Source organism: Rhinopithecus roxellana, chromosome 15 (genome assembly GCF_007565055.1).
Source record: "Rhinopithecus roxellana isolate Shanxi Qingling chromosome 15, ASM756505v1, whole genome shotgun sequence".
In the NCBI taxonomy this organism is placed as follows: domain Eukaryota; kingdom Metazoa; phylum Chordata; class Mammalia; order Primates; family Cercopithecidae; genus Rhinopithecus; species Rhinopithecus roxellana.
This window is the reverse complement of record NC_044563.1, coordinates 128,693,127-128,815,022: the sequence shown is the minus strand read 5'-3', so window position 1 is coordinate 128,815,022 and position 121,896 is coordinate 128,693,127. Positions and strand designations below refer to the sequence as shown.

The 121,896-nt window shown below is 39.3% G+C and overlaps 1 protein-coding gene across 2 annotated transcripts; it reads right to left on the bottom strand.

Moving 5' to 3' along the window:
• Window positions 1-10,922: 10,922 nt before the first annotated feature.
• Window positions 10,923-79,780, bottom strand: RDX (radixin). Of its 2 annotated transcripts, XM_010361318.2 has the most exons (14): window positions 79,532-79,780; window positions 62,623-62,698; window positions 55,052-55,135; window positions 47,646-47,741; window positions 46,814-47,088; window positions 40,816-40,899; window positions 40,471-40,617; window positions 38,003-38,099; window positions 36,640-36,803; window positions 30,233-30,363; window positions 19,266-19,426; window positions 17,618-17,710; window positions 14,722-14,964; window positions 10,925-13,516 (listed from the first exon to the last, which is right to left on the bottom strand). In XM_010361318.2, the coding sequence occupies exons 2-14, from the start codon at window positions 62,632-62,634 to the stop codon at window positions 13,352-13,354; spliced, it is 1,752 nt and encodes a 583-aa protein (XP_010359620.1). In that variant the 5' UTR covers window positions 62,635-62,698; window positions 79,532-79,780; the 3' UTR covers window positions 10,925-13,351. The 2 variants fall into 2 exon arrangements, with proteins under 2 accessions (XP_010359625.1, XP_010359620.1); XM_010361323.2 differs by lacking the exons at window positions 46,814-47,088; window positions 47,646-47,741; window positions 62,623-62,698; window positions 79,532-79,780 and having other exon boundaries at window positions 10,923-13,516; window positions 55,052-55,110.
• Between the last annotated feature and the right edge of the window lie 42,116 nt (window positions 79,781-121,896).

Below are 121,896 nucleotides of genomic sequence, written 5' to 3'. Positions count from 1 at the left end.
GGAGTGGGGTTCATGCGAAAGTGTCAGATTTAGACATACGGAGTTGACAGAGGACACCGTTAGAGACACCATTTTCCTGTTCTTGTTATTCTTAGAGTGTAAGCGTTACGTGTAGATTTAGGGAAAACACTTTCCAGAAGACACACGGTTAAACTAAGTGACAACTATTCTAACTCAAAGAAATTGCTCTTTTCAATGATGTTCTTGTTGCTGAAACCAGTATACATTTTAAGTATCGTAATATTATTTTTCCCGTGTGGCACTGGTGGTCACATGCAGTCACCTTTCTGTCCTACACGTCTCTGTGGTCCTCTCTTGCTTTGGCAGTACTTCAGTGTTGGCGCTCTCCAAGGTCCTATACTAAACCCACCAATTCTTTCCTTACACTTTCCCCTTGGGAAATTTCATCTGACATTCCATCAGCATTCCAAATTCAAATTGTCCAAAAAGAAATGTCACAGGCACACCCAAACCTGCTCTCCCTCATGATTTTCTTGTATTTTACGGCACTACCTTCTGAATCTCAAACTTTGTTTTCAATACAAATGGGCAGTCCCAGCACACTCCACGTCCTTTTGTGACTCAATGTATATGCATATGCAGTTCCTTCTTTCCAGAAAGCTTTCCTATCTTTGCCTCCTCGATTAAGAATAACTCCTCCTGAAAGACTTCGCTTAGGGACCATCTCCTACAGCAAGCCTTCCCTGGAGCTCTGCAGTAAGATCAGGTGCCTTCCTTCTGAGCTCTCAGAGCTCATCTATCCATTCATTTATTAAATACCAAGCATCTATGGCATTCCAGGCAGCGCTCTAGGCCCTGGGCATATACCAGTGTACACAACGGTAAAATTCCTGCCCTTGGCCGGGCGCGGTGGCTCAAGCCTGTAATCCCAGCACTTTGGGAGGCCGAGACGGGCGGATCACGAGGTCAGGAGATCCAGACCATCCTGGCTAACACGGTGAAACCCCGTCTCTACTAAAAAATACACAAAAAAACTAGCCGGGCGAGGTGGCGGGCGCCTGTAGTCCCAGCTACTGGGGAGGCTGAGGCAGGAGAATGGCGTGAACCCAGGAGGCAGAGCTTGTAGTGAGCTGAGATCCGGCCACTGCACTCCAGTCTGGGCCACAGAGCGAGAGCCCATCTCAAAAAAAATAAAATATTAAAAAAAAAAAAAAATTCCTGCCCTCATGGAGCTTACATTCTAGTGTAGTGAGACAGATACAATACAAATAGGTAAATATATAGTATGCTAGATGGCAAGTGCTATAGAGAAAAATAAAGGCAAGAAATGGGTACCAGATACTTGGGGAAGGTACAATTTTAAATAGAGTTGTAAGAGGCAGCCTCATTGAGGTGACATTTAAGCAAATTCCTGGAGGTAGCAAGGGAGTGAATCATAACAATGTCTGGGAAAAAGTCTTCCAAGCTAAGTAAGAGGAGTTGGACCAGCTGGCTGCTTTAAAGAATAACAAGGAAGTCAGTGTGACTTCAATTTAACAAGAGGAAATCAGCAGAGGAGGCCCAAGAGCTTTGGCAGGGACCAGAATAGACTAGGTTGCAAATGACCGCTGAAAAGGACACAGCTTTTTTTTTTTTTTTTTTTTTGTGAGACGGAGTCTTGCTCTGTCGCCCAGGCTGGAGTGCAGTGGCCGGATCTCAGCTCACTGCAAGCTCCGCCTCCCGGGTTTATGCCATTCTCCTGCCTCAGCCTCCCGAGTAGCTGGGACTACAGGCGCCCGCCACCTCGCCCGGCTAGTTTTTTGTATTTTTTAGTAGAGACGGGGTTTCACCCTGTTAGCCAGGATGGTCTCGGCCTCCCAAAGTGCTGGGATTACAGGCTTGAGCCACCGCGCCCGGCCAGGACACAGCTTTTACTCGGAGATGGGAAACCTCGGAGGGATTTTGAGCACAAGTGACATGGTCTGACTTACCTGTTGTAAGTTCTTAAAAGACTGTAATATGGCAAAGAGGAAATCAAGAAAACAGAATGGAAGGCTTTTGCAATAATCCAAGCAATCCTGTGGGTGGAACACTGATGGCTGTGGAGGATCAAGTGGTCATATTCTGGATACATTATGTATCTTGAATGCTGGGCCAACAAGTTTGTGATTGGAATGGATGGACTGACTGAGAGAGTCATAGGTGTGGTCAAGGTTTTGGCCTAATTAGCTGGAAGAAGGGACTTGCCATTTATCAACTGAGAAGGGGAAGACTCAGGCAGAAGCAAGTTTAATGAGGGAAGATCTTGAGTTTAACATAGTAAGTTTGAGATGCTTATTAGATATCAAACTGGAAATGTTATGTAGAGAATTAGATATACACATCTGAAGTTCAGGGGAGAATCTGGCTAGAGATTTAAGTTTTTCAGCCTACAGGTGGTATTTAAAGCAATGACACTGGATAAAGTCACTAAGAGATCCAACTGTAGACAGAAGGACTGAGACTTGGCAGACTATAATATTAAGGGGTTGAGGAGGGAACCTCACTTATTCATAACACACAAACACATACGAAAGATTTATTTTGTGTACCGGGAAAAACCATAAACTATTTACTGCTTAGGAGCATGTCTTTCTTATCTCCATATGCTTTGCATAGGCCTGGCACACACTCAACAAACATGGGGAGTGATACCTTCTAAGAGAATCATAACTAGAATCCTTAAAAGGTAAACAAAACATATTAAAAATGGAGCCCAAAGGACTTGGCTACAAATATGAATATTCATAATACTGACAGATGAAAACCAAAATGACACAAGTTACTATTTATTAACATTTCCAATATGCCAAGGCTATAAAACAAAGTATTCCATGTTTATTATTACAATCAACACTCACAAGATTAATAGTGTTACTTCTGTTTAATGGATGAGACAACTCAAGCTCAAATGGCTGAGTGGATTCCCAAGGTCTCAGAAGTGGCCAGGCCAAGATTTAAACTCGATGTGGAAATCCAAAACCCATGCAATTACCTCAACATCATGCTGCCTCACAGCTATCCCAAAGATTCTCTTATTTTTTTTGAGACAGTTTTGCTCTTGTCACCCAGATTGCAGTGCAGTGGTACAATCTCGGCTCGCTGCAACCTCCGCCTCCTGGTTTCAAGTGATTCTCCTGCCTCAGCTTCCCGAGTAGCTGAGATTAAAGGTACCCGCCACCACGTTTGGCTAATTTTTGTATTTTTAGTAGAGTAGGGTTTCACCATGTTGGCCAGGCTGGTCTCAAACTCCTGACCTCAGGTGATCCGCCCGCCTCGGCGTCTCTACTAAAAATACAAAAATTAGCCAGATGTGGTGGCACATGCCTGTAGTCCCAGCTATTCAGGAGGCTGAGGCAGAAGAATCGCTTGAACCCAGGAGGCAGAAGCTGCAGTGAGCCGAGACTGCACCACTGTACTCCAGCCTGGGCAACAGAGCAAGACCCTGTCTCCAAAACACATACACACATACATACACACATACACACACGAACTAAGACCAAAGTTTATAGGTACAAGAACAATATCTGATCTAAAATCTAAACTCTAAAAGAACATTTTCTCAGCTTCATCAAGAAGTTATCACATGAATAAACACTAAATCAAAGTGACCTAAAGCTGAACGAAGTGGCCTCTCATTTCTCTATCTCCTGCACATTTTATCTCAGTTTTTCTTCTGGCACTTACTACCATACTTTCTATACCTCAATTTGAGTCCAGGACTCAACTCCCCGATTAACTACAATTCTCTTGGCAGAGTCACAAAGTCTCATCGATTCATCTATCTCCCATAATTCCAACAGTGCACAAACAGCAATTGCTCTGAAAATCACTGAATGAATGACTCTGCATGCAAATGTATATATATCTTATTTTATGGAAAAGGGAATAAACATCATGCCTTCTTTTCTCCTAATTCAGCATTCCTTTCATAGTACTATTACACTGAAAATCTTTTACATGTCTAATGTTTAAGAGCTAAAGCATAATGGATGAAAAATAAGAGGTGGCAGAGAACATTTTCCTATCTGTATACATCACACCAGTTATCTAGAAGACATACTTATTTGCAGTCTTCCCAATACTTGAGAACATTCCAAAAATTTACATACCGTAACCTGTAGAGATGCAAACCTACTTTTCCAATGGATACATTTCATACAAAGTCTTTTATATAGCTTATGCCCCCCAAATTCATTTTAAACATCCTTAAAACATCAGTTATACTGGAATACAACGTGGCATTCCAATATAACTGATTATAGTTTAAAATAATACATTAAACTATATCCAGAAGATTAGGTTCTGGGTTCTAATTCCAGGTCTTATATTGTCTGGTACAAAGTTTTTACAAAATGGAAGTATTATCTCAGGTTATTTTAAGAATGCATCTAAATTACTAAATGGGTCGGGCACAGTGGCTCATGCCTGTAATCCCAGCACTCTGGGAGGCCGAGGCAGGTGGATCACAAGGTCAGGAGATCAAGACCATCCTGGCTAACACGGTGAAAGGTGAAATCCCGTCTCTACTAAAAATACAAAAAATGAGCCAGGCATGGTGGTGGGCGCCTATAGTCCCAGCTACTCAGGAGGCTGAGACAGGAGAATGGCGTGAACCCGGGAGGCAGAGCTTGCAGTGAGCCAAGATCACGCCACCACACTCCATCCAGCCTGGGCGACAGAGCAAGACTCCATCTCAAAAAAAAATAAAATAAAATAAATTACTAAATGACAGGGATTTATATTGTAACTATCAACAAAAACTACTTTTAAAGGATGTTAGTATTTCTTGAAAAATGATAGGCAGTTTAACCAACCTAAACGTTTTAAGAAACCCAAGTGAGCTACTATCAAGTACATTTGCAAATATTAATGGAACTAAGAAGTAAACTATTATTTACTTTTACATACAATAGAAGATTATATGTCCTTCAACAGCAAATGCTTTAAAAATACACAAATTTTAGGCCGGGCGCGGTGGCTCACACCTGTAATCCCAGCACTTTGGGAGGCCGAGACGGGCGGATCACGAGGTCAGAAGATTGAGACCATCCTGGCTAACAGGGTGAAACCCCGTCTCTACTAAAAAATACAAAAAACTAGCCGGGCGAGGTGGCGGGCGCCTGTAGTCCCAGCTACTGGGGAGGCTGAGGCAGGAGAATGGCGTAAACCCGGGAGGCGGAGCTTGCAGTGAGCTGAGATCCGGCCACTGCACTCCAGCCTGGGCGACAGAGCGAGACTCCGTCTCAATAAAAAAAAAAAAAAAAAAAATCTAGGCCAGGAGCAGGGGCTCACGCCTGTAATCCCAGCACTTTGGGAGGCCGACGTGAGCGGATCACCTGAGGTCAGGAGTTTGAGACCAGCCTGACCAACATGGAGAATGGAGAAACCCCATCTCTAATACAAAAATTAGCTGGGCATGGTGGCACGTGCCTGTAATCCCAGCTACTTGGGAGACTCAGGCACGAGAATAGCTTGATTGAGGCGGAGGTTATGGTGAGCTGAGATCGCGCCACTGCACTCCAGCCTGGGCAAGAGTGGAACTCCATCTCAAAAAAAAAAAAAGAAAGAAATCTATAGAAATTTCCAAAGTGAGTTGTTAAGGGTTATCACAGCCAGGAAATAATTGTGCCTGTATGTTCTGAGATAACCTTCTCTGAGTTGTGTTTTGGTGAACATAATTCTTTCATAATGAGCTGAAAGAATCATTTTACTAACCCCAAACTGTTTAAAAAAGAAAAAAAAAAACCCTTCAAATTTCTTCTAAAAGCCAGTACATTATGAAGGTCATCTGAGAGCAAAAAGAAGTTTGATAAACTATTGTTATAAGCATTACTCTGAGGTAATGGTTTTCAACTATAAACCAGTATTAAAACTTCAAACGTACACAGATATTAAGCCTCGGTCAGGCATACATTTTTGTGAAGATAATGCATCTAGAATGGAAGTGACCATAATCTGAATCCAGAGAAATGCTCTGAAAAAGGACAATCTGATTCAGAACTATAAAATCAGTTATAAAAGCTAGAGTACAAGAGTATAAGACTTGGAGTTAGAACCCAGAACCAAATCCATTTGTTCTTGCATGTCTTTAATTTCTACTTCTTTTGTGCCACTAAAGAACCCATTCCCAAAAAGTCATGGATAAAAGAAAAGATACTGAGGTTTTAAGTGTCTCAAAAGAGGTCAGCTGGAAAGTAAGTTCAGAAGAAAATACACTACCACAAACATGAATATAGCAAACATGACAGCAAATTACACTTAAACATTTCCTTTATCAGAATTTCCTTTAAATTCATTCCCATGGCCATGGCCTTTCTTAGGCTAACTACAGTAGACAGCTGTATTATGCTATCTGTAAGCTCTTCTATTATGCTATCTCCTCTGCACTTTCTAGTACACTTTACATCACAACATGAGTTTTCTTTTTCAAGCAAGGTTTAGTTATTGTGCCTCTCTGTAGCTGTGCCTTTCCAAAGCTACCAGTTGTCCTCAAATCAAATTAAACCATCTAAACATAGGATTCAAGGCTCCATAAATTCCTGGGCCCAACCCACTCTAGCTTTATCATCCTACAGTCAATGCCCACTGTCTATCTATTTACTTTCATTTCTACAGTCTAGAGACTAACCCCTATACATATTCTCTTCTGCTTTGCCTTTCTGTAACACCTTCTTCATTAAAAACTATTTTTCCTCTTCAAAAAACACAAACGCCAAAAGCACAGGCAACAACAACAAAATTGGACTTCTTCAAAATTAAAAACTTTTGTGCATCAAAGAAAACTACACTATATCAAGGGCGAAAAGGCAATTCACAATGGGAAAAAAGATTTGGAACTCCTACCTGAAAAGGAATTAATATTCCAAATCCTGGGATAATGGATTAATATTCTGAATCCCAAATACAAAGAATTCTTACAACAGAAAATTAAGCAATTTTTTAAATGGGCAAAACTGGAATAGACATTTCTCCAAAAATGATATACAAATGGTCGATAAACACATTTTAATTTCTTTTATGATTTGAGAAATGTATCAAAGGAAAATGCAAGTCAAAACCACAATGAAGTACTCCTTCGCCATTAGGATGGCTATTATCAAAATCAAGCAGGCAAGCAAACAAGCAAACAAACAAACAAAAAACCCAGAAAATAACAATTGTTAGTGAGGATGTGGCAAAATTAGAACCTTGCGCACTGCTACGTGAATGTAAAATGGTGCTGCTGCTGTGGAAAATATGACAATTCCTCAAAAAATTAAACACAAGGCCAGGTGTGGTGGCTCACGCCTGTAATTCCAGTACTTTGGGAGACCAAGGAGGGCAGATCACCTGAGGTTGGGAGTTCAAGATCAGCCTGACCAACATGGAGAAATCTCATCTCTACTAAAAAAAAAAATTAGCCAGGCATGGTAGTGCATGCCTGTAATCCCAGCTACTCGGGAGGCTGAGGCAGGAAAATCTCTTGAACCCAGGAGGCAGAGGCTGCAGTGAGCCAAAATTGTGTCACTGCACTCCAGCCTGGGCAACAAGAGCAAAACTCCATCTCAAAAAAAAAAAAAAAAAAAATTAAACACAGAATTAACAGATGACCAAACAATTCCACTTCTGGGTATGATGTATCCCAAAGAACTGAAAGCAGGGACTCTAAGATATTTGTACACCAATCTTCAAAGCAGCAATACTCACAGCAGTCAAATGATAGTGGTAATTCCAAGTGTCCATCAATAACAGACACATGGATAAATAAAATATGGTATATGCATACAATGGAATATTGTTTAGCCTTAAAAAGGAATAAAATTCTGATACATACAACATAAACGAACCTTGAAAACATTATGCTAAGTGAAATAAACCAGACACAAAAGAACAAATATTGTATGAGTTCACTTTTATGAGGTACTTAGAAACATCAAATTTATGGAGACACAAAGTAGAGAAGTGGTCACCAAGGACTGGGAGGAGGGAGGAATGGGGGATTATCATTTAATGGGTACACAATTCAGTCTGGGAAGATGAAAACGTCCTGGAGATGGATGGTGGTGACGGTTACACAACAACCTGAATGTACTTAATGGCACTGAACTGTACACTTGAAAATGGTTAAAATGATCAATTTTATGTATATTTTACCACGATAAAAAAAGATTCAACTGTAAACTTTTAACTTTATTAATCTTCTCAATATTTAATACAGATATTACCAATTGATCATATTTGACTGGTTTGTCAGTTGGGTCTAAAATGAGTCTTCCTAGGTTAGAAAAACTTTTAAAATTAGAGACTCTTTTAGAATAACTTTATTAACTGGTGTTTAAAATTTGGCCTACGAAATGAAAATTAAGTAATTTATCAGAAAATAAGCATACCTGAGAAACGTATACTGAGTATTCATTCATATTCCCTGTCAGTTACTAATTTTCCTGCTTATTAATCTTCCTTTTATTAAGTTTCCTTCATCTCAAAACTGTTTTTATGAAAACAGCTAAAATTTAAAAGTAAATAATTATGTAAATGCAATGAGAGCATATAGAATTCAAATGCCAGACTTGAATTCCATAGACTTTTCAATATATATAAAAGGAAAGGGAGGGAGGATATATATTCCCTTATGATTCTAAAAACACATGATTCCTAGGTCTAAAATAATACAAAACATCATATTTAAGTTGAAAAAAAATAAAAGGGATATCATAGCACACATTGTAACACAGTGCAAGAATTTCACATAATAAATCCATGTTTTATCAAAAGAAACTTTTCCAAAAGTAGTCACATAAATAATCTCAGAAATTCTGATTGCATATTACCAGTAGGAAGATGGACATTTGGCTATGCTGATTTAGTAATAAAAAACTAAAACCAGTATCACTATTTTTAGGAGCAAACTAAATGGCATGCATAAATATAAAAATGAATCAAAATATTTAAAATAATGATTAAATAAGTGAAGAACAATTAGAATAGGGTGGTAAAAATAATAATTTGCACTGATAGAAGCAACTAGCTAGCTATAAACATGGAGGAATCTGGGCATACAAATAACAGGAATCAACAATATGGCATTGCCATTTTAAAAGAAACGATATTGTAATAGATAAATGGAAATGATCTAAGAGCTAAAATAAATTAATATTTGAAGTCCCCTACATAGGCCAAAACAAAGGGTCACAATCATCCTAATCCTGCTTCTAAGTCCTTGAATATAGCCAGCACTTAATAAAAATGTATTGGCTAAATGATGACCATTAAATAAGAACCTGGAGCCATTGAGTAGCTAGGGATCTCCACAGCCAAAACATAAACCTGAATGCAAAGGATGTGTTATGGGGTATCACCTTAGTCAAGATCTTTAATGCAAAAATTGTGTAGGAAATACTTTAACTCCTAAAGTAGTATATATAACCCCAAATCAGAAAACTCTTGTACCACGGAGGTTAAGGGAAGTCAGTATTGAGGAGATAAATGGCAATTTTAACAGATAAATGTAAATCTGAGTGTCTATTACCCACAAATGGAAAGGAGCTGAACCACACAGCCATGATCTTTCCACAGGGAAAATGGAAGTTCTTAAATCTTGATAGATGGACATAGTAAGAGGTAGGTCTACTAAGGAAAAATTGGGAGTTAAAATTATTTAATTGGAAAAGCTAAGGATAAGAATGTGGTAAGCTTTAACATATGGAACATGATAGGGAGTCAGTTTTTCCTAGTCACTAGTGTAGACTGTGGGGAGTCAGGCTGCCTGAACATTTCATAAAGTTATCAAAAACATTTGCAGAATCCAAAGAGCTTTTGTATGAGCTAGAATACTGTCATTCCATGTGACAGACCACATTAGAATATTTGATAGGTTAAAAAAATGGAAGTGGTACAAAATAAGAAAATGCTAAAGTTCTGTTCATTTAGAACAGACTTAAGAGAGGAACCTAACAGTAGAGCTCCACACTGAACTGTTTTCTCTTATTCTTAATAATGGTATCTAAGCTTTGGTTTACTCATTAGTTCAGTATATTAATGCTAAAGTTAGTAATCCCGTAGACTTTAGTTTCAAGCTTTAACTTTTAAGACTAATTGTTTTTATTGTGCATATGTAAAATGGGATGTCTGTGAATTAAAAAAATTTTTTCATTTCTAAAAACATTAACAATCAACAAGGTGATCAATACTGGAACAGAATACAGTGGGATTTAAAAATAATAATAATAATGAAACACTTCTAATGATAAGAGTGACTTTCAATAAAATCTAACATAATTTTATAAGGGGCCATTCTAGCTCTTAAAAACTCTACACATAAAGCAAAATATTATTTAAAATTCCATTTTCTGACAGGATCAGAGTAAAAAAATCACTATGTGTCCTTGAGAACAGAAATAAAAGTGACAGTTAAATATTACTATCAACAAAAAAATCTGGGCTTTTACTATTTTTATAGATTTATAACTTATTTAAGTAAAAAATTAGTAAGAAGACTTGAAAAAGGCAATCAACTTCTAGATTTATAGTAACTGCTCTATAATATAGCTTCAAAATAAGAACTTGTACTTAAATAAATATACTTAGCATACGGTTCTTTAAAGAATGTTGAAATCTTAATAGTGAGATGAATCAATGACAAAAAACTGTATCTTCCTCAGGCAAAAGAAACTAACCACTATACAATAAATAAAGGCAATGATTGGAAACCCTAAATTACATTTTGTTGTCAAGAAAGTCAGTTTAATTTAATAGTTTAACTTTTCCACAGAATTAATCACTATTACTTCCATACCAAAGACGTATCATTTTGGGGAAAGAGTAGATCTATAAGGATTTAAAATTATTTCCTATCTACTTCTTACTTTTAAGATGTGGTGATTCATGGCTCTGATAAAGATTGTAATTTTCAAGAAATATACAAGAAATCCATGTTAAATAACAACAGTGGACCTTGAAGGCATGAGCTTTTGTCACTTTATTGTTAACCAATGAATATTATCCAAAATTAGAGATGTAATAATTGTAACTTAATTGTACAACACAAAATTATGCTAATGGTAAAAGCCTACTGGGATTTACCAAATACTCATTAGTGTATTTTTACATTGACTATATGAACATGTGCTCGCGACTGCTAATGATAAGTTATAATTGGTTTAATCTCTATGAAATCCATATTGCAAATGGTTCTTGTTTAGAAAAATTCACACAGCCTTAAAAATGGATTAAATCCATTTTAATCCTAATCTACAAATAGATCATAAACAGCAAAATATAACTGATAATTTTTCAATACTGTAGCAAACTGATGTAGCTATGGTAGTGCACATAATTCAAAATGAGGAAAATTAACAAAAATCCAATGAAAGTTCAGGTTTTTATCTATTATGGCAATTGCTTTAAAGTGAACATTTGTGTTTCAAAACATGAATAGTAGGGTCCACCATCCATTCCTTTGATGTACACTGCAAGTAGGAACATTGTCTTCCATAGGATTCTGAAGCACGTGCACAACCATGGTACAACAGTCACTTCAAGGTTAACCAGCTATGTTTTGTCCTACAAAGCTCAAAAAATATATTAAACGCAACCTTTCTTTTTCATAATGTCTGCCCAGATTAATCCTTTTAAAGTCAGCAAAATCAAAAAAACACAAGAGATATTTTCAGACACAACTTGAATCTACTGTGCATGAAAATGTTTAATAAAATGGCAATTTTAATAAATGTAAATTTGACTGTGTAATACCAAATGGAAAGCAGCTGAACCACACAGAGAAAACAAGGCTTTACGTATCTCCAAATTTAGCTGTTTTACAATAAACAAAGTATTAGAACATGTGAATATTAGAACCTCCTTCTGACTGGAAAGATTTCTTCAGTAAGATATAACTGAAATTAATATAAACTAAAATTATAATTTCTAAAATAGAATTAACAAACAAAATTTAAGTATTTTTAGTCAGAGATTGAAAAAAAAATAAGCACAGTGATCTAGAAGCCAAATATAATGATTATGTAACTATCATATCAAGGTACAGACATTCTTCATGTTACAAGGTTAGCATCTCTCTCTCATACACACAAGAGTACACACACACACACACATACACACACACACAGTCTCTCTCTCTCATTCCCCCTCTTACTCAGCCATACCACAGCCCTCCAGGATGATAGTATACCAGTGAGGAGCTTACAATTTTAATATAAATCAGAATCCCACAGTTTGACTCAACAAAAAGGCAGTTAAAAATTTAGCACTCTAAGATATTATGAGGGAAAATGGAATTTCAAAAGTATTTCTTGATGATCAAGGCTATCATCATGAATTATAAAACATATATAGCTTACACACTCCATTGTGTTTGAACAACCAGTCATCGCAGGTGTAGTAGTGAGGTAGTCTTGTTGTCCCCTCCTCGGGACTGATGTTTTTATATGCTGCCCTTCCAGAAAGGTCCAGGTTTTAAAAAATAATTAAAATCAGTGACCGACAAATGTATATTTTCTTTTTTTACTAATCATCTGTTTTTCTAAATCAGTCTATAAAAGAACAAAACTTTAAAAATCTTGCAGAGGCTGTTTAATCAGTAAACTCTCCTAGGGAGCTACTACTGCTGTCTAAACCTCTGTGAAATGGTAGGCAAAAAAAGCCATCAAAGGATTAGAGGAGATAAAACACCAATCAATGTAAGCTGTTAAAGATGACTGTGATTAAATAACCAAGTATCAAATATCGAATAAGGCAATTAAATTTGGATTTAAAAAAAACTAACCACCAGCTGTACATACATTATTAAATGTTCTAATCTCTTTCATGATTCATAGTCTTATTCTACATAATGATCAAAGACTGTCCACTGTGCTACCTACCATCATTTTAAACACTGCCTGATCTGTATGATGGTGGGATTATGGCTATGGACATGGCAGATGAGAGAAGGGCACACTGAGAAAATGTGAGAGAGAATGTGGAAATACACACAGGTTAAATGGAAGGGACAAGGGAAACCCAAAAAATGTTCATCACCATTATCCTTTAAAATGTACACAGAACTGAAACCACACATACACATTTGTCAGACATGATAATTAGTGTTAATCTTCAACAGAAAAAAAAAAAAAAGAAAAAGAAAAAAAAAATGTGAAAGGAGGCAATGGAACACCATTCTCCATTCCCTGTACCAAAAGAAAAAGAAAACCAAGCATGATATCATACTGCCTTCATGCTGAAGAGCTCCCCTTAAATCTGTCTTTTAGCTAGCACAGTCAAACCGGTGTAAGTGCTTTGGCAAGGTGGGATGCATTCCATCATATCTGCAAAGGCCTGCTTTTCTCTGTTGGTGGTTCAGCTTATGAAGAACATATATGCAAAATAACAGCTCTCACATTGCTTCAAACTCATCGATACGCTGCTTTGTATTGCCTTGTCGAATCTGTCGCAGAGTCTTGTACTTATCACGGCCTGCTTTAACATTCTCAGCATGAAGAACATCATTTTGTGTTTTCTTGGTTTCATCTCTGGCTTGGGCTAATTCTGAACTTAATGCCTATATTTAAAAAATAAAAAGTACAACAATTATGTTCTAAGATTTAAAAAAATTTATGAAAATGGCTTTAAGATGCATAAATACATATACCAAATCATTTCCGCTGTGAAACCTTTTTCTTTAGTGTATAAGTTTGCTTTAGCAATAGTGGTGGCAGTGGTAAGGGAAGAGTACACATGGCCTTTCCTTTCCACATTTATCAACCATGGTATTTTGTACATTATTCTAAATGTCCTTAACTTTCTCATCTAATATTTGAAATGGCTAAAAAGTTCAATGCAGCCATTATAGACTACTATTACTATGAGATTTAAAATCTATACCTCAAGGGAAGCCTTCTCCAAAAGTCTTAATATATTTATTGTAACTATCACCTTATTTTAATATTTAAAGATTTCAACAATTAAAATATTAGATAACTTACTGGGAAAAAAGAAAGCTCTCATAATATTAAAATCCTCTACTTTGACCTAGTTATGTCCATGTAATATACTGACCTTTTGCCAATATAAAATCTGAATAATTAAGATTATGCAATGTCTTAAACATAGTATATTAACTATCATTCTTTCCAATGTACATTTTATTTTATTTTATTTTTCTGAGAAAGAGTCACTTCTATCATCCAGGCTGGAGTACACTGTCATGATCTCGGCTCACTGCAACCTCCACCTCCGAGGTTCAAGCAATTCTCATGCCTCAGCCTCCCAAGTAGCTGGGATTACAGGCTCATACCGCCATACCCAGCTAATTTTTGTATTTTTGGTAGAGGCAGAGTTTCACCATGTTGGCCAGGCTGGTCTTGAACTCCTGGCCTCAAGCGATCCACCTGCCTCGGCCTCCCAGAGTGCTGGGATTACAGGTGTGAGCCACTGCGCCTGGCCCTCAACATACATATTACTGATTAAAAACTAAATTCATTTGTTTTTCAACACAACATTACAATACTTTATACCTTTTAAAATGGGTCAAGCTGTAATTAAATAACTCACTAATTAAGGTCTGTTTATTCAAAGCTAACAGGTATTTGCTAATGGGTTCACACAATGGAAGAAATGAAATAACGACTATAGGCCAAATACCCACAAACCAATCACAAGGCCAGTCAGTATTAAAACTTCTATGTTCTTTTTAACTAAGTTTGTCTAAGATGGGGAAATGCAAACTATATTTCAAATGTGCATACAACTGCAAATTTTAAATACCTGAAGTTGCTTCTTAACACGCTCATTTTTCTGTGTTTCTGTTACACGTTCTTCCTCGCTTCTATGGTTCATTACCCCTTCATTTGATAATTCAGCACTAGCCTCAGCATTATTCTCATCATGTTCATCATGTTCGTTTTCTGTTGGAGGAATGACTGGTGGTGGTGGAGGTGGAGGGGGCGCAGACATCACAGTTTTCAACTCTTCTTTGGTCTTTTCCAAGTCTTCCTGGGCTGCAAAAGCCTGAACATTAAAAATACGTTTATGAGCAACTTACTTCAAAAATTAGTAATTAAAACAATCAAGTTATACTGCTTTTTTAACAGAAACTATATTTCAAGGTAATGAAATAAGCCCTATTTATGAAAGCTCTATTTTCACAAAAGAATGCCAACAGGTAAAGGAGAAAATCAAAAGCATTATTATGCAAATCCTATTAGAATTACTAATTCTGCAAGCTTCAAGTCAGTGACAGGTGAAAAGAAAAACAAGCATACATGCAAAAAAAGAAGTACTAATTCTGGCAAGAATTATCAACTGTTTGCTAAAATTGTTGTGCAAATAGCTGATGAGAAATGGATATTCGTATAATGCCGAAGAATCCCATACCCAATAGATTTTATTTGAGCCACAAGGGGAAAATGTAACTGAAAAATGGAGGAATGAGACTGTCGTTACTCAAATCCAATGATCACTAACAAATACTAATGGTGAGTTAACTAAATACTGTCTTCTGATACGATACAATCTGAAATATCTAACATCACCAATTATTTGGGTGATCATATTATCTTGGTTTACCTGGAAAAGTCCTGTTACACTGTTGTCCTGGTGTAATTATGAACAATATCCCCTTTTTCTCAAAAGTGCTCCAGTTTAGATGTTAAATTATATGGAATTCTCACCTCTGATGCACTGTAGTCAAAAACATTTAATTTGAATTCCCCAGGTTCTAGATCTAACTTCCGGTTCACAGGAAATACTGGAGTTAAAGGATAAGGTCAATGACACAAGGAAGGAACTAAACAAATACAGGAGCTGGGACATTCTGTAGGTCCCTTCAATAAATCAAAATAATACAAAGAGAAACTGCCCTCCATTAAAAGAGACTTACAGCAAATAGAGATAATGCAAAGTCCTCTGAACACTTGTCTGGCAAATCAGCTATGAGACTTTTTGGGAAATTCTGAATATAGCCTAATATTCTATGAGATGAAAATACACTAAAATGAAATAGTACAGACAGTAAGATTTCATGTTGAATATATAAACAGGAAGTATCCTGGAAGGATATGTACTAAGGTTTTGCAGTACTGCCCCTAATTTACGGGAATATAATTGTCTTTCGTGTGCATTTCCTGATTTTCTATAATTCAGACTTGACATCGGTAATATGCTAATTTTTTTAAAGTTTACGTGTCTCTAAATTTCACAAATCATCCCTAAAAGGGATCTAAAAAATTCTAGTAACAAAGTACAGTAACTGGGAAATTAACAGTGGAATTCCTTTTGTAGTTTTATTTATATACAACTAATTTTCAATACATCTAAAACTTCCCAGTGAAATTTAAACTGCTACTTACTTAAAATTTACTTAAGAGTAAAAGAAACCTTATGATTTACTTAAGAGTAAAAGAAAACTGTTTTCTGTATAAGTACATTTTATTGTAGAAAAATCATCTTCTAAAACTAAATATCATCTTTGGGTATATCTTTTCATTTAAGAGTTACTGTCATTTGAATTAAACTCTCATTATCTTATAGTCCCCCATCCCTCCAACCAAAGCCTGATTTTACAACTGTGTGCTACTTTAGACAATAGTAGTTTCATCTACTTAGGACTCATATTAGAAATCTCAGTATCAGCTGCGCACAGTGGCTTACACCTATAATCCCACCACTTTGGAGGCTGAGAGGGGAGGGCTGCTTGAGGCCAGCAGTTGGAGACCAACCTGGGCTACACCACAAGACCTCCATTCTCAACAAAAATAAAAATGATGGCGCATGCCTGTAGTCTCAGCTACTGCAGAGGCTGAAGTGGGAGGAGCCCTTGAGCCCAGGAGTTCAAGGCTGCAATGAACTATGATTGTGCCACTCCACTCCAGCCTGGGACACAGAGTAAGAGCATGTCTCTAAAAAAATAAAAATAATTCAACTTCATATCCAATCACTGGTTGCCACGTCTTTTTGTGTCTACCACAAAATGTCTCTTATCTCTTCCCATTCCTCTTTATTCTCATTTCCACATCCTCAGTTTGGGTCTTTATCTCTTAAGTATCCACTATCCCAATCCTTTCTTCACACTGATCACTACATGGTTTTTAGAAAATCATATCTGATCATGTTACAATCCTGTTTTGAAATCTTCTAAGCCCCAAGTCAATCGATACTCCCACTGCCTTGCTGTAGCAGAGCATTTATTTAAAGCCCTTCACAATTCCCTATTATCTAACATGAGGGCCACATCTTCCAACATTTCTGAACAACACGAAGCTTCGGCTGCTTATTGGTTATCCTCAAATCTATTACATACATTCATACTTCCTATACTCATTCAGTTCCCTCTGTCTGGAATGGCCACCTCTTCAGTCTCTAACTATTCCCAATCTTATGTCCCAATCTTTCATACCCCCAAAATTTAATTCATTATTCAAGACCGAGCTTAAATGTATATGGGTCTCCCAACAACTCTCTGGTCCCCACAGAAATTAATCACCTCTTCTGTGTTCCCAAAGTACTTGGTTTATATCCGTAGATAAATATTTACAATACACATACACAAGTATTTTTCCCACTCCAAATTATGACAGTAACTTAATATTCATCTCTATAAAGTCAGCATAATCCTGGGTACAAAAGCTATCCAATAAAAGCTAGTAAATGAACAAATGATTACTTTGTGTTGCCATTCAGTAGCTTCCTCTTCCTTTTTCTTCTTGGCTTCTTCTAGAAGTGCAATCTTGGCAGTGAATTCAGCAAGTTCTGCTGCCTAAAGTAAATAATATAATTCCAAGATTAACATATTTTGAATAATCTTGTAAGTCAACAAAGCTTTAATGTTTTTGTTTTTCTTAGACAGTCTTCCATTTAAAAAAATACAGTATTTCTTAAGATCTCAAATAGCTTATTTACAATAAGTCCTTGAAGTAATGAGCTAAGGAGGAGACAAAATTGAAAGATTACTATTATTCTACAGACAAGCAGTTAATCCTGCTTTCAGTAGCAGGAACTTAAAATGTGTAACTTAAAAGCTTTATAAAAAAAACTTTCATCGGCCGGGCGCGGTGGCTCAAGTCTGTAATCCCAGCACTTTGGGAGGCCGAGACGGGTGGATCACGAGGTCAGGAGATCAAGACCATCCTGGCTAACACGGTGAAACCCCCTCTCTACTAAAAAATACAAAAATCTAGCCGGGCGAGGTGGCGGGCGCCTGTAGTCCCAGCTACTCTGGAGCCTGAGGCAGAATGGCGTAAACCCGGGAGGCGGAGCTTGCAGTGAGCTGAGATCCGGCCACTGCACTCCAGCCTGGGCGACAGAGCAAGACTCCGTCTCAAAAAAAAAAAAAAAAGAAAAAGAAAAAAAAACTTTCATCAATAAACTATTTGTTAAAGTCTACAAAAGAGAAAATATATTTATATAATACTATATACTTTAAATGGCACTTTATCAAATCATCTCATTTAATTCCCCAATAATCCTAACAGGTAGTATCATTCCTTTTTTTTTTTTTTTTCCAGACGGAGTGTCGCTCTGTCGTCCAGGCTGGAGCCCAGTGGCACAATCTCAGCTCACCGCAAACTCCGCCTGCTGGGTTCAGGCAATACTCCTGCCTCAGCCTCCCAAAGTAGCTGGGATTATAGGTGTGCACCACTGTGCCTGGCTAATTTTGTATTTTTAGTAGAGACAGGGTTTTGCTATGTTGGTCAGGGTGGTCTTGAACTCCTGACCTCAGGTGATCCTCCTGCCTCAGCCTCTCAAAATGCTGGGATTACAGTCATGAGCCACTGTACCCGACCATCATTCCTCTTTTCAAAGGGAGGGAACTGAGGCTCAGAAAGACCCAAAGACATATACATAGCAAGTAGCATGTGTGAACTAATATTTAAATCCAGGATCTTTTAAGTAACATGCTTATACCTCGTTATTTGCAAGTCCACTACATAAACAAAAAACCCCAACCAATTATGGCCTATAGTTATCTCATAGGAACTATAACATATTATATTAATTTATCTAAAGCAAAAGATGCCAACTGACTTATTGTGGAACCTGTCCAATGTCAAAGTGAATCAGAACCTTTTGCTGACAATAGACTCCATTTACAAATAATCTACAGAAAAATATCTTATTCTTTTGTATTTTTAGGTTTTTGTTTAGGCAGAAATAAAATTTTTAGGTTTTTGTCCACACTTCGTTATTAAGTTACATGTTATTTTCGGCTTGCTTTCCAGAAAGCACAAAATGGTTGCTTTTTGTTTTTTCTTTTTAGAGGGTTCACTCTATGCTTTTATTTAAACTTTTTCTCTAAGAAGACAGTTCCTTACTAGCTGCTCCTGATTCTTCATCTGGTCGGCAGCTTGTTTTGCTATGGCAGACTTCGCCTCTTCAGCAGCTCGACGCTCTTTTTCAAGCCGTTCTGCTTCTTCTTTTGCTCGTTTTCGTTCTTGATCCAGTTCTAGAGCTTTTCGAGTCTGTTCTTCTAGTTCTGTGAAATATATGTATTCCCCCCAACAGTGATTAATTAATTCCAAACATTCTCATTATCAAAAGAAGCTAAAAATAGTAGCAAGAAATCAAATCTGTTCAGTTTCTAAAAATTAGCATACATGTAAATACGTATGTACCTCTTTGTTTTCTTGAGACAGGGTCTCGCTCTGTTGCCCAGGCTGGAGTGCAGTGGCACAATCATAGCTCACTGCAGCCTCTAACTCATGGGCTCAAGCAATCCTCCCACCTCAGTCTCCCTAGTAGCTAGGACTACAGGCGCTATACCTCATTTCTAATTTGGCAAAAGCCTAATAATTTTTAAAGAGAAATGAAAATCTTTTGCAATTCAAGTTATGTAAAAAGGCTACAAGCACATAACTTTATTTTATTTTTAAAAAATAATCTCTCCATCTAAAGTTTTGACCTCAGTAAACAAATTGCCATGTTTCAGAAATCTATAATACATTTTTAACACTTCCATTAAGTTTTTACTTACCTAAACTAATAAGTAAATCCAAGAAATTAAGATTGAAAACAGTATTTACTGACTCAAAAATAGGAATTTTGATGTGAATTATATGAATTATTGAAAAATGTGAGTTACTGGTATATATCACTTCCTACAGCATGAAGATAAGTAATATTGGGAGATAAGTAACATGAATTTTAATCCTTAAGTGTATAGATCACTAAATCAAATCTCTTATTCCAATGAGTTGAACAGGAAAGGAAAATAAATTTTTAAGAGAGTTCAAAAGTTCTAACTTTAAATATTATTTTGACAATTATTTAGGCCCTGTGACAGAAGACAACAGAATGTCACCTAAGACAGTACAAGGTCCTACAAAGAATGATTCTCCCTTACTGTATACTAAGAAAATCTGTATGTCATGAAATTTGATAGCTAACTGTAACTTATGAGCTTTTACTTACTGTCCTTAATTTTGTTGGTCTTGATCAGAACTAGTTAAGTAATTGCAGTTAAGACTTGGAAGGTTTTAAGCCGGGTGTGGTAGCTCATGCCTGTAAACCCCAGCACTTTGGGAGACCGAGGTGGGTGGATCACTTGAGGTCAGGAGTTTGAGACCAGACTGGCCAACCTGGTGAAACCCCATCTCTACTAAAAATACAAAAATTAGCCAGGCGTGGTGGTGGGCGCCTGTAATTCCAGCTACTCGGGGAGGCTGAGGCAGAAGAATCGCTTGAACCCAGGAGGCGGAGACTGCAGTGAGCCAAGGTTGCACCACTGCACTCCAGCCTGGGCAACGGAGCGAGACTCTGTCTCAAAAACAACAACAACAAAAAACAAAACAAAACACTTGGAAGGTTTTGAGAGGGTTGGAGAAGAATGACTCTTTGGTTAGGTTTTAAATTCTTAATAAAATAATACAAAAACCACAGCAATTAGGCAAAAAAAAAAAAAAAAAAAAAAAAAAAGAAGAAGAAGAAGAAGAGGAGGAAGAGGAAGAAGAAAGAAATAAAGGGTATCCAAAGTGGAGGGAAAGAAGTCAAATTAACATTATTTGCAGATAACATGATCTTATACCTAGAAAAACCTAAAGATCCCACCAAAAAAAAAAAACTGCTGGAACTGATAAATGAATTCAGTAAAGTTGCAGGTTGCAAAATCAACATTAAAAAATCAGGGCTGGACATGGTGGCTCATGCCTGTAATCCCAGCACTTTCGAAGGGCAAGGTGGGAAGATTGCGTGGGCTAGGAGTTTGAGACCAGCCTGGTCAACAGAGTAAGGCACCATCTCTTCTTAAAAACTAAAATTTAAAAAAAATCAGTAGCCATTTATATACACCAACAGTAAACAATCTGAAAAACAAACCAAGAAAGCAATTCCATTTACAATAGCTTAAAAAAAAAAAAAAAAGTAAAACACCTAGGAATCAATCTACCCAAAGAAGTGAAAAAAGGACATTGGTCTAGGTAAAGGTTTTTTGTGTAAGATCTCAAAGGCACAAGTAAAGAGAGATAATGGGTATTGTATCAAGCTAAAAAGCTCTGTACAGCAAAAGAAACAACCAACAAAATGAAGAGATAAACTAAAGAACAGAAGAAAGTGTCTACAAACTATCTAAAAAAGGACTAATAACCAGAATATATAAAGAGCTCAAACTCGATAGCAGAAAACCAAACAGTCTCATTTACAAATGGGCAAAACATCTGAACTGACACTTCTCAAAAGACGAACAAATGGCCAAAAGCTATATGAAAAAAATGTTAAACACTATAATCACAGAAATAGAAATCAAAACCACAATGAGATATAATCTCACCCCAGTCAAAATGGCTTGTATCAAAAAGACAGGCAAGGCTGGGCAAGGTGGCTCACACCTGTAAGTCCCAGGACTTTGGAATTTACAAAAATTAGCTGGGCATAGTGATGAATGTAATCCCAGCTACTTGGGTGGCAGAGGCTAAGAATCACTTGAACCCGGGAGGTGAAGGCTGCCTGGGCGATAGAGGAAGACTCTGTTTAAAAAAAAAAAAAAAAGGCAGTAACAGATGCTGGCAGGGATGTAGAGAAAAGGGACACTCATACACTGTTGGTAGGAATGCAATTTAGTAAGGCCGCTTTGTAGAACACTATAGACAGTCCTCAAAAAACTAAAAATACAGAATTACCATAGTATCCAGCAATATCACTACTGGGTGTATATATCCAAAACAAAGGAAATCAATACATTGGAGATAGTTGTACTCCTATGTTTATTGCAGCACTATTCACAATGGCCAAAACATTAAGTCAACCTAAGTGCCCATCAATAAATGAATGGATAAAGAAAATGTGGTATATACACACTATGGAATACTATTCAGCCACAAAAAAAATGAAATCCTGTCATCTGCAGCAATATGGAACTGGAAGCCATTACGTTAAGTGAAATAAACCAAGCACAGAAAGACAACTATTGCATGTTCTCACTCATATGTCAGAGCTAAAAAGGTGGATCTCATAAAGATAAATAAACTGGTGGTTACCAAAGGCCAGGAAGTGGGTGGAGGGAACTGAAGGGAGGAAAAAAAGAATATAAATGTATTTATTACTGCTGAACTGTATACTTAAAAATGGTAAAGATGGCTGGGCGTGGTGGCTCATGCCTGTACTCCCAGCAATTTGGGAGGCCAAGGTGGGCAGATCACCTCACGTCAGGAGTTCGAGACCAGCCTGGCCAACATGGCAAAACCCTGCATCTACTAAAAATACAAATAATTAGCCGGGCGTGGTGGCGGGCGCCTGTAACCCCAGCTACTCGGGAGCTACTCGGAAAACACTGAAACTCAGGAGGCGGAGGTTGCAGTGAGCCAAGATAACAACACTGCACTCCAGCCTGGGTGACAGAGTGAGACTCTGTCTCAAAAAAAAAGAAAAAAGGAAAAAAAAAGGGTAAAGATGTGTATGTTCTGTATTATACATGTACATTTTACCTCAAAAAAAAGTAAATAATATAAAAATTCTATGTGGCCATTTGGCTATAAAATGTACACAGCACCGTATGTTACCATAGCTAAATTCTAGGATTACTCATTTTAGAATCTGCCTTCTAAAATTTAGACAATCAAGCTGGCCTATCAAACTTTTCTCTTTTTTTTGAGATGGAGTCTCACTCTGTTGCCCAGGCTGGAGTACAGTGGCACAATCTCAGCTCACTGCAACCTCCACCTCCCAAGTTCAAGCAATTCTCCTGCCTCAGTCTCCTGAGTAGCTGGGATTACAGACGTGCATCACCACACCCAGCTAATTTTTGTATTTTTAGTAGAGACGGGGTTTCACTATGTTTGCCGGGCTGGTCTCAAACTCCTGACCTCAAGTGATCCACGTGCCTTGGCCTCCCCAACTGCTGGGATTACAGGTGTGAGCCACTGCACCCAGCCTCAAACTTTTCTTATGATTAATTCTTTTCATCTGATTGACTGATATATAAAACAACACCCACAAAGCTCATGGTTTTATCTTGTCTAAACAAGCAAACAAATAACTAAATAATTGAAAGCAGGATCTCAAAGCAGTATCTGAACATCCATGTTCATAACAGCATTATTCACAATAACTAAAACACAGAAGCAACCTGAGTGCCCATCAACAGATACACAGGTAAGCAAAATGCAGTATACAAGTAGAATATCACTCAGCCTTAAAGGAAGGAAATTCCGACATATGCCACAACGTGGATGAACCTTGAGGACATTATGTTAAGTGAAATAAGCCAGTCACAAAAAGACAAATACTGTATGATACCACTTATACAGGCAGAATACTCAAAATCATAAAGACAAAAAGTAGAATGGTGGTTGCCAGGGGTTGTGGGAAGCGGGGAAATGGGGATTGTTTAATGGGTGCAGAGTTTTAGTTTTACAAGATGAAAAGAATTATGGAGCTGGATAGTGGTGATGGCTGCACAACATTCCCAATATATTTTGTATCAACGAACTACATTACTTAAAAAGGCAAAAAACTGGCCAGGCACGGTGGCTTACACCTGTAATCCCAGCACTTTGGGAAGCTGAGGCGAGCGGATCACATGAGGTCAGGAGTTTGAGAACAGCCTGGCCAACAAGGTGAAACCCCATCTCTGTACTAAAAATACAAAAATTAGCCAGACGTGGTGGCAGGCGCCTGTAATCCCAGCTACTTGGGAGGCTGAGGTAGGAGAATCGCTTGAACCCGGGAGGCAGAGGTTGCAGTGACCCAAGATTGCACCATCACACTCCAGCCTGGGGGACAAGAGCAAGACTTTGTCTCAAAAAATAAAAAATAAAAATAAAAAAAATTGTTTTAAAAGCCAAAAACCTCAATGCTTTATTTTCTCTCATAATAAAACATAATAAAAATTGTTTCTGTTCTATGAGGCAAAAGAGAAATAAGTCTGGGTTACAAAGTTAAATTTTGAAACATTCCCCAATATTCATTTTTATCAGCTTTTTGTAATAAAGGTCCATTTGAAAAATGACAGATAAGGCATAGTATTTTGTGGTATATTAAGAATTGTATAAAAGTGTAAGTTTTTGGCCAGGTGCGATGGCTCAAGCCTGTAATCCCAGCACTTTGGGAGGCTGAGACAGGCAGATCACGAGGTCAGGAGATCGAGACCATCCTGGCTAACACGGTGAAACCCCGTCTCTACTAGAAAATACAAAAAACTAGCCGGGCGAGGTGGCGGGCGCCTGTAGTCCCAGCTACTCGGGAGGCTGAGGCAGGAGAATGGCGTGAACCCAGGAGGCGGAGCTTGCAGTGAGCTGAGATCCGGCCACTGCACTCCAGCCTGGGCGACAGAGCGAGACTCCATCTCAAAAAAAAAAAAAAAAAGTGTAAGTTTTAAAAAACATTTAAAATGAACTCTGAAAACATCAGGTCTACTCCAGTCTCTTCTAAAAAAGGAAGGTTTTTAAGTCATATATTCCATAAATGGTTTCTGCTGTTTCCTCTCCAATTAACTGAGTTAATACAGGAGTCAGCAAACTATGGCTCATGGAGTAAACCCAATCTAATGCTTTTTTTTTTGGTAAATTAAGTTTTACTGGAACATAGCCACCCTCATTTGTTTAGGTATTATAGTACACGGCTGCTTTCACACTGCAATAGTAGAGCTGAATAGTTGGGACAGAGACCTTGTGGTCTGAAAAGCATGACATACTTATCATCACTGGTAATCAAGAAAATAACTACAGACAAAGTATCCTAATTCAAAAATCTGAACTCCAAATTACTCCAAAATCCTAAATTTTTTGAGCATTTGCATGACACTCAAAGGGAATGCTTACTGACAGCATTTCAGATTTTGGAATCTTGAATGAGGGATGCTTAACCAGTAAGTATAATGCAAATATTCCCAAATTTAAAAAAAAAAAAAAAAAAAAGAAACCTGAAATCTAAAACACCTCTGGTCCCAAGTATTTCAGATAAGGGTTACTCAACCTGTATATTCACTATATACGCACCAGAATGGCTAACAAAACCAAACCCTAACAATAAACTAGTGGAACAAGTGGTAAGGGCACAGAGGAAACGTACTTTCAATCATTAGTAACAGGAATAAAAACTGATCCATGGCTGGGTGCAGTGGCTCAGGCCTGTAATCCAGCAATTTCGGAGGCCAAGGCAGGCAGATCGCTTAAGGCCAGGAGTTGGAGACCAGCCTGGCCAACAAGGTATAACCCTGTCTCTACCAAAAATATAAAAATTAGCCGAGCGTGGTGGTGCACACCTGTAATCCCAGCTACTCGGGAGGCTGAGGCATGGGAATTGCTTGAACCTCGGAGACTGAGGCTGCAGTGAACTGGGATCATGCCACTGCACTCCAGCCTGCGTGACAGAGCAAGACACTGTCTCAGAAAAAAACAAAACAAAAGGGACACATGCAATATGCATGTCCAAAAAGCACATGGAAAGACACTCAATGTCACCAGGTATTAGAGATATGCAATAAAAACTAAGATACCACTTCACACCCATTAAGATTACTATAACCCAGAAGACAAACATTAACAAGTATTGGTGAAATGTGGAGAAATCAAACTTGCTGGTGGGCATGTAATATGGTACAGTCACTTTAGAAACCAATGTGGCAGTTCCTCAAAAAGTTAAACACAGTTATCTCATGACCCAGCAATTCCACTCCTTCGGTATACACCCGAAAGAAACGAAGACATATGAAAAACAAAAACCTACACAACAAATGTTCATAACAGCATTAGTCACCTTAGTCAAATAGTGGAAACAATCAAAAACACCAGATTTCAAACAAATAAATAAAATATACCATATCCATAAAATGAGTTCGAGACCAGCCTGACCAACATGGTGAAACCCCGTCTCTACTAAATATACAAAAATTAGCTGGGTGTGGTGGCAGGTGCCTGTAATTCCAGCTACTCAGGAGGCTGAGGCAGAAGAATTGCTTGAACCTGGGAGGTGGAGGTTGCAGTGAGCCGAGATCACGCCATTTTGCACTCTAACCTGGGGCAACAGAGCGAGACTCCGTCTCAAAAAAAAAAAAAGAAAAATAGAGTGGAGTGCTGATAAATGCCACAATATGAACGAACCTTTAAAATGTTATATTAAACAAAAGAAGCCAGTCACAAAAGATCACATTTTGCATGATTCCATTCATATGATTGTCTAGAACAGACAAGTCTTTAGAGAAAGATTAGTGGTTGTCTAGAGCAAAGGGAAGGGGTATTGAGAAGAAATGGGAGAGACTGCTAAAGGGTATGGGATTTCTTTTTGGAATAATGAAAATGTTCTAAAATTGACTATAGTGATAGCTGTACAACTTTGTGAATACATTAAAAACCCTTAAAACCCTTAAACTGCATACTTCAAATGGGTAATTACATGGTATGTAAATTATAAGCTGTATCTCAACAAAGCTATTAGAAAACGATAAACAAAACTAAGCTCTATATGATGGTATAAGTCAGAATGACAGAAATCACATTTGAGGTTAAAAGAAAAAGAGAAAAGGAGACTCTGAGGGCAGATAATTTCTCTATCATGTTCAGGGCACTTACAGGAATAAATTCACTTTGTAAAAATTGAGCCTCATACTTGAGAAATATGTATATTACTCTCTACTTCAATGATTTTTTTTTGGAGACAGTCTTGTTCTGTCATCCAGGCAGAAGTGCAGTAGTGCAGTCTTGGCTCACTGCCAACTCTGCCTCCTGGGTTCAAGTGATTCTCCTGCCTCAGCCTCCCTAGTAGCTGGGATTACAGACACCCACTAATTTTGTATTTTCAGTAGAGATGGGGTTTCACCATGTTGGCCAGGCTGATCTTGAACTCCTGACTTCAAGTGATCTGCCCGCCTCAGTCTCCTACAGTGCTGGGATTACAGGCATAAGACACCACGCCTGGCCAAATTTTTGGTTTTTAAAAAATACAACTATAAGGTTGGGTGCAATGGCTCATGCCTATAATCCCAGCACTTTGGGACACCAATGCAGGAGAATCACTTGAGCCCAGGAGTTTGAGGCTATAGTAAGCCTTGATCACACCACTGCACTCCACCCTGTGCAACAGAAAAAGACCCTGATTAATTATGAGACCCTGATTAATCATTAATTAATGATTCACTTAAAATAATGACTTCAAATTTAAAAATTTAAATAAAATTACAGTAAGTATAAAAAAGTTTCTTCTTAAATAAAAAATTACAAATTGGTCTATTAAATCACGACTTAGATATGGCCAAAGTTACTGAATTTGTATGAGAATTAGCATAAATTACAAGACAATCGTGCAGACCTTTAGGACAGCCTGGGCAAGCTTTATTAGAAGAAATTTTTTAAAAATTGGATGTCCTTTGCCTTAAGATGACTGATTTGAAATTATCTTGGTAGGAATGCTCTATATTCTTTCTTCTATTCTTTCTTCTTTATATTCTCTAGTGCTTCTTAACTTGTAAATCATTAACATTTTTATTATATACCCTAAATGAGATTGAAAGATTTAGTAAATAGCTATTTTCTCCAGAAAACATATCAATGATAAAGTGCCATGATTTAATATTTTCTTTAAAATCAGATCAGTAATGTTTTTAAACTTTAACATACTTCAGTACAATCCACATTTTTTACAGCATTCTTCCTCTAGGAGCATTGCCTATACTATTCACATGGCACTTAGCACACATTATCTCACTTTATTAATATGTTTATGTATGTATTTCTGTCAATTACAGGCTTTACTCCCATCTATGCTAAATCTTCGTATTCCTAGAATGCAGCACAAAGTAGGAACACTTCATAAATGTCTTTTCTGATCGATTTTTTTAAAAAAGGTACCTAGGGTGGCAGAAACAGCACCAAGTGCAATTCAGGAAACGAGTTCTGCCCCTGAGTTGTGGTTTGAAAACAAATGCTTTACTACCCTTGGGCATTGAGCTGAATTAGTTTCTAGGGCTTTCATGGCTCTGAGAAATGAGTCTTCCAATGAGTGAGAATAAAACCTAGGTTATTACTAACTATTTATTCTCCTAGAAGTATTTTTCTAATCCTCTTGGAATTGAAATGATCAGTCAGCTTGTGCATTTATAGCAATTTTTGTGGCTTTCCCCTCTAGCTACTCTCCCTTACAATTATTCTACTCATTGCTCAAGAGTATGTCTCCACCACAGCAGGCTGGTGTTAGAAATCAAAATATATCTTAAATAAGACTAAAGACTGAGTATCCCTAATCCAAAAAATCTGAAATCTGAAATGCTCCAAAAAATCTAAAACTTTTTTTTTTTTTGAGACGGAGTCTCGCTCTGTCGCCCGGGCTGGAGTGCAGTGGCCGGTTCTCAGCTCACTGCAAGCTCCGCCTCCCGGGTTTACGCCATTCTCCTGCCTCAGCCTCCCAGTAGCTGGGACTACAGGCACCCGCCACCTCGCCCGGCTAGTTTTTTGTAATTTTTTTAGTAGAGACGGGGTTTCACAGTGTTAGCCAGGATGGTCTCGATCTCCTGACCTCGTGATCCGCCCGTCTCGGCCTCCCAAAGTGCTGGGATTACAGGCTTGAGCCACCGCGCCCAGCCCAATCTAAAACTTTTTAAGCACCAACATGACATTCAAAGAAAATGCCCAGGGTCATGCACGGTGGCCCACGCCTGTAATCCCAATACTTTAGGAGGCCTAGGCGGGTGGATCACTTGAAGTCAGGAGGTCAAGACCAGTCTGGTCAACATGGCGAAACCCTCTCTCTACTAAAAATACAAAAATTAGCTGGGCCTGGTGGAGTACGCCTGTAATACCAGCTACTTGGGAGGCTCAGGCAGGAGAACAGCTTGAACCCGGAAGGCAGGGTTGCAGCGAGCCGAGATCACGCCACTGTACTTCAGCACGGATGACAGAGCAAGACTGTGTCTCTCAAAAAAAAAAGCTGAGATTTTGGATTTTCAGATTTGAAATGCTCAATAGGACAATGCAAACATCCCAAAATCGGAATACTTCTGTTCCCAAGCATTAAACAAGGGATATTCAATCCGTGTTGGCTATTTCCAACAGAACTGAATAGCTTGTTTTACCAATTGCAGGAAAGCAGGTTATTAAATAGAGCTTTTATAAATAGTGTAGACTTCATGTTACCTCTGAGAGCTTGCTGCTTAGAGAAGAGAAAAACATTTTATTCATGCAATACTTTTTTTTCTTGCTTTCTCCACTATTTGCTGAGTGAAAGTAGTATATCCTTAAGTTACTTAATATAAACCACATATTATAAATCCAGTGTATCCTTTCTATATACAGTAGCACTTTGGTTATATATTGCCTAAGAAGTAAGTTCTTCCAAACATATTACCAAAAACAAACAAACAAAAAAACACATCTCTGTGTTGTGTATTTTCTAGTAGAATAAAATAAAACCTTTTTAGGAAATGAGTTCCAAAAAAGTTCATATAGTCAGAATAGCTTAAATTACTTTAAATTACTTAAATGCCTTATTTATACAGCCATAAAGCATTGCATATTTTTGTTTAAATGCCATAATGTATTGGATATGTGTTTTCTGTTTATAGAGCCCATATATACAGTCATTTACAATTATTTAAGAATACATATGAAAAATATTTGCATGTTTAAAATAAAAAACTAAGAAAAATATTTGCGTGTTTAAGAGAAACATCAGCACTATATAAAATGAATCTGTCTTCGTGAAACATGTTTATGAAGTGATTCTACTAAGTATTAATTTGGCAATTAAATACACAATTGTCCTATATAACAAATAAGGTATAAGAGTAGTAAAAAAAATACCACTATCTGACAACAGAGCAATAATAATTTTTAATCCATTCTCAAAAAGAAGCTTTTACCTTTCTGGGCTTTAATTGTCTGCTCTTCAATTTGCTTCAGACGTTCCATTAGCTCTTCCTTTTCACGTTCTATTCTTTCCTTTTCCTTTTCTGCTATTTCTCTTTTCTTCTTTTCATTCTCTAATTGTGCCCTTAAAAGGAATTGCAATTGCTGTTACAAACTAATAGAAATATTATTCATGTGATGGAATACTACTCTGCCATAAAAAGGAACAAAATAATGTCTTCTGCAGCAACTTGGATGAAAGTGAAGGCCATGATTCTAAGTGAAGTAACTCAGAACACACAAATGCCGTATGTTCTCACTTATAAAGTGGAAGCAAAGCTATGAGGATGCAAAGACAGAGTAATATAATCAACTCTGGGGACTTGAGAGGGAATGGTTGGGAGTGGGGTGAGGGACAAAAGACTACATATTGGGTATAGTGTACACTGCTCAAGTTAACAGGTGCGCTAAAATCTCAGAATTCACCATGATAGAACCCATTCATGTAACCAAAAACCACCTACACTCCAAAAACTATTGAAATAAAATAGTAGTAACTGGAAATATTATTCACGTGAACCCTAAGAACTAAATGAATCGACTAAGAAGAAACGACAGCATAAATATTTTAACAGAGTTTTCATTGTATTATACTTGTGTTCAAAATAGTATATATAGTTAAAAGTACAGGACTACAACATACATACACTCATGTATGTATATAATGTGCTGGGTTCCAATGTATTACTTATTGTGGGTTCACGATAAAGACCACTGAGACCATTTTTTAAAAATATTAAAAACTTAAAGACATTTAGGAACATCTTCAAAGGATGAGTTTACAAAACTGCTAGTAAAGTATAACTGTCAAATATATCCCTATGTATAGAACATGCTTATATGGCACACTTTAGTGGGGGAAAAATTAGATTTACCATTTGCATATGGGATGAACTCTGACAACAAATTAAATGTCAGCACCAAAAGAGTTAACCACACAGTTGCCATGCCCCCCAAAAATGCCATCTTTAGATTAACAGGAGCCCTCCACTGGGGAAATAATAAAGGACTGAAGGGAGCAAACAAAGGCATGTATCTTACAACAGGGAGGGCAACAATTTTCAATCATTAAAAACGAATTAATCCAAGTTAGTTTCTTGGGTAGTACCCATTTATGCCTAGATACAAGATGACAAATCAATTTCACTTCCTTTCACAATTCCATTAGAATGATAGTAGGTGGCTAATGATCTTAAAAAATATCATCAGAGCTCAGTGGGAAAAATGCCTTGATCATTTAGCTGCATCTGCCACGGGCCTGATGAGAGTGTTTCTTTTAAATAATACTGCCAAATTCATTCATCAAACATTTACCAAGAGACTACCATGGGTCAGAATCTATGTTGAGGGCCAAAAATATAAATAGAAATGAAAGTCACATGGGGAAACTCTTATCAGACAATATTGTTTACTTAAGTTGAATCAATATTCAAATCACTACTTTAATAACTTAAAAAATCAATTATGATTCCATCTCTGAAACTTACCTGAGTATGCTTTAATTAATGTTCCACAAAAAGACAGCATTGCCAGCTGCTGTCAATTCTGAATTTCAAGCACAAAACCCTGTAGTTTCTCAAGTTGTAGTCTCTGATAAACTTATCAGCAAAGTTTTGCTATCAAAGATTTCTCCCTTATTTATAAACCTAAATTTTAAAATTCCTGCAGCTCCTAGATACCCATTTGCCCCTAAAACAGAAAGAGAGCTCCCCTTTGGGGCAAACAAGTAGAGGTGTCACAAGTCAGCAAGAGGTCAGACACTGATGGTGACCTCCTAGTGCACCAAGTCAAAACATGAAGGGTCACCACACTTCACTGCTAGTTTAATGAATCCTCCCACCATTTAGGAATCTAGAGGGGCTGGGCATGGTGGTTCATGCCTAAGATCCCACCACACTGGGAGGCAAAGGTAGGAAGACTGCTTGAGGTTAGGAGTTCAAGACCAGGGCAACATAGCGAGACCTCATCTCTTCTAAAAATAAGAATAAATAATTAGCCAGGCATGGTGGTGTGTACCCATAGTCCTGGTTACTCAGGAGGCAAAGATGGGAGGATCACTTGTGCCCAGGAGGTCAACGTTGCAGTGAGCTATGATCACGCCACTGTGCTCCAGCCTGGCAGGCAACTGAGCAAGACCCTACCAAATAAAAAACAAAAAAACTAGGGCCTGGTGGTCATTCATGCAAGGGAAGCTCCATCTCTGTTCTGGAGTTCCCTATGCCTATGAGGTACTTTCTCAACAGCAAGGAGGAAGAGCCAATAACTATTCCTAACCCCAGTACTTCGGCTCACTCTGCAGGACATTCACCTCTTTCTCTTCATCCTATTTCAATTGATAAAGCATATACAGGCAAAGAGATTTAAGGAGTTACAAGCTTCCACACTTCTCGAAGACATGAGTTTAAGGGAAAGTTTGTGTTTCCCAATCTCTCCGGGCAAAAGAAAGGCCCGGTGGCCCCCACAGCGGCTGCTGACCTTTCTGTATTCTTCAGATAGCTAAAACATCAGGCTTTGTATGAAAGCTAAAGAAGCAAAAGCACAGTACTTTTCAAGTAATTGCTAGTATGGCCAAAAGCTATTCTTTTCCATGCCAGGTTGTTTGCCACCCTAGGATGTTGATTAGACTACCCAACCACTCCCCAGCCTCTATGCAATCACATACAGTTCTGCCACAGTTCCCAAGCCAACTATCTTCCCCCTACTCCTTTCCCAAAGTCCCAAGACAATTCTCGAGGACTTACACTGCAAACCAGATCCCAACCAGAAGGCTACCATCATATTCCACCAACTAAGAGCCTTTCAGATCCAGCTTTGGCATATATGGCCCTTTCTGGAGATGGATGTGCTGGTTTTATTTACCTTTTCCCTATTGATGTTTCATTTGTTCTTCAGGGATGGAGGTGAAGGAGATATGGAAGCACAAAAAGAGAATCAAGATAATCTGGCCACATGCAAGTTGGGATTGGGAGGGGGTGGTGAATGGTCTTCCTATTGAAAAATGCAGTAAGTATATAGCAGATACTTAACCTGATAATAATATTTAAAACATGTTGTAGTTTACTGTACTCTGTGAGGCTCGTATCTCACATTTTACAAGAATCCTACCCTGACTATAGCCATCTCCAGCCAACACTTCATTCAAATAATTCAAATGCCTTCAACCCTTTACATTACTCAGTGATACCTAGTTTTTGTAGGCCTGTCTTGTCTCCTTTACAAAACAAGGAAATCTTGCTGCTCCCCCAAATACTGTTCATTTGAGAGGACCTCACTGGCCCATAGGCACATCACAAATATTTTTATCTCTACATATTCATCTATACTGGCTGCTTCTTCTGAACATATCTCTCCCTCTCTCTAACCTTCAAGCCTTAGTCCCACTTTCCTTACAAAGTCTTTTGTGATTATTCTACCAATAGATGCGGATATTTTTATTTGGAGTTTGGGTTTGAAAACACTCATTTCAACGCAGTTGTTCTATTTCAAGGACATAAATAACATTAATAAACTATTATTCCTTGTATTAACATGCAAAAAATTACTTTAGAATACCTTCCTTTTTAAAGATCAAGCGGGTTCAATTACATTTTTCTTCCGTGAATATTAAAAACATATCCAACTTAGTTTATAATAATATTAGGAATTACTATAATGTCTACTTTTTATTATATCGGGTACTTTGCTAAATGCCTGTATACCACTGTCATGCTTTCTTACGAAAACCCTTGAAGGTAAAAATATTATTTTCATATCAACAGCAAGGAAACACAGGCTCAAAATTACCTGTTTGATGAGTGTTAGGAGAGTAGTCAACTCAGATTTATCTAGTTCCAAAGCCTGTGTTCTTTGTATGACACTAGCCAGCCTTGATGCAGAATCTCCCACAGCTAACCTACAATTGGTGCCTGGGTATGTAACTCTAAACTGTAAACTTGGGGCTTTCAGTTTTTACATGTAGAAACAATTTTAGCCATACAAAAACGTGCAAAAATTATGAGTCATAATTCAATTTGGATGCAAATAATTTAAGAGCAAAGACTACATGTAATAACCACCCATCGTGTATAAGGTCATTTTCATTGCCAAAAAAAACCCCAAAGTTATGAAAATTATAGGGAATAAATATAGCCAAATATACCAAAGTATTGTAGGGAAAGAGGTCTCTTTGCTACTCTTTCCCAACTATTGTTCTTCCCCAAGAGAGTCTAGCAGCACAGGCAGCATACCTCTGAGCATTCTCCCAGGTATGTCTGCTGGCTACTTTGCCAGTGGGCTTAATCCAAATTGTTTCCACACATACAGTTGCCATTTCTCTCTCTCTGACCCATAAAGCAGGGAATAAATGACTCAGCATGTCATTTCTGAAAGACTGCAAATTCCTAGGTGACCAGAATAATGTATCTCCTAGGCATTCAAACTGAATAAAAGTTACTGAATTGCAACTGAGTATAAAGCAGCCAATAAATGCTTACTAATGAAGAACTCTAACATTTATCCGGGCTATGGATTATCGTGCCAAAAAAGAACCTTAAGTCTTCCACTTCCATCTAAGCCTTAGAGTAACTAAAATATAGCACCATTACCAAATGATACTAAGTAAACACACTACCTGTACTAGAAGCCATACAGTACTCCTCTATAAGCCATGAAATAGAGGACATATAAATATAGTAAGTTGAGAATGTAAATAACATACCAACATTATGAATGAGCAGAACAGTTAGGCATAATACAGAGTGATGAGTATGAGATACAGGAACTGTACAAAAAGTAATTCCTCATTTATCTCATGCTAGAAGACCTTAAAGAGACAGTGAAAGCTTTAAGATGATTTTTAAAAATTAAGTAGAAACTGGCTGGACGCAGTGGCTCCCGCCTGTAATCCCGGCACTTTGGGAGGTCGAGGCAGGCAGATCACAAGGTCAGGAGTTCGAGACCAGTCTGACCAACATGGAGAAACCTCGTCTCTACTTAAAAAAAAAAAAAAAATTAAGTAGAAACTAAAAGAAGTCTTCCCTTTGACAGAGCAAATGCAAGGCTATGATGGATAAGAATGTACTGTATAGAAAGTAAAGCCCAATAAAGAGTATTTTTAAAAAGCATTTAAGATTAGAACCACAATGTAATGCTAAAGCACATGACCACAATAAAAAAGGCCAGAGCCCGTCAAAGTTAACAACCCAACTCATTACCTTTTTTTTTTTTTTTTTTTTAAGAGAAAGGATCTTACTATGTTGCATGTTGCCTGTTGCCCCAATTGTCTTCAAACTCCTGTGCTCAAGCAATCCTCCTGCCTCAGCCTCCCAAGCAACTGGGACTACAGGCACATGCCACCATGCTCAGCTCACCAACTTAGTATCTTTAATAGTGGGATCAGTAATTACTGACAAGCTTCATACCCATATAAAAAATGTTTTGTTATGTGGTTAACTTCTCTAAGGCAGATAATTTGAGTTAATATTACAAAATAGGTAAAAATCAATAAAATCTCTTAATTCCACAGAACAGTTGTTGAATAAGAAAAAAAAAATCATTCAATATAAAACCTAAAAATATGGTAGCAAAACGGTATCTAGCAGATGGCTTCCTTAATTACTAGATACAAAGTACCTTATATCCAATATTTAAAATATGTATGTTTAGGGCTCTTCAATTTTTTTTAAGGACCTACTCTATTTCTAAAACTATCACGTTGTTCCATAAAGATTTATGCAATACAGGTTAACTTTAGCTTGGCCTCTAAATTTTTTCAATAAAGCACAAAGTTGAAATTAATCTAAAACCAGATTTGGGAATAAATGTTACTGGACCCAGTAATCTGATTCCAGGGTTGATATGAATTTTATTCACTATCATTCAATTTTAAAAATTATCAATCTAATATATTTAACTGTTTCCTTTTTAAGTCTAAGAGAAACAGAGTTAAAAAGATGAGGGTCTCTGGCAGGGAGTACTGACGTTACCCTACTTGGACATTTCAGTTGTGTTCTACAATGTCACTGACATTGTTTCAAAGTTAAATATTCAGCACACTCTTACCCTGAAAAAATTAAGAAATACAAGTCACAAGTAAAACAATTTTGAAAATTTCAAACTACTATACCTAAAACAATGTCTATCAGTGAAAAGCAAGAAATGAGTCACAAAAAGCTATTTTCTCCAAGATATCTGTCAAAGATTTCTAACTTGAAAAGTATACATACTTGTGTTAAAGGATAGAGTGATAGTACTGTCTTTGAATTTTAATATAATGAAAATACTAAAAAATACAAATTTAAGGTACATTTAAAAAGCTGAGCAGTCTTAAATTTTAGATAGTTTACTCCTATCAATTAAAAGTGAAAGGTCAAAAACTCCATACCTTTCCAACTGCTTCTGATGTTTCTCCTCCCTAGCCTGAGCCTTCATCTGTTGAACTTCAATAGTATCAGGCTTCCTTCTTCGCATGTATAGTTCATGGTTTCCCATACATAAGGCCAAAATCCGCTTATTGATTCTCAGACGAGGTGCATAAAAAACAAAATCCTAAACATAAAGTATTCTGAATTTAAAATCTTCCTGAAGGATACTGTCTCTCAGAACAATCTGTACTAAATTTTAACATGAGGTATGAACTTTAATGTCATATTACATATAGTTTAAAAATCAAGAAATCATACAATTTCATAACTCCCAGTGTGTATGACATACTTTCACGTAACTGGTTCCTCACCTTTTCATATCCTACCAGTTTTGTAAAGAGGCTAATATTCTTATCCTTGCAATACATTAAATGTCATTTATTCCTTTTCGTTCTCCAAAGTAACTATGAGTACCTGTTTCTCATACGCCATTTGCCATTAATGTCAAAATTGGTTCTTCGTTCATGGCTGTAGAGTTTTTTTTAACCTAGAATTGGTTTTTTTTTTGGTTTGTTTTTTTGAGACAGAATCTCACTGTCACCCAGGCTGGAGCGCAGTGGTGCAATCTCAGTGCACTCCAACCTCTGCCTCCGGGGTTCAAGCAATTCTCATGCCTCAGCCTCCCGAGTAGCTGGGACTACAGGCATGCGCCACTACATCTGGCTAATATTTGTATTTTCAGTAGAGATGAGGTTTTACCACGTTGGCCAGGCTGGTCTCGAACTCCTCACTTGAGAGTGGCAGGTGATCTGCCACTCTCAAGCCTCCCAAAGTGCTGGGATTATGGGCCTGAACCATTGCACCCAGCCTGTTCTCCTTACTTTTATCTTTCCAATAACTAACAGGGTTAGGATACTAGAGTATACTTGACATTAGAGGAACTTTAAAAATCTATTTAAATGAAAAGATTTCTTAAGTTAAAAGTTTCAAGATACAAAAATACAAAGCTCATAAAGCAAAAATGTATAAACGAAGTTAATTTAGAACAGGGCTACCTCTACTAAATTCTAGTCACCAATGAAGAAATGCTTTAAAACTGCTTCTTAGGAATGGTGATGTTTTCATTAGCCTAATAAATATTGCCCATTTATAACTGAATCTCAAATAAAATAAAATTCTAATATTTACATCTTACTTTAAAAAATTAAAGCTCTGAATTTTTATTAACATATATTATTTCGTCACTGGGAAAGCCGACCTATGGAAAGAGAGTGTTCCTCAGAAGCATTTTAATAAATGAACACTGTTATTCTTCAAGTGATATCATGGGCAAGTAGCAGATGCTAAACAGTTAGTACACAAAACATTAAAGAAATTACTTACAGGTGCCTTTTTGTCGATTGGCTTTATAACAAATTTTTTGTCATTAAATGAAATATTTCTGATTTCACTCCAGGGAAAACCAATTTTAGGTGTTAACCTTAAAAAATGAGAGCATCTCCTTAATTAAAGGCAGGAAACAAATGAATAAAATTCCTGTTTAGGACCTAAACTGTCTGAGTTCCAGATTTTCAAAATGTATTAACTAATTCATAACTACTGTTGACCTTATATTTTAAGGGGAAAATTGATAAATCACATAAAACAAATAACTGTCCAAAGATTTCATAAAGGTGTCATGAACCTTAAAAGCAGTATATTTTCCTAAAATTATCTTAAAAAACTACCTGGTGACCTGAATGTAGAACTGAGACTCTCGGGGTTTGAACTAGCTGTTCGGTTTTTATTCTGTTTGGATTCAAGCTACAACTACAGTTTAAATATGTGTAAGAAGGGGGCAGAAAAAAAAAAAAGGCCTTTATACCTTCTCATGTGAATTATGGGCAAGTTACTGAAAGAAAAAAAAAAAAAAAAAAAACAGTACTTCCTTCCTGTGTTTAATTTGAAAATGTCTGGATATTCATGAATATACTAAAAATACTTAATTTTCAGTATATTTGAAAGAATCTTATGGTATATAAATTATATCTCAACTTAAAAATTTTAAACACTCACATACATAAATATTTGCATAAATGGTAGAGATGGCATTTAAACTCTTGAGACTATACATAGCAGCTGCCTCCTTTTTACCACTCTACACACAAAGACATAGGGAATCATATTGGAATAAGTGATTTTATTTCTGCCTTTTCATGTATTTTACTGTTTCAGACTACCCACCAAACCCATCACTATTGTCCTACTGTCCTAATAACTAAGACTGAGAAATGATTTCGACACCCATACTAGCCAGAAGACATCTTTTAGCCAGGCTTCTGACAACATGGCATGAATTATTACCTATTTATATTCCTTTTAGTTCTCAAGCAGAATAGGTATTGCAGCACAGCAAAGTCTTTACTACGTAAAACATTCTTTACTCAATATGCATGTGTTATACTGCCCTCTCCTGGCCCCTGATATAAGTCAAAGTAAGCTGCTTAAAACGAAGACTGCAGGAATGCAACATAGTATTTTAGGTAACACTATGCTACATTTATATGCTACTTTGAAAAATTCTAAAGCAACTGCCTCATATAATTCTCACAACAATCTTGTGAGGTAAGCCTGGAAGCTAATACAATAACATTTTTAACATTTAAAAAAAATTGCTCCAATATGTGCCTGAACAACAACAACCAAAAAAATGAAGAAGCCAGGCACAGTGGCTCCTGCCTGTAATCTCAGCACTGGAGAAGGCAGAGGCGGGAGGATTGCTAGAGGCCAGGGGTTCAAGACCAGCCTGGGCAACATAGCAAGATCCCATTCTCTAAAACAAAAAAGAAAGATTCAGTTCACAAAAATTAGTCTTGAAGTCATTTTTCCTTTTCAAAAATTTCTCTTCTGAATGACATAACATTCTAACTTGCTTTGTAATAAAAATATGAGAAGATATTAGGGTAAAAAATAGTAAAATGCTCTTGTTTGGAATAACATATGCTTTGAAAGTAGTATTTTATTAGATATCTGTAATAATAAAAACTAAAATTCTGGAGCCAACCTAGAATAAAGAATAATGCCTCAGGAAAAGGTATTAATTACTGGCATACACTTGGATGCTTATGTGGTATGGTAAATAAATTAAAGTCTAAGACAACTGTAGTTTTAATCCTGAAAAGAGTCTGATGTATTTTATATTGCATGTGCATGTGTATAATATACTGTCTCTATATAGTATTTACCCATGTATTTATATAGCACATATATAATATGTATATGTAAATGTTATATATAATATTGATGGATTACATGCATATAATAAAAAATATTTGGTAAATTTCAAGATATAATTACAGTGTTCAATATGCATAATACAGGGATATTCTATTGTATTAATGTCCAAACATATTCAAAACAATTCCTATATATAAATGTTCAAAAAAATCCTTTAAGATATAACAGACATATTTATTGAATTCATTCTCTCATTGCTCCTGATTTCTTATGTTCAATTTCAACCTATTTGTCAAGCATAATAGCATTTTACAGAATTATTTCTCATCTGTCGAGAGAGCAAATTTTAATTAAGTTACTAGACATAACTCACAAGAGCTAAAGCAGCACAATACAATTAAAAGCAAATCATCTCATTTGATAAATACACTGAAAAGTAAAACTCAGAAACTGCAAGGTGATAAGAAAATGGAGATAAAATATCTACAAGCCTATGTAGCATTAACTAACCTTTTAGTTTACAAATAGTAGTAAGGGTAATCAAGAGAAGAAACTACTCTGAAAAACAAGACATAAGATTAAAGTCATTTAGACCACTAACAATGACTAGTTCGCTGTGCAACTAATTTACTTACTTGTCATCATGCTCATAAATATTCAGACCCAAAGCATCAACACCTAGCCACAATTCAGTTCCCTTTTTATTTTTTATTTCAAAATAGTTGACTCCATACATTTCTAGATCTTGTGCAATCTTCAGGTATTCCATCATAGAATCCTCCCTGGTGAAATAAAACTAAATGTAATATATTTAAGTAGGAGCATATCAAACTAAAGTTGCAAAAATACCTGGAATTAAAAATTAGTACTTTACAAAAGTCAAATACTCTTTTGCAAATAATGTAATAATAATGAATGTAATGACATGAAATTAATTTGAGGGGGAAAAAAAAAACCATAGAAAATAGCTACCCAAATACCTTAACATTCCTCTATGTTCTTCATGCCAGTTCTGTATTCTTTCTTCCCACTGTTCTTTTGTTAGTTTGTGTTGTTCCAATACACTAAAAGGACCAAAAAAAAAACCCCATTATAATGACTTTATGATTCAAAAGCATACACTTAGTAGAGAATCCTTTCAGTAACTTGACTGTGGTAGTTGTCAGACAAATTAATAAACATGACGAAATTGCATAGAACTAAATTACATACACACACAAATGAGTGCAAGTAAAACTGATACAATCTGAATAAAGTGGCTAGATTGTATCAATGTCAATATCTTGTTTGTAATATTGTACTGTAGTTACACAAGATGTTACTATCAGGGAAGGCTGGGAGAAGGTTACTAGGGATCTCTCTTAAAACTGCATCAGAATAATCAGTAATTATCTCAAAGTTAAAAGTTTCCAGGATCCTTAAATTCTCTGGAATAATACTTGCTCCAAAAAGTGATTATAAAGATAGCTTCTAGGAATCCAAATATTTCAAAGGAATAAAACATTAAATAAAAAAAATGGCTCATTGATAACAGAAAAAGTAAAGACCAGACTGAAAACCAGAATTCTTGGGCCCTAATTCTTCCTTTATGTATTTACTTTTTTGCTACTAATTTTGTTGTTTTAGGTAGGTAATACTTTCAATTAAAAAGTAGAGTAGGCCGGGCGCGGTGGCTCAAGCCTGTAATCCCAGCACTTTGGGAGGCCGAGACGGGCGGATCACGAGGTCAGGAGATCGAGACCATCCTGGCTAATACGGTGAAACCCTGTCTCTACTTAAAAATACAAAAAACTAGCCGGGCGACGAGGCGGGCGCCTGTAGTCCCAGCTACTCGGGAGGCTGAGGCAGGAGAATGGTGTAAACCCGGGAGGCGGAGCTTGCAGTGAGCTGAGATCCGGCCACTGCACTCCAGCCTGGGTGGCAGAGCAAGACTCCGTCTCAAAAAAAAAAAAAAAAAAAAAAAAAAAAAAAAAAAAGTAGAGTAAAAAGTCATACTCCAGTCCAATACTCCCCAAATAACTTGTTTTTGTATCCTTCCAGTGTTCTTAATTCAAACGTGAGCAAACACAAACATTCTTTTTTTTTCTTTTTTTTCGAGATGGAGTCTCACTCTGTTGCCCAGGGACAATCTCAGCTCACTGCAACCTGTTTCCTGGGTTCAAGTGATTCTCCTGTCTCAGGTTCCCAAGTAGCTGGGATTACAGACGTGCGCCACGATGCTCTCAGCCTCCCGTGTAGCTGGGATTACAGGTGTGCGCCATGATGCCTGGCTAATTTTTCTCTTTTTTTGGTATTTTTAGTAGAGACAGGGTTTCGCCAAGTTAGCCAGGTTGGTCTTGAATTCCTGACCTCAAGTGATCCACCTGCCTTGGCCTCCCAAAATGCTGGGATTACAGGTGTGAGCCACCATGCCCAGTCAAATACAAATATTATATTCCACTACTACTATTTTAACACCAAATCAGCAAAGTCAACATGCTTGTAAGTTACCTACTATGCACACTACAGATTATGATTTCTATTCTCTTTGGCTCATATGATAATTATTCACCTTTATTTACCACATCCTATTTTACTAACAGCAGTAAAATGCAAGTACATGCAAAATGAGAAAAAGACCTGGAACAGACTTTGTTGGACCTCAGCTTTTGTGTTTGGGTTCTGCATTCACGGAGTCAACCAACCACAGATTGAAAATATTTGAAAAAATAAAATAACACAGCAATGAAAAAGTACAAAATTTTAAAAATACAGGATAACAATACATAGCATTTGTAGTATATTAGGTATTATTAACCTAGAGATGATTGAAAGTATACAAGAGAATGTGCATAGGTTAAAATGGTGTTAAAATATTACTTTTTTACTACAAATCTTGCATGAAATCTGGGGATTTCTTGGCAGTATAAAGGAATGATAAAATCTCCCCCTGGACAAGTTACATACTACTTAGAGTACATTCCTTACTGGGGTCTGGGACATACTATTATGTTCTTATTATACTCTGCTCCTTTCTCTAGGCATCTTTTCCAAGCTCTTGCTTTTGGGGAGAAGAGTTTTATCTCCTTCTTAGAGCTTAGGTTTCTAGTTTCTCATCTTTCTTGCTGTCTGGCCTCTGGGCTTGCAGAGAGGCATGCAATCAGCCTTGGAGACATAACCCAGTGCAGTCGATTGCTTACCACAATTATACGCCCAATGCCAGTACTAAGGAGGGCCTCAAAAATTTGTAGAGTGAATAAATGAATTAAAATAATCAATTTTTCCCAATCCCTAGTTTTTCTTTTTCAGAGACAACTTTCCTTTATGAGCTGTCCATAACACACTAACCTCAGTTTCCATACTTGACATTCACTGCCCCCAATCTACCACTATCTGGCTCAAACACTCAAAACTCTATGGAAACTGTTCTTTTTCTTTTTCCAAGACAGAGTTTCGTTCTTGCTGCTTAGGCTGGAGTACAATGGCATGATCTCAGCTCACTGCAACCTCCATCTCCTGGGTTCAAGTGCTTCTCCTGCCTCAACCTCCCGAGTAGCTGGGATTACAAGCATGTGCCACCACGCCCAGTTAATTTTGTATTTTTAGTAGAGACGGGGTTTCTCCATGTTGGTCAGGCTGGTCTCGAACTCCCAGCCTCAGGTAATCCACCTGCCTTGGCCTCCCAAAGTGCTGAGATTACAAGCGTGAGCCACCACACCGGCTGGAAACTGCTCTTTCTAAGGTCACTACCAACCTCCTTATTCCAACAGATACTTCAGTTCTCCTCATACTTGACCTCTTGGTACTATTTGGCAGTGCTGACTGTTCTCTCCATAAAAGTATTCTTTTTCCTTGGCTTCCATGACATAATACTCTTCTGGTATTACTCTTGTTTTCTGAGACGGAGTCTTGCTCTGTCACCCAGGCTGGAGTGCAGTGGCGCCATCTTGGCTCATTGCAATCTCCACCTCCCAGGTTCCAGTGATTCTCATGTCTCAGATTTCCGAGCAGCTGGGATTTACAAGCATGCGCCACTGCACCCAGCCATCTTCTAGTATTGCTCTTGAATCTCTGGCCATTTTGTCTCAGTACAGTTGTCCCTCCACATCCATAAAGGATTGGTTTCAGGACTCCCTGTGGATACCAAAAACTGTGGATGCTCAAGTCCCTGATACAAAATGGTGTAATATTTGCATATAACCTATGCACATTCTCTTGTATACTTTCAATCATCTCTAGGTTAATAATACCTAATATACTACAAATGCTATGTATTGTTATCCTGTATTTTTAAAATTTTGTACTTTTTCATTGCTGTGTTATTTTATTTTTTCAAATATTTTCAATCTGTGGTTGGTTGACTCCGTGAATGCAGAACCCAAACACAAAAGCTGAGGTCCAACAAAGTCTGTTCCAGGTCTTTTTCTCATTTTGCATGTACTTGCAGGTTGATCTCTTTCATTCTCATGGGCTAATTACCATCTATTCACAGATTATTCCCAAAACTGTATCTACAGTCCAAGACTGTTCTAAAAGGTCTGGACCCGCGTATGCAAATACTAGATATCTCTCTCGGTTATACTGTACATGTTTAAAACTCAAAAGGTTCAAAACTGAATTTATCTTCCCCCTCAAATGTATTTTTTTCTCTCATTTTGATAAAGGTATTACCAACTATCCAGCTGCCCAGGTCAGAAACCCGGTATGTAAAAATTTATGTATATCTAGCTTTTTTTTTTTTTTGAGACGAAGTCTCGCTCTGTCGCCCAGGCTGGAGTGCAGTGGCGCAATCTCGGCTCACTGCAAGCTCCGCCTGCCGGGTTCACGCCATTCTCCTGCCTCAGCCTCCTGAGTAGCTGGGACTACATGCGCCCGCCACCATGCCCGGCTAATTTTTTGTATTTTTAGCAGAGACAGGGTTTCACCGTGTTAGCCAGGATGGTCTCGATCTCCTAACCTGGTGATCCGCCCACCTCGGCCTCCCAAAGTACTGGGATGACAGGAGTAAGCCACTGCGCCCGGCCCTATCTAGCTCTTTTCAAAGGGAAGCAATACTATCTGGTGGAGCTAATTATCTATATACCACGAGAGCTAAACTTTTCTCTAGTAAGAGCAGATTGTTCATTTGGGTTTTTCAATACAAGAAATCAGAATGCGTCAGAATCACTAAATTATTTTATTTGATTTGTCATCACCAAATAACCTAATTACTCATTTCCTCCCCAGGTTGTACTTTTAAGATACTAAGAAAAAGTGTGCTATATATACCATACTGGAATAAACCAATCACTGTGAAAATATTCTCTCTGTTCTAAACAGAAAAAAAAAAAATGGTATTCTAACTTTATGACTAAGTCTCATTTAAGATTAGATTGCTTGAATTAGTCCTTCATGGAATATCAACTCTGAAAGAACAACTGACCTACAAAATTAAGGAACGAATCTTGAAATGGGAATTTGCACTAGCAACCACAAGCAACCCTATCTAAAGCATTTAGCCACCTTTCTTCTTTTTAAACAGAGTGGGTTAGAGCACACATGTATTTAAAATAAACTGTGCTTGAGTGTGACTGTAGTGTTTAAAAGATTTTTTTAATCACATGAGTTATGAAATGTAAGCCAATTACTTCATCTGCTGTCCAACCAAACAACAATCTGGCTTAACAATGAAAGATTGACACTGTACTTGTTTAGATAAACCATTCTTATTCTTTAACATTGAAAATTGTTTTAAAGTAATTCTGATTATAAAACAAACAAAAGGTAATCCTTATATGAAATGAAATTCCACCATAATAGTCTGATTATTCAATTCAGTACTTTAAATCTAAGACGAAGGATGTTACGTTAGAATAACATTCAAAACCAGAAGAATATAAACAGATTATCAAATATCTCATATTCTGACTCTCTTGGTGAACAACTTAACATAATTCTATCCTCTTCCAAGGTGACTACTATTGCTAGAAAATTAAAGGGCAGAACACTATAACATTTAATAACTAAATTTTGGCAGGTCATGGTAGCTCACGCCTATAAGCCCAGCACTTTGAGAGGCCAAGGCGGGTGGATCACTTGAGGTCAGGAGTTTGAGACCAGCCTGGCCAACATGGTGAAACCCCGTCTCTACTAAAAATACAAAAATGAGCTGGGCGTGGCGGCAGACGCCTGTAACCCCAGCTACTAGGGAGGCTGAGGCAGGAGAATCACTTGAACCTGAGAGGCGGACTCCAATCTCAGTGAGCTCAGATTGCACCAGTGCACTCCAGCCTGGGTGACAGAGTGAGGCTCCATCTCAGGGGACAAAAAAAAAAAAAAAGTCAGGGAATGCTATGAAGAAAACACAGCCTGCCACTTACTCTCACTTATTAAGCACCTGCCTGTGTTAGAATTTGTACCAAGCAGCAACAGTCACATCCTTTCCTCAAGTTCAAATTATCACTGCCTCCATGTATTGCTTACCCTACGGGAATGAGGAAAGAAGAGATAGATCAACCTGAGGTAATTACAGAGCATATAAATCTACAGAGGTGCTAGGTAATGATTTGTAGAAGTATACCTTGTGATCCAGATGGCAACTTAAAATCTGAAAAAAAAAAAAAAAGGCCAATGCGGTGGCTCACGCCTGTTATCCCAGCACTTTGGGAGGCTGAGGCAGGCAGATCACTTGAGCTCAAGAGTTTGAAACCAGCCTGGGCAACATGATGAAACCCCATCTCAATGAAAAATACATTAAAAAAAAAAATTAGCAGGGCACAATGGCATGTGCCTATAGACCCAGCTACTCAGGAGGCTGAGGTGGGAGGATGGCTTGAACCCAGGAGGCAGAGGTTGCAGTGGGCTGAGATCATGCCACTGTACTCCAGCATAGGTGACAGGGCCAGACCCTGTCTCCAAAATAAAAAATAAAAATAAATTAAAAACCTGAAAAACATTTTATTTATAGACTTCTGGAATATAATTTTCAGACAATATAATGTAAACACATGTTTCACTTACCGCTGGGGTAGGAGTCTATCATTAGCCAGGTAGCCTGGCTTATGAATCTCTTTATTATAATCTCCATACTTGGCTTGGACAGCATAGGAAGCCAAAAGAACTGCAGTTTCTGGTGGGCAATATATCTCATCATTTAAAATGGCTTCTTTAACTTGCAAGAAGAAGAGTCTCTGGGTTATTTCTTGAATTAATTCCTCAGAAACATCTTCAGGAAAGAATTTAGCTCTAAACTTGAACTGTAAAGGATTCTCTTTTTTAACATCTTGCTGTGTCACCTGGAAAAATAATTTCAAGTATAATCAACAAAAATCTTAAGTTTACAATACTTACACCTAGTCATATCAAATTCTTTTTGGACGAAAATGAAAAGTGAAATAGATTCTAAATCTATGAACATTTTAGTGTGTAATATTCTAAATCTATAAACAAATGTATGTGATAAAAGATTCTATGCTCTTAAATGTGACCTATAACTCAGATTCTAATAACCAAATTGAAAACTTTTCCTCATATTCTTGAGAAGCTTATCCTACAAGTATTTACATCACAGTTGAAGTACTTAGTATGCCATTTGTAATACCTGCTTTAACATTTGTTATAGGCTAAGTTTTCAAATAGGAAAAGTAAGCATTTCTTTTTTCTCTTTCTTTTTTTTTTGAGATGGTAAGCTGATGCTGCCTGACTGAATTAAAAAAGGATGGTAGCTCACAATGATTAACAGATAACTACAAAAGGAAGCTTAGAATCAGTCAGACTTAGCTTTTCCAGCACAAATTCATGCTAACTTCAACTTAACGTAATTATTAGTTTAATGTTATTGTACATATTTTACCTTTTTATTTAGTTTAAGCCATGTAGAATAACCTTTGCTGTCTACATACTGCAGCCCAAAAAACCAGACCTCACGCAAACCAACTGTTTTCACCACCTAAAACACAACAACAAAAAACAATTTCAGTGCAACATACACATTGTGTCTAAATACTACACTTCCAAAGGAGAACAAAACTACATAAGTATACGTACATTCCTTTGCCATAGAAAAGGCTTTTCCTAAATTTAAGATATTAAAGGAACATTTTTGAAAACTCAAATTCAAGTTTTCTATACATTTTTTTTTTTGAGAAGTTTCTTTTTTTTTTTTGCTCTTGTCACCCAGGCTGGTGTGCAATGGCACGATCTCGGCTCACTGCAACTTCCGTCTCCTTTCAAGTGATTCTCCCGCCTCAGCCTCCGAAGTAGCTGTGATTACAGGCATGCACCACCATGCCCAGGTAATTTTTTGTATTTTTAGTAGAGATGGGGTTTCACCATGTTGGCCAGAATGGTCTCGAACTCCTGACCTCAGGGTGATCTGCCTGCCTCGGTCTCCCAAAGTCTTGGGATTACAGGCATAAGCCACTGCACCTAGCCTCTATCCTCGATTTTGTAGTGTCACTTCAATCCTCTTACTTGATCCACTTTTTCATACCTCCTTTTCCTTATCTATCACGACCTCAAAAATAACAAGAGTCTCGAATATATATAGTTTTCATAATCCTACATTCCAATTTCCATTTACCCCCACAAGTACCCTATTGGTATATTTAAGGCAAATAGTAATCTTGGTGATAAGAAAAGTTTCTGATATATTCTGTGCTCTACCTTCACTGAGCAAGAAACCATTCTTAGAACATACCATCAATTCCACCATTCTACATTTTTACTCATTTTTTCCTCTGCCTAGAATGGGTCTTCTGTATTTTTATGAACTATTGAATAAATTACTTTTTTTTTAAGAAAAATTTATTTATTTTTTATTATACTTTAAGTTCTAGGGTACATGTGCACAATGTGCAGGTTTGTTACATATTTATTCTTTAAGGACCAGGTCAACTAACATGCCTTCTGTGAATAAAGCTCTCCTACCATCTAGATAAAATTAATCACTTCTTCCCTGATATTCCCACAGGACTTTATCCAGCTATTAGAACATTTACTCTATCATAATTGTGTTATTAGCAGTGTGTCTATTTACCCTCCTTGACTGCCTAATACTTATGGACAGAGATTATTGATTTGTGTGTCTTAAAATCCATAGCATCTCACAGAATGATTAGCCTGTGGTATGCACTTGAAAGTAAGAGTAAATAGGCTGGGCGTGGTGGCTCACGTCTGTAATCCCAGCACTTTGGGAGGCTGAGACGGGCGGATTACGAGGTCAGGAGACACCATCTTGGCTAATACAGTGAAACTCCATCTCTACTAAAAAAAAAAAAAACCCTTAGCCGGGCATGGCGGTGCACACCTGTAGTCCCAGCTACTCGGGAGGCTGAGGCAGAAGAATGGTGTGAACCCAGAAGGCGGAGCTTGCAGTGAGCCAAGTGCTACTGCACTCCAGCCTGGGTGACAGAGCGAGACTCCGTCTCAAAAAGGAAAAAAAAAAGGCAAGTAAGAGTAAATAAAGTAGTGAAGTTAGGATACACATCCAGCTTGCCCACACCTAACAAAAGCATATGTTTTTTTAAAAAAAATCTGTATTTAAAATAAAATGAGGAAAATGATCCAGGGGAGGTAAAAGTTCATTAACATTTTAAAAGCTTTACAGAAAGATTCAATATCAGTTCTTAAATAATAAAGTTTTGTTTTTTTGTGGGATTTTTTGCTTATTTTTTTTTTTTTACAGACAGGGTCTCACTCTGTACTCCCAATGGAGTACAGTGGTGTGATTCACGGCTCACTGGAGCCTTGACCTCCTGGGCTGACACAATCCTCCTGCCTCAGCTTCCTGAATGGCGGGGACTATAGGTGCATTCCACCACACCTAATTTTTTTTGTTTTGTTTTTTTGTTTTTCTGTAGAGGCAAGGATCTTGGATGTTGCCAAGGCTGATCTTAAACTCCTGGCCTCAAGTGATCCTCCCACTTCAGTCTCTCAAAATGCTGGGATTATAGATGCAAGCCACTGCGCTTGGCCCTTGGTTTGTTTTTTGTTTGTTTGTTTTTCTGTTTGTTTTGAGACAGGGCCTCGTTCTGTCACCCAGGCTGGAGTGCAGTCGTGCAATCGCAGTTCACTGCAACCTCCAACCCCACCCCGGGCTCAAGCGATCCTCCCACCTCAGCCTCCCGAGTAGCTGGGACCACAGGCATGCACTACCAAACTTAGCTAATTTTTTATATTTTTAGTGAGATAGGGTCTCACCATGTTGCCCAGGCTGGTCTTGACCTCCTGAGCTCAAGTGATCTGCCTGCCTCAGCCTCCCAAAGTGTTGGGATTATAGGTATGAGCCATCACGTCCAGCCTGTTTTTTAAAAATAATCTTAAAACATATGGTGGGGCACGGTGGCTTGCGCCTATAATACCAGCACTTTGGGAGGCCAAGGATGCTAGATCACTTGAGGCCAAGAGTTCAAGACCAGCCTGGCCAAGATGGTGAAATCCCATCTCTACTAAACATACAAAAATTAGCCGGGTGTGCTAGTGCACACCCATAATCCCAGTTACTCAGGAGGCTGAGACAGGAGAATTACTTGAGCCCAGGAGGCGGAGGCTGCAGTGAGCCAAGTTCACGCCACTGCACTCTAGCCTGGGTGCCACAGCGAGACTCCATCTCAAAAACAAAAAACAAAAAACAAAAAAAAAAAGTCACACACACATACACACAAAATAATCTTACAACATTCCAGGCTTTTGGTTTCAAGACAGCAAACTGAACCCTTCCATTTACTTTCCCACTCTTGAAAATTTTCACTGAAATGACAGAAAAAAAAAAAAAAAAACCACTGGCTGGGCACAGTGGCTCACATCTGTGATCCCAACACTTTACGAGGCCAAGGCAGGAGGAGCTCAGGAGTTTCAGAAGAGCCTGGGCAACATAGGGAGATCCTGTCTCTTAAAAAAAAAAAAAAAAAATTAGCTGAGAAGTCATGCAAATCTGTAGTTCTAGCTAATCAGGAGGCTGAGGTGGTAGGATCACTTGAGTCCAGGAGGTCAACACTGCAGTGAGCTGTGATTATGTCAACTGCACTCCAGCCTCAGTGACAGAGCAAGACCCTGTCTTTAAAAAAAAAAAAAGAAAAAATTAAAAAAAAAAGCATTTAGAAAATGTTATCATCAAAAAAGCAAAAAGTGAGAAATTTCTAGAAGATGTGGAACATAAAGTCTCATATTGATAATGCACGAGCTGATCAATGTCAAACAATGAAAAATTCAATGTAGACAAAAGGAGATTCCAAATAATCTAACTTTGGTAAAAGATAGGTTGCCCCAGCAGTGCCATAGAAAACATTCAAGCTTGGAGTGGCAGGAGTAGGAATGTACAGGTCAAAAGCAGCAGAGAGAAGTATAACAAAGCAGCTGGGCTCAGCTTCTGCCTCCACACTCTGTAAGATTCACAATGGTGGCTAAGTAAAAGAGAGATGCACCACAGTGGGCACAAGGGATAACAGCTTAACTAACTTTAGACTATTACACAAATACAAGGAACAAGAGAGCTCAGCTATGAAATTCCCTGAAACGCCCTATCTCCCCTATGGTTCTTCCCTACTTCTTCAGAAGGTGCTCCTAGAATGTTTTTTTTTTTAATTAATATATTTTAGTGAGGCTGTCCTTTGAGCTCCCATAAACTTTTGATCACATACTTTTAGAACTGAAACTGCTTGGGCACATAACTATAACATATGTATATTTACTTACAAGTTAGTCTATCATGCTAATACACTATAAAGCATACTTTTTTTAAAATTTAAAAAATGCATATATAATATATATTTTTTGTTTGTTTGTTTTTTGCCCAAACTGAAGTGCAGACTGAAACCTTCACCTCCCAGGTTTCAGCAATTCTCCCACCTCAGCCTCCTGAGTAGCTGGGACTACAAGTGTGCACCACCACGCCCAGCTAATGTTTGTATTTTTAGTAGAGACAGAGTTTTGCAATGTTGGACAGGCTGGTCTTGAACTCCTGACCTCAAGTAATCCTCCCACCTTGGCCTCCCAAAGTGCTGGGATCACACGTGTGAGCCACCACGTCCAGCCTAAAGACATGGGTATGAACACTCTGTACACTTTAATCTCACAAGAAGCAGCTAAAGGAGGAGGCTAGTCAAGAAAAGAGTCAGCAAGAAGCAAACCAAAGGACTTTAAGCACTCAGAGTCCTCAAATACAGAGCAGCTGGCCTCGATCTAACATCATAATCAGACATGGGGCTTTACTACACATGGACTCATGTAGCTATGTGCTCTCATTTTAGAGGACCCAGTTTACTCCCGGCTTGACCTGAACCTGTCAGCTCATTCCACACTACATACAAAAGTAAAGTCTGCATTTTTAGATCCTTGCATTTGAGTTCAAGGAAAGCTCATCATTGCATTTGAGTTCAAGGAAAGCAGTCAGGAAATAGAATAGGGACTAAAGAACTGCTGAGTAGAGTCCATAACAGATAACAATACTCAATAATCTAGACCAGGATGGGCAGTGGCTCACACTTGTAATCCCAGCACTTTGGGAGGCCGAGGCAGGCAGATCACTTGAGGTCAGGAGTTCAAGACCAGCCTGGGAAACATGAAGAAACCCCATCTCTACCAAAAATACAAAAAAAAAAAAAAAAAAAATTAGCCAGGCATGGTGGAGCGCACCTGTAGTCCCAGCTACTCAAGAGGCTGGGGTGGGAGGATGGCTTGAGTCTGGGAGACAGAGGTTGCAGTGAGCTGAGATCACACCACTGCATTCCAGCCTGGGGTGACAGGAGTGAGAGCCTATCTAAAAAAAAAAATTTTTTTAAATAAAGAAATAAATAATAGTCTAGACTATTTACATTATGAATTTTGTGTGTGTGTGCATGTGTGTGTGTGTGGTGAGGGTTGCTTAACGATGGGGATACATTCTGAGAAATGCATTGTCAGACAATTGCATCATCGTATGAACATCATAGAGTATACTTGAACAAACCTAAATGGTATAGCCTACTACGCACCTAGACTATATGGTACAGCCTGTTGCTCCTAGGCTACAAACCTGTACAGCATGTTACTATATTGAATACTGTAGGCAACTCTAACACAACTGTTAAGTATTTGTGTATTTAAACATATCTAAACATAGAAAAGGTACAGTAAAAATATGGTATTACACTCTTAAGGGACCACTGTTGCCTAAGTGGCCCATCATTGATCGAAATGTCATTATGCGGCACATGACACTGTATTTATCTATATAAACAGAAAGATATATACATAAAACTATCAAATACTGTTCTAGGCACTTTACACAGATTTTCATTTAACTCTCACAACCTCTGAAGAAGTAATGTTACCATCATCATCCTAATTGTACAAATGAGAAAAATAAGGCAAAGAGATTAATTTGTCCAAAGTCAAACAGCTACAACTGGAACTAATGCAGGCAGTGTGGCTCCAGTGCCCACACTTCTAAACCACCACACATTACTGCCCTATAATAAATGAGATTTCTTTTTCCTGTATCCAAGTAAAAGTAATTCTACTTAATAAAAAACAAGTTTTATTTCTTAGTATCCAATACCAAAAAGGATAACTTCCTGATTCGTTTTTGGCTGCCACAAACATTACACTTACTATAAATAACATTTCAATTTGCTATGAAGTACAATAAATGCTAACTCTACTCACATTTTTTTTCAAATAAGATAGACTACATATTCATAAACAGGAGGCACAGAAGAATCAACAGAAGTGAATATTATACCAGAACAAAAGTGGTTTGGAAATAAGAAAAAAGTGGAGATTGGTTCACAAGGTATAGTGAACTTAGCTCTTTACGATTTTGCTTTAAAAATTTGCACATCCACACAAAAAGCCTTTCATCATCCAAAAAGACCTTATCAGACCTTTTAAATTTATGAATTACTGAATCAGGAGATTAAGTACAGTATTTGTCAGAAGAAACAACTTTCCAGAATTTAAAATTTTTATTTCATCAGATTTGAATCTGTATTTGACAGAATGACAACTAACAAAACCAAGGTATCTAGTGTTACTTATTTTGCTGAAATGCTGGAAACTCTTTCATTCTTTAAGATCAAGTTATTCTGACTACAGGCTACTGCTCTCTTGCTCCTAAGAAAAAGTGTATGTAAAGTTTATGTAAAAGTTATCCTCCTCTAAGATACATACCACCTTCCTCTCTCTTTGCAATAGTTTCTTCATGTTCTTTCTTAATCCCTGGGGCCAATCTCTTACCTCATTTTCTCAGTAAAACTTGCTTACATTGCAATACAACATTACCTGGGAAGCTTAAATTTTAAAATACTGATGATTTAGAGTAGGCCCAGACAATTAAATCAGCATCTCTGGAAGGGGTTTCCAAGCACTGTCTCCTCTCCCTTTTTTTTAAGCTCCACAGGTGACTCTAAGCGCACTCAAGACTGAGAAGAAAGATAAGATGAGTAGTCCCAGTTCCTTAATATACCGGATACCTGACCTCCATATCCCAACCTTTGTCTCATACATTATGAACCTATGACACCAAACTGTCGTTAGTAATCTCCATATAGCCTACACAGGTTGAGCATCCCTAATCCAAAAATCCAAAATCCAAAGTGCTGCAAAATCTGAAACTTCTTCAGTACCAACATGACTCTGCAAGTGGAAAGTTCCACACCTGACCTAACATGAAGGGTCGCAGTCAAAACTAAGTATACATTTTATTTCATGTGTAAAATTATTTAAAGTATTTTATAAAATTACCTTCAGCCTATGTATAGAAGCTGTACACAAAACATAAATGAATTTTGTGTTTAGACTTGGGTCCCGTCCCCAAGATATCTCATTATACATATGCAAACATTCCAAAATCTAAAAAAATCCAAAATCTTAAACACTTCTGGTCCCAAGCATTTTGGATAAGGGATGCTCTCAACCTGTAATTTCCTATGCCTTTCGCTCCCGCTGTTCCTTCTGCCCAGGATTCCTACTCATTTCACTCAACAACTTTGTGGATTATCCTTGAATCCCTTTTAGTCACCATCACAATGATTCTCACAGAAGTTAAATAGATGCCTGCTGAAAATTATTTTCAAGAAGTCCTCGCCCACAAATGTAGGAACGTGAAAGAATAAAGAATATCCCTACTGCTGCAGTAGGGATATTTGAATAGCCAGTATGAAAAATTCGAAGTGGTACATTGTTGGATTATCAGCAAAAGTACAGAAAAACAGAGAAAGTATGCAACAACATTCACACTATGGTGTCAAAAGTTGCATATTTCAAGCAGTTAAATGATACCTGGTCAAAAAGTTGTTTGCCAGTTGTATTGGGCTGAATGGCAAATTCCAGCTCAGCATCCATTGTAGTTACTCTTACGTTGATCTGCAATAAAAATAAAAGGAATAATAAGTAGAAAAGAGAAGTCATCAGGCATGAGAAAACTTCTATGATTTTCTTTATTAAAGTGATAAAGTTTTATTTTAATCATAAGAAAATCTATTTGAAAAACAAAGAGTTTATAAAGTCCTCATTTAGGAATATCTATTGAATACTTAACATATACTGGACACTAAGCTATGGCCTTTCCATACTCTCATTTAGCGCTTGCTATAATACTAGGAGATATTACTTTTATTTCTATAGAAATGCAAAGAGTTTCCATTATTCACCTAAGGACACATGGTTATTAAAAGGCAGAGCAAGAGCCGGCCATGGTGGCTCACACCTTTAGTCCCAGCACTCTGGAAGGCCAAGGTGGGAGGATCTCTTGAGGCCAGGAGTTTGAGACCAGCCTGGGCAACACAGCAAGACTACGTCTCTATGAAAAATTTAAAAATTAGTTGGATGTGGTGGCATGTGCCTGTTATTTCCGGGAGGCTGAGTCGGGAGGATCACTTGAGCCTAGGAGTTTGAGGGCTGCTGTGAGCTATGACTGTACTACTGAACTTCAGCCTGCACAACAGAGCAAGACCCTGCCTCCAAAAACAAAAAGGCAAAGCAGGTATTTAAATTGAGGTCTAACTCCAAATTCTTTGAATGTGATTCACTATCCCGTATTTCTATCAACATAAAAATCAGATTTCATTTTATTCATACTGTAAATACATTCTTCACTTTAGGAAAGCATTTATCTACAGTGCTTTATTTGCTAGACTCTATTTTTTGTTGTTTTTAGAGACAGGATCTCACTACGTTGTGCTCAGGCTGGACTGCAGTGGCCATTCATGGGTACAATCACGGCACACTGCAACCTTGATCTCCCGGACACAAGCCTGTACTTCCACCTCAATCTACCAAGTAGCTAGGAGCACAGGCGTGTGCCACCACGCCTCGCTTCAAACTCTATTTCAAATAATAATTTTATTGTGTAAATACCTTTCTAATATCTCAAAAACTTAACATGCCTTACCAAAATAATTTTTACCACAGAATAGCATCTTCACCTAGAATTCTTCACATGATCCAAATACATCTTTTTCGCTTTTTAAATTATTTTATCTTTTATTAATTTATTTCTCCTTTAATTCTCCCATACTTCCTTTGCTGTTTCTGTATCTATTTTCTAACCATCTTTACTTTTCCCTTAACCAGTATAAACCTGTAGCGATTTCTACTGACATTGTTTCTGTAACAACTGTATTTAAAATTTTATATTAATATGTATTACTGTATTTGTTTTTATGTATCTTTTTCCATCAGCCTGTAGGTTTACTGAGGACACAGCTTGTGCCATTTTATCTTTCTAACTTTAACTCACACTATAAAAACTCTAAATCAGACTTATTTCCCCATATGTCTAACAATCACAACCTCAGCACATTATAGCTTTCACCTGGAATAACTTCTGTAATCAAATCTTACAGATTCATCCTTCTTTAAAATAATCCTTTTTTTCTTTTCTAAAACTGTATCTTATTAAGAAGTGATATATACAAAACATGTATCATATGTAAACAATGAAGAAGAATAAAATGAAACCCATAAATCTACCATCCAACTGAATAACAAGAAATGGTAAATAATGTTGCATGTATCACTGTATTTCTTCTTTGTAAATACCAACAGGTAACCACTAACCTAAATTTCGTGTTATTCTCTTGCTTTTTTAAAAAAATGGTTCTAACATAAATATATGTTATCTATATGTAAAATAGCTTCATTTTTCTTGATTTTTAGCTGTATTATAACTGTACAATATTTGTTGATCAAGTTTTCTTTCTTGATGTGGGCAATGCTTACACGAGTATATTCACTTTATGAAAATTCATCAACTACACACTTTTTTTCCCTGTTGCCTAGGTTGGAGCGCAGTGGCACAATCCTAGTGCACTGCAGCCTCAACCTCCCGGACTCAAGCGATCCTACCGCCTCAGCCTCCTGGGTGGCTGGGACCCCCCTACCATTTGGTATGTGTATTTTATTTCAATAAATTATTTAAAATTGCACTATACTAGTTTAATTTTTCACAATATGTTTCTAAGATTCACTGATGCTTTTGTAATTAGAATTTTCACTGCTATGCAACAGTCTGAATGTGGCCAAACAAAAATTTACTCACCCATTTTACTGTCAATGAACACTCTCTCCAATTTTTTGGCTATTAAGAACAATACTGCTATGAACATTCTCGTACATGTCTCCGAGTGTCAGAATTTCCCCAGAATATAGTCAGAATTCTTGAGTAATAAAGTGTGTACACCTTCTACTTTTACCACATAATGCTGAATTGTACAATGTAACTGTGTCAACGTATACTCCCGTAAGCATTGAATAAGAATTCTTGCTGTTCTATATATTTCCAGGAACAGCAGGCAATATCAGATTTATTATCTGACAATTCAGTTAGCAGAAAACGGTATCTCAATATGGTCTTAAAGTGGGATCCTCAATTGCTGATGAAGTCCATATTTCTGTATATGGCACGTGCATAGAGAATTTTAAGATGGCTCCTGGTGTCATGCTCATGATTATGGTGCATTACATGATTAAAGGGATTTTGCAGAAGTACTTAAGATTACTAATCAGCTGACTTTAGAACAGGAAGATTATCTAGGAGGACCTAAGCTAATCAATTTATCTGACTGGTTGCAGAGTAAGTTGCCTTATAAGACTCTGAAGCAGGGAACTCAGTCACATCACCCCAGACTTCTAACCTATAGAACTATGGGATAACACATGGGTGCTGTTTTATAACACTAAATTTGTGGTAATTTGTCACAGACCAATGGAAAACTAATACAATGTGTTTAACTGACCACTCATTCTCATCTCTGAATGTTCACACATATGGCTTATTTTCCTATTGGGTTGTTTTTTCTAACTTTTACTTAGGAAGTCTTTATATATTCTTGATACTGATCCTTTGTCAGTTACTTCTTACAAAAAAACCTCCCATATTGTGGTTTGTCATTTTACTGTCTTCATAGTGTCCTTTATGATAAACTGACATACTTAATTTCAATGTTGAATTTATAAATATTTTACACACAGATATCAATTTTTTACCATCTTTTTTTTTTTTTTCCAAGACAGCATCTCACTCTGTTGCCCAGGCTAGTGTGCAGTGATGCAATCTCAGCTCACTGCAACCTCCACCTTCCAGGTTCAAGCAATTCTCCTGCCTCAGCCTCCCAAGTAGCTGGGATTACGGGTATGCACCACCATGCCCGACTATTTTTTGTATTTTTAGTACAAACGGGATTTCACCATGTTGGCCAGGCTGGTCTTGAACTCCTGACCTCAAGTGATCCACCTGCCTCAGCCTCCCAAAGTGTTGAGATTACAGGCATCAGCCACTGTGCCTGGCCAATTTTTTTTGTCATCCTTAAGAAATCCTTCCATACAGGCCGGGCGTGGTGGCTCACGCCTGTAATTCCAGCACTTTAGGAGGTTGAGGCAGGCGGATTATGAGGTCAGAAGATCGAGGCCATCCCGGCTAACACAGTGAAACCCCGTCTCTACTAAAGAATACAAAAAATTAGCCGGGCGTAGTGGTGAGCGCCTATAGTCCCAGCTACTTGGGAGCCTGAGGCAGGAGAACTGCGTGAACCCAGGAGGCAGAGGTTGCAGTGAGCTGAGATTGCACCACTGCACTCCAGCCTGGGCGACAGAGCAAGACTCCGTCTCAAAAAATAAAATAAAATAAAATAAAAAAAGAAATCCTTCCATACTCTAGAGTCATAAGGATATTCATATATTTCCTATTTTGATTTTCATAATTTTCAATGATTTTTGCTTATGATGTTAGAGGTCCAATTTCATTTTTTAATCTCCATATGAATGAAAATATTGGTTTTTTAAAAAAAATCCAACATCATTTATTAATTAGTCCATTTATTCTCCAAAGTCTGTGCTGTCACAAATCAAGTATCTGCATAAATGTGGATCTAATTTTGTTCCACTGGTCAATTAAACTACTCTTAATATCATATTGTCTGAATTAGTATTTTTTTAAATAAGTCTTGATATCTGGTAGGACAAGTCTCCATTATTCTTCAGAACTATTTTGACTAGTCTTGGATCATTATCTTTGCTCTTGGCTCCACATAAAACTGTGAACTTGGGCTGGGCACAGTGGCTCACGCCTGTAATCCTAGCACTTTGGGAGGCTGAGGTGGGCGGATCATGAGGTCAGGAGATAGAGACCATACTGGCTAACATGGTGAAACCCTGTCTCTACTAAAAATACAAAAAAATTAGCCAGGCGTGGTGGTGTGCGCCTATAGTCCCAGCTACTCGGGAGGCTTAGGCAGGAGAATGGCGTGAACCTGGGAGGCGGAGGTTGCAGTGAACCGAGATCATGCCACTGCACTCCAGCCTGTGTGACAGGGCGAGATGCCATCTCAAAAAAAAAAAAACAAAAAAAACTGTGAACTTTACAAAATACACCATTTATGATTTAGCATTGGAACAACATGAAATTCTTCAGTATCTTTGGGTAAGAATTAACATTTTTATTAATATAGACTCTATACACGACTATGGTTTTCTCACAGTACATTGACTTAGATCTTCTTTAATGACTTTCAAAATCTTTTGAAAGAAGCGCCTGTAATTTGCTCCATATAAATCACTTTACTCATTTGTTAGATATTTTCTTCTAGATCATTATGGCTTTGTGAGTCTTGTAAATATGGGTCCACAGTTCCTATTCCATAATTTTGACATCTTAAAAGCACTGACACCTGAAGACGAGTTAATTCTGAGCAAAAATCTGACATGAAGTGATACAAGACTATCAATTGTAGTGAATTAATTTATTGCATTTCAAGTGACTATTCACCCATTAAACTATAAAAATATCAGTGTTTTAGAGGTGATGCCATAGACCTTGATGGGAGTTTCATGATATAATGACATATGCACATAATATATTATATATTCATCGTTCTAAAATCCAAAAACTTCCACATTCTGAAACGTATCTAGCTTCAAGAGTTGTTTCCTCTGCAAGGCAAGTTCTATACTTCTAGAATCTTTAATGAATCAACAACACACAATTGACATCCAACTGCGTATAATAATTTTGACTCTTTAAGGAACAATAAACACTCTCCACTCAATTATACTGGCAAAGAGTTTTCCAAAGTAGCTATCAACATTCACATTCCTAACAGAAATACAATAAAGTCACAGCTGCTCCACATCCTTATCTACACTGGATTATTATCAGTCTTTTTTGTTGTTGCTGTTATTTTTTTGTTTTGTTTTGTTTTGTTCTGAGACAAGTCTCACTCTGTCACCCAGGCTGGAGTGCAGTGGTGCGATCTTGGCTCACCGCAACCTTCGCCTCCTGCATTCAAGCGATTCTCCTGCCTCAGCCTCCCAAGTAGCTGGGACTACAGGAACGCGCCACAATGCCTGGCTAATTTTTGTACTTTCAGTAGAGATGGGGTTTCACCACGTTGGCCAGGCTGGTCCCAAACCCAACTTCAAGTGATCCTCCCATCTCGGCCTCCCAAAGTGCTGGAATTACAGGCATGAGCCACCATGCCTGGCCTACCAGTCTTTAATATAGCTTCTTTTGTGAAATATCTGCTCAAATATTTTGTACACACACACAAAAAAATTCTGGGTTGTGTTATTATTGAACCGTAAAAGAACTTTATATGGCAATTATTTTCTCCCATTGTCTTGCCTTTCCATGTTCTTATTTCTATCTTTCAGGAGCAAAAGTTTTTAACTTTGATTAAGTCCAACTTTTTCTAAATGGTTCAAATTTTCTGTGTATTATATAAAAAATTTCCACCTACTCCAAGGTCACAAAGATTTTTTTCCTATGTTTTCTTCTAGATGTTTTACAGTTTGGGCTTTTGCATGTAGGTCTATAATCCATTTAGTTTATGTTTGTAAATTGTGAGACAACAGTCAATGTTCATGTTTTTCTGTATGGATAACCCTTTGTGCCAATACCATTTGTTGAAAATAATTACAGTTCTCCATTAAATTGTGTGACAGCATTGTCAAAAATCTAATGAATACATATGTGTATGTATGTGTGTTGGTGTATTTTCATTTCACTGATTCTATTAATCTATTTATTCTTTCATCAGTACCTCAATGTCTTATTTAGTGGCTTAAGAACAAACCTTGAAATTCAGGAGTGTAAGTTTTCTTTTTTTTTTTTTCATTGCTTTAGTTATTCTGTACACATTTTGGCATATCCATATATTAATATATTTTAGAATCAGCTAGTCAATTTTAATCAAAGAAGACTGCCTGGATTCAACTGATTGGAACTGAATTTCATTTATGAAATCTTTTATGGAGAACTGACATCTTAATACAACTTTATAAAGATCTCTATACATATTTTATAGTTCTCTACATATTTAAATCTTTAATTTCTTATAGCTAGTTTTCAGTGTAGAGATCTTGTACAGCATTTGTACCTTTATTACTAAGTATGTCACGTTTTTTAATAACCAAACTAAATAACCAAACTACTTTTACATTAAAAAGGACATTTTTTAAAATACAATCTTGTATTTGGCAATCTTGCTAAATTCAGTTATTGGTTCTAGTAATTGTTTTGTAGATTTATAAGGATTTTCTACAGAAACAATCATGTCATCTGCAAATAGGAAATTTTCTTTTTCATCTTTATGCCTTTTTTTAATTCTTCTCTCCCTCTAACAAAGCACACTTTGCGACCTGCTGAGTCTTTCAGTCATTCCAAAGTGTTATCCATGCTAGAAAATCCCAAAAATGATAACTAATGACTTTCTTTAAAATTATAATTGGCCAAAAGAAACATTCCAGAAAACAAAAATAACTTACTTTATTAGATTAAGAAAAGAACAATTACACCTTAAGAATAAAGGAATAAACTTTAGTCAAGAAGAACCAAATAACTATAAAACTAAGTAAAATAATCACAGGTACACCTTTAAATAAAAAAATCTAAGACTATATAATATCAGTATGGGTATCAATTGCATCTAAACTAGAATTATGAGAAAACTAAAATTCATAGATCTTTCTGACCTCTCATTACTTCCTCCCATTTAACAATGTTACCATTTACTGGGCACTAAATATATATATCAGATTCTTCTAACCCTTACCATACTCCCTTGGGTAACTAATTATATTCCCATTTTATACGTAAGGAAATTAAAAATTGGACAGATTGAGCTAAATTAACAAAAGTCACCCAGATTAGTGGCAGAACCAAGGTAAGAACTTAGTTTGACCTTAGAACTCATGACCACATAATACTATGCTCTGGTCACATTAATTTAAAAACAACAGTAATATCAGTGCCTTTTTCTTCCAACAACTCTACCAACATTCTTTGCCTTGTTCCAAAATGAATTTAATGATATCTTATTATGTAGATACTGTCAAATGTAATAAAATACACTTACTGGTTTTGGCATTTTCTTTCTCTTTTTGTTACCTTCTTTAAAAATTCTTCACTTCTATGAATTATGTTGTCACTTTCTGTTAAAAAAAAAAGCATAATGTATTATCTTTTTATATAAGGTTTCTGTTTTAACTATAATTTGCATAAGATATAAATTAAAATATTTGAAAAGGTGGATTTAAAGTAACAAGGAGCGATTTCATTCAAATTTTCAATGTCTTCTACTAGCATTGCACATTCCCTAAAAAGACTAAAATCCAAGATTAAAAATACCGCACATCTCAAATAACTTGGTATAAACACATTGATCTACCAGAAGTTTTAATTTAATTACAGACAACAAAGAACAAGGAAACATCACTGCTTAGGGCCCAGAAGCTCGCTCTCTGAGTCAGGCTCATCTCTGTATCCAGGATGTTAGAGAAAGGAACAATAAAAGTGAGGACAGATGGATTCAGATTCTGAAGAGCTCAAGAATACTTTTTCAATGTTTTTTTTCTGTACTGCCAAAAACAAAAGGAAATTCTGATTAATGTAATCTACAAAAAAATGGAAGAAACTAATTTTTACTTTTTTAAAGACAGGGTCTCATTCTGACATTCAGGCTGGAGTACAGTGGTGACATCACAACTCACTGCAGCCTAAGCCTCCCAGGTTCAAGTAATCCTCCTGCCTTGGGCTCCCGAGTAGCTAGGATCATGAGCACATGCCACCATGCCCAGCTAGTCTTTTTATTTTACTTTTTCGTAGAGGCAGGGTTGCCCTATGTTGCTCAGGCTGTCTCAAATTCCTGGCCTCAAGCAGTCCTCCCAACTGTGCCTCCCAAAGTGCTAGGATCACAGGCATGAGCCACCGCACCTGGCTTATTTTTTCTTCTTGTAAGTTCGAAAATATGAATAAAGAAAAATATGAATAGCTTATTCACCCAATGTGTATGAAACAGGCAAAACTCTGCACACTAACAACATGCATTCAGCTAGACACGGCGGCTCACATTGGTAATCCCAACACTTTGGGACCTGTAATCCCAGTACTTTGGGAGGCCAAAGTGAGAGGACTGCTTAAGCCCAGGTGGCTGAAGCTGCAGCGAGCAGTGATCATACCACTGCACTCTGGCCTGGGCAACAGAGCAAGGTCCTGTCTTAAAAACAAACAAATAAACAAAAAAAGTTACTGATTGCTGTTTAAGATGCCATAACTAAGGCTGGGCATGGTGGCTCATGCCTGTAATCCCAGCACTTTGGGAGGCCAAGGTGGGAGGATCATATGAGGTCAGGAGTTTGAGACCAGCCTGGCCAACATGGTGAAACCCCATCTATACCAGAAATACAAAAATTAGCTGGGCATGGTGGCAGGTGCCTATAATCCCAGCTACTCAGGAGGCTGAGGCAGGAGAATCACTTGAACCTGGAAGGTGGAGGCTGCAGTGAGCCGAGATTGTCCCACTGCACTACAGCCTGGGCGACAGAGCAAGACTGTGTTTCCAAAAAAAAAAAGAAAAGAAAAGATGCCATAACTAATAAAAGAGAAATTCTCTATAAGTTGTAATAAAAATGAAATTTGGGTAAGGCCATTTCCCAAATTCTACTCAATCACAAGTAACTGATTACCAATAAACCTCTTCAGAGGAAACTTCCTCCTGAGATTTTTTTCTTTTTTTTTGAGATGGAGTCTCGCTCTGTCACCCAGGCTGGAGTGCAGAGGTCGCAGTGGCGCAATCTTAGCTCACTGCAACCTCCGCCTCCGGGGTTCAAGCGAGCTGGGATTACAGACATCCACCACCACACCCAGCTAATATCTGTATTTTTAGTAGAGAAAGGGTGTCATCATGTTGGCCAGGCTGGTCTCAAACTGAGCTCAAGTGATCCGCTGGCCTGGTCCTCCCAAAGTGCTGGGATTACAGGCATGAACCACTAGGCAATGAAATTCTGTTGGAGGTATAAATCCCTCATTTCTTAATTCTTATCATTTCCTAGCTTATTCCCATCTACACTCACCTACCTTCATGAACCTAAATGTATTTCAGTCCAGTTTTTAAATTCTATACCCTTTTTTCATCCCAACTACTATTACTGCCTTAGTTCAGGTCTTATCATCTCAGGTCTTGATTAAAATAGCCTCCAGGCCAGGCGCAATAGCTCACGTGTGTAATTCTAGCAATTTGAGAAGTGGGAGGATCACTTGAGCCCAGGAGTCTGAGAGGAGCCTAGGCAACAGGGCAAAACCCATCTCTACCAAAAAACAAACAAACGAACAACAACAACAAAAAACTAGCCAGGCATGGTGATGGAAGGATTGCTTGAGCCTGGGAAGTGCAGGCTGAAGTGAGCTGAGATCGCCAATGCACTCCAGCCTGGGTGAGAGAGCAAGAACCCGTCTCAAAAAACAAACAAAAAATGAGCTATAACCTATTGGTTCAGCAAAATTGCTTCATCTCACATTTCATAGAACAATTTTATTCAAATTCTTCACACATATATAAGATGTGTGTCTGCATCAAAACTTTGGCCATTTTTTGAATCATAGTAGTTTAGATTACATAAGCATTTGTTTCAATCAGTAATACGATCACTAAAAGTTTTATCCCAAGCTAAAATGGTTTGTCCTAAGTTATATGAGCAATAAATGGCCAAACTACAAGTCTCTTGCCACCTAGCATCCAGAGTTCTACAATATTTCAGCCTGTCTTCCTCTTTTTTGATATGAAAAGACTGCTAACTAATTTCATTTGTAGAAATATACTTGAAGAAAATATTAACAAATATGTATAATGCTACAACTACAAAGACTAATTATAGTACAATTTATAAAAGTATATCTAAAACTGGGAGTTTAGCTAAGTCAATCATGGTATATCTTAGGATCCACAAGATCACAATGCAGCCCATTAAAATGTTATAGAAAAATACTAAATGACATAGGAAGATATTCACAAACCACCAAGTATAAAGGTAGGTAATAAAATCATCCATAGTAGCCAGGCATGGTGGCTGACACCTATAATTCCAGCACTTTGGGAGGTCAAGGCAGGAGGATCACTTGAGGGCAAGAGTTCAAGACCAGCCTGGGCAACACAGAGAGACAGTGTCTCTACAAAAAATAAAAATAAACCAGGCATAATGGAGTGCACATGTAGTCCTAGCTACTCAAGAGGCTAAGGCAGGAAGATCGCTTGAGCCCAGAAGTTTGAGGCTGCAGTGAGTTATGATCATGCCACTACAATCCAGCCTGGGCAACAGAGCAGGACTCTGTCTAAAATCTAAAAAATAAAACATTAAAAAAAAATCCATAGAATACCATCACTTTTTTAAAAAAAAAAGGAATGAATGAAAAGACCAGAATGTTTATATTCTAAAATATTAACAGGCTCGAAGAATTAAAATGAAATCTGTAAACTTGTAAAATGAAAATGTAGAGGTTTTGTAATAAACTAATTTCTTTTTTTTGGAGATGGAGTCTCGTTCTGTCACCCAGGCTGGCGTGCAGTGGCGCGATCTTGGCTCACTGCAACCTCCACCTCCCAGGTTCAAGCGATTCTCCTGCCTCAGTCTCCCAAGTAGCTGGGATTACAGGTGTGCACCACTACATCTGGCTAATTTTTGTGTTTTTAGTAGAGACGGGGTTTCACTATGTTGCCCAGGCTGGTCTTGAACTCTTGACAACAGGTAATCCGCCTGCCTCAGCCTCCCAAAATGCTCACAGATATGAGCCACCGCGCCCAGCCTAAAAAACTAATTTCTTACAATGAAAAAACAGAATTATTCTAAATAAGTAAACTAAAGTTGGACCCATAACTTCACAATGTCATTTAATAAAATGTAAGTAAGTTAATATTTTTCTCAAAAAGAAAGCAGGAGCAGTGGCTTATACCTGCAAACCCAGCACTTTGAGAGCCTGAGACAGGCAGGCTGCTTGAGCCCAGGAGTTCAAGACCAGCCTAGAAAACATAGCAAGACCCCCTATGTTTTTTAAAAAATAATTAAAAAAAAGAAAAAGAGAGATACTTGAAAAAAATTCTAGTTTTGGAAGAATAACACAATATGACTAAGAAAGATACATAGGTTATAATAAAAACAGATAAATATATTTTATTTTAAATCTCTACATAGGTAAAACAAATACCAAAATAAAAACCAGCAGAAAAATTTGCAACTAAAGCTATTATGCAAAGTAATCAAATGGTTAAACATATAAAGATATTGCTCAGATTCCACTCCGTAAACAGTTCAATAAGAAACTTCGCCAACAAATCTTACGTTAAAAAAACACACAAATGTTCTACTGAGTAAAACTACAAGTGTTTTACCAATGATATACTCATTAAACCAGCAAAATAAATATTAATTATTCATGGCAAGGTTGACAAACAACGTTGGCAAACAAGTAGATAAGTATTGTAAGTATCACCATATGTTGGCTCCACATTTCTATAAAGTAGAGAATACATAACGAAAGCTATACAGCTTTTTTCAATATGAAATTCTGCTTTTGTAATAAATCTCCTAGAAGATATTTCTTCCCCCAAACTAAATGTAAAAGAAAGTAATCTGTATCAAGATATTCACAGCAGCATTCTTTACAATAGCCAATGATTACAATAACCAAAGTAATGTTGACGCTATCTGATAACATTATGGACTACTCCAGGGTTGTGGGAGATTTTTTATTTGTTTTTTGGTATTATTAAAATAAACTGTGTGAACATTTAGGTAAGGAAAAGTGGAAAGGCAGAATATGTAACTTACCCATCCATCAACACAGAACAACACAGGTATTATTAAAAATGGTTGTCTGGATACACAGACACTTAGTACTTAACAGAGTTTTGTTAAGTTTCTAATTTTAAAAATCAGAGATAAGAATTTCAAAAACGTATTTCATGAAATTGCTTATACATTTTTATTAGCTTATATAACACACAGATGTAAAAACTCTACCTTAAATTTTTCAGGACAAAGCTATGTACAAATGGTATTAAAACCTAAGTTTTTATAACAATTTAGTTATTAATGGAAAATATTTATATCAAGAGAATATTGTTGCTGGGCGCGGTGGCTCAAGCCTGTAATCCCAGCACTTTGGGGGGCTGAGGCAGGCAGATCACGAGGTCAGGAGTTCGAGACCAGTCTGGCCAACACAGTGAAACCCCGTCTCTACTAAAAGTACAAAAAATCAGCTGGGTGTGTTGTGTGCCTATAATTTCAGCTACTCAAGAGGCTGAGGTAGGAGAATCGCGTGAACCTGAGAGGCGGGGGCTGCAGTGAACCAAGATCGTGCCACTGCAATCCAGCCCGGGTGACAGTGTGAGACTTCATCTCAAAAGAAAAAGAGAGTATTGTTTAACCTCAATGAGACATTTCTGGCTAGGCATGGTGGCTCATGCCTGTAATCCCAGCACTTTGGGAGGCTGAAGCAGGTGGATCACTTGAGGTCAGGAGTTCGAGACCAGCCTGGGCAACATGGTGAAACCCTGTTTCTAGTAAAAATAAAAAATTGTCTGAACATGATGGCGCATGCCTGCAGTCCCTGCTACTCAGGAGGCTGAGGCAGGAGAATCGCTTGAATCCAGGAGGCAGAGGCTGCAATGAGCTGAGATCACACCACTACACTCCAGCCCGGGCGACAGAGTGAGACTTTATCTCTAAAAAAAAAAGACATTTCTAGTCTATGAATATATTAGTATGCTTTTAATTGAAACTGGCATCTATCTATTAGTAGCAGAATAGATAATTTCATAAAATGTTACATGTAAAACAAAGAAACCTAGATGCATATCCTGGGGTTCCATCTCTAACTTGAAACAAAACCTGGTCTTTCAAATCTTTCCTTTCCTCTATTAAAAAGAAGCATAAAAATAACAATAAAAACTAAGTTGCCTAAACCATTATATATCAAAGACATATTTATATATCAAATATTTGTATACTTCCACTCTTCCCTCATAAAAATAAAAATTTACTCCCTCCTCCCCACTCTTAATTCTCTTAATTTTAATCTGCAAGTTTATTGGTTTAAACTTAATTAAACCAATTAAATTAAATTCTTAATTTTCTCCCACTCTTAAATGTCTTAAAGTGGTTTTGCCCTGCCTCTTTTCCATACCTACTCCTCCAAAAGCAACAAAAGTGCAGTCATGGCAGCAACAAACCCAGCAAGTTGTGAGAGGTGCTGCCAGTCAGCAAACGTCTCCCATTTCGAGAAAACCACTCATATGAATAAGTACTCAAACACACTGCCACACATTAGAGACAAAATAGCAACAATAAACATTCTCTCCTTTGTCTTTTAACTCTGAGGGTAACTCTCAAACAGTCTCCTTTCTACCTAACACAATGGAAAAATAGCCTCACGCTTAACACATTGAGCTCTGTTAAGTCAGTGGCACAAGACTCCCACCTGTCAGGTGGTAAAACAGGTGTTATAAAGTCTAGTCCATGCAGTGCCTGCACTGAAGCATCAATAATTCATAGCAGATTGCCTGATTTTACTTTTGAGATACTCTTTTTCCTAAGCCTAATTTTAACTATTTTAATTTTTTTCTGCCTTTTTAGACTTAGAAATGACATAATTGTTATCTCTCCAGAGATCAAAACATTCCAAGAGAACTCCTCTGCCAATTTACTGGGAGAAAGCAGCACAACAAAGAACAGTATAAACTGAATAAGGCAACTCTGGCAGTCCAATCAACACAATAATGGAATCTATTAAAGAAGTTCTTAATCATTTTATTTTTCCTGCATGGGCCCTACTGGTGAAGCCTATGAACTCTTTCCAAGAAAAGTATTTTTAAATGCATAAAATACATGCACAAAATACAGAAAATTACAAAAGAAACCAATTACACTGGAATATAATTATCAAAACATAAAAAACACACTAATATATATACTTCTTTTTTTAATACTTTAAGTAACAGTAACTTATTTTGAGACAGCTTTAACGTATTACAAAAGTATCTACTGTTTCTATTAGAAACAGTCTCTGGGCTGGGTGTGGTGGCTCATGCCTGTAATCTCAACACCTTGGGAGACCAAGGCAGGAAGACGGCTTGGGGCCGGGAGTTCAAAACCAGTCTGGGCAATCTACAAAAAACAAAAAAATTAGCTGTGTGTGATGCGCATGTGTAGTCCCAGCTATTCCAAAGGGTCACTTGAACCCAGGAGTGATGGTGCCACTGCACTCCAGCCTGGGCAACAGAGTGAGATCCCATCTCTATAAAAAACAAAAATTAAATTAAAAAATAGACACAGTCTCTGGTACTGTACTGCTAATGCTAATGTCGTCTATATTCATAATAGAAGAAAATGTAAAAATAAAGATGTAACTTTTTCCCCATTCAAGGTCATAGGTCCCCAGGTTTAAAGCCTTTAAAACACAAAGAATTATGATTATTATGCTGTTAGCTCAGTGTTAATAAATTTAATAACAAATAATAATGCACTTTTATCTATATAACGCCATGTCTTCCCTAAGTGAAGCAAAGAAGACAAGAATTTTTAGCTCCATTTTGCAAGTAAAGAAATAAGGCCAAAAGCAAGAAGGGTAGTGAATACAGGGAGCATTTGTAGAATGTTCACTCTCCATTCTGCCTATATTTCCTAATCTTCACAATAACTGCCCTCCCCCTTCCTGCCCAAGACAGGTGTTACAATCTCTCATTCTTCTAAAAAAGAAATTAAGATTCAGATAAATGACTTGTTCAATGTCAGCGGGCTACTTAACAAAGACAGATGTTCATTTAAATCCTAGTCTTGGGCTCTTTTGATTATCTTACTCTACTTCTCTCAGCTACCATTCTAGACAAGTTCATACCAAACAATTACTAGGGCTTTTCAAGAAGTAGGCTACTAAAGCTCTCTCCTCTATTGTTATCAGGTCAAGAGACTACCTCTAAAGATGTTTTAAGTGCACATTAATAACTGGTATGATCATCTCTGTAAGTGGAATTCCCGTAAGGCTGAGAGGCAGTTTTAAGTAAGATATTAAGTCTTGCTCATGTAGAAATGATTTCTGGTTTAATGATATTTTCAAGGAAATGAAATATTCAACATTTGAGTAATATACATGTTACTGAAAATGCATAGCAAATTTCTAAAATTTATAAAGCTGAACTGCAATATTAACACCAAAGTTTTACACTGAATTTAGGATCTCTTCTAAGAATTTTGTACATTTAAAAAGCAAAATCATATCTGTATGGTTCCTAAGATGAACAGAAAATAAAATAATACCCTATCATTTGCAATTATTAAATACTAAAAGGTAAGAAAGCTAAATCCAGTTCAACTTCCTCATTTCACTCTTAAGAAAACATTAAACATTCACATAAAAATGTTTAGAAATGGGAAAACAAGGATAGGTTCATGAAAGTCATTTATATAACAGGAAAGAAGCAAACACAAAATAATTCTCACAAATAATTCTACCCTTGATGTACTTTGAAACATCAGATATTATAGCTTATTTTCAAAACAGAACAAAGTCAATATGTTTCTTACATGTCTTTATAATTAGACAATATTCTCTAATACAGTCAATGAGGCTATATGGAAGTTCTATTACCATAAAAAAATTAAGCTTCTAATTTTCTAGATATTAACGCCCTTTTCAGAAAAACTGATACAGTGCCTGGTTCAGAGTTGGGCCTCAAAATGTCTGTTGATTTTGTTGAATTAATCTTACACATAATACACATTTAAATTTTTCTGCTGATTAGAGTCAAGGGCAATAGTTTCCTCTCTTTTTTTATGTTGTAAAATGACCGAGCTAATAAGCATCACTAAGAAGAGAGAACCAACATGAACATGGGGAGAAAAAAAGCTCTTTACGGCTAGGCGCGGTGGCTCATACCTGCAATCCCAGCACTTTGGGAGGTCGAGGCAAGCGGATCACCTGAGGTCGGGAGTTCAAGACCAGCCTGACCAACATGGAGAAACCCCATCTCTACTAAAAATACAAAATTAGCCAAGCGTGGTGGCACATGTCTGTAATCCCAGCTACCTGAGAAGCTGAGGCAAGAGAATCACTTGAATCTGGGGGGCCGAGGCTGTGGTGAGCCAAGATCGTGCCACTGCACTCCAGCCTGGACAACAAAAGCAAAACTCTATCTCAAAAAAAAAAAAAACTCTTTACAACCAGGCCTCCCAAATTCAAGCCTTAACCATCTCTATCCAAAACTGTTTCAATAATTTCAATTAAGTTGACAATCAAATTAAAGGCCAGATAATCTGACTTACTTAATGATAACTGTAATTACCATGCTGCTTGTTGATTAGATATAAATAGTAAGCTTTCTGGTGATATATACGAACTTTGCTAAATAACCAAACTAAGTTTTTACAGTTTTTCTAAGTCTAGAACCTATAAACAGCTTAACTATCAGGCGTCCTCACAATGGCTAAGAAAATTTAATCCAAGCCAAAGGGATCTAAAGTCAATTAACCACAGCTGAGATTTTCTATGTTCCCATTCTCCCTTTCACTCAGAGTCCTTATGTTAGCTGGGTGCGGTGGCTCACACCAGAAATCTCAGCACTTTGGGAAGCCAAGGCGGGTGGATTACTTGAGGTCAGGAGTTCAAGACCAGCCTGGCCAACAAGGCAAAACCCCGTTTCCACTAAAAATATAAAAATTAGTCAGGTGTGGTGACCTGCATGGTGGTGTGCATCTGTAGTCCCAACCACTTGGGACGCTGAGGCAGCTGAATCGCATGAACCCAGGAGGCAGAGGCTGCAATGAGCTGAGATCATGCCACTGCACTCCAGCCTGGGTGACAAAGTGAGACTCTGTCTCAAAAAAAAAAAAATAAGAGTCCTAATGTTGCATTCATGTATCCACATTATTCCATGTACTCACCAGGACATTTTGTTATAAACACACCCACTCTGGTTATTAAAAGATTATCGGCCGGGCGCAGTGGTTCACGCCTATAATCCCAGCACTTTGGGAGGCCGAGGTGGTCGGATCACGAGGTCAGGAGATCGAGACCATACTGGCTAACACAGTGCAAACCCTGTCCCTACTAAAAATACAAAAAATTAGCCGGGCATGGTGGCAGGTGCCTGTAGTCCCAGCTACTCGGGAGGCTGAGGCAGGAGACTGGCGTGAACCCGGGAGGTGGAGCTTGCAGTGAGCCAAAATCCAGCCACTGCACTCCAGCCTGGGAGACAGCGAGACTCTACCTCAAAAAAAAAAAAAAAAAAAAAAAAAAAGATTATCAATTTACAAAAACAACACGAAGATTTAACAAAGAAGGGAAAAAAAAAAGCAAGAAACATCCAGAACTCACATCACAGAAGACTGTACTTAAAACGCTGCTGCAATGAGTATTAATTCATTTACACACACTACTGTGACAACACTTAACAGGCGCGGTGTGGTGGCTCACACCTGTAATCCCAGCACTTTGGGAGGCTGAGCCGGGAGGATCCCTTGAGTCCAGGAGTTTAAGACCAGCCTGGGCAACATGGTGAGACCCCGTGTCTACAAAAAATAAAAAAGCTGGGAGCAGTGGCAAGCCCCTATAGTTCCAGTTACTTGGGAGGCTGAGGTGGAGGGATCACTTCAGCCTGGAAGGTCAAGGTCACAGCGAGCTATAATCAAGCCACTACACTCTGGCCTGGGCAACAGAGACACTATCTCAAAAAGAAGAAAAAAAAAAAGCACTTAACACACTTTATGAATACAATATGGCACATCTATCTTCCCATTAGCGTGAGAACGCCTCAGTATTTTACTCATCTTTCCATTCTCAAATGCAAAGAGTATGTGGCATATAATAACTGTCTGAATGTATGACTGACACCTTAAAGCAGTGGTCACCAAACTTTTTCTGCAAAGGGCCATTTAAGTAAACATTATAGACTTTGTAAGCCATACAGTCTCTGTGGAAACCATTCTACTGTTGTAGCAGGAAAGCAGTCATAGATAATATGTAAACAAGTAAGCTATGATGTGTTCAAATAAAACTTTATTTACAAAAACAGGCAATAGGCTGGGTTTATCCCATGGACCACAACTTGCCAAGTATTTTAACATGAATCAACACTTTTCCTTTCATAATTTAACTGAAGTTGGTACCTAGAAAGATATGAGCTCACTACATATGACTATCTGTAATGGATCAATTTCGGATATGACTTTGGATGGGGGTAAAAAAGAACCGAAGACATGTAATATAGACGAATAATGAAAATAATGGGGCTGGGTGCGGTTGCTTTCACTTTAGGAGGCTGAGGCAGGAGGATCACCTGAGGCCAGAAGTTTGAGACTAGCCTGGGCAACACAGTGAAACCGTATCTCTAAAAAAAATAAAAATCAGCCAAGCATGGTGGTATGCACATGTAGTCTTAGCTACTCCAGCGGCTGAGGTGGGAGGACTGCCTGAACCCTAGAGTTCAAAGCCCTGGAGTTTGTGGCATGGTGCTATGATCATGACACTGCACTCTAGCAGCAGAGAGGTGACAGTGAGGGAGAGAAGGAGGGAGACAGGGAAAGAGGGAGGAACGGAGGGAGGAAGGAAAAAGAAAAAAGAAGTAAAGAATCTATTGGGAACAGAGTTGGAAGAAAGAGCAATTCCATTACCCTTGCCAGTTGACTGGTTAGGTATGGAATGTGCCCCAATCCTGGCCAATGAGACTCAGAAGACATCTGCTTGGGGGTTTCTAGAAACAGTTCCTCTTATTCCTTTGGATATTGATCTGTCTGGATGGGATGCAGCAGCCAAACTGGGACAAGGGGTTCACTGTAGGCTTGACCTCCCAGGCTCAAGTGATCCCCCAACCTCAGCATTCTGAGTAGCTGGGACTACAGGTCCACACCACTGCTCCTGGTTCCTTTGCAGAAGCCAAACTGATACGGGGAAGGGCAGTCTTAATATGAAGTTAATGGGGAAAATCACAGGGAAGAGAGTTGGAAAGAGAAGGAGTTCTTGATGTCATTATTTAACCATTCTTGAGCCTCTGGACTTCTAGCATGTAAGACATTAAATTCTGGCCAAGCATGGTGGCTCACACCTATAATCCCAGCACTTTGGGAGGTCAAAAGTCCAAGGCAGGAAGTCCCAGGCAGGATGATCATTTGAGCCCAGGAATTACAGACCAGCTTGGGCAACATAGGGATACCCCATCTCTACGAAAAGGTTTTTTAAAAAATTAGTTGTCTGGGCACGGTGGTTCACACCTGTAATCCCAGCACTTTGGGAGGGCCAAGGCGGGCAGATCACTTGAGGTCAGGAGTTTGAGACCAGCCTGGCCAACATGGTAAAACTCTGTCTCTACTGAAAATAGAAAAATTAGCTGGGCCTGGTGGCATGTGCCTTAAATCCCACCTACTATGGAAGCTGAGGCAGAAGAATCACTTGAACCCTGGAGGCGGAGGCTGCAGTGAGCTGAGATCACGCCACTGCATTCCAGCCTGGGCAACAGAGGGAGACCCTGTCTTGGAAAAAAAAAAAAAAAAGCTGGGCAGGGTGGCACACACCAGTGGTGGCAGCCTCTAGGGAGGCTGAGGTGGGAGGAACTTAAAGGATCACTTGAGCCCAGGAGGTCAAGGCTGCAGAGAGCTGTAATAGCACCACTGCACTCCAGCTTGGGTAATGGAGGAAGACCCTGTTTTTAAAAAAAAATTAAGAAAAAAATGACATTAAATTTCCTCATTGTTTAAACCAATTGGAGAATTTTCTCTTATTTGATGCCAAAGCATCTAAAATGACCTAAGGGCTCAAAACAAGAGTGCTCACTTGACAAATTTACCTGCAATCAGTCCTAGTTGACTTAAACTTTTCACAAATAAATTTTTAAAAAAGCATTTAACGTCCTGAAAGCCATAGAGATTATCTACAACTCAGAAGAAAACAGTCCATTATCTCAGTTACTAATACTGAAGTTCATAGCTTTATAAATTCCATAATCTTAGAGAAAATAAACAATGCAGTACCTGTTTCTTCAATACTGTATCTAAAATATCCTTTCCTTTTTTTTGAGACGGAGTCTCGCTCTGTTGCCCAGGCTGGAGTGCAGTGGCCAGATCTCAGCTCACTGCAAGCTCCGCCTCCTGGGTTGACGCCATTCTCCTGCCTCAGCCTCCGGAGTAGCTGGGACTATAGGCGCCCGCCACCTCGCCCGGCTAGGTTTTTTGTATTTTTTTAGTAGAGACGGATTTCACCGTGTTAGCCAGGATGGTCTCGATCTCCTGACCTCGTGATCCGCCTGTCCCGGCCTCCCAAAGTGCTGGGATTACAGGCTTGAGCCACCGAGCCCGGCCCTAAAATATCCTTTCAACAGGATGTTTTTTCTAAGGAGTTGGCAAACTTTTTTCGTTAAGAGCAAGATGTGGATATTTCCCACACCAAATCATAAACCTTCTGTTTTTAAAAGACACCATTTCTCATTGTCAACTATATGCCATATGCTAGAAAAAAAACAAATAGTAAACTTCATCTTCAATCATTAATCAAGAAAATCTGTACACAAATCTGCACATATACACGCTTGGGAATTAGCATAGGGAATTCTATTGTGTGCTTTTATTCAAATGATGAAAACATGAGAAATATGATTTACTCAATGTTTAACACAAGTTAATAAGCACCCTTTCAATGTCTGTTACAATGTAACCCTATTTTAATAAGACTTTAAAATCACAAATAAGGGATATAAAGTATATGTTTATCCCTGCATACCTACTGGCATTTTCCGTAAACAAGGAATTGCCAACAGCAGCTACCTATGGAAAACAGGACTAGGAAAGGGGCTGGGGTGTTCTAGGGAATAAGGAGAACTTTGACCTTTTCCTTTACATTTTTCTGGGTTTTTAAACTTTGCCATAAAATATATGACTTTTATAGTTTTTTTAAAAATGGCTTAAACTATACATTCAATATAAATATTAAGATATATACCAGAAACTTCAAGTAGGAAAAGCAGGATTTCTCTAAAATAGGCTAGAAATTCAGGAACTCTCTGGGGCCAGATTGGACACCTCTACCACCAAAGAGGTGTGCACACCCTGGCTGCAGCAATCAAGGAAGTTACCAGAACAGCCTTAACTGGATCAGTAATGCCATGAGACTTACAATAAGGGTGGAGTCCATAGCAACCCAATCCAGCTCCACTGAATCTTGTACCCCAGGGACAGTATCAGTTAAGTACCACCTGCCAGCTCGTGGTCTGCAGGAAGGTCCCTGACACCCAAGAGTGACTTGGTTGACTTCCCAGATTCACAGAAGTAACATGAAATTATATTTAGCTACACCTTACAGATAAACTCCACCAGCATGGCTCAGTCTTCACAACCTCAATAAAACATATTTTTTTAGACTTTGGTCTACAGGAAATATTGGTTAAAATTTGACCCTGTTTTTAAACATTAATAGCATAAATTAAAATGCATTAAATTAAAAATGGATGAAAAAACAAGATTCTCACCATCATTCACCATTTCAGACTCTACTATATCAGATCACACAGAGTAGGTTAAAAGATTGAGAACTGAAAGCAAAATAAAAACATATGAAGACTTTCACTTCAACAGCCTGCCAAAGATAAAAAATGAACAATAAAATCCAATTCTGGCCGGCACAGTGGCTCATGCCTGTGATCCCAGCACTTTGGGAGGCCGAGGCAGGCAGAATACCTGAGGTCCAGGAGTTCCAGATCAGCCTGGCCAACATGGCAAAACTCCGTCTCTACTAAAAATGCAAAAATTAGCTGGGCATGGTGGTGCACGCCTGTACTCCCAGCTACTCAGGAGGCTGAGGCATGAGAGAATCACTTGAACCTGGGAGGGAGAGGTGCAGTGAGCCGAGATCACGCCACTGCATACCACCCTGGGCGACAGAGTGAGATGGGCTGACAGGACAAGTGGATTAAAATAAGCATCAGTTTCATTAAAAAGGACTAACTTGAAGATAAATCTTTTGACTCCAGCTCTTTAGAGGATCTAAAGTGAACTTGATGGACAGTGGAAGAAATCACAACACGGAATTCCTGGAGTAAAAATGTATTGACTCCAAACAACAAAAAAAATCCAATTCTTCTCTTGGGAATAGTAAACCAATAAACAAAAAACAACGCGTTCCCCATCCCGGAGACCAATGAGACTCAGCAAGGGAGGGAAAGAACAGCAAAGTCTGTCATTTCTTAGCATCGAAAGAAAAGTAATTAAATTGCGTTTCAGTTAATTAATCACAATTTCCAGAAAAAAAAAAAAGGACAGACTCAACGTATTTTCCCTACACCCAAATTAATTACATCTATTGTACAACTACTCCTGAGCCTCTCCTACATACTCTTCCATGTGTGTGGATACAGGAGTGAACAAAACATTTTATGTGTTTCCTAAGGTCAAGAACTCAACATTTTTTCAGTGCCATAATCAAATTCTGTCTCATTTAAATAAAGCTGTAAAGAATGCCAATGTCTATTCATTCCTTATTAATATACCAACTGTTTATTAAATTCCATCATATACAAAAAAGCGATTAAGCAAAGAAATGAAGTCACTGCAATCCTCTTTACAGTATACGATTAACTTCAAAAGGAATGTTTTACATGTTGCTGTATTTGAAGTAAGTATTATTAGTCTCTGGAAGATAAAGTACACTGGGGAAAGCAAAGGAATTCTGAAAATAAAAAACTGCAATCCTGAATATTAGTCTCCTTTCTCATATCCAGTGATGCTGTTTGGCAAATGGATCAAGCCATTATTTATCCAGCAACATGAACGGGGTAATTGTTCCTTCTTAGCTCCATCAGTCATATAAAAGAGTATTTAGTGTTCCAAAAAAAAAAACAGAAGTATGCTCCGTAAACAATAGATTGCAATGTCTATGTCAAAGTACTCGTTTATCAAATAAACCCTTATCATCTTAGGCTTTTATATTTACATCCTGCCAGTGTTAGTGCCACAAGACTGCCATCGAGCTCCTCACCAACGTGTCTTCCACCAAAATCTCAACTGGATTTTAAAATATATTTTTATGAAGTTGATTTTTAACACACTTCCAACCTAATAATTACTCCTTAAGAAAAAAAAAAAACAAATATTGGGAATGTTTGAAGAAACATGACATCAGTTTAGGAAGCGATGTAGTCTGTTTAAATTGGAAAAAAAAAAATTGCACTGCCCCCTTTCAAACTTAGTCCGGGAATTGAGCTTAGAATCCTTTAAAGGAAAAGAGGGCTATCATGAACTGAACTATCTGGTGGGGTCTGAGACGCTAAAACTGACCGGCCTCAAGGGCCTGAGAAAGTTACGGGGCTCCGAGAGCTGCAACAGCAGCAGGGAGAGCTGTGGACTGGAACCGCGGCTCTGGCCTGGCGGGTGCTGGCGGTGGGAGCGGCTGGCGCCCCAAACCCTGTCATGCAACATCCCCTTTGCCACTGGGGCGGAACGCACGCTGTCTAGTAATTCAACACCCCTCCTTTCAAACCGGAGGCCGGGGGACAAGTTCTAATAAATGTAAAATCGAATTCTACCTACGCTGAATATCTGGATTTTCAAACAACCCTTGGGACGACGCCAGCCCGGGCCCAGTCCAGGCAGCGGTAGCCCACCGTCTCCAGGGCGCGGGGGTCCGAGGCCGGCGCTGAAGGCAGACCCCGCGCCCGGAGGCGAGAAGAATCGCGCGGCGGCAAGGGTCGACTTTGGCCCGGCAGGCACGTTCGGGCCGCGGCTCAGCCACGACTCGGGCAGGGCCTCGCGGCCCCCGCCAGCCCGGGTAGGAGCCTGGCCGACCGGGCCATTACCACGGTGGCGCCTCCACCAGAGGGGCGCGAGAGGAGGCGCGCCAGGCCCTGGTGGCGGCGCCACGGCCGGGCAGCGCGGGCCACGCAACTTCTCGCCGCCACCTCAGCGTCTCCGGAGGAACCGGGAGCGGGGAGTGGGGGAAGGGAGGGCGCCGCGGCTTACCCGGAGAGCGGGCGGCTTCTGCCCGCCGGCGTGTGGCTGGGGCGCTGCGCGGCGGCGCGGCTGCGGCAGGGAGGGAGAGGCGGTGGTGCGAGCGCTGGGCCGCGGGAGACGAGAGGCGCCGCCGCCACCGCAGACAGCTCCGCAATATGGCCGCTCGGCGCCTCCTCGGGGAAAAGGCGGGGCTGCCCGGCGCCCCCCGCCTCCCTCTGCCGGCCGGCCGGCCTGCCTCGCGCCGCGGCCTGAGCGCCAACGCCGCAGCCAGGGGCCGCCCGCGCCCCGCCCCTCCCGCGGGCTCGCAGCCGCAGGCCTGGCTCCGGGCGTGGCCGGGGGTCGCGGTCTAGGGCTGGCCAACGCGAGGGTGGGAGGCTGCGGGCTTGGGAACCCCAGGGAAATAGGACGAACGCGCCGAAGGGTCGAGACCTTCTGGAGAGCGCTGGGCTCGAGGGAAGCCTGCGGTCGAGGGAAGCGGAGCCGCCCAGCCCAAAGCTCGGAGTGTGCCCGCCGCCTCCCCAACGAGTGGAAACTTGAAACTCCCGCTGGTGCCAGCAAACTCACTGAGGGCGTTGCCGTCGCCCCCAAAGGAGGAATTCTTCCCAGAGGGAGCCGGGGACCAAATGGAGCGTGAGACTTGGCTGTTAGGTTTGAAGATCCTGGACTCGGAGAGAGAAAAGGGCCTACCTGAGCGGAATTTAGATTTGCAACAAAGAACGTTTACATTATTTTGGCAGGTTTTAACCAACTAGAAAAAATTTTTCAGCGACAATTTTAAAACTTCACCAGAACCTCAATGGATAAGACCCCAAATCAGGAGTACAAATTTTAATCCAAGCAAGGAGGTGTGATAATTTTTTATTATCAACGACATGCTTTGGCAGTTGGAAGGAGTGGGTTAGCAAGAAAAAGTTGGAAGTAGGGCCCCAAAGCGCCGCCAAAGCTACATAATTCTAGATTTAGAGAAAGTTAGGCATTCAATCTTAAGACTAAGTCTAACCCACTCACTTTAGTTAGTGGCTGGGATGAGACAGGAAGCTCCTGATTTCTGGATCAGTTTTCTGTCATCTAATCCATGTCCCCTCAGCATTGTCGGATGGGATGATTCAGGGAGCAAAACTTGCTATGAATATACAAACAGCAAGCGCACAAAATCAGATTCGCCTGGCTTGCCCTGTTTGCAATAGTTTTTTTGGCTTAGCTTTTGTGAACAAACCTTAGATTCAAATTACAAAACTGAGTATATGTACTTTTATAGGACAAATAACTCCTATACTTCCTGCCTTAGCATTTACCTTAGGTGAGACAGTAGCTTTTCCAGGAAATATCTGCAAATCACTTTCACTAGCCTGCCTCTCCAGTGAGTTTCCACCATTGCCCTTTGAGACCTCTCTGAACAATTAAAAGCCCCCAAGAGACTCACGGGTTAAACTCAAGGGCCTTTCGATAGCAAATTCCTCAAGGATGAGAACCAGGTGTGTGCTTTGTAACACAATAGGTTCTTGTGGTTCTTAGGGACCACCAAAAGATCACTCCCTACCTTCTCCCTGGGGTGCAAGAATTATCTTGGTTATTGTTCAGCCTACCACATCAGGTTGCAGGCATAGTCAAACTATTATGTAATACTTCCCATGAATTAGGTAAGAAAAAAAGTATTTTGTAAATTCCTACATAGTACACTAATCAAATGAAATTATATAGCACACTTTTGCAACTGAAAGTGAAGGATTCACTGTTGTTGATCAGGTGCCAGACATTGGTGTGAAATTATTTTACATGACTGTCTCTTTCAATGGTTACAAAAACCCTCTGGGATAAATACTGTTATTGGCCCTTTTAAAAAAACAATCCATGAATAAAAACAGCTTAAAAAGAGGTAATTTCCCCAATGTAACAAAACTAGGAAGTGGCAGAGCGGTGACCAAACCCAAATGTATATTTGACTCCAAAAGCCTAGATTTTATCCTATCCTCTACAACAGCAAACAGACCAAAAATTGCAACATTTTAGTTGGGTATCATATTAGTAAATATTTAAGTAAAAGATAACATTCAAGGCTGGTGAGATAAAAAGGGTACTCTCAGACATTGTGAGTGGGAGTGTAAACTGAAATAATCTCTTTATAAAGCTATTTGGCACTGTGATTCAACCCTTAAGAATGTTCATGGCAGGGCGCTGTGGCTCACGCCTGTAATCCCAGCACTTTGGGAGGCTTAGGTGGGCAGAGCATAAGGTCAGGAGATCGAGATTATCCTAGCCAACATGGTGAAACCCCGTCTCTACTAAAATACAAAAATCAGCTGGATGTGGTGGCATGCACCTGTAATCCCAGCTACTCGGGAGGCTGAGGCAGGAGAATCGCTTGAACCCAGGAGCCAGAGATTGCAGTGAGCCGAGATCACACCACTGCGCTTCAGCCTGGCGACAGAGCGAGACTCCGTCTCAAAAAAAAAAAAAAAAAAAAGAATGTTCATAACTGGCCAGTGCTGAAGCTTACACCAGTAATCCCAACACTTTGGGAGGCTGAGGTGAGAAGGTCGCTTGAGCCCAGGATTTTCAAGACCAGCCTCAACAAAACAGTGAAACCCCATCTCTACAAAAAAAAATTATAAAAATTAGCTAGGTGTGGTGGCATGTACCTATAGTCCTAGCTACTCAGGAGGCTGAAGAGTCAGAAGAATCCCTTGAGTCCAAGAATTTGAGGCTGCAGTGAGCTATGATTGTCAGAGTCGTTGACCACAGAGCGACTCCATCTTGAATAGGGGCTGGGTAAAGTAAGGCTGAGACCTGGCCTGCATTCCCAGGAGGTTTGGCATTGTACGTCACAGGATGAGATAGGAGGTCAGCACAAGATACAGGTCATAAAGACCTTGCTGATAAAACAAGTTGCAGTAAAGAAGCTGGCCAAAATCCACCAGAACCAAGATGGCAATGAGAGTGACCTCTGGTCATCCTCGCTACTCATTTTATGCTCATTATAATACATAAGCATGCTGAAAGACACTTTCGACAGCACCATGACAGTTTACAGATGCCATGGCAACATCAGGAAGTTACCCTATATGGTTTAAAATGGGGAGGAACACTCAGTTCTGGGAATTGCCCACCCATTTCCCAGAAAACTCAAGAAAAACCCAACCCTTGTTTAGCATATGATCAATAAATAACTATGGGTAGTTTTAGTCCAGCAGCCCAAGCTACTGCTCTGCCTATGGAGTAGCCATTCTTTTATTCCTTTACTTTTTTGTTTGTTTTTTGAGACAGAGTCTGACTCTGTTGTCCAGCTTGGAGTACAGTGGCCCAATCTTGGCTCACTGCAACCTCTGCCTCCTGGGCTCAAGCGGTTACCCTGCCTCAGCCTCCCAAGTAGCTGGGATTATAGGAGGCTGAGACCACACTCACCTAATTTTTTTTTTTTTTTACTTTTAGTAGAGACAGGGTTTCAACCTCTTAGCCAGGCTGGTCTCGAACTCCCGACCTCAGGTCATCTGCCGACCTCGGCCTCCCAAAGTGCTAGGATTATAGGAGTGAGCCATGGTGCCTGGCCAATTCCTTTACTTTTCTGTCACTTTATGGATTCACCTTGAATTCTTTCTTTTTTTTTTTTTTTTTTTTGAGACGGAGTCTGGCTGTGTCGCCCAGGCTGGAGTGCACTGGCACGATCTCGGCTCACTGCAAGCTCTGCCTCCTGGGTTCATGCCATTCTCCCGCCTCAGCCTCCGAGTAGCTGGGACTACACGCGCCCGCCACCATGCCCGGCTAATTTTTTGTATTTTTAGTAGAGACGGGATTTCACCGTGTTAGCCAAGATGGTCTCGATCTCCTGACCTCGTGATCCGCCTGCCTCGGCCTCCCAAAGTGCTGGGATTACAGGCTTGAGCCACTGCGCCCGGCTGAATTCTTTCTTGCGTGAGATCCAAGAATGCTCTCTTGGGGTCTGGATGAGGACTCCTTTCCAGTAACATGATGGCACCACTGCACTCCAGCCTGGGCAACAGAGTGAGACCCTGTCTCAAAAAAAAGAATGTTCATAACTCTTGGAACCTGTAATCACATATCTGGGACTCTTTCTGAAGGAGATAATCTGAAATACAGCAAAAGCTTTATTCATAAATGCACAATATTATTTATAAAATGCAAAAATTAAAAACATGAAAATTGGCTGGGTGTGGTGGCTCACACCTGTAATCCTAGTACTTTGGGAGGTGGGAGGATTGCTCAAACCCAGGAGTTCAAGACTAGCCTGGGCAACATAGACCCCATCTCTACCAAAAAAAAAAAAATGTCTGGGCATGGTGGTGTACACCTGTGGTTCCAGCTACTTGAGAGGCTGAAGTGGGAGGATCGCTTAATCCCAAGAAGTCAAGGCTGCAGTGAGCCATGATCAGGTCACTGCACTCCAAACTGGGCAACAAAGCAAGACCCGTGTCTCCAAAAAGACCAAAACCAAAACGAAACAAAACCTTTTTTTTTTTTTGAGATGGAGTCTCACTCTGTTGCCTAGGCTGGAATGCAGTGGTACGATATCAGCTCACTGCAACCTCTGCCTCTCAGGTTCAAGCAATTCTGCAGCCTCAGCCTCCCGAGTAGCTGGGACTACAGTCGTGCGCCACCATGCCCGGCAAATTTTTCTGTGTTTTTAGTAGAGACGGGATTTCACCATATTGGCCAGGCTGGTCTCGAGCTCCTGACCTTGTGATCCACCCACCTTGGCCTCCCAAAGTGCTGGGATTACAGGTGTGAGCCACCGCACCCTGCCCAAAACTTTCTAAGTTGAGTTTTACTCCAATATGGATTGCCAATTACACAAAAGCAGCAAAGCCACCCTTTCCTAAGAATAACTGTGGAAAGCTGAGCTGACGGAATTTTATGGTCAGGGGTCAGGTTTACTATTGATTGTAGTATCTACACACATGCAGAAACAATTTTGTTTCTTACATCAGATACATGAACTTTTAAATGAAATATTAGAGATTTAATTAACAATTTTCTTTCTTATTTTTATCCCAACACCTCAGGTTTCAAGGGTTAAAACCATACACACTTGCTAGAACTACTTTTCTTTTAAGAAAAAATAATATTAATCATTAGTTACAAGAAATTTTCTAGTCTGGCATATAATGTACTTAAGAAATGCTCGGCTGGGCACAGTGGCTCTCATGTCTGTAATTCCAGCACTTTGAGAGGCTGAGGTGGGCGGATCACTTGAGCCCAGGAGTTTGAGACCAGCCTGGACAACATGGCAAAACCGTGTGTCTACAAAAATAAATAAGTAAGTCAGGTGGTGGGGTGGCGGGGGGTGGGGGGGCATGCACCTATAGTCCCAAGCTACTAGGGAGAATGATGTGGGAGGATTGCTTGAGACCAGGAGGTTGAAGCTGCAGTCAGCCATGATGGGGCTACTGCACTCCAGCCTGGGTGACAGAGCAAGACCCTGTCTCAAAAAAAAAAAAAAAGCCGGGCACGGTGGCTCACGCCTGTAATCCAGCACTTTGGGAGGCCGAGGCGGTGGATCACCTGAGGTCAGGAGTTCTAGACCAGCCTGGCCAACATGGTAAAACCCCATCTCTACTAAAAATACAAAAATTAGCTGGGCGTGATGGCAGGCACCTGTAATCCCAGCTACTTGGGGGGCCAAGGCAGGAGAATCGCTTGAACCCTGGAGGCGGAGGTTGCAGTGAGCTGAGATCACACCATCGCACTCCAGCCTGGGGGAGAAGAGCGAGACTTCATCTAAAAAAAAAAAAAAAAAAGATTTAAAATTAAGATACCCCACTCAAACCAATCTGTTACTAACAGTTCTATGCTACAGTCCTAATCTACTTCACCACAGTATATTGGCTAATTCTAAATTCTGGAATTCTGATGATAGTTAACAAAGCATTTGTCTCCCTATCACATATGAAAGTACTTCTTGAAAGTGGGAAAAAAATCATTTTTCCAAGAATGGTTTATACATAACAGTTTTTTTTTTTTTTTTTTTTTTAAATCTAGAACAAACATTGACTTGCAGGCCCCTTGCTAGTTTGAATAAGAGCTGGTTCCTGCCCTTTGGTTCAGTAATGGGAAAAGCAAACAATGCTGTGCAATCGGAGCTATAATAAAGAGACACATAGTGTCAAGGGAGACAGAGAGGAGGGCAATTCACTCTGCTTAGAGAAGAGAACACCATGTGGAGGAAGGGACAGTGGAAGTTCTCTAAGATAGGGGTCCCCAACCCCTGGACTATGAACCTGTCCGTAGCCTGTTAGGAACCTCATCTCAGCAGGAAGTGAGAGTTAGGCAAGGGAGTGAAGCTTCATCTGTATTTACAGCTGCTCCCCATCACTCGCATTACTGCTGGAGCTCTTCCTCCTGTCAGATCAGTGTGGCATTAGATTCTTAGAGAAGCACGAACCCTATCATGAGCCGTGCATGTGAGGGATGGAGGTTGCACGCTCCTTATGAGAATCTAATGCCTGATGATCTGCCACTGTTTCCCATCACCCCCAGATGGGACATTTAGTTGCAAGGAAACAAGCTCAGGGCTCCCACTGATTCTACATTATGGTGAGTTGTATAATTATTTAATTATGTATTACAATGTGATAATAATAGAAATAAAGCGTGCAATAAAGGTAACGTGCTTGAATCATTTTAATCATCCCCAAACTATCTCCTGCTGCACCTCCTCACCCCCGCTGCCAGTCTGTGGAAAAATTGTTTTCCACGAAACCATTCCCTGGTACCAACAAATGTAGGGACTGCTGCTCTAAGAGGAGAAGCAGAGGAAAGACAACCAACCAGCTTTGGAGACTGAGTAGGAAGATGGGATTGATGTTTAGATATGAAGATGTGTATAAGCAGGGGCTTCAGAAAGGTAAGTTGAGATCCATTCAGGTACTGCAGAGTCTGTCCTTCACCCTTGAGGAAACAGGAATGCACCTATAAGTGGTATTAAGAAGAGGAATAATGTGATCTGATTTATATTTTAGTAAGGTAACTTAGCAGCCACACGATTGCCTGGTTCAGTGACAGTGAGCGTAGATGGTGAGATCAAAACTGTCTACCTTAGCTAGACTTTTGCTATAAAGGCCCAAGCAAGACAGGACGAGGGTCTGAACTTGGGAGTTCGTGAGGATGAAGAGAAAATAGAATCCGTTCAAAGATTTGGAGAGAGACTTTGAGGGGTAAGAGAAAATGAAATGTGAAAATGACTTCAAGGTTTCCAGAAGTGCCATTAAGATAAATGAGGAGAATAAAAGAAGTAGAACTAAGAAATCTGGATAATTAGGCAGGTTGAGAACATACTGAATTTGAAACATCTATGGACAATCTAGAAACAAATATGTATTCTGTAGCTGGAAATATATGAACTATTACTATTAAAAACTATGGCAAATGAGACACGCAATAAATACTTGTTAAATAACATAGCATGCTAAAACAGACCTTTCATTTCCAACTATTTCTTTGGAAAATACAGTTTCGTATAAGCCAATAATTTTACAACAGTATAAGATACTAAATTAACTGAAAACATCAAAATATACTAAAATGCTTTTCCATCAAAAATTTTATTCACTTTTTTTTTCTCTTTTATTTTGAGAAAAGGCCTCAGTCTGCCACCCAGGCCGGACTGCAGTGGCACAATCATAGTTCACTGAAGCCTCAACCTCCTGGGTTCAAGCAATCCTCCTACCTCTGCCTCCCAATGTCCTGGCATTACAGGCATGAACCATCACATCCAGCACTATTTTTAAAAAGCTATCCTCCGGGTGCGGTGGCTCACGCCTATAATCCCAGCACTTTGGGAGGCCGAGGCGGGTGGATCACGAGGTCAGCAGATCGAGACCATCCTGGATAACGCGGTGAAACCCCGTCTCTATTAAAAATACAAAAAAAATTAGCCGGGCGGGGTGGCGGGCGCCTGTAGTCCCAGCTACTCGGCAGGCTGAGGCAGGAGAATGGCGTGAACCTGGGAGGCGGAACTTGCAGTGAGCCAAGATCACGCCACCACACTCCAGCCTGGGCGACAGAGCGAGACTCCGTCTCAAAGAAAAAAAAAAAAAGCTGTAATTATGCAAAATTACAACTACTTTTTAAAAAACCTATACATACAGGCTGGGTGTGGTGCTCACATCTGTAATCCCAGCACTTTGGGAGGCTGAGGTGGTGAGGTGGAGGATTGCTTGAGCCCAGGGTTACAGTAAGCTATGATTGTGCCACTATACTTCAGCCTTGGCAATAAAGGGATATCCTGTCACTTAAAAAAAAAAATGACAAACAAACCTCTACACAGAAAGAAATGCAAGAGAATTTTCAGTTATAAACCAAGATATTTCATACTATCCACATTATCTTGCACATTTAATTAAGTACATATTCACTATGTGTTCACCGATATAATGGCTCTCAGTTAAAAAAAGACAAAGTAAATAAAACTATCTTATCGTTTACTTTGTATGCCTAGTCAGTCATACAAATTTAATTGTTGATAAAAGCTATAAAATTTCAGTGCAGTAGATAGAAGTTTGATGGTTAGTGTACCTAACCTAAGAGTCAGGAAACCACAGGTCTATTCCTGCCTTTATTCTCTCCCTATCGAAGATCAAATTACATAAGTACATAATTCATTATGTGTTCACAGATATGAGTGTATATTGGTCTTCCACAAAGACAAGGTAAAGCTATTACCTAATCCTCTCTGCATATATAATAAAGCCAATTTAGTTTGTGATAAATGGCAATAACATTTCAGAGGTAAGTAATAAATGAGTGGAAAGAATCTAAACAAATGAATCTGTAACCTTGGCTTCATTCCCAGTTCCTACAAACAAGTTACTAAGTGCCCTTGAAAGATCCAATGGACTATTCTGTAACTTACTTGCAAACAATGTTAAAATAGGGAGAATGTTATGCCTTTTGTGCCTCTCCTGGAAGTTGTTTTAAGACAACATAGATTTTTAGGACTGGAAAAAACAAAGATCTCAAAAGACCACTGAATTCCATTTCTAACATTATTACCAAAAGACCCTCTGTGGTTTTCTGCCACAAACTGAGTGAGAACTCTAGAGGGAAAAAATTGTTTGTTTGTTTATTACAGACTCACGTTTTTTCATCTTTTTTTTTGTTTTTTTTTTTTTTTGAGATGGAGTTTCGCTCTTGTTGCCCAGGCTGGAGTGCAGTGGCACTATCTTGGCTCACTGCAACCTCTGCCTCCCAGGTTCAAGAGATTCTCCTGCCTCAGCCTCCTGAGTAGCTGGAATTACAGGCGTCCACCACCTTGCCTGGCTAATTTTTTTGTATTTTTAGTAGAGAATGGGTTTCACCATTTTGGCCAGGCTCGTCTCAACCTCCTGACCTCAGGTAATCCACCTGCCTCGGCCTCCCAGAGTGCTGGGATTACAGGCGTGAGCCCCCACACCCAGCCGTTTTTCCATCTATTAAATGAGAAAGTTGAACTTGACTATCTGTAAGCTTTCTTCAAGCTGTAAAATTCTTCAGCTCTGACTCTGATTCGCATAAAAAAGATTTGATTCTCATACAAAACAATACGTAATTTACAGAATTCATTGTGTATTTTACAACATAGGTGGAAAGCATGTATGCACAGATAATCACTTATTATAGTATTTTATAATTATAGATACAAACATCCACTAGTGGCCGGGAGTGGTGGCTCATGCCTGTAATCCCAGCACTTTGGGATGCCAAGGCAGGTGGATCACTTGAGGTCAGGAGTTCGAGACCAGCCTGGACAACATGGTGAAACCCTGTCTCCACTAAAAATACAAAAATTAGCCACGTGTGGTGACGCATGTCTATAGTCCCAGCTACTCAGGAGGCTGAGGCAGGAGAATCCCTTAAACTCAGGAGGCAGAGGTTGCAGTGAGCTGAGATCACACCACTGCACTCCAGCCTGTGTGACAGAGCAAGACCTTGTCTCAAAAAAGAAAAATCCACTAGTTTATGACTCAATAGCTTTGTACATTCGTAGACTGCCCTTATCTCATTACAGAGATAGAGAGAAATCTAAATGTAAATATATAAATGAATAAATATTCATCCAGGATGTTGGCACTAAGTATTCTAGGCAGCTGTTTTCTAGAAGTTCATAACACTTTAATTGTATTTAACAGTGTTATTTACTATCAAGAAAAGTTGCCCAGCACTTTCTGAAGTGTCAAGCATATGAGATTTTTTTTTTTTTTTTTTGAGATGGAGTTTTGCTCTTGTTGTCCAGGCTGGAGTACAATGGTGCAATCTCAGCTCACTGCAACCTTCACCTCCTGGGTTCAAGCATTTCTCCTGCTTCAGCATCCCAAGTAGCTGGGATTACAGGCACCCGCCACCATGCTCGGCTAAATTTTAGTAAAGACGGGGTTTCACCATGTTGGCAAGGCTGGTCTCGAACTCCTGACCTCAGGTGATCCACCCGCCTCGGCCTCCCAAAGTACTGGGATTACAGGTATGAGGCACTGTATCCAGTCTCTGTTGTGGTTTTAAAATATGTCCACAAATTGTTTGATACTCCTCCTGTCAAATGATAGAGCCTGATTCCCCTCTCCTTGGTGTGGCCTGGATTTAGTGACTTGCTTCTAACAAAAAGAATAAAATGGAATTGACAGTATGTGCTATAGTCTGAATGTGTGCCCCAAAATTCAAATATGAAAACTTAATCATCAGTGTGATAGCATTAAGAAGTGGGGGCTTTCGGACGTGGCGAAGTCACTCAGGAATGGGATTAATGCCCTTATAAAACAGCCTTCACCCCGCCTTTCTCCCTTTTCCCTCTTCCACCCATCTCCATGTGAGGACACATAACAACAAGGTGCTGTGTCTGAAGCAGAGAGAGCCAGCCCTCATCAGACACAAAATCTGCCAGCACCTGGATCTTGGAATGCCCAGCCTCCAGAACTGTGAGAAGTAAATTTCTATTATTTGTAAATCATCCAGTCTAAGATATGTGACTTGTGACTTCTGACACCAGATCACCAAAGGCACGGCTGCATCCTCCTTGTTAATCTTTCTCAGATCACTTGCTTTGGGGCAAGCCAGATGCCGTTGTCCTGAGGACACTCAAGGAGCCTGTGGAGACGCCCATGTGGTAAGAAATGGAAACCTCCTGCCACCGGTAAGGATCTGAGGCCTTCTGCAAACAGCCTGTGAGTGAGCCATTGTGGAAGTGGTTAGATGTGGCCTCAGTCAAGCTTTCAAATGCCTGCAGCCCCTGCCAACATCCTGAATGCTCCCCCTAGGAAACTCAACCAGAACCACTCAGCCAAGCTGCTCCTAAATTCCTGACCCACAGAAATTGTGAGATAATGAATGTTTGTTGTTTTAAGTCACTAACGTTTGGGGGTAATTTTTAAATGTAGCAATAAATAAACAATACATTTACTTTGATATACTCAGCTCTGAGTATCAACATAATGCATTTGTCAAGTGCAAAGAAAATCACTGGTATTCCTCAAATACTGTATTTGGCAATACTAGTGGAATACAATATCTAGATAAGGTTACTGTATTGAAATGACGAGGTTGTACTGTGGACTTGTTTACTTTGTGACTCTGCCACTTACTTCCTAAAATATCACCATTACTTAAAACAATTCAAGAGCAGCCTACTCCTCCAAAATAAATTGCTTTATAGAAGTTGAGATTCAATAAGTTACTAACTGAATGAACTGGGTGAGGCGGTGTGCACTTGTCCCAGCTACTCAGGAGGCTGAGGTGCGAGGATCACCTGAGCCTACGAGTTTGAGTCCAGCCTGAATATAGCAAGACCTATCTAAAAACAAACAAACAAACAAAAAAGATAAAAAAAAAAAAAAAAAAAACCAGTTAGTAACAATATATGAATGCCTTTTAATATAATAAGTTAATGTATAAATGTAATGATTACAGTTAAATTTGGAGAGACTGTCTGAGTCACAGTTGGCTGTTACTGGCAAGTATTTAGAAGCTATTGTGAAAAAGGGTGGCAAGCTCTAGGCTTTTTGTAAATCTGCTTGGGTCCTTGACCCAGTCCGACTGTTAGTCTCTGGAGTTCTTGTCAAGCCACTGGGCTATTCCTCTGTTCCCTGTCTCAAGAAGCCTTCTCTGGTCTGTGTAATGACCTGATTCCAAAAGAGTGAACAAGATGGCACTGAAACATTGAGATAGTAGCCACCCAATGCTCTGCACCCCTTTAGTGGCTTACTGTCAGTTGTACTGTAGACCTGATGGCTTCCAGGACACACGTGCAGGTGTTATAGTAAGTTCTTCAGGGGAAACACAAGAGTGACATTCTCAACTAGTGAAGGGCCTTTTGGTCCAAAGATGTAGTATAGGCCAGGCACAGTGGCTCACACCTGTAATCCCAGCACTTTGGGAGGCCAAGGTGCGTGGATCACCTGAGGCCAGGAGTTCAAGACCAGCCTGGCTAATATGGTGAAACCCTATCTCTACTAAAATACAAAGTTACCTGGGCATGGTGGCGGGCGCCTGTAACCCCAGCTACTTGGGAGGCTGGAGCAGGAGAATGGCTTGAACCTGGGAGGCGGAGGTTGCAGTGAGCCTAGATCATGCCATTGCACTCCAGCCTGGGTTACAAGAGCGAAACTCCATCTCAAAAACAAAACAAAACAAAACAACAAAAAAAGATACGATATAAATGACTTTGGAACTCAAAAGGTGTTTTTCCCCCACTATGGAAATGAATTTGAAGGGTAGTTCAGTTCTGAGGCTGGCCTGGATATAGCAGACCAATATACTCTGCAACCAGCAAGTCCTGTCTGTTTAGATCCTTCTTGGCATTCCCGTGGAGCAATCCTTCTTCCTGCATACAGGACAGACAAGGTAGGTCAGATAATGTCTTTATGGCCAGCTCTTATACAGAAAGTCATGGGAAAGTTAGAGAAATTTTTCCAAGTTTTATGACTGGCTTTGGTAGAGAGGGGTTCTAGTCTCTCTGACCAGCCTCAGGGAAAGGGAATTTAATTTCTATGGCTTGTCTTGCTGGAGGAAGAGCATGGGAGACAGGAAGGCAAGAGAAGGTCAGAGAGAGACTTTGCTTCTAAAGCTACTTCTGAGGCCTTCCAATTTCTGTTATTTTAAAGTGTTCAGCATGCCAAAGCACCATATTTTGGGGTATCATTTTCTGAACCCCAATAGCTGACAAAGGCTCAAGTGTGATTTATTTAAATTTCAAAGGTAACTCAAACTTATCTTCCCATTCATTTCTTCATTCTTCTCACAAATAATCATCTAAGGTTATTCTGTAACATCCAAATCCAAAGTGTCTCTCCTTTGTTAGCGTTCTTTTATTTTCTGCTTTTTTTCTGGATTTCAGGATAACAACCATTTGTTATCTTTGGTTGATAACAGAAGTTTGCTATGTAAACAAATGTTATCAACCATTTGTTCACCTAGCAAACTTTTGTTAAGACCTACGAAGGACCAAGCACCATGAAAGCACCAAAGTTAAGATACTTGCACATATTATTTCAATATACTCTTCATTTTAGTCCATTTGTATAACATACTGCAATTGCTAATGCATACGCATATGCTTTACTTCTAAATCACATTTTAGATAATTTCTTTCTGCGCAAGTTCTTGTAGACCTAATCCAAAGTATGCTCATTCCCTCTTCGGTTTCAAAAAATATAACTTGTCTGCTTTTTAACCATTTTTCTTCCCAAATATCCCACCGAAAGCTGATCTAACATTGGGCCTATGGACCTTGGCCCTGCCTGAATTCTCTTGAGGGCCAAGGGCCCTCCAGCATCACAGACTGTCTGAGACAAAATAATTCATTTGTGCTAGCCCAGGAGGGGCATATGAATCACTTGGGTGAAGGTCAGAATCATCAAAAAAAAAAAAAAAAAAAAAAAAAACAAGACCCAGATGACTCAGCATTTTGTATTATAGAATGCACAAACATGAAAATCCACTTGATCTGTGTCTTGTTTTTTTTCCAGGGCATAACACAACAATTAGAAACCAGAAAATCTACTTAGACTGTAGGTCCTAGAGTGATAATAGTTTTAATTATTCATAGTCTATAAAATTATACTTGATATTTGTAGCTAAGTGTATTAGTCAGTTCTCACATTACTATGAAGAAATACCTGAGACTGAGTAATTTATAAAGAAAAGAGGTTTAATTGACGTACAGCTCCGCATGGCTGGGGAGGCCTCAGGAAACTTACAATCATGGCAGAAGGGGAAGCACAAACATCTTTCTTCAGACGACGGCAGAAAGGAGAAGTGCTGAGCAAAAGTGGGGAAAGTCCCTTATAAAACCATCAGATCTTGTGAGAACTCACTCATTATCATGAGAACAGCAGTATGGGGGGTAACCATCCTCATGATTCAGTTACCTCCCATGGGGTCTCTTCCATGACACGTGGGGATTATGGAAACTACAATTCAAGATGGCATTAGCAAACCAGATTGCTAAGTAATCACCATTTTTCACCAGGTGACAGTTTCTACCAAAAACCTATAATAAAACTAAGCTAAAAAGAAAAGTGAACTCATCATTTCACAAGCTACGCCTTAAAAGTCTTACAAAAATTTTACTTGCTTATATATTAGAATCAGAGACTATTTATGGCAGAGAATTTGTATATTAGAAAAGAAAAATAAAATTATTAACATGCTTTTTAGAGTAAGAAATATATGACTTACAGTTTAATGCAATGTTAATAAATATGACACTGCTCATCTCATAAAATTAATGCTCTGGTTTTTACTTTTCCATAAAGCTGAGTCATATATTTTAAATAGGATGTCAAAATAATACTTTCATTCAAAGAATTTCCTTGTTTCCTTAAACGGAGAGGAAAAATGGTGTTAAAATGTAAGAGCTCCATGACATTCAACGCTTTGAAGAATATGGTAAGACAGGCTATCTTATATACTTTTACATACTTTCAATAGGAGTGCAAATTGGTACAAAATTCCTAAAAATCAATTTGGCATTATGTATCAGAAGTCTTAAATATATTTATACTCTTTGGTCATTTATCAATTTCTAATAATCTGAACTAAAAAATAAGAACATGACTTAACAAACATACAAAGATGTTCAACACAGCATTATATACAATAGTGAAAACTTGACAACATACTAAGCATTCCCCCAAAAATGTTAAGTTATATTGTACAATGTGTACCACAATATAATAATGTATATAATAAACAACGTAATGATTCTTATGCAAAAAAAAATTGCATTAAAAATTATATCATTACATGTAAAAGTGCTTATAATGTAATGTTAAATTAAAATCAAAATACAGGCTGGGTGCAGTTACTGACACCTGTAATCTCAGCACTTTGGGAGGCCAAGGTAGCCGGATCACTTGAGGTCAGGAATTTGAGAATAGCCTGGCCAACACAGTGAAACCCAGTCTCTACTGAAAATACGAGTTAGCCAGCTGTGGTGGCATGTGCCTTAGTCCCAGCTACTCAAGAGGCTGAGGTGAGCCGGGCGTGGTGACTCACCCCTGTAATCCTAACACTTTGGGAGACCAAGGCAGGTGGATCACCTGAGGTCAGGAGTTCGAGACCAGCCTGACCAACATGGAGAAACCCCATTTCTACTAAAAATACAAAATTAGCTGGGCATGGTGGCGCATGCCTGTAATCCCAGCTACTCAGGAGGCTGAGGCAGGAGAATTGCTTGAACCCAGGAGGTGGAGGTTGTGATGAACCAAGTTTGTACCACTGAACTCCAGCCTAGGCAACAAGTGCGAAACTCCATGTCAAAGAGAGAAAAAAAAAAAAAAGAGACTGAGGTGGGATAATTGCTTGAACCTGGGAGGCAGAGGTTGCAGTGAGCCAAGATCCTAATACTGCACTCCAGCCTGGGTGACACTCCGTCTCAAAAAAATATGTAAAATAAAAAATAAAAATAAAATAAAAATAAAGATACAAAATATTACATGCAATATAATCCCAATTTCAACAAATTATTGTGTTTATGTGTCGATTAAAAAGTTGCCTTCTTACTAATTTAGAAGAGATATTTTTATTTTCAAGATAAAGTCTTTGTCTGATAAAAGTTTTGTGAAGATTTTCTCCTAGTTGTGGTTGGCTGTTTCATTTTCATAGCAATGTCTTTTAAAAAGCAAATATTTTAAATTTTGATGAAAGGGAATTTATTTTTCTCTTTTATTTCATGATTTTTTTGTGAACTCTTTAACAAACTAAACATCTATAAAATTTTCTTCTAAGACCAGGCAATGGTGGCTCATGCCTGTAATCTCAGCATTTTGTAAGGCCAAGGCGGGCAGATGGCTTGAGCCCAGGAGTTTGAGACCAGCCTGGGCAACATGGAGAAATCTCATCTCTACAGAAAATACAAAAATTAGCTCGGAGTAGTGGCACTTGCCTGTAGTCCCAGCTACTCAGGAGGCTGATGTGGGAGAATCACTTCAGCCCAGGAGGTGGCTGTTGCAGTGAGCCCAGATCTCGCCACTACACTCCAACCTGCACAACAGAGTGGGAACTCGTTTTTTTTTTTTTTTTTTTTTTTAAATCTTTTTTCTTCTATGTATTTCTTCTAGATCTAATAGTTTTGACTTCTACAGTAAGGTCTGTAATGTATTTTTTTTTTTTTTTTTTTTTTTGGAGACAGTCTTGCTCTGTCACGCAGGCTGGAATGCAATGGTGTGATCTCAGCTCACTGCAACCTCTACCTCCCAGGTTCAAGTGATTCTCCTGTCTCAGCCTCCTGAATGGCTGGGATTACAGGCACATGCCACCATGCCCTGCTAATTTTTGTATTTTTAGTTGAGATGGGATTTCAGCATGTTGGCCAAGCTGATCTCGAAATCCTGACCTCATGATCAACCCACCTCTGCCTCCCAAAGTGTTGTGATTACAGCCGTGAGCCACTGTGCCCGGCCAGTAATGCATTTCACGTTAATTTTTGCATATCACGTGAATCAAGTGTTGAGAATCACAGGGGATGGGTAATGACTAATTTTTCTGGCACCATTTATTGAAAAGATTTCTTTCCTCCTTTGAATTGACTTGGTACATTTGTAGAAAACCAGTTGAGTCTATTTCTGGACTCTGTCTTCCATTCTGTTGCTCTAAATGTCTCCTTTATGCCAATTCTTCACTCCTTTGATACTGTAGATTTATAATAATTTTGAATATAATAATTTGAAACCAGGTAGTATATGTCTATCAACTGTTCTTTTGACTATTCCATGTACTTTGCATTTTTATATGAATTTTAGAATCAGCTTTTTAATTGCTACAGAAAAAAAGAATGTTAAAATTTCTATTGAAATTTTATTGGATGTAAAGGTCAATTTGGGAAGAACTGACATTTTAACACTACCGAGTCCTCTATATTCATCAACATACTGCATGTTTGCATTACTATGTCTTCCCTTATTTTTCTTAGCAATGTTGTTGTTTTCAAAGTTTGTCCCTAAATATTTTCTATTTTTATGTTATTATAAATGGTATTGCTTTTAAAATTCTCAAGTTTGGTTTGTTCATCACTAGTTTGTAGGAATACAGTTTATTTTTGTATATTGACCTTGTATTCCACAACATTGCTAAACTCAATTATTAGTCCTAGTAGCTTTTTCGGTAATTCCATAGGATATTCTATAGGTGATCATATTATCTGCAAATAAAGACAGTGTTACTTCTTTCTTTCCAATCAGTATGTCTTTTATTTCTTTTTCTCGCTTTTCTGTACAGCCTGAGATATCCAGTACAATCTCAAATAGAGATTGTAAGAATGGTTATCCTTTGCTCATTCCCAATATCAAGGGAAAAGCATTAGGTCTTTACCATTACTTATGAAGTTAACTGTAGGTGTATCATAGGTGCCTTAGTCCATTTTATGCTACTATAACAAAATACCTGAGATTGGGTAATGTCTAAAAAACAGAAATGTATTTTCTTTCTTTTTTTTTTTTGTTTTTTGAGATGACGTCTTGCTCTGTCACCCCAGGCTGGAGTGCAGTGGTGTGATGTCAGCTCACTGCAACCTCCATCTCCCAGATTCAAGCAATTCTCCTGCCTCAGCCTCCTGAGTAGCTGGGATTACAAGCATGGGCCACCATGCCTGGCTAGTTTTTGTATTTTTAGTAGAGACAGGTTTTGCCATGTTGGCCAGGCTGGTCTCGAACTCCTGACCTCAGGTGATCCACTCGCCTTGGCCTCCCAGAGTACTGGGATTATAGGTGTGAGCCACCGTGCCCAGCCCAGAAATGTCTTTTATTATAGTCCCAGAGAGTGGGAAGTACAAGATCAAGGTTCTGGCACCTGGCGAGGGCTCCTCTCTTCTTCCAAGGTGGCACTGTGAACTTGTCATGCTCTTATGAGGAAGAATGCTGCGTCCTCACATGACAGCAAGTGGAAAGGCAAAAAGGGGTAAACTCAGATAAGCCCTTTTATAAGAGCAACCAATCCCATCGATGAGGATGGAGTCCTCATAACTCAATCACCTCCCAAAAGCCACACCTTGAAATACTGGTGTGTTGGGATTGAGTTTTAACATGAATTTTGGTTGGGACAAAAACATTGAAACCTTAGTAGTGCCCTTTATCAGCTTGAGGGCGTTCCCTACTATTCTTATTTTTGCTGAGAGTTTTTGTTAACAGATATTGGATTTTTGAACATTATAACCATTATTTGAAATTTAAGCAATTAATTTAATATAGTTTTAAAATTTGTACCAAATACAGACAAGAGCAAGTCATGTTTTAATTTTGCTAGGAAATATATTAATGGGTATATAATGTCTCCAGTTGCTAAAAATTAAGAATGTCCCTATTAATATTAAAAACACAAATGCTTGACTTCTTTATGACAGCTTACTAATACAACCTTTAATGATTTGAGTTTGAGGACTATTTTCTCTTCACAACCAACAATTTAGATTTTAGTTATAATATGACAAGGCAGTTAAAATTGGAGGTGTGTTAATGAAACTGCAATTGCTGCCATGTGCTAATGAACACAGATATTTGGTTACAAAGATATACATATATAAGCCTTAAGTTACACATTGTAGATGATGTTTGGGTATCAGGTTACCTCTGCTCCTCTCTCTTCTTTGAATGAATGGAGACCAGGCTGCTGTATGGGCAATGTGTCTCTCCTTATTTAATATAGTGCAGCCTCACAAGCATGTATTTTAGGAGATTTGGACTGAGGTAAAGTCAGCTTTGATACAGACTAACAAAGTCAAAAGAGAACCACCAAAAATAAAATTCCCCAAACACCCCCAAATCAGAAAGCTGATGCCAAAGACCCATTGTTTATCATAGGTGCATAATGTACCATTTTATGAAAATACACGAAGATATTATTATAACTTCTAGACAGGTTGTCAGGAAATTCTTTTTTAAAAAAAGAAAGAAAAGAGCCACACCTAATTTACTATTACTTGGAAAAATCTATTGGTTTGTGTGATAAACACTAAAATAGACTGATTATACATCTGGCTAGGTGCCAAGCCGTTCTTCTGTGAGCTCTAAGATAATGGCCCTTCATTGTTCTGTGTGTTATCGTTGCCAATTCCTGTCAGACTGGTCCTCAGCCGTTAGTCGGCTTCTGTCGTTTATCAAAAGTCTGAAGCTTAAAAGTCTCTCTCTCTGCTTGTCTGAAACAACAACTCATTTGTTTATTAAACATGCATTTGATGAAATTTCCAAGGTTCCCATGTGATAAAGTAAACTTCCACTATTTGTAAATTGAGGAAATGTGTAAAACCATCTTGCCTTAGGAAAAATTATACAGTCAGCTGCCGTTATCTTTGGGACAGCCATCTTCTCTAGTTTAACAATGAATCCTTTTAGTTTTATTAAAATAAGAATTTTCTGTAATTTAAAAGGAGTCATATTTGATAAAATATAAGCTAACAGACAGTGTTAGTAATAATGTAATAAAATTATACAACCTTAAAGACCTGATTTTATTTAAGAATACATTCTCAAAAAATTCCTGAGCTGGCTTTGTTCCTCTGGAGATAAAGATTTCAGCTTTGTTCCTTTGGAGATAAAGATTTCACTGTGTCTTTCAGTCTTCTTCACACTATTTAACTTCTTCTTCTTCTTTTTTTTTTTTTTTCAGACGGACTCTTGCTCAGCTGCCTAGGCTGGAGTGCAGTGGTGTAATCTTGGCTCACTGCAACCACTGTCTCCCGGGTTCAAGCAATTCTCCCATCTCAGCCTCCCGAGTAGCTGGGATTACAGGCACCTGCCATCATGCCCGGCTAATTTTTGTATTTTAGTAGAGACAGGGTTTCGTCATGTTGGCCAGGCTGATCTTAAACTCCTGACCTCAGGTGATTCACCCCCCTCAGCCTCCCAAAGTGCTAGGATTACAGGTGTGAGCCACCACATCCAGCCCCACTATTTAACTTCCATGCTACAGAAGCTAAAAAATTTGCCGAAAATCCTTCTTGCATGTTAATTACATAGTCCTTCAGTTCTATCTTTTGTAGCACTGGGAACTATTTTGTCATTTGGACTCTAAACCTTTTAAACTGCATTTTTTACAACTCTGCAGATGTAGGTTAATGAAACAAAGATAATATCAACTCAATCATTATCTCACAAACTTATGAATGTGCTCTCTTTTGATAGGTGCGTAAGTGTCATATAGACAAGACTGCAAAGGAGACCAGTGAAATTAGGGAGACAAAGACATAAATCATGCATTTACTTCCGAAATTCACTTTGGAAAGCTATGTTGGAAAGTAAGCATCAGAAAGAGAAAAGAGAGAAGGGAAAGATAGGAAGGAGGATTGTAAAATGCTTAATGGACACAGAAAATAATGAAAGAGTCTATTAATTTCACACTTTATTTGCAAAGATTCTGTAGAAGAGATTAAGGAAAGACAATGTATAAATCTTAACTCAAAGGAGGAAAGTGTATTTAAAAAAATAGAAATAGTTTTTTTTGGGGAGAGGGGGATAGATTTTTAAAAATGCCTCAATCTGGGCCATTTCAGAGTTTTGAAAGCAGCTGGGTGTCCCATAAGGATATCCGGGCACTTTCTGTCAGCAAGATAGAGTGAGCTAGAGAACAAGGCTGATTGCTTGCACAGGCCTTTCCTGGCTTCCTCACAGCTCTTAGATGTACTAGGGGTTCCCTGCACAATCAGCCTGTGAGTTCATTTCTCATCTCTGGTGTTGACCTCTGTTGCTCTACTCAAGGTTGTAGCCATTCTGTTCTGTGGAAAGGGTGAAGGAAGGAAGAAAGGACAGGGCAGGAAGCTAGATAGCGATCAAGTAGGGGGTTTGATTTTAAGGTCATTTTAATGGTCTGAGCAGTTGTAGGGGTTGATTTTGAACTTAAGCCACTGCCCCTGGATGGGTACCCTGGTTAGGGCCTGCACTCCTGGTTGCCCCTTACATTAAAGGCAGTGGAGACTATGTATTTCAAGAGCAGTGCTAAGATAAAATGACAGGATTTCCCCCCGTGAGAGAAGACAAATGCTTTTCTTCAGGATAACAAGCATTCCACAATTCCACAGAGGTAATCCTTTATTTGTTTTTCTTGCCCTGACAATGGGAAGTCACAAAACCTCTTTCACCTTATGCCCAAGGCCACTGTGTAAGCACAAACCTCAAGGAAAAGCATAAAGATAAGGTAAGAATCTCTAGGAAGGAAGGTATTAGTGTGCCCTACTGTTCAGAACTCTGCCCCATCCTACTTCCTCGGGCTTCTCCCAGCCTCGGATTCTCTGGCTCTCACCCACCTTATCTGCTTCTGGAGTATTTCCATTATTTATCCCGATGTAGGTGTAGGAAATCAGTTTTCCTTTTGGTTCATCTGGGACTTGGTTGGAATTAAAAGAGAAAAACAAACCCCAAAATAAATAAACTGAAGGAAAAGAGAGAAAATATCAGAGCACAGAAACGGATAGGTTTACAAAACCCAGATTTGTTTTCTTTTATCCTAATCTCACCGCGGTCTAGTGGTAGTCTGGTTGGATTAGCAGTTTGTAAAGTGCACAGCTCCAATTGTTTCTGGCCTCCACACTCTCTGGGCTGACAGGGTGGAGACTGAGCTCCTTGGATTTCTGGTCCAATGTTACATTAAACAAATCATCTCTGGTGGAATCTCAGGAAAAATGTTTGGGTCTTTTTGGAACTTGGTTCTGTGCCTATTCTCTGGGATTAGCCTTCAGATTATCTGTCATTCCCAGGTTGGGACTCAGCTGATTTTCCTTCAAATAGACCCCTGACTCTCTGGGCCCAGCTTTCTTCTTCTTTCTAAATAAATTTTTTAAAATGCCCTCTCTGCTCTGTCTGCTCTGCAAGGAACCTGACCTCAATCCCAAGGCCTTCATATTCAGCACTGGCAATCCAGTTAGTCTTTGTGGCCCTGATCCCCAGAAATACTGCTCTTGCTCTAATACTGTGTTGCCTAACTTGGTTAGTTAGTCTAATGTCTCTTTCTTTTCTTTTTTTGAAGTAGGATCTCACTCTATCACTCAGCACTATCGTGGCTTACTGCAGCCTCCACCTCCTGAGCTGATCCTCCCACCTCAGCCTCCTGAGTAGCTGGGACTACAGGCATGTACCACCATTCCCAGATAATTTTTTTGTGGTTCTTTTTTTTTTTTTTTTGGAGACGGAGTCTCACTCTGTCACCTAGGCTGGAGCACAATGGTGGGATCTTGGCTCACTGCAACCTCCGTCCCCCGAGTTCAAGCGATTCCCCTGCCTCAGCCTCCCTAGTAGCTGGGATTACAGGCACCTGCCCCCACACCGGGCTAACTTTTGCATTTTTAGTAGAGACAGGGTTTTGCCGTGTTGGTCAGGCTGGTCTAGAATTCCTGACCCCAGATGATCCGCCTGCCTTGGCCTCCCAAAGTGCTGGGATAACAGGCATGAGCTACCGTGCCCAGACAATTTTTTTATGTTTTGTACAGACAGGGTATTGCCTTGTTGCCTGGTCTGATCTCAAATTCCTGGCCTCAAGCAATCCTCCTGCCTCGGCCTCCCGAAGTGTTGGGATTACAGGCATGAGTCACCACACCTGGTGCTAATGGATCCTCTTGAGTACCAGATTCTCTGAGACAACTCGTCACTCAGAGATCTCCCCCTTCATGGGAGTGGGCTTACTGGAGCTGACCACTTTCATTACACAATTTAAAAACACAAAAACAAACACGCGTATATACAGCCCTGCTCGCCACCAAGGAAATAGGAGGGATGTTTTTACCGCAATTCTTAGATTTCCCAACCCCAAACTTCTTTTCTACAAAGGTGTAACACCCCTGACCAAAGAATTATGGGGCCCTGGCTATAGTTTTCACATTAAACAGCTGAGCTTCGAGGGGCAGGATTACATAAAGGTCAAGTACATAGGCTCCGGGGGCAGATCACTGGATTTGAATCCTAACTTTGCTGCTTATTAGCTGATTGACTATTGACAAATTACTTATTAACGCCTTGCCTTAGTTTTCCCACCTGGAATAGGGAGAAAAATAATAGTGACTACTTTTATGGCTATTGTAGCAATTTAATTAATACATGTAAAGAACATAGAACAGGGTCTGGTACATTGTAAGTACTCTGTAAATGTCAGACACATCATTGCTACTGTACAGGTCTCTTGCTTAATGAACACAGAAAATAATAAAAGAGTTTGTTTAAAATCTGCTAGATTTTTAAAAGTAGTGGTTGGTGTAGTGGTGTTGGCAGTAGGATTGAAACCAAAATTTAGATATTAGTTAAGGGTAACTAACTCCAATGTTCCCTACAATAATAGTTGAGTTAAAACAATGAACAAGATGGACTATGAAACAGTTCATTGAAACGGTAAACAACATTGTTACTGTTATAGGGTTCAGGAACCATCCAAGGGGTCTGCAGCCTTTTGTATTTGTGCCAGTGTTCACTTTTTCAGGAAAGTATCCACCAAAGTCATTTCTTTTTACGACTAACTCTTCTTGTCTCTTGATTTTCTTGTCCAACTCTCCAAGCTCACTATGTATCTAGATTCTATCTTACATGGATTTTAGGGTGAAAACAGTCAACCTTGTGCTATTAAGTCTCATGTTAGCTGTGTGTATTTTATAAAATGCCATTCATCTATTTAAGTTCCCTTCTAGTCCTAGTTTGTTGGGAGTTTCTATCATGAAAGGGTGTTGAATTTACTTGATTGTGTTTTCTGTCTATTGAAATAATCCTATAGACTTTTGAAACAAAATTTTTGTAGAGACAAGGTCTTGCTACGTTGCCCAGGCTGGTCTCAAACTCCTGGTCTCAAGCGATACTCTCACCTTGGCCTCCCACACTGCTGGGATTACAGGCATGAGCCACTGTGCCTGACCATCGTTTTAATTCCTACTGGGTCTACAATGTGTCCTCTTTCTCATTCCTGACTTAGGTAATTTGTGTCTTCTCTTTTATTCTTGGTCAGTCTAGCTGAAGATTTATCAATTTTGTTGATCTTTTCAAAGAAACTACTCTTCATTTTATTGATTTTTTCTGTTGTTTCCCTGTTTTCTATTTTGCATGTTTCTGCTCCTTCCTTCTATATACTATGGGTTTTCTTTTCTTTTCTTTTTCTAGCTTCCTAAGATCCAAACTTACATTGTTGATTTTGGATTTTTCTTCCTTTTTAATAGAAGCATACAAAGCTATAAATTTTCCTCTAAGCCTGCCTTAGCTATATCCCATAAATTTTGACATGTTGTGTATTCATGTTCTGTATTCATTTTACTCAGTTTAATATATTTTAAATTTTTCCTTGTGATTTATCCTTTGACAAGATTATTTACAAGTGTGGTGCTTAATTCCCTAAACATCTATCTGTTATTGATTTATAATTTGATTCCATTGTGGTTAGAGAACATAGGGTGTATGATTTCAATCATTTTCAATTTATCAGGACTTGCTGTATATACTAGTATATGATGTCTACTAAAGAATGTTCCATGTGTGCTTTAGCTAGCTCTGGTAGAGAGGGAGATTCAGCTTATGTCCTCATCTCCCTTCACACAACAAAAAAAATTTGATACATAAAAAATGAAATTTTACAAAGTACAGAAAAAGATAAGAGATATTTGAAGTAAATAAGATAGACTGAACACATACATTTTCTCTTTTCTTCTTAAACCGTATCTTAAAAACTAACCTAAGCACCTCCAAGGAGAAGGTAAAACAAGAAAATAAAATTATTTTTGCCCATGAGTTCCAGAAAGATTTAGGCATGTAGTCCCCAGTAACCTTTGAAAACAGGGGTATAAGATTGGAAAATAGAAGGGTTGGTTGAAAGGAGCAGTAAGTCCACTCAGACCTCCTCTTCTGTCCTATGACCTATCCCTCACTTCTATAGAAAACTGGAGCAAAGTTTACTCTCTGTAGAAGTTGAACCAGAGAGGCTTTGAACTCTGGAAGACTAGACACAGTGGGGGTTAGTCATCACCATACTGAAAAGTGGGAGTGTCAATTAAAGTCTTTTTTTTTTTTTTTTTTTTTGAGACAGAGTTTCACTCTTGTTGCCCAGGCTGGAGTATAATGGCACAATCTCGGCTCACTGCAACCTCTGCCTCCCGTGTGGAAGCGATTCTTCTGCCTCAGCCTCCCAAGTAGCTGGGATTACCGGCATGTGCCACCACGCCCGGCTAATTTTTTGTATTTTTGGTAGAGATGGGTTTTCTCCATGTTGGTCTGGCTGGTCTCAAACTCCCAACCTCAGGTGATCCGCCTGCCTCGGCCTCCCAAAGTGCTGGGATTACAGGCATGAGCCACTGTGCCCGGCCTTAAAGTTTTAATAATAAATAGTGGGATCTCCCAGAGGTCTTACAGGAAGGCTTATATTATAGACCAAAGTTTGAGGATTTCTTGCTTGTGAAACTGACCAGCCCAAAACAAAGGCCCTTTATATGCTGATACATAGAGGAGGTTGCCCAAAGAAACAGCTGCATCTCTGCTCAAGTAATTTGTTGTGAGGCCCCTTCATTCAAAACCCCTTCTGCACAAAGGACTTTCCATCAGCGATTTCTTTCCTTTTGGAATTATTCTTCAGTAAGTCTTAACAATTTATTGCAAAATATTATTTATTTTAGTGATGACTTAAAGCTGGGCTCTGGGGGATTGCTCAGCCTTTCTCATCCATGGAAAGGGTTAGAGAAGCAACATCATTTATTAAGACTGGGTCTATGGTCAGCCCAGTGCTGGCAGATCCACACCTCCACCTTTGCACAGACCGATACAAATTTTGTTAGCTGAAAAGAGTCAATGCTTCAGAAGAATCTAATAGCTAATTTGACTCTGCATTATAGATCATGCTCTTCTTATCAACTCCAAGGTGCCTCACTTGTAATCTAAGAATTTTCAGGATATAATTTAGTTTTAAAAATAAGTAATCCATTCCTCAGGCAGAAATATAATCAACTGGTGCAAAAAAGTATCCTCAAACTTAAGCAGCCTCATCTTCTTGGGAAAAAGAAACAAAGGTGATCCTGCGCTTCTATTATTCGGGGAAAAAAGAGACAATAGCCAATGAAGGTTGCGAAGATGACAGTGGAGGACGATGGTGGGCCAGCACTGGTGGGGGCTGTGGCTGCTACTAAGGAGACAAAGGTGGAGAAGATGGCACCCAAGACAATGACAGAGGAGATGATGGCAGATGTGATCACAATAGACCCAGTGGCTGCTGAGGCAGAGGTAGCGGAGACAACCTATATACTAGGTGGTGTAACATGGTGTCTCCTCTGTGGTGAATCTGAAACCGGAAATGCTCCCTCATTTCCCTCTGAGAGCGTGCCATGGGGGTGTGGCTCATTTCTTCCGTGCCCCCTGCTCAAAGCTCTAGGGGGAGCATGCAGACGGGCAGGTCGTGGGGATTCGACTCCACAGCAGCAGCATCTAGGGTTAAGTATTTATAGCTCCTGAATCCCCAGTGGGCGTGTGTTACAGTGCGTTCTTCCCGTTTAGCCATCCGCAGGAGACTTGTGTTACTCAGCTCAATTAGACCCCTGTCTTATCGCAAGGACAGAGGGCTTTCTGTATCCCAGGATCCTTGCCTTAGTGTACCGGAAAAATAGGATCACACGTGGGCTTGGAGGATGGGTGCAAGGTTTTGTATGGAGTGGTGGTAGCGCTCAGTGAGGTGGCTGGGGAGGCTAGAAAGGGGATAGAGTGGGAAGGTGCTTTTCCCCTGCAGTCGGGGCACCCAGAGTCTGGGCTCTCCTCCGACCACCCTGGCCAAACTCCGCATCCTTCTGCCACTCAGTTGCCTGCCGGCATCTGCCAGTACTTGTTGGTGTGCTCTTTCGCCGGTGTGTTCCTCTTGATGTCCAGCCGCTTGTGTCTCTGCCCACTAGGGTCTTGGGGTTTTTATTGGCACAGGATGGGGGTGTGGCCCAAATGCAATATTTGGGCACTGAAAACAGAAATGCCTGTCCTTAGCTAGGTGCGTGGGCGCCCGGGGGTGGAGCCCTAGCCAAGCACCTGCCCTTCTCCACCCAGAACTTCCCTGACCCTCTCTCGTTTCAAATCCAATGGCGACAGCAGGTGAGGTGGCTGCAGCCCAAGGACAACAGGCCTTATTATTGGTGGAGAGGCAGCAGCTGCTGGTGAGGAGGAGATGACAAAGTTGATGTGGCCATAATAACTGGAGGTGGAAGGTAAATGAGTTTTCTGCAATAATCAATGAGATCGTTCTTCATATCCCAAGGGGACCATAGTGGCAAGTAGAAAGAAAAGCCTCTGCAATCTATAGAATTAGCCATTCATCATGATTCTGAATTGTGAACTGAGAGCTCTATACACACTCCCAGGAAGAGTCTTGTTAATCCAAGGTGTTTATAGGTGAGCAGCCCCTTCCATGGCCCAGGGAAGCTAGAAAATAGAAAGAAATCAGTAACTGGTTGCTAGAAACAGAAACCACAGATCTATATGTCATTGCAACATCAGAGCTCCAGCCTTTGGGTTCCCTTTCTTGGTTATTCAAGAAGGCAGTTCCCATCTTGAATTCCCATGGGTATAACTAGGATTGCTGTCCACTTGGGAGTGGCATATAGAGATAAGGAGAGAGACTGTTGATCGGGAGTGAGGACTCTGTGACAGATGCGATCAGCTCAGAAGAGGCTGGTAACCTCCATATTCTCTGATGCTTTGATACTGTTTTCTCTGTGTCACTGACCAGCTCCTCATTGAGAACAATAGCAAATAGAAAATGAAATCTCATATTTGAGAACAATTACATATCAGAAATGAAAATACATACGAAATAAAAGTGTCTTTTCAATCACACATACACAAAAACATTTTGCCTGGATATTCATGAAACTGGATATTCACGAGTAGGGGGATGCCACTCCCTGCTCGAATGCCTGGGTTTATATCCCGATCATTGTCCCTCCCTTTGTGCTCTCAGGCAATATACGATTTGATTATTTCTTTACCTCCTGCTTTTAGTCTAATTTGTATTTTAGTGAGCCCTCTTTACTATCTGATTGGTTGGCTGTGAGCTGAGTTACAAGCCCCGTGTTTAAAGGTGGGTGCAGTCACCTTCCCCAGCTAGGCTTAGGAATCCTTAGTCAGCCTAGGAAATACAGCTAATCCTGTCTCTCCTTCCCTCCCTCCCTCCCTCCTTCCTTCCCTCCTTCCCTTTTTTCCTTCCTTCCCTTTCTTCTTTTCTCTCTCTCTCTCTTTTTTTTTTTTTTTTTTTTTTTGAGACAACGTCTTGCTCTGTCACACAGGGTAGTGTGCAGTGCCCTGATCATGGCTAACTGCAGCCTCAATCTCCCAGGCTCAAGCCATCCTCCCACTTAAGGCTCCCTAGTAGCTGGGACAACAGGCAAACACCACCATTCCCAGCTAATCTTTTTGTAGAGACAAGGTTTTACCACATGCCCAGGCTCAGGTCTTGAACTCTTGAGCTCAAGTGATCTGCTTGCTTCTGCCTTCCAAAGTGCTGGGATTACAGGTGTGAGCCACAATACCCAGCCCAGACTTTTCTATACATCCTCTGAAATCTAGGTGAAAACTGCCAAGTGTTCTTCGCTCTGACATTCTGTGCATCTATAGGCTTGACATCACATGGAAGCCACCAAGGTTTATAGCTTGCATTCTCTAAAATGGCAGCCTGAGCTGTACCCGGGCCCCTTTGAGCCAAGGCTGTAACTAGAGTGACTGGGATGTGGGAAGGAGTGTCCTGAGGCTGCACAAGGCAGTGGGGCCCTGAGCCTGACCCACAAAACCATTCAGTCCTCCTAGGCCTCAGGGATTATGATAGGAGGGGCTGCTGCAGAGGTCTGTGAAATGCCTTTGAGGCATTTTCTCAATTGTCTTAGATATTAGCACCTGGCTCTCTTTTAATTATGCAAACATGCCTAGCAAGTGGTCACTCCACAGCCTGCTTAAATTTCTCTCCTGAAAAAGCTTTTTCTTTCTCTGCCACAGGGCCAAGCTGCAAATTTCCTAAACTTTTATGCTCTGATCCCTGTTTAAATATAATTTTCTGCTTTAAGTCATTTATTTGTTCCCACATCTGAGTATAGACTGTTAGAAGCAGCCACACCACTTCTTGAACACTTTGAAGCTTAGAAATTTCTTCTGTTTGCTGGGCATGGTGGCTCATGTGGGAGGCCAAGGCGGGAGGATCACCGGAGGTCAGAGATTCAAGACCAGCCTGACCAACATGGAGAAACCCCGTCTCTACTAAAAATAAAAAAATTATCTGGGTGAGGTGGCACATGCCCATAATCCCAGCTACTCGGGAGGCTGAGACAGGAGAATCACTTGAACCTGGGAGGCAGATGTTGCAGTGAGCCGAGATTGTGCCACTGCACTCCAGCCTAGGGAACCAGAGCGAGACTCTGTCTCAATAAATATATAAATAAATAAATTTCTTCTGCCAGATACCCTAAATCATCACTATGAAGTTCAAACTTCCACAGATTCCCAGGGCATGAAAAGAATGCAGGCAAACTCTTTGCTAAGGCATAATATGCCTGATCTTTGCTCTAGTTTCCAGTAAATTCCTCATTCCCTCTGAGACCTCCTCAGCCTGGACTTTATTATCCATGTCACTATCAGCATTTTGGTCACAACCATTTAACCAGTCTCTAAGAAGTTCTAAACTTTCCCTCATCTCCCTGTCTTCTTCTGAGCCCTCTGAACTCTCCTAATCTCTGCTTGTTACCCAGCTCCAAAGTTTCTTCCACATTTTCAGGTATCTTTATAGCAACACTCCACTCCTGGTACCAATTTTTTGTGTTAGGCCATCCTTGCACTGCTATAAAGAAAGAACTGAGACTGAGTAATTTATATGCAAAGAGATTTATTTGGCTCATGGTTCGGCAGGCTTTACCAGAAATAGAGCAGCATCTGCTTCTGGGGAGGCCTCAGGAAGCTTACAATCATGGCAGAAGACAAAGGGGGAGGAGGAACTTCACATTCTGAAAGCAGGAGCAAGACAGAGAGAGAGTTGTGGGGGAGATGCAGAGATGCCACACATTTCTAAAAGACCAGATCTCATGAGAATGCACTATCACGAAGACAGGACCAAACCATGAAAGATCCACACCTATGATCCAAACACCTTCCACGAGGCCTCACCTCCAGCTTTGGGGATTACAATTCAAAATGAGATTTGGGCAGGGACAAATATCCAAACTATATCACCCTCTTAGTAGTTAAATACCTTATATTAACAATTTATTCTTTTACATTTCTCTCATTCAGATTACTGGTGTGATTACTATCTCCTGACTGGACCCTGACTGCTATAGAATGGGTACCTGAAAGTGTCACAGAAGACAGATTCCAAACAGTGGGTTTTGGGATTGGGTGAAATGTTGAGGTTTTTGTCGATGGGAATTAGATGCTAGTAACCCATGCATGCAGCAACATTACAATTAAGCTCTCACCTATGGTTAATTGCAATTGAATGCTAATTAGGTAGGTGTCATGGGAGCTTATACAGCTGCTGCACTTGACCATTATTCATTCTTCCAAGTGTGTGGGAACACTTACAGAAAGAAAATGACAAGCTCAAGTCCTTTAACTCATATAAAATGATGGTCTTAGAATTGCAAAACTTCTATGGCAGCAGTAAAGTATCTAATTTCTTGTAGTGATAGGGCTAATGTTGAAAATCAAACGTAAAACTTACGTTGCAGAATTACAGCATTAGTTGAATTCACAGCTCTACCAAGTATCTCATGTGAAAGTTAGGGTATTCATTGGGAAATAATGGCTCCTTGAAACTTGAGATGAGAACATCTGATTGGATTCAGATTAGCCTGAGAACCTCTGACTGCTGAGACACTCTAAGCCTTCCTTACCAGTAGAAGTACCTTTCCCGCTTGTGTTGAGATGTCTAGCTTTCCTGTGATAATCTCCATGGGGCATGCATTGAAAAAGGATGTCCTTTCTTCCCAAGATCCACCACAAGCATCCTCTGTTTCCATCAGCCCCATAACTACAGCTGAGTGTCAATATGCTTCATAGAGCCAGAACTGGTTGGTAATAGGTTATACACCAAAAGAATTGCAAGGTTTTGTGAATATAGATCAACAGAAACTGAAGAATATGTATGAAAATATAGTCTAAAAGTATTAGATCAGCAGTCCCCAACCTTTTTGGTACCAGGGACTGGTTTCTTGGAAGATAATCTTTCCATGGACAAATGGAGGGGTGGGGATGGTGGATGGTTTTGGGATGAAACTATTTCACCTCAGATCATCAGGCATTAGATTCTCATAAGGATCGTGCAACCTAGGTCCCTTGCACATATACTTCACAATAGAGTTCACGCTTCTATAAGAATCTAATGCTGCTGATGATCTGAGAGGAGGCGGAGCTCAGGCAATAATGCTTGCTTGCCTGTTGCTCGCTCACCTCTTGCTGTGCTGCCCAGTTTCTAACAGGCCACAGACCAGTGCCAGTCCATGGCCTGGGTTAGACCAAAGAGGGCAGAATATCAAAATGGGTTAAATGGTATGATATGGTTGCACTTACTAGAGATTTCAGATTTAATGTATTAGCTCATGCGGTTGTAGGTGTCTCTAATAGTATGCTTGATGGATTTACTAAAATGTGGAATGACTGGACTGACTGGTGATTGATCTGTGTCAATGAGGCTGATGTCAGAGCTTCCCTAGGATGATGTAGAAAAGGGAACCCAGAGGCTTAGGAGGATAGGAAGTTTGGAAACGGGTTTATTTATTTATTTAATTTTTAAAAATTAAAAAAAATTTTTTTTGAGACAGAGTTTTGCTCTTGTCACCCAGGCAAGAGTGCAATGGTGTGATCTTGGCTCACTGCAACCTCCACCTCCAGTGCTCAGGTGATTCTCCTGCCTCAGCCTCCCAAGTAGCTGGGATTACAGGTGCACACCACCATTTCTGGTTAATTTTTTTGTATTTTAAGTAGAAATGGGGTTTTGCCATGTTGGCCAGGCTGGTGTTGAACTCTTGACCTTGGGTGATCTGCCTGCTTCAGCCTCCCAAGGTTCTGGGATTACAGGTGTGAACCACTGTGTCCTGCAGAAATGGGTTTTTTATGTGCTACTGCATGCCTACCCTTCAACCACAGCCTTTTTAAGTCTTGAACACTTCTGGGGCTACCTGTACCCCAGTTTGAAGGCCAGTGTTTGCATTTGACAGCAACTCAAGAGGGATGATACAAGATCAAGAGGGATGATATAAGAACTAGAGAAGGTTTCTTGTTTTTACTTGAAACCAATAGACTTAAATATGTTAAAGATCTGGGTAGAAGTCAACAGACAGGGAAAATGAAAATCTAGACATGAGAATACACACACACACACACACGCACACACACACACGCACACACACCACAGCAAATGTCTAAAAATATGGTCGTGAGGATCGTATGTGAATGTGGCAGGGTTATATCTCCAGGAATTCACCTGTTGGTTTGTTTTCTTATTCCCTTCCCTTCCATTCTCTCACTAGGGAGGACACTTTATTTCTCCTCCCCAGAGCACTATGATAGCCATGAGTTACTTACTTTGTGAGCAGAAACAAAAGCTCAAAGAAGAAAGCTGAAAGCTTTAACTTCCATGACCCATATAAGACTCTGGCTGGGTAAGAGCAGAGGAAGATATGTAGAAAATTAGGTTTGAAAAGATGAGGAAAGAAGAATGTTTTCAGTCCACGAAAGCAAACTGAAAACAGCTTCTTGCCCCTAACCACCTTAGTGCTCCAATATCCCACCCAGTCCTCCCCTCTGCCTGCTCTCTATGATCAGCCTACCTTGCAGCATTCTCATGCTCCAGTAAGTCTCCTCCTTTAGCCACCCTTTGGTAGGGGTGATGTATCCCCCTCCAAGTTGGGATGGAAAGACCCAACTGGAAATTTTCCTATGTACTGGGCCAAAGTGGACATAGAGCCTTGATGCTTATGTAGGCCATATCTTTTTTTTTTTTTTCTTTTTTCAATAATTGACACTGCTAGTCTGTTTTTTTTTTTTTTATTATTATTATACTTTAAGTTCTAGGGTACATGTGCATAATGTGCAGGTTTGTTACATATGTATATTTGTGCCATGTTGGTGTGCTGCACCCATCAACTCGTCAGCACCCATCAATTCATCATTTATATCATGTATAACTCCCCAATGCAATCCCTCCCCCCTCCCCCCTCCCCATGATAGGCCCCGGTGTGTGATGTTCCCCTTCCCGAGTCCAAGTGATCTCATTGTTCAGTTCCCACCTGTGAGTGAGAACATGCGGTGTTTGGTTTTCTCTTCTTGTGATAGTTTGCTAAGAATGATGGTTTCCAGCTGCATCCATGTCCCTACAAAGGACGCAAACCCATCCTTTTTTATGGCTGCATAGTATTCCATGGTGTATATGTGCCACATTTTCTTAGTCCAGTCTGTCACAGATGGACATTTGGGTTGATTCCAAGTCTTTGCTATTGTGAATAGTGCCGCAATCAACATACGTGTGCATGTGTCTTTGTAGTAGAATAATTTATAATCCTTTGGGTATATACCCAGTAGTGGGATGGCTGGGTCATATGGTACATCTAGTTCTAGATCCTTGAGGAATTGCCATACTGTTTTCCATAATGGTTGAACTAGTTTACAATCCCACCAACAGTGTAAAAGTGTTCCTATTTCTCCACATCCTCTCCAACACCTGTTGTTTCCTGATTTTTTAATGATTGCCATTCTAGCTGGTGTGAGATGGTATCTCATTGTGGTTTTGATTTGCATTTCTCTGATGGCGAGTGATGATGAGCATTTTTTCATGTGTCTGTTGGCTGTATGAATGTCTTCTTTTGAGAAATGTCTGTTCATATCCTTTGCCCACTTTTTGATGGGGTTGTTTGTTTTTTTCTTGTATATTTGTTTGAGTTCTTTGTAGATTCTGGATATTAGCCCTTTGTCAGATGAGTAGATTGCAAAAATTTTCTCCCATTCTGTAGGTTGCCTGTTCACTCTGATGGTAGTTTCTTTTGCTGTGCAGAAGCTCTTTTGTTTAATTAGATCCCATTTGTCCATTTTTGCTTTTGCTGCCGTTGCTTTTGGTGTTTTAGACATGAAGTCCTTGCCCATGCCTATGTCCTGAATGGTACTACCTAGATTTTCTTCTAGGGTTTTTATGGTATTAGGTCTAACATTTAAGTCTCTAATCCATCTTGAATTAATCTTCGTATAAGGAGTAAGGAAAGGATCCAGTTTCAGCTTTCTACTTATGGCTAGCCAACTTTCCCAGCACCATTGATTAAATAGGGAATCCTTTCCCCATTTCTTGTTTCTCTCAGGTTTGTCAAAGATCAGATGGCTGTAGATGTGTGGTATTATTTCTGAGGACTCTGTTCTGTTCCATTGGTCTATAGCTCTGTTTTGGTACCAGTACCACGCTGTTTTGGTTACTGTAGCCTTGTAGTATAGTTTGAAGTCAGGTAGCGTGACGCCTCCAGCTTTGTCCTTTTGACTTAGGATTGTCTTGGCAATGCGGGCTCTTTTTTGGTTCCATATGAACTTGAAAGCAGTTTTTTCCAATTCTGTGAAGAAACTCATTGGTAGCTTGATGGGGATGGCATTGAATCTATAAATAACCTTGGGCAGTATGGCCATTTTCACGATATTGATTCTTCCTATCCATGAGCATGGTATGTTCTTCCATTTGTTTGTGTCCTCTTTGATTTCACTGAGCAGTGGTTTGTAGTTCTCCTTGAAGAGGTCCTTTACATCCCTTGTAAGTTGGATTCCTAGGTATTTTATTCTCTTTGAAGCAATTGTGAATGGAAGTTCATTCCTGACTTGGCTCTCTGCTTGTCTGTTACTGGTGTATAAGAATGCTTGTGATTTTTGCACATTAATTTTGTATCCTGAGTTTTTTTTTTTTTTTTTTTTTTTTTTTTGAGACAGAGTCTCACTGTGTTGCCCAGGCTGGAGTACAGTGGCACCATCTCGGCTCACTGCAACCTCTGCCTCCTGGGTTCAAGCAATTCTCCTGCCTCAGCCTCCTAAGTAGCTGGGATTACAGGCATGCGATACCACACCTGGCTAATTTTTGTATTTTTAGTAGAGGCAGGGTTTCACTGTGTTGGTCAGGCTGGTCTCGAACTCCTGACCTCATGATCTGCCTGCCTTGGCCTCCCAAAGTACTGGGATTACAGGCGTGAGCCACTGCGCCCGGCTGACACTGCTAGTCTTTATGCACAGAAACAAATTATTTACCTCTTGAGTGCCTATCTATAGGTTTTTTTTTTTTTTTTAATTATACTTTAAGTTCTGGGGTACATGTACAGAACTTGAAGATTTTTGTTACATAGGTATACATGTGCTATGGTGGTATGCTGCACCCATCAACCCGTCATCTACATTAGGTATTTCTCCTAATGCTATCCCTCCCCTAGCCCCCCACCCCCTGACCAGCCCCAGTGTGTGATGTTCCTCTCCCTTTGTCCATGTGTTTTCATTGTTCAACTCCCACTTACGAGTTAGAAAGCAGTGTTTGGTTTTCTATTCTTGTGTTAGTTTGCTGAGGAGTGTCTATCTACAGGTTTTGAGTTGTTTTTAGAAATAGCAATTGGGTAGGACTGATGATTGCACTCAGGAGGTAAAATTTAAAACATGGACCTTATGAGAATTACATGTATGACTTTGGCCTCATTTATAGACAAACCCCACAAAATGGAAACAAAACAAAACAAGAAACACACTTACTTCTGGACAGCTTATAGGGGCATTGATTTAGGACATGGAGTTTAAAACATATATATATACACACATACACACACACACCTTTTTTGATACATATTAACTTTGTAGTAAGACTGATGGGTTATACAGAGATATACAAAAGTAACAGGAAAACAAACAATGTATAAATGTAAAAGAATGGGAGTTACATATTTTCAAACACTGTGCCATTACAAATAAGGTCTGTAAGGAGCTGTATACTTGCCACCTCAAATGTATTCCAAAGAAATGAACCTGCGTTCGAGGAACCCAGAGGTTGATCATGAGAGACCATTGGTTCTCCCTTCGAGGCATCTTGTCTTTTTGTCGTATTGTGCTTCTTGGTGGCGGTTCGAAGAATAAATGCTGGCCAGGCATGGTGGCTCACACCTGTGATCCTAGCACTTTGGGAAGCTGAGGCGGGAGGATCACTTGAGCCTGAGAGTTTAAGACCAGCCTGAGCAAAATAGTGAAACTCCATCTCTACAAAAAATATTTTTTAAAAAATCAGCTGGGTGTGGTGCCATGCACCTGTAGTCCCAGCTACTTGGGAGGCTGAAATGGTAGGATTGCTTGAGCCCCAGGAGGTTAAGAGTGCAGTGAGCCAAGGTAGGCCACACCACTGCACTCCATCCTGGGCAACAAAGCAGATGCTGTCTCTAAAAATAAAAAAGGACTTGGTGTGGTGGCTCATGTCTATGATCTCAGCACTTTGAGAAGCCAAGGTGGGAGACTGCTTGAGCCCAGAAGTTTGAGATCAGCCTGGGCAACAGAGTGAGACTGTCTCTACAAAAAATTAAAAATTAGCCATGCATGGTGGCGCATTCCTGGAGTCCCAGCTACTTGGGAGGCTGAAGTAGGAAGATCACTTGAGCCCAGGAGGTTCACACTGCATGATCACACTACTGCACTCCAGCCTGAGCAGCAGAGCAAGACCTTGTCTCAAAGGAAATAAAATTAGTAAAAAGAAAAAAGAAAATAAAAACAAATGCCCTAAATTTGGAAAGAATGCTCAAATATCTAAGTTGCTAACTGTCTAACAGTAGATTCTCAGACTTTCAGGACTCTTAAAATGCTCCTGATCTGTTTAACTAAGTTTTAGTTAGTTTAATACATAGCCCTTTTTATGGGATTTGGTACCAACACACAACTAGGCTATAAATAAATGAAGGTCTAATCAATACAGACCACCAAATCCATATGTTTTGAATCATTTTTATAGTTAGTGGCAGTAAAAAAGGGTTGTAAAGTTTGAACTTTATATAAATGCTTGACTATAAATATTGTGAACATACATACAGGTGTAAAAATATAAAAACGTTTTCCTAAAAAGAAAAAATGGTCAATTGTGCATTAAGCCATTTTAATATGTGTTTACACTGAAAAAGAGACATTTTGATATCAGTTTGTATCTTCTATGAAGCCTGTTGTAGAGTCTTTTGGATGATGTAATGGTTTTTGGGTGATGTAATGGTTTTTCTTATACAGCTTTAGGAAAAATTTTCATTAACTCTAGAAAGAAACAGACTGCTCCATACTTGAATCTATGTAAAAAAATGAAGAGCTGTGGCATAAATGGAGGTAAATATAATTTATTTTCCTCATTTTTAACCGCCCTAAAAGATAACTGATTTTCTTTCTTTTTTTTTTTAGACGGAGTCTCGCTCTGTCACCCAGGCTGGAGTGCAGTGGTGCAATCTTGGCTCACTACAACCACTGTCTCCCGGGTTCAAGTGATTCTCCTGCCTCAGCCTCCCGAGTAACTGGGATTACAGGTGTACACTACCACGCCTGGCTAATTTTTCTTTTTTTTTTTGAGACGGAGTTTTGCTGTCGTCGCCCAAGCTGGAGTGCAATGTCATGATCTCGCCTCACCGCAACCTCCGCCTCCCAGGTTCAAGTGGTTCTCCTGCCTCAGGCTCCCAAATAGCTCGAATTACAGGCATGCATCACGACGCCCGGTAATTTTGTATTTTTTTAGTAGAGACGGGGTTTCTCCATGTTGGTCAGGCTGGTCTTGAACTCCCAACCTCAGGTGATCCACCCGCCTCAGCCTCCCAAAGTGCTCGGATTACAGGCTACTGCGCCTGGCCTATTTTTTTCTTTTCTTTGTCTTTAGTAGAGAAGGGGTTTCACCAAGTTGGCCAGGCTGGTCTCCAGCTCCTGACCTCGTGATCCACCTGCCTTGGCCTCCCGAAGTGTTAGGATTACAGGCTTGAGCCATGGTGCCCAGCCTAAAGGTAACTAATTTTCTAAAACAAAAGTCAATCATATCAATGCATTTGTTTTTATTGCATATGTGAAAGTGTTAACGGAAAGGGGTACTGATCCAGACCCCATTCTTTCTTGCATGGACCTCATGCAAGAAAGAATTCAAGGTGAGCCCATAGAGTAAAGCGAAAGCAAGTTTATTAAGAAAGTAAAGAAGCAAAAGAATAGCTACTCCATAGGCATAGCAGTGGCATGGGCTGCTCAACTATTTAAACTTACAGTTGTTTCTTTATTATATACTAAACAAGGAGTGAGTTATTCATGAGTTTTCCAGGAAAGGGGTGGGCAATCTCTGGAGCTGAGGGTTTCTCCCCTTTTTACACCACATAGGGTAACTTCCTGATGTTGCCATGGCATTTGTAAACTGTCATGGTGCGGCTGGGAGTGTCTCTTAGCATGCTAATGCCTTATAATTAGAGCATAATGAACATTCGGAATGACCAGAGGTCACTTTCGGCACCATCTTGGTTTTAGTGGGATTTGACCAGCTTCTTTACCACATGCTGTTTTATCAGCAAGATCTTTGTGACCTGTATCTTGTGCTGACCTCTTGTCTCATCCTGTGACTAAGAATGCCTGACCTCCTGGGAATGCAGCCTAGTAGATGTCAGCCTTATTTTACCCAGTCCCTATTCACAGTAGAGTCACTGTGATTCGAATGCCTCTGACAAAAGTAAAATGTATGATAACCACAACACAGAGGATGCAAGGCCCATACTGTTGTAAGTTTCTCATGCAACACACGAAGTGGTATAATATTATTTGAAGATGGACTGTGATGGACTAAAGATGTACATTTTAAACCCTAGGTTAAGCACTAAAAATGTATGTGAATGAAGTTTAAATAATGAGCCAATAATAAAGATGAAATGGACTCATTAAAAAATGCCCAAATAATCCAAAACAATATAGAAATAGAGGAAAGAGGAATCACAGAACCAAAAAAAAAAAAAAAAAAACTACAAAAAATTAAGGCTGAGCACAGTGGCTCATGCCTGTAATCCCAACATTTTTGGAGGCTGAAATGGGAGAATCACTTGAGGCCAGGGTTTAAGACCAACTTCAGCAACATAGGAAAACCCCATCTCTGCCAAAAACAAAAACAAAAAAGTAAAAGAATCAAAGAACAGATGGAATAAATAGAAAATGACTATAAGATGGTAGATTTTAATTCAACCGTATCAATAATTACAAAATAGTCTAAGTATACCAATTAAATGACAGAAATTATTATTTGGATAAAACTCAAGATTGAATTTTTTTAAAAAGCTCAAGAATATACTGTCTACAAGAAATTCATTTCAAATGTGAAGATATAACTAGGTTAAAAAAATCTAGCCTAATACCCTGTTTATTAGCATAGACAAAAAGTCTAATATTAGGCATTATTGCCATCTCTTCTTCACCCACAATTAGACTGCACAAAAATATAAGAACCTGCAAGGTAAACAGGAGACCTAGTTCTTGATCGCCATAGTTGCCAGAGTTTCACTTGCTCCTTCTATTACTACAGGATGCCATTTTCACTTGCTCCTCATTCGTCTTTGAGCATTGTTGCATTGGGTAGGAAGAGAAACGTTGTTTTTTTTTTTTTTTGAGACAGAGTTTCGCTCTTGTTGCCCAGCCTAGAGTGCAATGGCATGATCTCGGCTCACCACAACCTCCACCTCCTGGGTTCAAAGCGATTCTCCTGCCTCAGGCTCCTGAGTAGCTGGAATTACAGCCATGTACCATCACGCCTGGTAATTTTGTATTTTTAGTAGAGATGGGGTTTCTCCATGTTGGTCAGGCTGGTCTTGAACTCCCGACCTCAGGTGATCCACCCTCCTAAAGTGTTGGGATTACAGGCATGAGCCACTGTTCCTGGCCTGAGAAACGTTCTTTGCAATGATGTCTTCTACTGACCACAGGTTTAGCTACAGGGAACCGTACCTTTATTACCAGGGCTACAGCGCTTGGTGACATAGATAACACCCATCTGAGGTCCGACCTTTTCATAGCTCCACTATTTGTAAAATGTAATAGTTCTCCATCCTTCCCAGTCTCAAAACTCTTAGATAATTCAGCTCTATCCTCCTCTTAGCCTTAAAGGAAAAGCAAAAGTGTCTTAACTTTTCAGTGGTGATCAAGAAGGGCCAGCCTTCAGCTTAAAAAGCTCTGGCTTTTCTCTTTAAAGGGGACTGCTCTGTGGTGATAAGGAAGTGCCTGTGCATCAGTTAGACTTGCATTCACCTGCAAATAACAGAAAAATCATCTGTAGTCCCTTGACCACATAAAGGTTTAATTTTCTTCACTGAAGTCTGTCTGTAGATAGCTGCTGACCTTGGTTCTACAAGTTGGTGATGTCAGAGTCCATGTGTCTGTGATTGTCCTGACTTTTCTCTCATGGGTACAAGATGACACTGTAGATTCCGCCATCAACTCTGCATTCAAGAAAAAAGGAAGTGGATGAAGGAGAACACAGACCTTATGTGTTCTCTCTGCAGGGAAGCAGAAGCTTTTTCCAAAACTGATCTTCCTTGATCATGTTAAATGAAAAACTTCAGTTGCATTAAATTTAAAAGAGATTAATTGGGCAATGAATGATTTGCAAATCGGGCAGTCTCCTGAGCCAGAGTAAGCTCAGAGACTCCAGTGCAGCCATGTGGTGGAAGATTTTTGGACAGAAAAAGGCAAGTGATATACAGAAAACAGAAGTGAGGTGCAAAAACAGCTGAATTGGTTACAGGTTGCCATTTGCCTTATTAGAACACAGTTTGAATACTCAGCAGTGTATGAGTGGTTGAAGAATGGCTGCTGGGATTGGCCGAGACTCAGCTATTATTACAGACATATATACTCCTAAATTAGGTTTTCAGTCTAGTCTACCTACTAAGTTAGGTTACTGTCCATTCACAAGGGCTCAAATACGGAAGCACAAAGTCATTCTCAGGCCATATTTAGTTCGCTTTAACAATCATCAGGCCTCATGATGTCCCATGGGCAAGAACTGGGTCGCAGGGCCATCTCTAGATGCAAGGAAAAACAGAAAAGCAAGTATTCTGCTTTTCCGGCTGTATAGTGGGAGGCATAAAGGGATAAGAGGTTTGGGAATGGCTTTTGAGTAGCTGTTCAACGTTATCTTTCATAATCCCTTGTTCCTTCCTGATAAGTAGAAAACAAGGCAGAGTTAATTTCTCAAGCCCAATATGCTGGTACTTGGGTCAGAGCAGCGTATTACATACATATGATGTCCAGACACTGCAAATAAGAACCACTGTACTCCAGTAGGTCACAAAAAAGAGAACAGAACGAGTTGTGCATCAGAAATGGGGGAAAGTAGTCAGAGGACAAGAAGTATTAGAAGGAATGGGAGTGAAAAGGGGAAGAATCACAGAGACTTTGACCTAAAGAAGCTTAAACAAAGTAACAGCCTGAGGGCTTGGGACCCCAAGGCCCAATTCAGGAGCACAAAGGGAAGAAACTTCAGAGGCTGCACTGTAGCTCCGGGCACCACATTTGTCAGCACCGCCAAGAGCATCCTCTGCAGGCTGCTCACACCTAGCCAGGCAGGATTTGAGGGATTATGAGGGTCAAGTTGGTGAACACTGCTTTCTGTGTTTTGGGAGTTACCTTATACCTGGACCGGAGTGGAAACACACAAGTTACACGATTAAATCTCGTATATCAATAAAGTTGTATTTGACATATATATAGTTTCTTTAAGATTTTGAAGAAAAACATACTTTACATGAATAAGAACTATCTAGTCATTGAAAGGTCACTGGAAATAAAAACACAGAGGACAGGGAAATGAAAATAAACTCTCCACTAAATTTCATATTACAATTCCATAAATTCCAATTCTTTTTTTTTTTTTTTTGGAGTCTCCCTCTGTTGCCCAGGCTGTAGTGCAGTGATACAATGACCTTGGCTCCCTGCCACCTCGACCTCCCAACTTCAGGTGATTCTCCTGCC

Bases quoted from the DNA above. Each gene is read 5' to 3' on its own strand.
- RDX (XM_010361318.2), bottom strand. The intron at 19,427-30,232 runs GTAAAAGCTTCT...TATATTTCACAG, and splicing joins GACAATTAAAGCCCAGAAAG to AACTAGAAGAACAGACTCGA. The intron at 14,965-17,617 runs GTAATCATTTGT...TTTAATGTTCAG, and splicing joins CTACTGAATGGCAACACAAA to GCTTTTGCAGCCCAGGAAGA.